General features: G+C 46.5%; 3 protein-coding genes across 10 annotated transcripts; 1 reads left to right on the forward strand and 2 right to left on the reverse strand.

Annotated features, from left to right (window-relative positions):
* Window positions 1–1,494: 1,494 nt before the first annotated feature.
* TTC4 (tetratricopeptide repeat domain 4) lies at window positions 1,495–28,332 on the reverse strand. Of its 2 annotated transcripts, none has more exons than XM_019957397.2 (10): window positions 28,143–28,331; window positions 27,172–27,289; window positions 26,274–26,435; window positions 22,571–22,648; window positions 20,515–20,639; window positions 14,943–15,029; window positions 13,046–13,263; window positions 12,370–12,451; window positions 6,387–6,469; window positions 1,495–4,302 (listed from the first exon to the last, which is right to left on the reverse strand). In XM_019957397.2, exons 1-10 carry the CDS (start codon window positions 28,275–28,277, stop codon window positions 4,200–4,202), a joined length of 1,191 nt encoding a protein of 396 aa, XP_019812956.2. In that variant the 5' UTR covers window positions 28,278–28,331; the 3' UTR covers window positions 1,495–4,199. The 2 variants fall into 2 exon arrangements, with proteins under 2 accessions (XP_019812956.2, XP_019812957.2); XM_019957398.2 differs by lacking the exon at window positions 1,495–4,302 and adding an exon at window positions 4,407–5,190 and having other exon boundaries at window positions 28,143–28,332.
* A 3,059-nt stretch (window positions 28,333–31,391) lies between these two features.
* Window positions 31,392–86,492, reverse strand: MROH7 (maestro heat like repeat family member 7). 7 transcript variants are annotated; one of them, XM_070786478.1, is made up of 24 exons: window positions 86,301–86,492; window positions 77,896–77,930; window positions 75,584–76,889; window positions 63,694–63,785; window positions 62,445–62,547; window positions 61,492–61,571; window positions 61,061–61,162; window positions 58,918–59,013; window positions 58,169–58,273; window positions 57,821–57,956; window positions 54,753–54,865; window positions 54,172–54,348; window positions 53,672–53,826; window positions 51,137–51,329; window positions 48,727–48,917; window positions 47,401–47,538; window positions 45,256–45,370; window positions 41,747–41,887; window positions 40,886–41,065; window positions 39,855–40,010; window positions 39,426–39,548; window positions 35,702–35,804; window positions 33,724–33,786; window positions 31,392–33,184 (listed from the first exon to the last, which is right to left on the reverse strand). In XM_070786478.1, the coding sequence occupies exons 3-24, from the start codon at window positions 76,812–76,814 to the stop codon at window positions 32,940–32,942; spliced, it is 4,038 nt and encodes a 1,345-aa protein (XP_070642579.1). In that variant the 5' UTR covers window positions 76,815–76,889; window positions 77,896–77,930; window positions 86,301–86,492; the 3' UTR covers window positions 31,392–32,939. The 7 variants fall into 7 exon arrangements, with proteins under 7 accessions (XP_070642579.1, XP_070642582.1, XP_070642578.1 ...); XM_070786477.1 differs by having other exon boundaries at window positions 31,394–33,184; window positions 39,864–40,010; window positions 61,061–61,190; window positions 62,464–62,547; XM_070786474.1 differs by having other exon boundaries at window positions 31,395–33,184; window positions 61,061–61,190; window positions 62,464–62,547.
* Window positions 86,493–100,758: 14,266 nt separating this feature from the next.
* LOC109556258 (protein FAM151A) lies at window positions 100,759–128,714 on the forward strand. Its single transcript, XM_019957399.2, has 8 exons — window positions 100,759–100,876; window positions 103,042–103,335; window positions 122,064–122,216; window positions 123,184–123,343; window positions 125,362–125,586; window positions 126,466–126,605; window positions 127,477–127,620; window positions 128,012–128,714. The coding sequence occupies exons 1-8, from the start codon at window positions 100,759–100,761 to the stop codon at window positions 128,683–128,685; spliced, it is 1,908 nt and encodes a 635-aa protein (XP_019812958.2). The 3' UTR covers window positions 128,686–128,714.
* Window positions 128,715–130,483: the final 1,769 nt, after the last annotated feature.

Genomic DNA, 130,483 nt, shown 5'->3' on the forward strand with positions numbered 1-130,483 from the left:
GAGCAGGCAGTGCATTATGGCCAGCACAATGGGGTGGGCACTTCCAGGCTCCCACATTCAGGCACCAGCTCCACACAGGGGTGGTATCCATTCATATTAAGCCAGCAGCTCTCAAGGTGCTAATGAGCTTGTGATTAAAACCTTGTAGGGCTGGGAGAGTGGGCTTACTGGTTAATGGTTAAGCCCGTGGGCTGACCGGAGTGCCACGGGCAGGACGTTGATGCTGGTAAGGGTTTCAGCAGACAATTCTACCCAGGCAGACATGTCCTGGGTAGGTCATGTAGTAGTACATTGCAGGTCAAACTGCCAAACTTTTACCATAACCCTGGAGTGAGCAGGCAAGGGCCTCTGGTTTGTTGCCAACTCCTGGAAGCAGGGGCCCAGTCTTGCTACTGTTAGTATCTCCTGAGGCACTGAGGGGAGTCCTGAATTCAAGTTGTGGCTCACTCTTCACTAGCTAGCTGGCTCTGTAAGCTACTTATCATCTCTATGCCACTTTTCTTAGTAAAATGGTGCCTTGCCTCCCAGAGACTGGCAAGATTGAGCCCATCCACATGAAGCACCTAGAATGCTCTCTGGCACACCTAGGTGCCCAGTACATGGCAGTCATTACTGCTGAGCCTAGTAGCATGTGTGCTGCCCCTGGAATATGCCCTTTCAAGGCTCCTGCCTTAGCTTGAAGTCCCTCCCACCTCACCAATCCCTTCAACTGAACGGCCCACATCCCCTGTGTGTGGTGGCCTCCCTCCACCTCCCACCCCCAGTCTGTTCAGAATTCATCACTCCTTCCTGTGTCATCAGTCAGTAATTATTTGTTATACACCTGCTGTGTGCTGAGGAGGTGCTGTGCTAGGTCCTGGCAGGGCACAATGCACAGTTCCACGTACTTGACTCAAGTTTCCAGAGAAGTGGGAGCAACCATTCAGTAATCAAGTACAGTGCAGTAAGCATAGAGAAGGTAGAAGACTCATGGGATGTGTGCTAAGAGGCCAGCCAGTAGGGCTTCCTGGAGGAGGCAGCTGGACTTGACGGAAGGTCCTGATCGGTATTAAATAAAGGGAGGAACAGTGGGAATGGAGGGAGGGGAAGTGAGAGTCTTCCAGAGGGAACGTAAAAAAGCCGTAAGCTAAAACCATAAGATTGCAGAATATAAGTGTCATAAACTCTTGGTATGAGGCAGGCTGTGTTCCATGTGCTACACACAGATTAACTCATTGAATTCTCACAGCACCTGCATGAGGAAGGTGCTGTTATCCTCAAGTTGCAGATAGGACTGGTGCCTGAGGCTACTCAGCTAGTGGGTCATGGGGCTGGAAGTAGAAAGCAGACAGCCAGGCTCCAGAGCTGATCCTCTCACTTCTGCACCATCCTACCACAGCTGAACTGAGGCCAGGATGGCTAGGCTGAGGCTGGAGATGGAGGGAGCCACAGAAGTGGTAGAGGGCCAGACACTGAAGGGCCTTCACCAGGAGTGCAGCAGGGGCATAGACAGACTGTGGCTCCATTTCCCTTTATTGGAGAGTTCTCAACCCAGGGTTAGGTTTATGACACCCACTCAACAGCATGACCGTGAAGGCAGAAGCTACCTGATGCCCTGCCCTTGGTTCAGTTCAGTTCAGTCGCTCAGTTGTGTCCAACTCTTTGTGACCCCATGGACTGCAGCACCCCAGGCCTCCGTCTATCACCAACTCCAGGAGTTTACTCAAAACTCATGTCCATTGAGTCGGTGATGCCATCCAACCATCTCATCCTGTCACCTTTTTCTCCCGCCTTCAGTCTTTGCCAGCATCAGGGTCTGTCAGTTCTTCACATCAGGTGGCCGAAGTATTGGAGTTTCAGCATCAGTCCTTCCAGTGAATATTCAGGACTGATTTCCTTTAGGATGGACTGGTTGGATCTCCTTGCAGTCCAAGGGACTCTCAGAAGTCTTCTCCAGCACCCCAGTTCAAAAGCATCAATTCTTCAGCACTTAGCTTTCTTTATAGTCCAACTCTCACATTCATACCTGACCACTGGAAAAACACAAGCCTTGACTAGATGGACCTTTGTTGGCAAAGTAATGTCTCTGCTTTTTAATATGCTGTCTAGGTTGGTTGCCCTTGGTTGGTGCCCGTTAAATGTTGCTAAAGCCAACAGAAGGAAAGGAACCTGAGAGAGGAGGCAGGTGGGCTCTGGAATGAGATGCTTGGGTTCAGATCCCGGGTCTGATACTCACTGGTGAGACTGTGTGCCTCCATCTTATTTATAAAATTGGGATCCTAGAACTGAGAATGTGGCTTAGGATGAGGGTTTGCATACTGCTTGCTGTCCATGTTGACAGCCACTTATCTCTCTGCCTGTCCTTGTGCACCTCCAGAAGTGTTTCATCAGGTGTGGCTTAAGGGGTTTTTTTTGTCCCCCACCAAGTTCTCCACCCTAAATTCACAGAGGTAACCAGACCAGTTGGGGAGGTCCACCACCATCCCTGACCCTTTGCCCTGAGAAGGGCTGCACTCCAGTCTTGTGGGAAGAAGGGTCCCTGGGATGGTGGGAAAGGCTCTGCCTCAAGTTGGGGATGCTGAAGATGCTGGCTTCTCAGCCTTGCCCTTGTCCTTCCTCTGAGCCTAAGTTTCCTCATCTATAAGATGAGGTAGAGAAGGGTTAAGTCCTTGTGGGGAGCTCTGATTTGGCTCTGCTGGAATCCCAGGCATGGGCAAGTGGCCATGGAGGCACCAGGTGAGGGCAAGGCCCACAGGCCCCGCTACACCCATCCACTTCACAAGAGGGCCACCTGTCCCGAACCCCACAGGTCCCGCCCCTATGGAAGGGGAATGCTCAGGGCCCTTGCCCCACACTCCTGTGCTCACCCTGGCTGCCCATCACCATAGCCACTGCAGTGCAGCAAGGCTGGGACAGGGCTTGTTGTCTGGAAGGGCACAGAATCTAGCTGGGAAATAAGAGAGGATGGCCTGTGTGGCCTGAGCCAGGCTCATGATGGACACTGGACTTTGGCTCTATAGCCACAAGCAGGGACCTGCACCTGGAAGGAAGGCTGCCTGGTTCTTTGTAAACATTCCACAGCAAATTGCCCTTCATGGATGACAGCACGCACAGCAGAAAACCCTAAGTTAGTCTATCTTAAGTAGAGCAGCTGGTTTCAGTTTAATGATGTATTAGGTAGCTTTGCTATAGTAACAAACAACTCCCAAATCTCAGTGCTTATTATTAATACTACAACAAATATTTCTCATTCATGTCACAGTCAATGGCTGCAGGCCAGCTGCTTCAGCTCTGCTCCACGTGCTTTAGCATCCAGCTGAAGGAACAGCCCCACCCTGGGAAACACACTCCCAGGCAGAGGGAAGAGCATGAGCCCACCACGCCATGCTCTACAAGCTCTGCCCGGACATGTCCACTCACATCCCTCTGCATCAGGAGAAGGGACGCACCCTCCTCACTGGGCCACAGGGTGGGCAATGCAAGGTAAGGACATATAAAATCCTCTAGGAAGGAGGAAGCAAATAGCTGTAGACAAAAATACAACAGGTGACAGTAACTCAACGTGCAAAAAGATTTTCCCGCTTAAAAGGCATAAAATTCTAAATATGAAAACTGATATACTAAGTATGTCACAGGTCTCCATACTGCAAACATCAGGAAACATGGCAAACTTTTTAGGGGTTCTAGAGGACCCTTAATTTGTAGGTCTTCATAAAAGATGGAGAAATAGGACCTGGCTTCCCTGGCCCCATCTCATCCCAAGGCATCTACAGGATCCCAACAGAGCGGGCCTCTGTTCATGAAGGCCCTCTCAGCATTCACACCTTACAATCACACGTGCAGCTGTGTATGTGTGCAGTGTGAGGCACACAGCTGCAGAACCATGTCACTGGATCGTTAGTCTTCAGGTCAGAGCTGGAGGCTGGTGGTTAACACAACTCGCAGTGAGTCCAAGGATGTCACAAGCAAGGCACAGGGTTCAGCAGCAAGAGAGCACAGTGAAGGCCTGCCAGGGCTCAGCGGTCTGACCCGAGAGGCTGAAGTTCAAGAAGGCAGCAGGTCCTCCCCAACCATGATGCAGGGAAGGCCTGTCCCTGGGGTGACAGGAATAAAGTGCTGGGTTCGAGGAGCAGACCTTGCTGATTCTAGTGTGCTGAACTCCAGGCTGAGGTGGGGGAGGGAGGAGGTCCAGGGAGCCTGGCGCCCACAGCATGGCCCAGTCACTTTACCTGGTGCACCTTCTTCCCCCGGAGATAATTCCTACAAAAACCAGAGGATCCTACACAGACCAAAAATGTTGGTGTCAGGGCTTTTACAAAGTACCTGCAGTGAACACAACAAACGAGAGGGATAATTGAATTGCAATCTTAATCATCCATGGACTTTCCCAACAACAGTCAAGGTGAACCTTTAGATATGAGTCAACATTAAAACGCAAGTTTAGCACATTTATTTGCTTGGTTGTTTATAAGTCTGCAAATTAGCCTGACCCCCTCCCCCTTAGAACCTAGCCAGAACCTCTGGGCCAGTCCTCTGGGTGCTCTAGCATCATGTATGTTTATGGCTAAACATGAAATAAAATAAGAACATGCTTTCATTCCTTCATTCAACAGTACGTGCCCAGGTAAGCCAGGCCTTGTGCTGAAAAAAACAGATTAAACAACAAACAAAAGCCACTATCACTGTCTGGAGGAAGGGAGATAAATAATGACAGCGAGGTACAACTGTAGAAGCATTTCTGAGGTACAGTATTAGCCCAAAGAGACATAATTCCTCTACGGGAAAGGGAAATCAGGAAAGGTTTCTGGGAGCTGTCATGTCTCAGCTTGCGTTAATTGGGAAAGGGGTCCTGATGGGCATGGGGGAGAAAAAGCCGGGAGGTGCGGGTCACTAGAGCTTTTGCTATTGCTGGGCGTAAAGCTAATGGAGCAGGCATGCTGGACAGCAGGCAAGGCCTTGGACTCGGGTCCAGGAGTTTCTGCACCGTCCTGTGGGCCTGGATCTGGGCCAGAGGAGCCTGTGTTGTGGCCCAGCACCCAGTCCAGAGTTTGATGTCGCTGGTCTGAAGTTACTCTGTGCTGGGTGGTCTCTTGCCTACGCTAATCATTTAAAAAATAATGACTTCCAATGTATTTATACTTTCTCAGAAGCATGAAACTGGTTTTCCTCCATCAATCAGTCCGCTTTATATTTAAGATTTCTCTGCATTTTCTGGAAGATAAGGTAGAGTAGACCTCAGACCTTTAAAGAATTCTGGATAATTTGCTAACAATTGAGAAAATGAAGAGCTAAAAATCTGTCTATAAACTAGAAGGGTAATTTAGGGCTAGGAAAAAAAAAATGCTGCCAAGAGAAGTCATCAATCATATCTGAAGAAATCCTCACCTCCTCCCTGCCAGGCCAAAGCAGGAGCATCAAGACCAGCTAGACACTCACTGAGTCAGTCATCAATCACCAACTCCCATCCCAATCTACCTCCTAAACTTCAATCCACCCCTACTTCACATCTCACCACTGAACAGTACACTTAAGATCTGTACACTACTTGGTAGATTTTACCTAAATGCCCTCTAGGGCTCCACACACCATCGTCAGGATTCATGCTCCCTAGAGCATTCGAGGCTGCCACACACGGTCCTAACATGGTCCTCCAGCCTCATTTCCAACCCAACCACCATTTTCAAACCCAACCACCCTTAGCACACTGGACTCTACCTAAATCCAAGACATTTGCTTTGCTCAAAGCTCAGGGAAAAGTGGCCCAAGGGTCAACTATAAAGCTATTGAGGGCATAACCTTATAGTCCAGGAACCCCCAAAGCTAAGAGACAACTGCCAAATCCAACTGGCTCCCACCGCAACTGACCAAGGTGCCCTCTCACAGTAGACCGCCCCTTTCAGTGCATCAGAGCACGGACTCCTACTCTCTCCTACCTGAGGAATACGTAGTTAAGAGTTATTATCTTCATTTTAGAGATGAGCCAACAGACCCAGGGAGGCAGTATGGGCTTAGAGGCACACAGCCACTAAATGATGGTGTCTGACTTCAAGAGCCAATGCTCTTTCCATACGACAACATCAAGGGACACAGGCACAATTAACAGGAGGGCCATCCCAGCTGTTTTTGATACAAAAACCAGGCAGCAGTTTCTTTTTCAACCAGCCCCATTCACTTCCCCCTGAGGATGTCACGGCTGTGGTGCAATGGGCTGAGTCAGCACACTGCAACCTGTTTGGCCAAAAGCCTGGGCCAGTCTCCGTGGGCTGCTGTCTCACAATTTTGCATCCAGGGCAGAAGGGAGGGGAGTACAAGGCCAGTGCTCAGCAGTGAAACGAGAACCTGGCTGTGTCCCTGGGATGGTGCCTGAGCATCCTTCTGGTCTACTCAGCCCCATGAAGGTGACTCACCTGGGGTGCTGCAGCACCTGCAGCAGGGTGCTACTGGGAGGCACGCAGTATAGTTCTGCCCTGTCCTCATCCTCAAAGTAGACCTGTAGGATGAACAGAGGAGCAGAAGTCAGACACCAGTAAAGGGCTTCAGTGACACTAGGCATGCTGAGGCCAAATCTGGGGAAATGTGTAAGAGATGGCAACTGTTGAGACTCAAATCCAGGCCTATGAGCCTTCCTTCCCTAACAATTCAGTCGTAGAGCCATTAGGTATGGCGAAAGGAAGCAGCAGTGGCCCAGAGCAGAGGAAGAGAGATGTCCACACAGGAGGCAGCCCTGGGCAGGTGTCAAAGCCCGGCCAGTGGAGATGTGCATTCTCACTGGGGACTGGCCAGCCAAGCAGGGTGAGAAGAGCAGCCACTCATGGCAGGGGGAGGCCTGCTGAGGGGAGTGAGGACCCATGCTGGATAAGACAGACAGTGCTGCAGGATGGTTGAGCCATGCAGGGCGATAGTGTATAAAGGATGAGGAGGGCACCATGCTGGGGCAGCAGGCCGATGCGGGAGTCAGTCCACATGAGCGGGGGAGGCTCCCCATGAGAGGGGATGCTGGTGGTGAGGGGAGGGGAATTAAATGCAGGGCAACCGATCCAACAAATATATTAATAATAGTAGAAGCCACTGCAAAAATAGAGACAGAGTTGGTATAGGATTAGAATTGGAGATACCAGTGACAGATCATGTTTTTATACACACACACACATACACACATGCACACCAATGGAGCAGTGAGCATTCGCCTTCCCTCACCCCTGTACTTATGAGTATAGCTACTACACAGATCTTGACTTCTAAATACTATTTTATGCTAAAAAGAACCAAAGCTCCTTGGGAAAAATGGCTGACTCTAGAGCTAAGGCAAAAAAAAGCACAATTTGAGCCTCAAACACCTTGTAACACAAAGCAAGGAAGTGCTTTAAAAATGGAGACAAGTCCGAAGGACACAGAAGCAAATTTGAAGGAATTCCCACTGACCAAATCCAAAACACCTTGAGCATAATATAACCATAGTAATAGATTATAGCTCAATTAAAAAAATAAGAAACCATAAATCCACTGACATAAACGATGGTTTGATGAACAAGAAAATATGTGTATCATTTCTAAGTACCTCCCTATAAAATACTAACTACAAGGGGGAAAAGAGTAACTTCATGCAGAATAGAAGCTTGTATACCCCTACCTCAATCAAGTGATGAAAGTGAACATCATCAGTAATGGGACACTTGAAATTATGACGTCTGACAGGATGCACCAAGAATATAGCACTGCTTCTGTGATATTCCGGTCAGATACACATCATCTAGGTCACAAAGACACACAAGACAAACCCACACTTTCCACAAAATAACTGGTCTATAACCTGCAAAAGTAGTAAGATCAAGAAAGTTGACTAAAGACTGTGAAAATCTTCTGTAGCTCAAAGGAGACTAAAGAGACATAAGCACTAGATACAATACTACGTGGGATTCCTTCTGCTATAAAGAACATTACTGGTGATTGGCGGAGGGGATCAAGATGGCGGGAACAGGAAGATATGGAGCTCACTCCTACACACACAAACATCAAAAATACATCTACATGTACAATAATTTCCACAGAAAACTAACTAGAAACTGGCAGAAGATCTCCTATACAACCAAACCTGCAAGAAAGATCTCCACATAATCAGGTAGGACAGGGGAAAAAATAAAAGCATCAGGCTGGGACTGGCACCACTGGAAGGGATCTGTAGTGAAGAGAAGTCCACATGGATGGACCCTCACCCTGAGGAGCCTGTGTGCCAGCTGGGAAATCCACTGACACAAAGAGAAGCCCAGACTGTACAAGTAAGCACATGTGCCGGCCTGCTGACAATCAGGACCGAGACAGACCTGCACTGGAGGCTGCCACCTCGATAGGCACTTCCCAATCCAAAGGACCAATACCCAGCCCCACTCACCCCACACCACAGCCTGGTGTGAGACTAGGGCACAGGTTCAGTCTAGCTGTGCAGACAGACTAGGGTGATGTGGTCTGAGTAGAACCACAGAGACTACTGTCAGTGTACACACCAGGGTGGTGGGTCAAACTGGGCAGACATGTCAGCATACGCACCAGGCATCACAAAGGCATACAGCGGCTAAGCACCGGTCTCAGGCAGACAGGCCCTGAGAGAGGACTTGACATAGCTACAGAGAGAGAGGCTGGAGGGCCTGGGATGTGACTTGGGGGAGATGCAGAATCCACTGTCAGTACCCACACAGCAGACGCTGTCCGCACACGCACTGGGCCGTGCTGCAAGAACACACAGTGGCTAGGCGGTCAGAGCCTGCACGGTATCTGCAGGGATGGTTTCCCAACGGAAGCAGCCTAGTTCTGCCCACTCCACACGGCAACTGACTGTCAGATCTAGAGTGGACAGGTCCTGGGAGGGGTCTGCCACAGAGGCAGCCCAGGTCCCAGGTGGCACCACAGCCTCCTCAATTCCTGCAGCCACAACACCCTGACCCCCAACTCCAGCCTACTCCACACCACAGCCTTGCACTAGATCTGGGACAATCACAACAGAGAAAAGGAGGCGACCCTGGGCTGCTTCTGAGGGGAACGATGGTGGCGCTCAAGTTCACCGAGACTGCGTGGACTTTACTTGCTTCAGCAACCACCTTCTTTGGGGCAGGGCACACACTCAAGGGCAATGAAGCCTGATCCATCCTGACCCTCGTGGCTTCTACCCCAACAACGGGGGAGCAGACCCTGCCCGGTAAGCCACGGAGCAGAGAAGAGGCCCCACCTCACATCCAAGGCAGCCTCTAAACACACCACACCACCAGCCACACCACCATCAAGGGGATGACAGCACACTCAAGAAGACGTGGCTGGCATCCATGCCCAAACAGCCCTCACACCAAAAATACTGGACACACTCTGAGCAGGAATGCTTTTTTAAGACCACAATAGGTAACTGTTTTCATAAATTCACAGAGATAGTGAAAGTGAAGTAAAATGAAAAAGCAGAGGGACTTCTCCCAGTTAGAATAGAATTCCCCTGAAAGAACAAATAATGAAACTGACCTCTCCAGTCTATTAGTCCTCAAGTTCAAAAAGGAGGTAATAAAAATGCTAAAGGAATTAAGAAAGATTATCAGTAAAAATGCTGATCACTGTAAAAAGGACTAGAAACTATAAACATGAATCAATCGAAATTAGAGAACTCAATTGCTGAGACAAAAACCAACTCTATAAGTAATGAACAGCAGACTAAATATCACAGAAGAACAAATAAGTGATCTGGAAAACAGAATACTGAAAACCACCTGATCAGAACAGCAGACAGAAAGACAAATTTTAAAAAAAGAAGAAGAAAACAAAATGAGATCTACGGATTAATATAAAGCATGCCAACCTACACATAATAGGAGCTCCAGAAAGCAAAGAGAGAGAAAAGGAGACCAAAAATGTATTTGTAGAAATTATGGCAGAAGACTTCCCAAACCTAACAAAAAAAATAGATATCCAGGTACAGGAAACACAGATGGTTCCAAACAAGATGAACCCAAATAGATCCAGAACAAGACACAGCATAATTAAAACAGCAAAAGTTAAAGAGAAGATTCCAAAGTCAGCAAGAGAAAGACAAAGAGTCAGTTAAACAGGAATTTGTTTGCAGAAACACTGCAGTCCAGAGAGAGTGGCATGATATAGTCAAAGTCCTGAAGAGGAAACATCCACAACCCTATCCGACAAAACTATCATTTACAATAGAAAGAAGGATAAATAATTTCTCAGACAGGCAAAACTAAAAGAATTCAGCGATACTGAGGGTCTTTAGTACTGAAAGGTCTTCTCTAAGTAAAAAAGCAGCAGAATCTATTGGAAAAGAAGATCACAATGCGAAAGGCAAATATTTAAAAGGATAGAAGATCATTTAAATAAGCCAGTACACAGATTATAAAACCAAAAAATTCTGTAAAAGCAATTAAAACTATAATAGCAAAAGGATAAACATGAAGATATAAAATAAATAGGACATAAAAATCACAAAATGTGGGGGAAGGGAGTATAAAGAAGAAAAGATCAAGTTGTATTCACTCCAGTCACAAGGACAGTTCAATGTACACCAATCAATCACTGTGATATATCACATTAACGAAAGGAAAGACAAAAGCTATGTGATAATCTCAACAGATACCAAAAAAGCATTTGACAAAATTCAACATCCACTCATGATAAAAACTCTCAAAAATGGGCTGAAGACCCAAACTGACATTTCTCCAAAGAAAACATACAGGTAGCCAACAGTGACATGAAACGATGCTCAACATTGCTAATTATTGTAGAAATGCAAATCAAAAACCACAGTGAGGTAAGACCACACACCAGTCAGAATGGCCATCATTAAAAAGTCTACAAATAGATGCTGGAGAGGATGTAGAGAAAAGGGAACCCTCCTACACTGTTGGTGGGAATGTAAATTGGTGCACCCACTATGGAAAGCAGTATGGAGGTTCCTTAAAAAGCTAATAGTTACAATATGATCCAGCAACCCCACTCCTGGGTATATATTCAGAGAAAACTCTAACTTGAAAAGACACATGTATCCCAATGTTCAAGGCAGCACAATTTATAATAGCCAAGAATGGAAACAACCCAAGTGCCCACCAAGAAATGACTGGCTTAAGAGGATGTTATATATATACACAATGGAATGTTACTCAGCCATAAAAAAAAATTGCCTTTTGCAGCAACATGGATGGACCCAGAAAATATTATACTTAGTGAAGTAAGTCAGACAAAGGAAAATATTATATGGTATCATTACGTGTGGAATCTAAAAAATAATACAGGGACTTCCCCAGCGGTATAATGGAAGACTCTGTGCTTCCACTGCAGGGGGTACAGGTTCAATCCCTGGTCAGGGACCTGAGATACCACATACCATGTGGTGTGGCCAAAAAAATTAAAACAAAAAAATAAAAATGAATCTACATGTAAAATAGAAAGAGACTCACAGACACAGAAAACAAACATTACCACCAAAGGGGAAAGAGGTGGAGGATAAATTAGGAGTATGGGATTAACAGATACAAACTTCTATACATAAAATACATAAGTAACAAAGATTTACTGTATAGTACAGAGAACTATTTTCAATAGCTCATAGTAACATATAATGGAAAATAATCTGGAAAAAATATAACTGAATCACTTTACTGTATACTTGAGAAACTAACACAATACTGTAAATCAACTATACTTCAACTAAAAGAAAATTTTTTAATTAGTAGTACATGCAAAAAAAAAAAAAAGTGTTTCTGGGGGCTGGGGGGGCGGAAATCTGTGAAAACTAATGGAGTCTGAGGATTAGCTGGTACTAGTGTATCGAAGTTAATTTTCTGATTCTGATGATTTATTGGGATCATGAAAGAAAACATCCTTGTGTGTAGGAAACACACTTGAGTCTTCAGAGGTGATGGGGCATCAGTTGACATCTTACCCTCAAACAGAAGACAAATTTCTTTGTTCTGTAAGTTGTGATTTTTTTTTCAAAGTTGCAACAGTGGAATGTTAGCCTTAAAAACAGTAAGATTCTGACCCATGCTACATCATGATAAATCTTAAAGACATTACACCAAGTAAATTAAGCCAGATAAAAAAGGACAAATACTCTATGACTCCACTTATATGAGGCACCTAGAGTAGATCCATTCAGGGACAGCGAGGAGGAACAGAGTTCCTGTACGTCAGTTCAGGATGATGAAAACAGAGACAGATGGTGGTAACAGTTGTACAATGTGGATGCACTTAATGCTACTGAACCGTACACTTTGAAATGTTTAAAAAGGTAAATTTTATGTGTTTTATATTTTCCCACAATTTTTTTTTTAAAGGCAGTGAAACCTTGCTCCACCCCAATTCCCCCAACCCCAATTCTCATAGAGCGACAAAAGAAAACTTCCTTACCTCTAAATTATCAGGGCAGTATTTCTGCTCTAAATCCCAAGAGGGTGTTTCACCAAACATCACCATTAGATGATCAATAAACCTAAGGAGATATAACATGTACTTTCTGGTATCAGTAACTCATAATCTTGTTTTCCCACATCCCATCCCCTGGACACCAATTCACGGACATATCAAGAATGTATAAATCATGAAATGCAGGCCTAATCCATTTTGACAACAGTGCCCAAAATACGTGAATCATTTGTCCCATTATGACATATAGTTCTCTTTAACTGACAGGATTAACAACATTCTGAGCCACAGTCTAACCATTAACTATGAAACCACATGTTAAAATCACTAGTTACGTGTTTTCTAATAAACATACCCTTCAGTTTTATCCATGTACTACCTCCAATACTTCCATCTCTCACAAGAGACAACCCCCAGTGCTTGACAAACACTGTACTGTGGTGTTAGTATGAGAGTGAGACCATGTCTCTCACTGCAAAGCTTCTTAGTGAAAGGAGAAATCAGCTATGGGTTAGAGAGATTACGCTAAACCAGACTGTGTAATAAAACTCTCTAGAACGATTCTCTTCCCTCCTCACCCAAAATTCTACCTGTCCATCCTGCCGAAAGAACAGGGAAGAGCATGCAAGCACCACAGAAGGCTCTCGGGGACGGAAGTTACCTGGAATCCTCGTGAAAAGCAGAGACCAAGTCTGACTGGGCATACTCGGGGTACAGAAAAAGCACAGGCCAGCTCAGTCTTCCCTGGTCATCCACACTCAGCCTGGCTCCACAGGGGTTCTCAGAGCCGAGCCCATGCAGGACAAGCTCACTGAGACCTTCTGACGCTGAGTCTTCATCCTCTCCAGCAGCTTCAGCGACTAGCCTAATGTTCCTAGCCTGGATTAAAGCAAAAACATACATGTTACGTGAGAAGGATGCAAACTCACTTCACTAAAACAGGGAAAACTGTAACACTACAAGCTCTGAGAAGGCCAGCTCTACACATGATTCGTCTTTATTATCCCTGACACCTGCTGAACTCACCTTTACCAGCCGTCTACCACAAGCGAGACTCTTGTCACAGACATGAACTAGACATGGTAATAAGTCCAACATAAGGGAAGAAGTAAAGCTGTGGAACTGCAGACCGTGAATAATTAATTCAGCCTGGAGGCTGGAGGTGACTGGGCAATGCTAGGTCTTGAACAATGACTCTGAAAGGGAGAAGAATTGAGGCGCATGGGGAGTGGAAGGGCACTCTACCTCAGGCAAGGAACAGCATGTGCAAAGGTATTAAAAAACACAGAGTGGCATGTACAAAAATGGCAAATGTTTCAGCTTGGCTGGGACGCGGGATACCAAAAACCATACATACACTGACTTAATCTTGGGTCTGTCATAGAAAGAAGGATCAATCAAAGGTCTGAATGGTAGAGTCACCTCTTACGTATGCTGCGGGAGTTTCCTAAGGCTAGCCCACAAGGGAAAAATGACATGCAATCAAAACTACCTTGATGGTATCTCCTATACCAGGGATTTGCAAACTTCCCCTGAAAGGGTCAGATTAAGAAAAATTTTAGGTTTTGTGGGCCAGATGGTCTCTGTGGATATTACTCAACTCTGCCACTGTAGTGTGAAAAGTCATCGTAAGACACAAATAGGCAGGGCCATGAGCCACTGGCTGCAGCTTGCTGACCCAGCTTTAAACCACTAAAATACAATATAGATAGCTTTGGGTATATTACTCTTTAGAGAAGTTCTCAAGTACAATGAAGTTTCAGATGCAGAGTTAAAGGAGAGTACCAAAATAATGTCTGTATGCCAATGTCTAGGCATTCTACTACTCTACATTTGAGAAAATGACCAAATCTCTCTGGAGTTATTCCCTTCTGTTTAATCTATTAAAATGTTAACAGATTTTCTGTTGTAGGGCAGGACTAGTGGAGTGCATCTTAGTACTGTGAAGTTCTCAAAGCCAACAAATAATTTTAAGGAGGTACATAATTTAACTCAACAAAGAATGAAATCAAGAACCAAACTCATAGCCAGTATCACCTCCCCTGTGAAGCCAAGGCCCAATAAGTGACTTGTGAAAGCAAGATTTGGATCAGACTTTTCCTACATTTATTTAAAATGTAGGAAAGAGAGGGAAGGCGAGGTGGAATTTTGTGTTATTGTGACAGTTAGTAGAGCTACATGCTAAAATCACTTTCTCAGGACGCAGTATAGCACGGGACTAACACAAGGACCTGGCTCTGACGTGCACTAGCGGGTAAGGCTTCTCTGAGACTACGTGCAATAAGAAGGAACACAACGACCCACCTCAGAAGGCTACTGTGAAGATTAGATAATGATTAACCCATAGCAACTATTCAGTACATGTTACCTGAAACCAACACATGCATACAATTGAGACAGCTGACTGAACTCAGGGGGTCTGACTTGTCACACTGCTTCACCAAAAGCAGAAAGAAAATGAACAACTCATTCAGGTAAAGCATCCCCAGAAAGGTTCCCGATCAACTTCATGATGAGTGAATTCTGCAAGACCATAGGGCGAAAGTTTGAGAACTCACCTTGATGGCCTGGAGTAAAGCCTCATTCTGATCCTGCTGCTTCTTTTCTTTGAGCTTTGCTTTCCTTACATCCCTCTGTTCAGTTCGCTGAAAATGAAAAATTCAGATGCATCAGCTCTAGGGAACTTGCCTCCTCTCCTCTTCTGTTACTCTAGCCTGACCCTAAATAGCTATCTCTTGTCTCTATTCAACTCTGGCTCCTATATATCAAGGAACACCACTGGCTGGATTCAGTTCAATAAACATTTAAGAAGCACATGTCTGGGTGCTAGGCCCAGTGGCAGCAGTAATGTCAAAAACCTACCCAGGAACTCACAGTCCACTGAAGGGACAGACACATGACAAGTTCTAGTGTTAGCCTGCAGTACAGCTGAGTGCTATGAAACACAGAGGAGGGCGTGATGACTGATTCTGCCCCACGGAGGTGGGTTTAGACAGAAACCAGACGAAAGAGAAAGGGCATTCTGGAAAGAGGAGCTGACATAAGGGCCAATGGGGCGTTAAAACTTCTCTGTTATAGATGGAGTACAGGAAAACACACCGGGAAAAACCCAGGCCAAGAACATATCAGAGACCCTGCCAAAAACTTATCACAGACTCTGCCTTTTGCACAATTACAGCTCAGGAGAGAAAAATACCACCATCTACTTCATCTGCCAGAACTATAACTCAGATTTCCTTTTCCTACTAGTCTGCCCAAAACCAGCTGATCCTACTCCAACCCTCAGGACTGTGATTAATAGGGGCCAACTTTTTCTCTAAAGGGCCAGACAGTAAGTACTTTAGGCTTTACAAACCATGCACATGTTCAAGCTAAAAGGTCTCCAGTCTCATCTGTTTGTACGTCTATGTGTACATTATGCATATAAGATGTCTCTATGGAAAATATTATCAAAATTAAATGTATAAGAAAGCTCTACTTAACAGACTTAAAAGTAAACACAAATTAACTTTTTCTAAATATAATGGAAACTGGCCAGAATGAATTTCAGATTCACATGATCTTGGAAATATTCAATATTAAATTATATGTGATAATAAAGCTAGCTTAAGCTTGTTGGTTTAACCAATGTAAACATGTCTCACTTATTGTACTTTAGGTTAACCAAGTTCATGTTACTTCTGTTGCAGAGTCTGTTAGCAATTGTTCACTGAAAAAAAAAAAAAAGCATAACCTAAAAAGGTGAGATTTGTTTTATTTGCAAGACTTGCCGAGGACTTAAACCTGGGAGACAGCCTCTCACATAGGTCTAGGAACTGCTCTGAAAAGTTAAGGGAAGACTTCCCTGGTGGTACAGTGGCTGGGAACCCACCTGGCAAATCAGGGGACAAGGGTTTGATCCCTGGTCCCACACGCCACAACTACTGGAGCCCCCGCAACCAGAGCATGTGGTTTTGTCCTAGAGCTGACTGTTTCTAGATGAAAAATAAGGAACTAATATGGATACAGAAGTTGTGAGATTTGAAAAAGGGAACCTTGAAAAAGAAGTTTTGTACACAGTCAGGCTGGAATTAAATTAGGTAAATTTAATTTACCAAATTAAAATTACTAATAGTAATATGGGACAGGACTTAGTTCCTCTATTGAGAGAACAAAGTTTTCTTGGAATACTGCTTTTGCTAATAGACTGTATGAGTTATGAGTTTCTTTGCTTTGCATGCTAAGTCGCTTCAGTTGTGTCCAACTCTTTGCAACCTCATGGACTGGAGCCCACGAGGCTCCTCTGTCCGTGGGATTCTCCAGGCAAGAATACTAGAGTGGGTTGCCATTTCCTCCTCTAGGGGATCTTCCTGACACAGGGATCAAACCCAGGTCCCCTGCATCTCCTGCGTTGGCAGGTGGATGCTTTACCACTGAACCTCTTGGGAAGCAGAGGCAATAGCTCAGAACATTCATACAGGACCTTCTAGATTCCCAGGAATACACTGGAGCTTTTCAAAGACCCTACAGAATCTCATTCCCCAGCTTGTCCTTTTAAGTTTTCTGGTAAGCCTATTACTTGCCTCAACTGTTTAACACTGCCTCAGGCAGATGAAATCTTACATAATTGCCTCAAATCATATTTAACAAATGGCTCCAATCCCAACCCTCTGTGAAAAAGCTTTTCATACTGGGATAGTTTCAAGATGCCTCAAATAAAAACAACTTGTGAGTAGGGTCCTCTAGAAGGTCAAATAATGACAATCTTCTGGCAATGGGGCTTAATACTGTTCTGCCTCCTCTGGTGGCTACCAGGATGCTCATTTTCACCATAATTGTGGGCTGTTGGCTTTCAAGGCTACTATGGACCTTGGGAGAGACGCAATGGGATAGGGCAAGGTAAAATGCCACAAAGCTTGCTGTTCTTAAGAAGGTTCAGCCATTATTTTTGAATAACCACTACCCATATTGCTGCAAGGCTTTGGTTCATTTCAGAGTTATGCTTTTGGGCCCTAAATCTCCCTTTAATTACACTTGTGCTGCAGGACAGAACGCTTCCATTTAGGTCCATAGAGGAAAACAATAGAATGGGAAAGACTAGAGATCTCTTCAAGAAAATGAGAGATACCAAGGGAATATTTAATGTAAAGATAGGCTCAATAAAGGACAGAAATGGTATGGACCTAACAGAAGCAGAAGATATTAAGAAGAGGTGGCAAGAATACACAGAAGAACTGTACAAAAAAGATCTTCACGACCCAGATAATCACGAAGGTGTGATCACTCACACTCACCTAGAGCCAGACATCCTGGAATGTGAAGTCAGGTGGGCCTTAGGAAGCATCACTACAAACAAAGCTAGTGGAAGTGATGAAATTCCAGTTGAGCTATTTCAAATTCTAAAAGATGATGCTGTGAAAGTGCTGCACTCAATATGTCAGCAAATTTGGAAAACTCAGCAATGGCCACAGGACTGGAAAAGGTCAGTTTTCATTCCAATCCCAAAGAAAGGTAATGCCAAAGAATGCTCAAACTACTGCACAATTGCACTCATCTCACATGCTAGTAAAGTAATGCTCAAAATTCTCCAAGCCAGGCTTCAGCAATATGTGAACCGTGAACTTCCAGATGTTCAAGCTGGTTTTAGAAAAGGCAGAGGAAAAAAGAGATCAAATTGCCAACATCTGCTGGATCATCGTAAAAGCAAGAGAGTTCCAGAAAAACATCTATTTCTGCTTTCTTGACTATGCCAAAGCCTTTGACTGTGTGGATCACAATAAACTGGAAAATTCTGAAAGAGATGGGAATACCAGACCACCTGACCTGCCTCCTGAGAAATCTATATACAGGTCAGGAAGCAACAGTTAGAACTGGACATGGAATAACAGACTGGTTCCAAATAGGAAAAGGAGTACGTCAAGACTGTATATTGTCACCCTGCTTATTTAACTTATATGCAGAGTACATCATGAGAAACACTGGGCTGGAGGAAACACTAGCTGGAATCAAGATTGCTAGGAGAAATATCAATAACCTCAGATATGCAGATGACACCACCCTTGTGGCAGAAAGTGAAGAAGAACTAAAGACCCTCTTGATGAAAGTGAAAGAGGAGAGTGAAAGGTTGGCTTAAAGCTCAACATTCAGAAAACTAAGATCATGGCATGTGGTCCCATCACTTCGAAATAGATGGGGCAACAGTGGAAACAGTGGCTGACTTTATTTTTCTGGGCTCCAAAATCACTGCAGATGGTGACTGCAGCCATAAAATTAAAAGATGCTTGCTCCCTGGAAGGAAAGTTATGACCAACCTAGACAGCATATTCAAAAGCAGAGACATTACTTTGCCAACAAAGGTCCGTCTAGTCAAGGCTATGGTTTTTTCCAGTGGTCATGTATGGATGTGAGAGTTGGACTATAAAGAAAGCTGAGTGCCGAAGAATTGATGCTTTTGAACTGTGGTGTTGGAGAAAACTCTTGAGAGTCCCTTGGACTGCAAGGAGATCCAACCGGTCCATCCTAAAGGAGAACAGTCCTGGGTGTTCATTGGAGGGACTGATGTTGAAGCTGAAACTCCAATACTTTGGCCACCTGATGCACAGAGCTGACTCATTGGAAAAGACCCTGATGTTGGGAAAGGTTGGGGGCAGGAGAAGAAAGGGACGACAGAGGATGAGATGGTTGGATGGCATCACCGACACAATGGACATGGGTTTGGGTGGACTCCGGAGTTGGTGATAGACAGGGAGGCCAGGCGTGCTGTGGTTCATGGGGTCGCAAACAGTCGGACACGACTGAGCAACTGAACTGAAGGGCTCGTCTGCAGATAGGCTTGGCAATGGCCTTCCACAGTAGCCTTCTAGATACTCTCTCCTGTATAAGCCACTTTTAGAAATTCTGGCCATACTTAGTTGCCCAGGCTCAAAATTCTGTTCCTGAACCATGTGGGTCCATACCTCTACTTTTGTAGACATGACCAGAATGATCTGACTAAAACTTATCCCTGTTCAGGGCCAGCTCTAGGCTCCCATGGTACTGAAAATTCCCATTTCATAGTGTAAGCAGTGAAGAGAGACCCAGACCAAGAATCAAGAGAACTGAAGTCTAGTTATGGAACAAACATGTGAGACAGTATTGCAGAGGACTAAGACTGTAGACTCTGGAGCCAGACTGCCTGACTGAAGCCCAGCTTCACCAGCTATGTGACTTTCTGATCTCTCTGCTTTAGCTTCCTTACTAGTGCAAAGTGAATCAGAATCGTGCCTACCTTATAGGACTATGTGTGATTTAGACAGATTCATATCAGTAAAATTTTTAACTAGAACTTGGAACATACATACAGTAAGTGCTAATGTTGAGTTTTTTTTGGTAGTGATGGTCTGTTATTACTATTGTTTCTAATCATCACTTTTGCTGTTATGTATCAGAAATGTCACATTTCATCAGCAAATTAAAGATGTCTTAATGTTGGAAGTTACACAGCATTATAGAAGCCTAGGGCTTCCATGATGCCTCCGTGGTAAAGAACTCGCCTGCCAATGCAGGAGACACCGGTTTGATCCCTTGGTTGGGAAGATCCCCTGGAAAAGAAATGGTGAGCCAGTCCAGTATTTTTGCCTGGGAAAGCCCATGGACAGAGGAGCCTGGCAGGCTACAGTCCATGAGGTCACAAAAGAACTGGACAGGACTCAGCAACTAAACAACAACGAACAAACAGAAGCCTAACATCCCAGCTGTTTAACTGTCTTTCCCTCCTCTTTCAATAGTTACACTCAGTGTGCAGACTAGACTATGCCACTGGTCTATTTATTCAAATCATAATAGTCACAAATTTATCAAGTACTATATATTCCTCCTTACCTCTATCGTGTTATAATTACTTATTTACTTCTCTGTATCCTCTAGAGCCTCATGGGTAGGGACTGATTCGGGGTTGTGTCTGTTGTTGTATTCTTCTTTTTTTAGCCATACCGCATGACTTGTGGGATCTTAGTTCCCCCACCAGGGATTGAATCCGGGCCCTCAGCAGTGAAACCACAAAGTCCTAACCACTGGATGACCAGGGAATTCCCTGGGTTTTGTTTTAAAGAAAAATTATACAATTGGACCCAAGATCCACTCTGGGAGATGCTAATTAATTTTGCCACCAACCTTCAACTTGTCTGCTTTAGCCCTCAGGTCCAGAAGCTTCTTCTCTGTGGCATCTATCTGCAGCCCCTCATCGCACCAGTTCACAGCCTCGACATAGTTTTTCAGTTCCAAATGGCAAGAGGCACCTGTAGAACCCAGCACCCTTAGTATCCGGGGACAAGATGCATGGAAAGAGCCATCCTTGCACATGACCCCCAACTTCAACCAGCTACCAGCCAGTAGCCTGAAGTTCTGGGAAATGGATGATAAAGTCCCTTTTAGTGCATTCCCCAGACAAGGAACACTGTTTCTTGTATTTTAGATCAGAAAGGTTTCTAGGTCCCATTCAGCTCAAAACTCTCTTTCTGGTATTAAGGACTCTTAAAGTAGGGAAGGCTACAGCTTAGTGGCAAAGAACATGGTCTTTGGAATCAGAGAGATCTGGGCTGGAAATCTAGCTGTCATTAACCAACTAAACTGGAGAAGGCAATGGCACCCCACTCCAATACTCTTGCCTGGAAAATCTCATGGACAGAGGAGCCTGGTAGGCTGCAGTCTATGGGGTCGCTAAGAGTCAGACATGACTGAGCGACTTCACTTTCACGCATTGGAGAAGGAAATGGCAACCCACTCCAGTGCTCTTGCCTGGAGACTCCCAGGGACGGTGGAGCCTGGTGGGCTGCCGTCTATGGGGTCGCACAGAGTCGGACACAACTGAATGGACTCAGCAGCAGCAGCAGCAACCAACTAAACATTAGACAGTGGACTGAGTATCCCTGAGCTTTAGGCTGCTCATCTATAAATGAGAAGAATAAAGTCCATCTCAGATGACTTTAAATGGAGAGAGAAAGCAGAATTTGCCTCAGTCACTCACAAAAGCAATGGCAAAACCAAATATGTTAGGTATCTCCTAAAGCTGTTCTTGATGGCTACCAGTTTAAGCTGCTACTGCTGCTAAGTCACTTCAGTCATGTCCGACTGCGTGACCCCATAGACGGCAGCCCACCAGGCTCCCCCATCCCTGGGATTCTCCAGGCAAGAACACTGGAGTGGGTTGCTATTTCCTTCTCCAATGCATGAAAGTGAAAAGTGAAAGTGAAGTCGCTCAGTCGTGTCTGACTCTTAGCGACCCCATGGACTGCAGCCTCCATCCGTGGGATTTTCCAGGCAAAGTACTGGAGTGGGGTGCCATTGCCTTCTCCAACCAATTTAAGCTACCTCTCCTTTAATCAATCGTGTTTTTCCTCCAGTTAGCCTCTGGGCTTTCTACAGAATTTAAAAACATCTGAACTAAAAAAATTTAAATGTCAACAGAATTCAACCTCGGCTTTCAGAGACAGAATGGGTTTCTTGCCAATGCCACACAGTAAGGTAAAAACGACAATTCAAGCAAGCTACAGACTTCCAGCCTGTAGCCAATTCCACATGACTATACACAATGTATTTGCCCATCTTCTTTCCCTATAGCTGAAGGGCCTAGATCTACATAAACTCCCTAACCATGATTACATAAGCATAATTTTAATAAAGCATTTTAAGTTGGTCCATCGGGATATAGAGATTAATATGTAATGAAAATTAAAGTTTACAAAGCACCACTGAGCTTCCCAAAGAAAAGGTGAAGTATGCAAGTAATAAAAGCAAATGATTACATACAAAGGTCAGACCAGGACAGAAGAAATAATCTGGGAACATCTGAACATTAGAGTTATCAGCAAAAGTCCTATAACTTATCTTTTAATTAACAATAACATGGCATTTGAAGATCTTGTCTTTCAATCAGCTAATTTGGAAAAAAAATTAGAATGCGGCTTTTAGAACTGCTTTAATTAATTTTATTCTTTATTAATTTAAAATGTGGAGTTTCAATTTCTCTACCAATTCTTAAAACACAGAGGGTTGAATTAATATCCAGAGAATTCTTTTAAAAATGGCATGTTGCTGCTGATAACGACTTAATACTAAGACTGCAAAAATAAGGTAACTTCATTAGTATCTTAGCACTTTAAAATACTTCTGGTGTTGCGCGTGCCCACTTTCCATGGTGACAGTCACACTGTAGCTCTACAGGACTTACCTCTTATTATGGCTTTGAGGTGGCAGGGTTTTAGCTTTCTGGCAGCCGTCACATCATTGAGAGAAGAACGAAAATTGCCTGACAAAACACCATTCAGTAAACGAGAAAACAAGTTTTGAGATCAGATTATTTCCAAAATTTTGCATGTAGAAACAAAAACACTCTTGGACAATCTTAGAGAAATATAAATCAGAGCAATTGTTTATAGAAAAAAAATTGTTATGCTCATCAAGCACCTCAGAAATGTTTAGAATAGCAGGCAACCCACCAACCAACTATAAATAGCTAGTAAGCACATGGAAAAATGCTCAAAATCACTACTAATTAGAGAAATTAAGATTAACATGAAACTGAAAATTAAAAACAGGTAATACCCAATATTGGTGAAGATATGGTGAAAGGGCATTCTGAGAGTAAACCAAGAGAGCAAACTGGCGCGCGTATTGTATATTCACTTTGACCCAACAATACTCTTCAAAGAACTGATCCTTAAAAAGGCTTGCAAAAAAATGAAAAAATGCTTGCAAAAAATGTCCAAGGACAAATGTAAAAGCATGTGAGCTGCTGCATTATTTTTAATTGTGAAAAGATAAAGATAACCTAAATACCCTCAATTTAGTAATGATGAAATAAATTATAGTAAATCCATACTACCGAATACAGCTATTAAAGGAGTAAGATACATCTGTATGTAAAAGGCATGACAGGATGTCTTTCCTACATTGTTTTAAGTGGTGGGTCAACGTGTACAGAAGCCGATCTTTATAAAACAAAAAACCAATCTAAATATACAGGCACATGTACACACATACATGTGTAATTGCATTAAAAAGGAAAAAAAAAAGTGTGCAATCATGAACACTGGTTATCCAACCTAGGAGGCAAGAGGTGACTTTCACTCTCTAGTTTATACTGTGAGTATTACTAACAGTTTGGTATATATTTATTAATTTCACTTCTAAAGCTCTAGCCCAGGAGTCAGCAAAATTTTTCTCTAAAGGGACATATAGTAAATATTTCAGACTTTACAGGCTACATATGGTCTGTTACACATTCTTTGTTTCATAATCCTTTAAAAAAACACTTTTAGCTCACAGGAGATCAGGGACCCAGATGTGGCCTGAGTCACAGTCTGCCAAATCCTGCTTTAGCCTAAATAATCAGAATTATCAGAAAATTTTTATCACTAACTTTGTTCATTTTTGCATTACTTAAAAAAGCCTAAAAGCAGCTATATACTCAACAACAGCAGTATAGTAAAACAAATAGTTTAAACACTGGTATGTCCATATGACAGAGAAGGCAATGGCACCCCACTCCAATACTCTTGCCTGGAAAATCCCATGGACGGAGGAGCCCAGTGGGCTGCAGTCCATGGGGTCCAGAAGAGTCAGACACGACTGAATGACTTCACTTTCACTTTTCACTTTCATGCACTGGAAAAGGAAATGGCAACCCACTCCAGTGTTCTTGCATGGAGAATCCCAGGGACGGTGGAGCCTGGTGGGCTGCCGTCTATGGGGTCTCGCAGAGTCGGACACGACTGAATCGACTTAGCAGCAGCAGCACCATGTCCATATGATGCAACTTCAGTATTCACAAATAATTTAATGACAGGTGAAATTGTTTACATTATAAAATTAAGTGAAAACTGAACACAGAATTGGAACAACAGCATGATCTTATTTGTGGAAAAAATACATAAAGAGAAATCCAAAAACTTCTGCTTAAAGGTAGTAGACTGAACATATGCATTTCAACCCCTATCACTTGACAAAAAAAAAAAAAAAGCCATTAATACAGAGACAAGAATGAGAAAATGGAACACATTTTAAAGCTGGAGAACAAAGAGACACAGGCTAAATGACTAATTAGGCTTGAGACAACTGAAGTCTAAGCCAGTAGAGGGAAAATTCAAAGCTACCAAGTATATTGAAAAGCCTACAAAGTACCCAGTACTAAAGAATCAACAGCAGCAGGTACCTCTGTAAGAGTGGACAAAGGCGTCTTTGTTTAGTGTTTTCTAAGGCAAACTTGACTTTGAATCCTAATTCTGGCACTGCATACTCTTAGGGCATTTTACACATTTATTACATTTTACTACAGTTTCTTACTCTGTTAACTAGGGATAAACCTGTTAACCTTATTTACCATACATAGTTGCTATGAACTCAAGAGGGATAAAAAATGTGAAAGTGGTTTGTAAGCCATACCAGTGACATCATTTAAGAAATCTCTTGATTATTATGCATTTGCTCCTCTGGTATCGCAAATACCTGTTTTGTTTTGTTTTTCTTGCAAGGTGCTTTTGGTCTTACTAGGCCCATATGTCAGAGAAAGCAATGGCACCCCACTCCAGTACTCTTGCGTGGAGAATCCCAGGGACGGGGGAGCCTGATGGGCTGCCATCTACAGGGTTGCACAGAGTCGGACACGACTGAAGCGACTTAGCAGCAACAGCAGCAGTAGCAGCAGGCCTATCTGTAACATTCTTTAGTTCCCCAAAGAAAGGAACTATGTAGCTCTTACTCACAGTGCAGTGCCTAGCACATAGTAAATGCTTTGTATTTACTGTTTGAATAGGTAAATGAATGAAACTCCTTTAAGGAAAAGTCAGGTCTTACTCATTTCTATGATGCCAGTGCCTAGCACAGAACAAGAACTCAGTGTGCTGAATGAAGACAATGTATTCCTCTAGAAGTAAGAAGACTGGGTTTCTAGTCCAGAGTCTGGCACTAACCAAAGGGGTTCTTCTCTACGCCTATGTAAAATGAGGGGGCTGGTTGGCTCAAATAATCTCCAAAATTCTATACCACTTTTACTTTTTAAAATTTTATAATCAAACAGGTTAAAGAAGAAAAAAAATTGGAGCAGATTATGACTGGAAAGAAACTCTGCTCCAAAGGTGATGAGTCCCAGTAGACCTATCCCAGCTAGACTTTAAGGCTTATTGTCTACCAGTCCCTCAGAAAAGGCTGAAGTCATTCCCAGGTCCTCTCTAAAACTGTGTGATAAGAAACAAGGGTTTAATATGCCTAAGATTAGATACCAACAATGATGTCACCCAAATAATCAGTTGTTTCCCAAAGTCATGTCTGCAGAACAGTCCTGCATATTCCTAAGTGTTACTTGAAAAAGAGGCTCACAAAACCTGAGAATCACAGGATAAGGTTCTCTGCTGTAGGTTTTCTCAGTGTTAACATACTAACGTGCACTGCAAATCACCAAAGCAGCAGCAGCACTGTCCAATTTTACTTGTCCAAGGAACGTTTTACTTCAAAGGGCCCACACACTACTGAGAAATTCTCCCTTGGATTAATACAGTTTCTCTCACACAAAGAACTTTATCACCTTAATCCTTCTAGCATCCTTGAGAGGAGGCCAGGGGAAAAAAAAAGAAAAAACTTACTTTCGAGAGAGAAGAGGCATCTGGGCTCAAAAATTCCAAATCATACCAACTCATGTATTAAGGTATTTGATGTTACTCATTTGGCTCAAACAGAAAGAATTATACAATCTATCTGACATCCCTTTTGACCAATCTACCTGGAAGATCAAAGTTCAGTTAAAGTAAGCTATCTTAGGTTTCTAGGATAAACAGCTCCTTTTCCTCTGACACTCTCAAACCCTCCCCACTAGCCATCATGTAATAGTTTGTTATAAGTTAATCTTTTAGAAAGTACTAAATAATAGAATAAATTACCTAGATAGTATTGTGCTGCTGCCCGATTGGTATAAAGAACAGCATTCAAATCAGGGTCTGCACATTTCTTCTTTAATCCTTCAGTGTATGAAATAACAGCTTTCTTGTAGTCTTTTTCTTTAAAGTAATCATTGCCTTCGTCTTTGTAAGTCCTGGCCTGATCTGCAAAAAAGAGAAGAAAAAAATCACTATTCCCTATTTTTTAAAGGGCTCATTAAAAATCTAAATCACACAATAATGTAATGACAAACCAAAAAGAACCAATAGGGAAAGAAAACTCAAAAATGAATGCTATAAAACTGGGTATCAATATGGAGAAATAAAGTCACATGTACTTAACTACAATCAATTCTAAATATCTTAGAAAGTAGATTATTAAGTGCTCACACACACCAAAAAAAGCATAAAGGAAAAAAGTACACTTATCTCTTGAAGAAAGGGCTTTAATTACAGAAGAAATGGGGGGAAATCACACTACTGTTTTTTAATATGTTGTTTGAGTCCCTTGAATGCAAATTCCCCTCCTCACTTTAGCAAAAGCCTAGAAAATTGTTACAATTCAGTTCAAATTTCCCACTCATTGAAAGCCCACTTCTACACCACCCCCTCCCCCTGCCCCCCACCTTTGGTGTTCCAACAGCACCCACAACACCTTGGCACTTATCACACAGGTTTGTCTTTAGCAGAGTTGAGCTATCCACTGGAGTGTGACCTTTGAGGGCAGTCTCATTCCTTCCTGTATCCTGGTGCCTAGTATTTAGTAGGTATACAAAGAAGTATATGTGGAATAAACGTGACAAGTTAGCTCCGGCTAACTACTGCTGTAATCTATCAAAACCTTTCTGACTCACACTTTATCTCAATTTAATGGAGGAGCTTAGAGAGTCACTGAAGATACCTTCTGGAGATCGCTCTTCATCAAAAATAATTGACTGCAGGCAGGCCAAGTCAGGATTCTCCAGGGGATCAATTTCTGATGGCGAGTTCTTCATAAACAGAGGAATCTTTTCAAATTCCTGGAGGTTGTTAAGAGAAGAATGAACTATACGAATAAAATTTCCACTGAGTAGACCCAATTCCAGGTCTCCACATCAAAGTTTTTTCTCACTCATCATAATTTGCAAATCCTCATGACATCTCTTCCTCCCCGGCCTCAGTGTCCCACCTGTAAAATAAAGAGTGCTGCTGCTAAGTCGCTTCAGTCGTGTCCGACTCTGTGCGACCCCAGAGACGGCAGCCCACCAGGCTTCCCTGTCCCTGGGATTCTCCAGGCAAGAACACTGGAGTGGGTTGCCATTTCCTGCTCCAATGCATGAAAGTGAAAAGTGAAAGTGAAGTAGCTCAGTCGTGTCCGACTCCTAGCGACCCCGTGGACTGCAGCCCACCAGGCCCCTCCGTCCATGGGATTTTCCAGGCAAGAGTACTGGAGTAGGGTGCCACTGCCTTCTCCAAATAAGAGTGCAGAATACCTAAAGACCCTTCAGTTCTCACATTCTTACAAGAGCGGCAGTAACTACCAAGCGAGTTGAGCACTCGTTTGTTCCTGGCACTTCACCCACCCTCTCACTTTAGCTTCGCCAACCATCCTAAGAGATTAGTGCTCCAGTCGGAGGAATTATACACATAAGAGGACGGTCTCAGGTAAGCTCTGCACTCACAAGTTTCTGACTCCAAAACCTGAACACCTAAACATACTGCCAGCTTAAGAAGACCCTTAAAGCTTCGGGGCCGATTTTTTACACGCAAGTAGAAACCACCTATCCACTGGCAGCGCCAAACCTTGGCGGTAGAGCGCCTCAGCGCCCGGGAGGCCCCAGGAGCTGGGACGACGCCCACGCACGCACGTGCTGAGACCCCGGGCCCGCCCACCTCTTCCCACTGGCTCTCGTGGAAGCCGCCACGATAAGGCTGACTCTGGAACTTTTCCAAGAATGAGTCCATGCCGTCGTCCAAAGTGGCGCCCGGCTCCTGCTGCTCCATGTGTGTCCCCGGTGATCCAGCCATCGCCCTGGATCACCGAGATCCGTACGGCAGCTTCCGGCGGCGCGGGTGGCCCCCTCTCAATCTTCCGGGCGGCGCCGGCGTGCTGCTTCCGGCTTGCTGGAGGCGTGGCCGACCCGACTCCACCCCTCCCCCGGGAAACGCCTACCCTGCCGCGCACTTTCGAATACTTTCGGGACGGTGGATGAGCCCTGCACCCCACAATAGCGCATTATCACTTAATTCACTGGTTTATTTAACCAGTCAGCACGTTTTCTAAGCTCCTTTCTTGTGCCAGTCCTGTTGTAGTCGCTGGGTATACAGTGCTGGGCAAAGCAAGTAAAATCCCTGCCCTCTAGGAGTTGATAAGGTAGAGGAGAGAAAGTGAAAGTGTTAGTCCCGCAGTGGTGGTCCGACGCTTTGTGGACCCCATGGACTAGGCCTGCCAAGCTCCTCTATCCATGGAATTCTCCGGGCAGTAATACTGGAGTGGGTAGCCATTTCCTCCCCCAGGGGATCTTCCCGACCCAGGGATTGAACCTGGGTCTACTGCATTGCAGACAGATTCTGTACTATCTGAGCCACCAGGGAAGCAGTAAGCAGAGGGGAGAGCCAGACAACAAGTAAGATACGGGAGTTCGTCATGTGGTAGCAAGGACTGTGAGAGAAAAGTTTTAAACAGGTTGGGCAGGCATTCAAGCAAAGGAAGAAGCTTGGAAGTGGCCCGGGGGGTGTCTGGGGAAGAGCCTTCTCCAAGAAGGGAACAGAGAGGGCTAAAGGTGCAAGGTGCAGAAAAGACAGTGAGTAGCAGGTAGGTGGGAAAGATAATGAGCTGTGATTCTGAGGGTTTGGGTTTTCCTCACAGTGCAATGGGACCCTTTGGAGAGCTTTGAGGAAAAGAATGATGTGATCAGACTATTTCTGATTGGGATTCAGAAATAGTCTGAATTGTGGTGGGCTAGTAGTAAAGAACCCGCCTGCCAAAAGATGCAGGTTTGATCCCTGGGTCAGGATGATCCCCTGGAGGAGGAAAGGGCAACCCACTCCAGTATCTTTGCCTGGAGAATCCCATGGACAGAGGAGCCTAGCAGGCTACAGTCCATGGGCTCAGAAAGAGTCGGACACGATGACTGAAGTGACTTAGGACACATGCACAAACCCCTACCCCCCACAGCTGAGATGGCAACAAGGCCTCTGGGCTAGGTGTGCCTTCCTGCAACCACTGGGTTCCCAGCAAATGGCTGCTGGGCCCTGCATTGGATGCCACAGACTCAGGAGCTCACAGCCTGGTCTAGAAGGAAAGATAGGCACACAGCAGACCAGTCTAAACCCAGTCTAGTCACAAGCCGGCTCAGTGGAGGAACAGAGGAATGGCTGTTCCTTGGGGGGTTCGAGGAGGGTTCATTGAGGAAGTGATGCAGATCTCAGAGCAGAGATGGGGAAGGTCTCTGCAGATGGATAGGGGCTGGAGGGAAGTTGGGCATTTTAGGCAATGGAAGTCCACGTGCAGAGACATGGGGGTGGGTAACAGCCTGCATGCTGAGTTAAAAGGAAGGTCGGTAAAGTAGGTGGGGGTCATAGATCAAAGGGTGAAAGGTTGCTGCAGAGGACGGTGAGATACTGACAGACATAAGGGAAAATTTGTCCTAGGAAGGCCTGGGTTGCCAGGTGAAGGATTGATAGGAGATGCTGGGTTAAGAAATTGACGAGGAGGATGCTGGTGAGAAGCCAGGGGAGAAGAGAGATCTGAAGCCCAGAAGCAGAGCTAGCAGGCTTGCTCGTTATTTGACGAATGAGACAGACAGCAGGGCTCAGGATGACACTTGGAGGGGCCATGAGCCCTTCAGGGCCAGGACTGTGTCATTTACCTTCTGTGTCACCTGTGCCCAGGGGAACACCTGATCCGTATGCTCTCTTCTTCCAAATCTAAATCTCCTTTTCCACACTTCCTCCTCCAGCCTAGTCCCTAATGATTCCTGTATTATTCTCCTCTTCATTTCTTCTCTTCTTGAATACAGAGCCTGCAAAGTCATTTTGCTTCCATTTTAAAAGTGTGATTCCTATGAAATCCCATAAGAACTAGTTTTGCAGGTGATGATAGGGAAGGTTCAGAGAAGGGAAGTGCTCTTTGACCCTTCCAACTCGAGGCTGTTTGGGGGCCGTTGCCAATAACTGAGCCTGCCAGGCATCTCTGTGTTTCGAAACCACCCAGACCTAAAACATGGCAGCTCTTCTTTGTCAAGGCCACCCAGACCTGGGCTGTGTCTAGTGAAAGTAGCAGTGTCTCTGGGTGGAAAGGGCTCAGGCATGGGAGTTGGGAGGCCTTTGGGATCCACACTTCTAATTGCTTCCTGGCGTGACATTAGACAAGAACCACCCATCTTTGAGCCCTGTCCTCATCTGTAGCACATGGATAATAAAGCCAGCCTGTCTTTCCCATGACTCCGTATGGCTACCATGAGATTCAAACGGGGCAATGCTCATGAACATTCTTGGCAATGGACAAGGTTACGCAAAAGGACCACACACATTTCTTATTCTATCTCAGGCCCAGGATCCTGATGGCCTTGGCCTACATTTGTTGGAAGATGATTGTGTGGTCATCTTACAGACTTATGTCTCTTCCTGCTCTGCACACGCACCCAGGGAATCTTAGCTCACACCTGTGCACAGATGAATATCCCAAATCTGTTTACATCTTGGATCCCTCTGCTGAGCTCCATGGTGTGCAGCCAGTACCTAGGAGATATCTCCACTATCATGGCAGACAAGCGCCTCAAGTTCACCATGTCCAGAATGAGCTCATCCCTCCCCAAACCTGCTCCTGGTCCTGAGGACCACTCAGTGGGGGACATCATTGGCCTGGTCATCTGCCCTGAAATCTGGGCACCATCCTGAGGTCTCTCTGTCCTTGCTGTCAACCACCAGATTCTGAAAATTCTTCCCCAATCTCCCACAGGTCCAGTCATACTGTCCATCCTGCATTGTAGCCCAGGCCCCTGCCAGACCTCGAAGCCCCCGGCCAGACGTCCTTGTCCGTGTTCTTTTCCATCCCCCACCCAGCACCTCCCCTCCACTCCTGCATGAGCTTTCTTCCTCTCCTTTTTTTCATTTATTCCTCTGAGCCTTCCTCCTTTCCTCCTCCTATCACTCTAATGTGTTTTAATGTGCATTTTTCAGTTTGTAAGTGTCCTTTGCAAATGTAACTTCTTTTGTACATGCATTTTATATGTTGTTTTTTTTTCCCCCTTAGCACTAGGTTTTAGGTCCTATCCATGGTGCTACATGTACCCTTACTGCTTCGAACTGCTGCATGGGACTCCACAGTGCCCATCCATCCCCTCAGGGTGGAACCCCAGGCTGCCTCCTGTCCCAGGCATCACAAATAACACTAAGAGAGACTTCCCCATACATCTCGCCTTATGGACCTGTGGGAAGATTCCCTGAGATGTGTGCCCACGGTGGAAGTGCTGAGTCATGGGCATGCATAAACTTAATGTGACTGTGGAGTGATAGGTTCCTGTCCAGAACGGCTACTGCCATCCCCACAGCAGCGCCTGTGTGTGCAAAGGAGGAAGCTCTCTAAAGCAGACATCCTCCTGCATCTCCCCCTTTGCCTCGCCCCTTCCCACCACACCTTCCCAGGCTCTCTGAAGTCGTCTCCTTAACACAGGTTCCAAGGCCATACTAACCCAGCCCTTGTCCTCCTCTCCCCTCCCACTCTGAGCTCCAGAGCACCTTCAGATCTGCCATTGATTCTTGGTCTCATGTGCCCTGCTCTTCTCCATACATGCCTGATGTGTAGGCATCTTTCCAAACCCACTGGAGGGGGTGTCTCTTTTCTGGGAATCCTTCCCTGATCTCCCACCTGCAGTTAGCCTCTGGACTTCACAGTCCCCACACCACTGTTCAGCACAGCATTGACCTGCTGGGCTGTTGGTGTTTTACATCTCTAATACTTCCATGAGGCCAAAGTTTATCAGCCTCAGCACTTTTGACAATTTAGGATGAGTGTGTCTTTGCTGTGGGACTGTCGTGTGCACTGTGGAATGTTTAGCAGCATCCTTGGCCTCTACCCACTGATGATAACAGCCCCCTCCCCAAGTGGAAACAACCAAGAATATCTTCAGACCTGTCCAAATCACCGCCAGTTGAGAACCACTGCATCAGACTATCAAATGCCCGGGGCCTGGGGCTGGGTCTCATTCATGTCTGTATCTCTGGCACTCAGAGCAGGCCTGGTCCAGGTTAGGTGTTCAGTAAATGTTGCCCGAATGAGTGGTGGCCAATCTCTGGGCAAAGACTCGAGGGTGGGGCTCAGAGATCAGGATTCTGGGATATGCATATCATGGGGTGGGGATGGGGGGTCTCTTCTTTTCCTTCTCCAAAGCCTAACCAAATCATCATCTCCTTTTGTTCTTATTCTCTCCCTGTAAGGGAGGGGAAGCTGAGACATCTGGCAAACTTACTGTGTGACCTTAAACAAGCCATTCCACCTCTCTGGGCCTCAGCTTCCCCATTTATAAGACAGCCTACGGGCATCTATGAATGTTGACTGAATCAATAATAAAGAACTTGCTCATCTCACAGGAAAAACTCCATGGGGAGAGGCAAGCTATGTGGCATTTATAGTGAGTGTGGCTGGGGCCATGGCCACCTCCAAGGAGGGCTGGGGGCTCAGGAACATCACTGCTTCAAAGATATCTTCCAGGAGCCCAGCACCTGCATGATCCAGGAGCGCCGCTGGTGGGAAGTGGGCAAGTTCTCACAGCTAGGGCTCCAGCGGTGCGTGGTGGCCGGGTCACACACCCATGAGTCCCCGTGCGGCAGTGGCCAGGAGTTTCGCCAGCAGCTGGCCAGGATGTTGTCCTGGGCCTGGGCAGCACAGATGCACACCGATGCTTCTGGGTCGTGTCTCAAGTTTTCCAGAGCTGAGTTATGGGGAGGAGAGAGGTCACTTGTTAAGTCTAGGTCCCCACCTGAGTCTCACACCTCATCCTTCTCACTTCATATCTTAGCTTGGGTAATCTGCTCAGCATCCCCTCATCTCCCAGCTCTTCAAATTGTGCGTGTCTTTCAAAGCTTGGATCAAAACCTGCCTTCTCCAGAAAGTCTTCTTGGACTGCCCAAGCCTTCCTTCATGCTCCCATCAGCTTTCCCAGTTATGAAATTAACATGCCCCCTTAAGAGTGTGAACTACTTGCTCTGCACTAAATGGTTTTTGATCTTGTTTTCTGAGTCTGGTTTCCTGGATTATAAGCTCCCCTAGCAGGTGGACTGTGTGTTCTATGTCTTAGCGACTCCACAGTAGCTAATATGTACTCACCTGGGTCAGTGCTAGCACAGCTGGACTGAGCTGAAGCCCCTGGCATTGGGTCATGTGTAACCCTCCCCTCTCCCATTCCCTGCTTCGAGCCTACTCATTCCCACACTGGCTCTGCAAATCTCGCCAGTGCAGGACAGGACTCACCAGCTTTAACTTCATTCATACGATCTTCTGTCATGCTGCTCTCCATACAGGGGACCAGGGACCCTTGAGCATAATCCAAGATGTGAGTGGGTCCATCTCCTGATTCTGACCGCCCCCCTCAGACCAGACCTCCTCGGAAAAGCTCTCCTGGTCCCACAAACGAGGACACAGAGAACTTCGTCTTGACCCTGGGTCAGATTTCTTGAGAGGGGTCCTGGGATGGGTGGAAGATCCAGTGGGCAGAGAGGGCAACAGGACAGAGACAGGAGCAGGGCCGAAGCTGACTCTGAGAGGTGGTCCTAGGAGATCCCTTCCCCAGGCTGGTCTGTAGTGTTCTCATCCAAGACTCAGGGAGGTGCTGCCTCGGTGCCCCCTCTCCAAGGAGCAGTAACAGGAGGGTACCAAGTGCCTTGCATACCTTCCTCTCAGGTGGTTGGTGGGGTCCCTGGAGAGGCTGAAACTCAGTTCCTCGGCAACATAGCTCAGCCCTCCCCTGCTGCAGTGGCTCCTGAAGTACCTGCAGATCCTTGAATGTGCCCTACCTCTCAGAAGGCCCCTCCCATACTTTGTACCTTACTAATTCCTATTTGTCCTTGAATATTCAATTTAACGTGGCTGCTCCTCTAGGAAATTTTTCCCTACCTTGCCCCAAGCTAGTTATAAATGCCTCTTTAGGCTCCCAGAGTCTCTGTCTCCACCTGTGTACACACTGTGATGTGTTTTACTTGTGATTCATGAACATCTCCTGCCAGACGTGGGGTTTCTTCAGCTTAGATCTGCTAGGGATGGGAGAGCGGGAAAGATAGTCTGAGGGCCTTTGAGACACTTGCTCAAGGGCATGTATATGTGCATATTTCTAGGGCAAGTGTTCCTAAATTTCTATAGGGTCTCACAAAAGATCTGTAACCCGCAAGAGGTTAGGAATCAAAACACCAACATTCTTGGAAGTGAGTAGTTTGGAACAAGATTTAGAGAAGCCAGAATTTAGGAAATACATTACTCTGTTTGAGGAGCTCCCCCTGAGCATGTCCCCACAGCCCAAAGGATGCCCCCTCCAGCCTGGGCATTGCTTATCTGTCCCAGAACTGACCATGTTAACAGCTGCCCCCACATATCCCCAGTCCTGACCATCGGCATCACCTCCTGAAAATTTCTTTGTTTCTCTAGACTAAGTGCAGTGCCTGACACAGAGCAGAGGCTCAATCAGTGTGTGAGGCAGAAGCCAATGGATACAGGCATGGATGACAGGACGAATGAAAAATTGCACATGAATTGGGCAAAGGAACAAGGTGGGGGCCTCTCCAAGCCTCTCTGCAGTAGAGTCTCCTGCAGACCCTTGAAGGATATGTGGCTGTTTGGGGGAGGGAAGGGGAGTGGCTGAGAGGAGACAGCATACTAACAGAAGTGTCCTGTGGAGGATTCTGAGTGAAGGGAACCTACTTGGTTTTTTCCCCAGAAAGACAGAGGTTGGGGTTGTGGGAAGAAGGAGGAAGGTGACTGTCACTGGGGGAGAACCTTTATCTGCCAGTCTTCACATTTTAAAAAATTCTCATCCAGGCCACAAAGCAGGAGTTGATCCCTATCTCGCCAATCGCCTTATAGATCTTACAGAGGAGGCTCAGTTGGCATCACACAGAAAGGGGATTATGAAGCTGAGATCCTAGTTCGCTTCCCCCTGTGCAGACTGGTGCTTCCTGCTGCAGGGCAGGCTCCTGCTGTGCCTGGACCTTGCTGTATTGGGGGCGGGAGGTGGGGTAGGTGAAGCAGCGATTCTACTGCCTACAGATGCCAAGGTTATGACCTTGGTCCACTTCCCAAGCAGTGATCTCAGAAGAAGGGAGACCTTGCTAATTTATATCAAAGCTGTGTGCTGGCCAAGCCTTGCATACAAAGGGAGGCATCCACCCTGGGCCAGAAGGGCCACTGTTTCCTTCCAAGGGGAGGAAGCAGCAGAACTAGGTCTGCCAGGGCAGGTTACCTATGAACATGACTGATGACTTCCGGAGGGAGGCCCGAGGACTCTTGGCATACTCCAAGCCCTGACTGAGGAACGTGAAGGCGCTGTCTCGATGGGTGTCCACCTGGGACAAAGAGAAACCAGAGAATGCTGGGCCCTCAGAGGGAATAACCTCCCATCTACCCCTCCCAAAGCCAGGAACCAGGACCCAGTCAGGCAGCTGAGCCCTGGCCCTTTGCCTCCTACATAACTCTGCTACCCATTCTGGACTCTTCCAGAAGCCAGACTTCATGTTCTCTTAGCTGACTGCAACAATCATGTTAATGATCTTCCTGCCTTGGGTGTCTCCTTTTCTAATCCACCCACCTGCTCCAGGCCAGAAGGCAAGTTCTAAAATGCAAGTCCAGCCAGAGCTGAGAATGGATATGGCATGTGAGGGACATGACTAAGGAGACGGGTCTAACTAGGGTGAAGGATTCAAGTTACAAAGCAGTGGGAATAAACTACAGACTTAGGAGGGTCTTAAAAGTCCTTCAAATACAGACAGAAATAGGGCTTCCTTATGCATTAAAAAATAAGAAGCCAGCATCCATTCTTAATAGGGCAATGACAAAGTAATGTTTTAGGCAAAATAGTCTGACGGCGGTGTTCAGTTGGGTTTGATCAAGTAGAAACCAGGGGGCAGGCAATCTGCTAAGAGACTGTTGAGGGAGATAAAGGGAGGTCTGGTCTGATCACTCTCCTATTGACAATCTGCATGTCAGGGAGTAACTGTGGTGCTGGAGAAGACCCTTGAGAGTCCCTTGGACAGCAAGGAAATCCAACCAGTCAGCCCTAAAGGAAATCAACCCTGAACATTAATTTGAAGGACTGATGCTGAAGCTGAAGCTCCAATACTTTGGCCACCTGATGCAAAGAGCCAGCTCATTGAAAAAGACCCCGATATTGGGAAAGATTGAGGGCAGGAGGAGAAACGGATGACAGAAGAAGAGATGGTTGGATGGCATCATCGACTATATGGACATGAGTTTGAGCAGACTCCAGGAGATAGTGAAGGACAGGGAAGCCTGGCATGCTGCAGTCCATGGGGTCGCAAAGAGTCAGGCACAACTGAGCGACTGAACAACAAGCAATAACAATGTCAGGGAGTAAACTCCTGGGCTTAATGTGCAAAGTGTTCATGATCATGTTCTTTCTCAGCCTTAGGTCTTTCTCTACCACTGCCTCCATGCACACTATGCATGCTCCAATCCCAGGTCGAGGCACAACTCTGCCCAAGTCCGTGCTGGACACAAGCCATTGCTCCTTATTGGAGTCCCTTTCCTTCTTTCCTTCCTGATGAGTCCCCTCTCATTCTTTGAGGCTCAGCTCAGAAACCGTCTCCTCCCTGAAGACATCCCTGCAGCATGTTGCACAGCCTTTGTCATGGCACCTATGACACTGGACTTATAATGACTTATACCTGTCTCCCCCACTGGATCTCTAGTTCCCCCAAAAGAAGGGACCTTCTCACTCAGCTCAGAGTCCTCAGCACCCTGGATGGAGCTTTGCATGGTATAGGTGCCCAGAAAGTATTGGATGGATAAATGTATAAATGACTAGGTTACTGACCCCTCCCTAAAGCTAAGGCTAGAGGTTGACCTTCATATGAGCAGAACTGTTGATGCTTGGAGAGCAAAGAAGAGACTGAGAATCTAGAGGGTCTAATACAGAGGTCACAAGCTGGCAGCCCACAGGCCACAAATGGCTGGCAGGGTAGAGGCCTGTGTTTTAACTAAATTGATTGTTAATTAAAGTCTTATAAAAATCTAGCTTTTCTTGTGAAACTGAAGGCCCTGGTGAGAGTTGGCTGCATGGTGGCTGGAGCTCTCCATTCGTGCTTTCAAAGAGCCTGGCCCCTCCAGGTTGCCATGGCCCTACCACCCCTACATCACTTATCTTCCCAGTCACTGGTCATGGTTAGTATTTGAATTAGCAGCACTGGCCAAACACTTCCTCCAGGCCTCTTTTTCCCTCTGTAAAAGGAGGTAACAATATTAAGCACTGGACTGCAGAGGCTTTGAGCACTATTGATAATGATTATTACTGCAAAATAACAATGTGTTATTTTGTTTATTTGTTAGGTTGGTGGGGGAATGAGGATGCTGCATGCCCCACCCAGACCTCCCTTAGGGTGTGAAGGATTTATTCCCCCAAGTACAGATTGCCTTGGTGGAAGAGAACTGCTGGCCCGGTCACGTCCCTTCCCAGGCCAGCTGGCAACTGATGACAAGGCAAACCACAGCCTCAAGACCTTCTTCAAGGGGCAGAACCAGAAACTGACAGACCACTCAGTCGGTGTGGAGACCTGACCGCCAGCCCCCGTGTGAAGAATCTCCGCATCATGCTGGCTGAGACCTTCCCTGAAACCACACTGCAGCTTGACCCCTCTGCCACTTCCACTCCCTGCCCTCCCTTCCACAGCAGCTGGCCCCAGGGTGCTCCCTAATAAACCTCCTGCATGCTAACCTCAGAGCCTGCATCCCGGGGAACACAGCCGGTGACTACAGGAAAGGTAGATGGGCCTAGATGGCAAAGCGTCCGAAAAGGTACGTGAAGGAACCCGGCTGCATCATGCAGTGTAGCGTGTCACTGTGTGTAGGGCTCTCTCCTACCGCAGAATGTTCTCAGGTGTTACCTGGACAGGGGGTTCTGTGGCTTAATAATTTGGGGAAACCATGAATCAACCAGGAAATTTCCTCAGCACAGAGCATTTCAGAGTTGTAAGGTGCTGGTGACACTGCAAATCTCCGAGAGGAAGATAATGATACAGTTTTTCCCAAACTTACTTGTCTTGGATCTTTTCTCTCCTGTGGGGCATTTCTTGTAGGACTGCCATCACAGCGAATACATGCTGGAAATTACTGTTGTAGAAGAGGGAGCCGGTAGAGTCCCTCAGGCAGGGATATGATATAGACAGACTCGGGTTTTAACCAGATCATTCTGGTAGCCTGAGTGGGGAATGGATTGGAGGGGCTGAGATTCAAGACTGGGGGACTCACTGGATGGCTGGACCCATCTGAGAAACATTTATGACCTGAACTAAGGGAATAATAATGGGAAGGGGAGGAAAAAACAGATTCAGAGGTATTTAGGATATTTAAGATTGATCAAAGTGAAGGTGAGGGGGATCAAGAAGCCTTGGATGGTTTTAGGTTTCAGCTTCGGAGATTTAGAAGGAGAGAGAACTGACGTTGGGAAGGCCTTAATTCAGAAGAGATATGCTGAGTTTAGTTGTGTGTAGTCATTGTGGGCAGGGGAGGGCTTCCCAGGTGGCCCTAGTGGTAAGGAACCTGCATTGCAAAGCAGGAGACATAAGAGACATGAGTTTGATCCCTGGGGTTGGGAAGATGCCCTGGAGAAGGGAATAGCAACCCACTCCAATATTCGTGCCTGGAGAATTCCATGGACAGAGGAGCCAGGTGGGCTACCATCCATGGGGTTGCAAAGAGTAGGACAGGACTGAAGCGACTTAGCATAGCACACACACAGTCATTGGGAGAGATGTCCAGTAAGCCTTGGAGAAGGAACACCAGAAGTGGGGAGAGAAGTCAAGGCAAAGATGAACTTCCAGGAGCCAACAGCTTGTAGATGGTAATGGAATTGTCAGTAAGGATGCTCGTGTAAAAAGGAGGAAGAGACAAGGAAAGAACTGGCCACCTCCAACACGCTCATAAGAACCCACTGTAGTCTTAGAAGCACTCACGAGGTACTTGCAAATTTTGGCCACCGTCTGCTGCTGGTTGTCCCAGGGCTTCCGGCTGTAAGCTTTTTTTGGCAATTCCCAAGCCATGAAGCAAGAACAGCGGAACAGGGTCTTCACACATTTCTGGGGGCCAATAGGAAGAGAATACCAGAGCTATGCAATTCCAGAAGAGTTGAACTATGCTCCGGAAAAAAAAAAAAAGTATGAAACTGGATTTTGGGAAAACAATTCCTATCAATATTTGAAACATACAAGGAAAGTTGGGTGTTTTGAAAAGAAATACTGGCATGAGTACCTTTTGAAAACAGGCTTGGCCAGACTTGGTTGCCTGTGATTGTCTGTGTGTGTGTGCCTAGGATTGTCTGTGATTCCAGGCTGGGTTCTGTAAAGCGGGCTGCACCCTCAGGACTCAGGGCTATGCACACTCACCTGGCTCACCTTGGCATTGCCCTCTTGCATGGTCAGCAGCAGGGGCACCAAGGTGCTGATCAGCTGCTCCTCCACAGCCGGGGTGCGGGGCGACCGCAGCTTCTGAACTACCTTGCCGTACAGGTTGATGCAGGAGGTGCGCACGTCCTCTCGTGACTGGGGCAGATCCAGAGGCTCAGGCGAGCTCCATCCTCCGGGAGTCTGCCTGCACCTCTGTGCCCCACGTAGAGGCTCATGGCCTTCTTCCCACTCATTCTGAGGGCCCCTCCGAGCACAAGACCCACAGAGACGAAGAACACTGAAGGCCACCTGATGGGGGTGATCTGGGGCTGGCTTCCCCCTCAACAGAGCCTGGGTCAGGAGCTCTGCCCACTCTTCCCAGCAGGGACCCCACTGTCCTAAAAGGTGCCTTTGTGCCAAGTAGAAAAATGCTCCCCTTTGCGGAGACCAATCAAAGAATTGTGACCCCCCACTTAGGGGAAGAATGGGGGAAGGGAGAGTTAGGGAGTTTGGGATTGGCAGGTACATACTGCTGTATTTAAAAGGGATAACCAACAAGGACCTACTGTATAGCTAAGAGAACTCTGCTCAATGTTATGCGGCAGCCTGGATGGGAGGGGAGTTTGAAGGAGAACAGATACATGTGTGTGTATGACTGAGTCCCTTTGTGGTCCACCTGAAGCTATCACAACATTGTTAATTGGCTATACTCCTATTACAAAAAAAAAAAAAGTTAAAAGGAAAAAAATTGTGACTCCTCTAGATGGACCAATCACAGACAGGCAAGTCTCTGGGGTAAGGAGCACACAAAAAGACCTCCCTCTATGAGAACCAATTAGAGAAGGAACTTTCTCTGTGCAAACCAATTACAAAGAATTTGGACCAGTTGGGACGAGCGCCCCTTCCCCTGGGCTGACTCAGCCCTGCTCAGGTCCCAACGGGCCGTGGGAGCTATTACGACCCCCAGAGTAGTAAAGAACTGCCCTCCAGGTGTTACACCCCCATCCTTCCACCCTCACGGAATTCCTTACATCACTGAAGTGTGGCAGCAGAATCTGCAGTATCTCCACATAGACTGAGTTGTCCATCAGCTTCCGATCCTGCCCCTTGAAAATGGTCTTGAGGTTGTGGACTGCCTCCACCACCAGCAGCCCATCCACACTCTTCAGACCCTTCACCATGGAGGGCAGGAGGGCCTGCACCTTGGCAGCCTGCAGAGAAGGAGTATTTGGGATGGGGGCTCCTATCTGATCTAACAGGTGAGGGGCCCAGCCTCTGAGTCACAGAGATGAACTTGGTCAAGCAAGTCCTACCTCCAGGCTTTTGCTTATGTTATCCCGCCTGCCTGGTACGCCCTCACTCAAACTTCTTTGTCTCCAAAGCCCTCTCTGGCCTCACTGACTCCTTCCTAGCCTGCAACCCTGAGGGCTTTTGCTGTCTCCCCACTTCTTGGCACTATCTATAGATGATACCCTGTGTTGTTAGTTTTCGGAGTCTATGTCCTGTCCCTTTGTCCCTCTAAATCATAAGCTGTAACGACAGTGCTTAGTAGAGAAAAACACAGCTCTTTTTAAAAGGCTAATGAAACAACAACCTGTGACTCAGCTTCCTAATCTCTAAATTAGGAATAATTACTGCTATCCCCAGCCCCTCCTAAACATACTGCTCTTAGGGTCATTGAGAAAAATCTGAATTCGGGAAGTACTTTTCAAAAAATAAAGCATATAGGGAATTATTAAGGGATATCCATTTTACAGATGGGATAATTAAGACAGAGAAAGAAATGAGCTCTGATTCCAGTCACCAGCATTGGAGAGTTGCGAATGGCCAAGCTCCATCCTTCCTCTTGTCGGGGCCTTGGCTGCGTGGGCTCTCCCCTGCCTTCCACTCACCTTTTCAGTCCTTTGAGCCAGGATGACCAGGCCTCGGATGGACAGCACCTTCATGATGGGGTCCCGGTGGCTCAGGCCTTCTGCCATCCGCCCCAGAGAGTACTCCTCAGGGATCCGCCGTACCTGCTCCATCTGGAGGAGCTGAGGGAATAAAGAGAATTACTCCTCGGCGCAAGGAGTACCCTCAGGGCCCATTTGCCTCTGGGGCCTCATTCACACCTATCCACCCTCTAGTCTGTATTCTTACCACCAACAAGCTTCTAACCAAGCTTCCCATCATTCATGGAATGACCCAGGCTGTTTTGTCCCTTCTGTGTGGGCAGGGATGCTCTTCTGCCAGGCCTCTCACCTCCACTCTAGCCCCATCTCACCACGCACAGCTCCAGCCAAAAGTCAGCCCCCTGAGCCATGTTTGAGAGTCCCCAGGCCTCACCTAGGCTGACTGCCCCCTTCTCTGCACCCCTGGGGACCCTGAACACAGAAACCTTATTGCCCCGACGTGCTTATGCACTGCCTCCTGTATCCTATCCCCCTGGAGCTTCTGTGAAGACACAAACTGAGCCTTTCTCCTTGGGCACCAGTTACTGACACAAGCTCTGGGATAGAGTGTGTGCTCAGGGAACCCTGGTTGCATGAGTTTACAACCAAGAAATGGTTCCTTTCCTTCTTGGAATTGTCCTCCTCTAGTACCCACTATTGCAAGGTTAGTACCATCAGCCCCACTTTGTCCCAGCCCCAAACCAGGCATCATCCCCATCTCCTTCCTCTCCCTCTCCCCTGCCACCTCCAGCACCCAATCAGTCTTCAACTCCTGCCTAGTCATCTTCATAAGCACTTCTCCCATCTGTTCCCTGGCCCTGCATCTACTGTGACTATTGAGACCACGTGTCTATGATGAAGAGAAAGCTGGAGAGAGCAGACAGGACAGCTGATGGGGTGGGGGTGGGGAAGGCCGGAAAGGTGGGGCTCCACCTACCACCCGCCCTCCACCCGTCCATAGAACTACACTCAGCTGCTCTGCACCAGGTTCTGGGCTGTGACTAGAGACACAAAAATGTGACAATCGTAACAGCAACAGAGCTGACTTGGGGAGTGCTTCCTGCGCTGGCACTTTTCATGAACTCACTTACTCCTCATCAAAACCCTATGAGGTGGGCAATTCATTATCCTTGTATTGTAAATGAAGAAAGAAAGGCACAGACAGTTTCAGCAACTTGCCGAAGGTCACACAGCTCCCTTGAGGACTCCACCCACCACTGGGAGAAGCAAGTACCCCCTCAGGCACAGCATGGGGGTCTAGAGGATCCAGGAAAGGACATCTGAGCAGCATCAAAGCACCACTGTGAACATGTTGGGCCACCACTTCTGAGGAGAGAGAGAAGGACTTGAAGCTGGGTGAGGACCCCTGTCCCAGGGAGGGAGGGCCACTGCTCAGGGCTCCAGGGGAGTGCTGGAAAAGATTAAGCCTACAGTCCCTGACCTTATGGTAACGCCTCTCCCACAAGGCTAACCAGGGAAGAGGAGCCAGGTGGGCAGAGCTGGTCTGAATCTCTCTGGACAGCTTGAGCTGTGTGACCTCGAAAACTGCCCCTTATCTCACCAACACATGAGTATCACGATTCCTGCTTTGTAGGGCTGCTGTGCAGATGAGTGGGGTCATATACGTAAGAGGTCAGCATGGTGTTCAGCACATGGCACACCCTCAAGAAATAATACTTTCCCAGCTCCTCACCAGGGTCACGGGGATCCCGGCAGAGCTGAGACTGTAACCTGGACTCCCAACCCCAAGACACATGCATGTCCTCCTGAGGTGACACATTCTGCTGGTACCTGCAGAGCCAGGCAAAGTGCTTACCTGGGTACCCACTCACCCATCTGATCGCCTCTTCTTAGAGGCCTTCTTGGGGCTGGGTCTAGGGATGCCAGGCAAACATGATGTGGCTCCTGTTCCCCAGGCTCACAGTCCACTGGGGAGGCAGTGCTGGAATTGCCACGCTGCCCCTGTCCACCTGGCTGCCTTTACTCAAGGCCCAGTTCAAATGGCACCTCATCCAGGAAGCCGTCCTTAACCTTCCACTGTCTGAGCAGACAGTGAGCCTCTGAGCCCCACTGCACAGACCCTGGTGATAGCCCAGACCCACTGTGTGCCAGCTAGAACATCACAGGAGGAGGACAGGGTGGTGGTTAAGCAAGTGGGTTTTCCAAGTGTCATCGACTAGTGACTGGAGAACCAAAATGTGGTATGTACATACAATGGAATATTATTCAGACTTAAAAAATAATGAAATTCTGACCTGTGTTACAACATGGATGAGCCTTGAAAACATTATATGAAGTGAAATAAGCAGGACACCAAAGGACAAATATTGGTGGTTCCGTTCGTATAAAACCTAGAACAGGAAAATTCATAGAAACAAAGTAGAACGGTGGGCTCAGGGTCTGAGAGGACTAGGGAAGGAGAGTTGGTGTTTAATAGGTAGAGAATTTCAGGTTGGGAAGGAAGATGAAAACTTCTGAAGATGGATGGTGGTGACAGTTGCACAAAAGTGTGAATGCACATCACACTGAATGTACAGCCAGTGAGCTGTACACTTAAAAATGGTCAACATGATAACTTTTATGATATATATATATATTTATTACATCCATAAACACAAGCACACACACACAGCTAAAGAGTGAGTGTGTATTTTAGAGCCCAGATGTCTGGCTTTGAATCCTGGATCTGCCACTTACCAAGGTGTGTGGCCTTGGGAAAGTTGCTTAAATCTGTGCCTTGGTTTCCTTCTCTACAGTAGGGGTTGGAATAATATGTGCATCATAGGATTATTGTGAGAATTAGATGAATCAGTATGTGTAAAGCTCTAAGAATACACCTGAAAGGTAGTCAGCGCTCAATAAAATTGTTGGCCATTATTATTGGCAAGTCTTCCCTTCTGGGCTGATACTACCAACCTTGTCCTGACTCAACTCTCTCCAGTACCTGCTCTATACACTACCACCATACACTCACTCAGCTTAGATGTCACTTCCTCCAGGAAGCCTCCCTGATGTTTCCCCACCCAATACACCCAAGACTTTTGCTCACCCACCACAGCCTGAATTGCCCCCATTAGCACAAGTCACTCTCTGGTACCCTGTGATATAACTAGGATGTCCTCTGTCTCCCCTCCCACACCAAGAACTCCTGAGAGCAGGGCAGAACCAAGTTTATATTTGTGTCTCCAATCTGGTATCTGGTACATGGCAAAGGATGGTGGTTGCCCGGGGTACTAGGGGAGTCTGGGAAAACTGACACGGGGTGGAGGGATGGAAAGAAGAGGAGAGATAGGAAGGAAGAGGGAGAAGACCCACGAGATCTTTTTACTCAAGAAAAATCATGTTCAGGAAAGACTCTAAAGTATTAAGTACTTATCACACAAGAGAAATGACCAGCAATGGGAATTGAGGCCTATGCTCCTGGGAAGGCCCGGGTAGCCCCTGCCCTGCTCTGGGCACCCGCTTGGTACCTCCACGAAGAAGGCAGTGGCGGTGATCTTGTGCTTCTCGTCGCCTCGCTCCAGGAGCGGGATGAGCAGGTAGAGGATGCGGCACAGCTCCTGACAGGAGTAGTGCACCATGGCCCTGGGGGTGAGGGAAGCAGTGCCCTCAGGCGCTCCAGCCCCAAGGGGACCTGCTGCATGGGGGTCTGGCCCCCACACTCAAAACTCTGGGCAAGCCCCAGTCCCTTGTGTTCCCACATCCCCAGGGTTTTCCACCTGAACAGGATCTCAGAGGCCATTTGATCACATTGCTTCATTTTACAGGTGGGAAAACTGACATGCAGAGTGGGAAAGTGACTTGCCCAAGACCACAGAGAAAATCAGTAAGAAAGACAGGCCTACGACCCCTGAATGTGCAGGACCACTCCAGGAGGAAAAGACAGGAAGGAAAGAACGTGAGGACCCACTGGCTGGGCGCCAGGCAGCAAGCCAGACGCTTTCAAGTCCTTACTGCATTTGATCCTCACCATTACCCTTTGAGGCAGGTTACTGTTGTTAATCCATTTCATAGATGAGGAAACAGAGGCTTTAAGTGTGAATTGCCCAAGGTCATAGAGCTGGAAAGTTGTAGAGCTGGCACCCCAACCCCGGGGTCCCTACTCCAGCTGCCTAGTTCATTCTACTAAGCCAGTGATGTTCCAAGTGTGGCCCCTGGATCAGCAGCATCAGCATCATCAGGGAACTTGTTAAAAAAAAAAAATGCACATTCTCAAGCCCCCATCTCAGACTAACTGAATTAGAAACTCTAGAAGCGGGGCCCAGCCATCAGTGTTTTAACAAGCCCTGTGGATGATTCGCCCTCAAGTCTGCACTATGCTGTTAGTCAATGAATCCAGAAAAGTGTATCAGCCATGCATAGAATCTAGAATAAGATAGCCTGGGTTCAAATTCTGTTACCACTAGCTGTGTCACTTTGGGCAAATCACCTAACTTCTCTGGGCCTCAGAGTCCTTTTGGGTAACTCTGAGAAAGTAATAGTGTTAATCCATCAGTCATTGCTGCTGTTGTTGTTCAGTCACTAAGTCATGTCTGACTGTTTGCGACCCTGTGGACTGCCGCACACCAGGCTTCCCTGTCCTTCACCATCTCCAAGAGTTTGCTCGGACTCATGTCTGTTGATTTGATGATGTCATCCAACCATCTTATTCTCTGTCACCCTCTTCTCCTCCTGCACTCAGTCAGTCATGGTGAGCATTAAATGGAATAGTCTGTGAATAGATGGCTCTTTGCAAGGTGCCTGGAGCATGCAAGTGCCCAATAAATACAGTTGTATCTTGAGACCCAAGAGGACAGCACCACCCTTGACACTCAGGGTCTACGGCTAAGAAGCAGGATCTTCCTGCAGGAACCACATTAGTGAAATCAAGGTGCTGCTGCTGCTGCTGCAGCCCCCTATCTCCTTTCCCTAAGGAGGCTGTGTGTGGCTGAGGGGAAGAGCCCTGATCCTGGTCAGAGGGGTATTTCCTGGCCTTGCCACTTCCAGGCTGTGTGTACCTTTAGTGGATAACTATCCCTCTCTGAAACTTGGCACCCTCCCCTGCAAAATGTGCATTAATAATCCTTGCCCCACAAGTCAGCATAATGATAACAGAAGCAAATGCGTTGAACTCTTACTATATGCAGAGGCTGTTCAAAGTATTTTAATCCTCACCCCAAATCTCAGAGGTGAGTCCTGTTATTATACTGCTGGTGGGAAAACTGAGACACAGAGAAGGAAAGGAACTTTGCCCTAGGTCACACAGCTGGGAAATGGTAAGCTGGGATTCAGAAGCAGGCAGACCTGCTCTCAGACTACACTCTAAACTGCTCGGCTAGACCATCATTTCTGTATTAGCATGGGAATTAAATTAATAATGTGGTGAGAAAGGTGCTTTATAAATAACCCAAGTAGCTCCACAATGCCAGGTACTGTTACAACCACAGTTTGTAGAGCATATGTCACCTTTCACATTTGTATTGTCGTCCTGCTGATGGAGACAATACTCTGCCGATCTTAGAGAATAGGTGAGAGAGCAAGGGAAGGGTCTTGCCCAGAAAGAGATGCAAACCCAAGTCCATCTGAAGACACTGAGGTCTCTTCCCTCCCTCTGACCCCTGCCCCGGGGTCCTCACCTGGCCAGCAGGGACACTCCACGGTGGTGGTTCTCTGCCTGCCCCATAAGCTCCCAGCCACCTTGCTCCTCCAGAAAGTTAGCCTCATATGAGCAGCCCATCTTCAGCAGCAGGGTTTTCACCACTTTGACCACCCAGCTGCCAAGACAAGGGGGGCTGAGATCTCATGTCACCCTACTCCCAGCAAGCCAGACCTTAATATATAAAGAGCTCTTACAAATAAATAAGAAAAATTCCCAAAAGTCCTGTATACAATTAGGCAAAGAACAAGAACAGTTGCTCACAGAAAAGGAAATAGAAATGGCATTTAAACTCAACCACATTCATAGTAAGATAAATGCAATCTAAAATTACAGCAAAAAAACATTTTTTTTTTCAACTTTCAGATTGGCAAAGATGAGACTGTGATGGCAAAGTTGTGGGGAAATGAAGTGTCATATACTACTGGCAAGCTGGGTGCTTTAGGAGGTACTTCATCTCCTTTCACTCACTGATCAAGAACTTTTCCCACCATATCTTCCTGTTCCATCATAATGGTTAAACACAGAAACCTTTTAATGCACCCATTCTACTTTCCGGAATTCATCCTATGTGTACAGTCACACGTAAATATCAAGACATATAAACAGCCTCACTCATGGCAGCGTTGCTTGTAAAAGACTGTGAAGCACCTAAATCGAGAGGATCCTGGTTAAGTGAATGGTGGTAGATTATAACCTACACAGAGGGATATTATGCGGCTGTTAAAAATAATGAGGCAGCTCTGTGTGTGATGATCTCAAAGACACAGTATATAATAAAAGCAGAAATATGTAACTGTGTAAGGTTCACTACCACGGGTGTGAAAGCAGAGAATGAAAACACATTGGCTTAGCTCTGCATCAACCCCGACCGAAGGGCAGGAAAGAACCCAGTTCTTATGAAAGAAAACTGGGGTAGAGAGAGGAACAGAGACTGTTTTACCGTCTTTGAAGATTTTTACTCATGCGCCTATATTAACTGTTCCAATTAACAAATGAAAATCAAATAGTTCAGCCTTGGTTATAAATCTAATACAAATTATATCTCTAGGGAGGGAAGAGAAAAAATGAAATGGTGATCTCCTTGGAGAAGGCTGATTCCTTCTTGCCATCCAGCCCTAAGCAGAGAACATGTACAGCAGATGTTCACAAATAGCTCTTGAACACGACTGGCTCTGTCTCATAAAAGTGCACTTCTGTTTTCTTTTGTAGCTGCGGAGCTAATTTCTACCAATCAATTGCCCTAAAGACTTTCATAACAGCCTTGCTGGTGGCTGTCCCTCTGCCGGGGACAGCAGGAACATACCGTACAGGGATGAAGCCAGGGGTCTGGGCATCTTTCTTGGCATCCTTGCGGGAAGCCACGCGGCCGGGCAGGCTGAGGCCAATGTGGTAATGGACCTGAATGAGCAGGGCCAGGAGCAGCTGTGGATAGATGCGCCTCACACGGCCCATGCAGCTGTTGACGGACAGGAGCTCACACAGGCCGCTGGCTGCCTGGAGGTGGAGGGGAAGCTGGTGAGACGTCGCCACCCACCATCCCAGCACTCCTGACTGGGCCTGGGCTGATTCTCTAGGAGGCTGGTCCTCGATCTTTGCTCTTCTCTGGCCCTACATGGGCAAGACCAGATCCCCCACCACTGCATCCAGGGCCTCTGGGTGAGCCCTGCCCCAGAACAATCACAGTGACCCTTTGCTGTTGACACAGCCCTGAAAGAATCATGGTGGAAGGATTTCTTCCCACATTTATGAGGTAGAGTCTTGACCCCACTGTGCAGGGCAGGAGACAAGATCAGAGGTGTGAAGGGACTTGCAAGGATACCCAGCCCCTCGGGGCAGAGCTGAGGCTTGAACCCAGGTTTTCAGATTACAGGAGCCCTGCCTCTTACTGGTTCATAACATCAGTGCCTGGTCGGTGAGGTGGGGTATCAGTTGCCTCTTTGTTGGCGACTGTTAAAACTAGACTTCCCTCACTGTCTCCTCTGAGTGACTTGAGAATATGCCAACATAGTAATCAGAGGAGTGTGTGATGCCCAAACCAAGGATGGAATGGGCACTGGTGTCCTAGTCATAGAACTCAGTGCTGGGGGAGAGAGGCAGAGAGATCCAGAGGTAAAGTATGGGATTCAGGGGCAGGAGATCTGAGTTTTAGTCCTGGCACCACCACTCAGTAGCTGTGTGACCTTAGATGAGACATGGAATGTCTCTGAGCATCAGTATCTTCCTGTGTTAAGGGATAATACCACCCGCTCCTCTATCCACCATGTCTCTGTTCATTGGCTTTCCTCTACCAGATTGTCTTGCTCTCTGCTGAATCCCCAGAAACTGCTGAGTATGCCTGGTACATAGTAGGTGCTTAATGTTTGTTGAATAAATAAATCAACCCAACAAAAAAAATTTTTGAGGGTCTACTGTATGCGCTGAATTCAGGCATCTCATAGATTAATCAAATGACCCACTCTATACACACACACTATTGTTAGATCACAACTGGGGTGAACTCTTCCAAGATAAAGTATGTGATGTGTATGTGCTTAGTCACTCAGTCATGTCCAGCTCTTTGTGACCCAGTGGACTATAGCCCACCAGGCTCTTCTGTCCATGGGATTTCCCAGGCAAGAATACTGGAATAGGTTGCCATTTCCTTCTCCAGGGGATCTTCCTGACCCAGGGATTGAACCCACATCTCCTGCATTGGTAGGCAGATTCTTTACCACTGAACCACCTGGGAAAGAAAATATAGTATGCACAGATTTGATCTGGTCAGAGAGGGCTTCCCTGAGGAGGTGGATAGCTTAAGAAATAAGGGATGAGAAGAAGCTAACTTGGCGGACAGAAATCTAGGTAGATAAAACAGCGTGTGCAAAGGCCCTGTGACAGAAGATAGCACAGTGATTAAGACCTGACAAAGAATAACGAGGTTGGAGCCATGCAAGCAAGAGGAGCACACAGTATAGTGAGGCCAGCGAGGGTTGCGGGGCCTAGCAGCACCAGCAGGAGCTCTGTGTTATCCTCAAGGGCAATGGGAAGCCATAGAGAGAGTTGAGAAGAGCAGATGTGCACTTCTCAAAGATTTTCTTAGCTGTGATACAGATTGGAAGGGCTGGAGTGGAAGCAGGGAGGTGAATGGGGTATTATCCAGCTGGCTAGGACCAGGGTGGTGGTGACAGAGCCAGAGAGAAATCTGTCTGTCCACTCAGCGCCCTTCCCACATCAGAGCCCGTTGCCTCCGTGTTCCCAGGGCCAACCTCTGAGAGTGGCAGCAGATGCGCTTAGACATTTTATGTCTCTAAAAAGAATAAATGAGTTACCTCGTTTAATTTTCATAACTGCCATACAAGGTAGATATTATTTCTATTTACAGATGCAGAGACTGAGCCTCAGAGAGGTGAAGTAACTTGCTCAGGTTACAAAATAGTAACAGAGCAAGGCCAGTTCTCAGCCTAAGGTGTGTGAGTCCCAGGTCATTCAGTGCCCACTATTCCAGGCTGCCATGGTCACTGTAAGTAGCAGCAGGATGGTGCTGCTGGTGGTCTGGTGGATCACAAACAAGAGCCCGGGGACAGACTTGCTCAAGGCCACCCACTTAGCTCCGGGCAGAGCCAGGCAGTAGAAGATGGGTGTGCAGAGCTCAGCGAGAGCAGGAGGAGGACGTGTTGGGGCAGTGATGGGGCTGCTGGGCAGGGGAGGAAGTGGGCAGGAGGAGAGCTCCTCACCGCCAGGGGCACGATGGAGGCCCGGCCCTTCTTGGTCACGGGCTTCTCCTTCAGGCTGGTCAGGAGCAGGTCCAGGAGGTCTCGGACGTCACAGCTGGGCTTGCGCAGTATTAGCTGTCTCCACATCTCTGCTCCATTGCTGACAGGCCAAGAGTAGGGACGGTTAGTGGGGACAAGGGCAGTGGGGCCAACCCTGCCGCCGAATTATTTTGGGAGGGAGAAGGGAAGATGCCTTTGAAATCGCATCCATGAGTGTGCCGAAAAATTTCTTGAATAATCTAAGAAGCCTGGGGCTAACAATGATCAAAAGCCCTACTCAGGTACTTTGCCAGGTGTTTTGCATACAAGTTATGACTTCAGCAAATATCGAGCATCTGCTATCTGCCAGCAGACATGAGCAAGATATTCAAGAAACTCAGGGTCACTGAGTTCTTACAGGGCCCCTCACAGTGGATTGTCAGTCTCATTTTACAGATGCAGAGTGAAGGCTCAGAGAGGTAAAATCACCGATCCAAGACTACACAGCTAATGAGCTACAGAGTCCAGAAGTGACCAGGTCTGATGACTCCAATGCCTGTTCCTGTTCCTCTATGCCTAGGGGCCCTTTGGGGCCTGGGTCTTGCATTTGTCACATAACATCAAGGAGCTCCCACTCCTGACCCTTAGAAAGCTATACACCAGGGACTTCCCTGATGGTCCAGTGGTTAAGAATCCGCCTGCCAATGCAGGGGACATGGGTTTGATCCTTGCGTTTTGGGAAGATGCTGCATGCCGCAAGGCAACTAAGTCCGTGTGCCAGAACTAGAGAGTAGCCCCGCTCACCACAACTAGAGAAAGCCTGGGAGCAGCAACGAAGACCCAGTGCAGCCAAAAATAAAAAAAAAAAATAACAAAAAAATTAAAACAAAAAAGAAGGTGGTATACCAGTCAGGGAAAAGCATCTGGATTAACCCGCACCAGGCTATAGGTTCTATCCTGGGGAGGTGAAAAGTGCTGACAGCCCAGGGCACTAAAGGGTTAACAAACACCTTCCACCACCACCCCCACCCCGCAATCTGGTTAAGAGTTGAACCTTCCATTAACTTTCCAGCTCTGTTCCCCTGGAAACTTGATAAAGATAGTATGTCAACTATGTTGCTAGGCAACATTGCTTATGGTAAAAATGACCCAATTGGTAAATTGTGTCTGGGTGAAAAAGAACTGCAAATGAACTCTAAGGACCACTGGGGACGCTGCGGCACTGAGCTTCTCAGGGTGCAGCGACTCTTGTGACTGGGCTTGTCCCTGTGAGAATCTGGGAGGCAAAGTCCACAGAGTCATTATAAGAGACTCGAGTTCCTTTAAAGCCCAAGCCACTTAAGCCAGGGTAGCACCTACATCTTTCAACTGGGAGGCCCAGGGCCAATACTAGGATGAGGAAAGTGAGGCATCCAGGGCACTACATTTAAGGAGGTCCTCACTCTCAGGCATGCACAGGAGTGGCATTTGCGAGCGAGGCCTCCTTAAATCTCATCCCAGCTCTGTCTAATCCTCCTGCACAGGCTGCTGTAAGGATACCGCCCTGTCCTACATCCTCCTGAAGTAACTGAAGTCAGATGTGGTCCTGGCAGTCTTGAGTCTGAATGTTTAGTGGCTCTAAGAAGAAAATTCCCTGGCTTGCAGTGAAGCCAGAAAGGGTTAAATTCTTCCGGGTGGGAGATGGGAGTGTGTCCCTCCTGCACTGCTCTCCCTGGTTTCTGTGAATGACACCAGGTCTCCTGGTTAGAAGTGCACCCCACTTGCACAGTTCTGCATAATTCTTTTCCATTCACTCTCAACCAACTGCCTTAAGACGTGGATCACACACTTCTGCCTTGTTTTCATTCAGAGGTGTGGGAGCATTTCCTGGGCCAGGAGCCTGGAGCAGCCAGATTTGTCTCTCTTGCCCACAAGCTGATCACCATCTGGCCACAGTCCCCTCTGCCATCAGACCAGAGCTCCCTGAAGGCTGACAACATGGAGCACAGGGCATGCACTCAGCATGACCGGCTGCTTTACTGATCATGCCCACCCATTCGGGGTGAGAATGTGGGTGTTATTTTCTCCTTTTACATATGGGGAAAAACTGAAGCCCAGAGAGAGCAACAAAGCTACCCAAGACCACACAGCATCTGGAGGCAGAGTTAGGAACAACATTCAGTTCTTTTTCCCATGGCATCATTGAAGAGCTCTGGGCTTGGGGTTGGTCAGATCTGAGTTTAGGTCCTCATTCTGCTGCTTATTCAGTAGGTTCCTAAGGCTAGAAACTTTCCATAAGCCTCAGTTTCCTTATCTGTAGAATGGGGTTATTATACTTGTGAGAGAACAAATAAATGTGCAGCACAGACACCTGGCAGGAAGGGCTTAGGGTTGTCATAAGCAACATAGATCATGGAAGAGGGACCACTGGGAGGGCGAGGGACTCCCCTGGGTAGAAGGAGGGATTCCCAGTCCCGGAATAGGGGGCTGTATCAACTCTCTGAGAGGCAGTGGCTGGAAGCACCCATCACTTGGTACCTGTCCAGTGGGAGGGGACACATGAGCAGGGCGACGACGACCTCGGTCATGAAGGAGCTGGCCAGGAGAGAGACGGGCAGCAGAGCCACCTCGCGGGCCCGCGGCTCCTGGATGTGGCTCAGGTGCGCATAGATGCCATGCATGATTTCTGGGATCTGGGGCACAGCCAGACCACCAGGGAGCAGGCAGAGGGCCAAGCGGAGAAGCCAAGGCGGGATACGGGAGCAGGGAGATGGGAGGAGGGAGAAGAGGGCGATGAGGAAGAGGAGGGCACAGAGGGGAGAAGTGGGGAGACAGGCAGGCAGAGCGCCTGCCCCTTCCCTGGAGACAGCTTGTCTTCACTGCCCTCCCGCACCCCTCACCAGACAGTTGAGCTCTTGGGGGCTGATAAGCAAGTTGAGAGCATCTAGAATTCATTCACCACCCACCCAGCCATACCTGCAGGATTAGCGAGCCCTGTGGGGTCTCCCAGCCCAGCCCCTGCCCCCAGGGGGCCTTACCACCTCCAGCGCCCTGTGTCGGTACCACTCCAGCACCGAGCTGAGCGTGACCTCTGAGGCTAGCTGCATCATCTCCCCCAAGTCCTTCTCCCGAGCCTCAGAGCCACCTTTCAGCCCTTCCAAGGCTGCTAGCAGCAGGTCCTTTACCTGCTGGGGCCCCAGGAAATCTCCGAATTCCTGAAACAAAGGCAGAGAGATCCTGACACACGTGGGCAGACCCGGGGTGAGACCTGCATCAATGCACAAATGCCGCCAGACATGGGCAGAGGTCAGCAAAGGGACCACATACTTGGTTAATCATTGAGTGTCAAACCCTTTGATGAACTGTGACAAAAAGAGGGGGTAACATGACCCCTGCCCCCTCAGAACTGGGTGCCACATACTATGGCACAGACCAGAGGGGTGGGGAGCCCACAGGATGGACCTATGTGGTTGAGGAAGGCATGTAAAGGAATATAAAAGCGATTGAGCCTGGAGGGCTGGAAGGAGAGGAGGCGGCACTGGAGAAGGCTGGTGCTGCCCTTCCTCCCTCGTCCCCATCCCCCAGGAAGGCCCAGGGCTAGTGGGTAGCAGGTGGTCACCGCAATCACACGAAGAATATTCTGGCATGGGCTGACAGGGTTGTAGGGCCCCAGGAAACGCTTGTTGCTCTCATACAGCTCCTTCTTATTGGTCTCTTCCTTATCTCTGGCTCCTGCAAAACAAGAACATTTTCAGTGAGACCTAACTACCTATTTTGTTTCTTAACTTTTTGCTAAACATGGATGTCAAATGTGCATAAATCATAGGTAACCAGCATGATAAATCTTCTTGATGAGCACATCCAGGTAGCTCTCACTCAAGTCAAGAAACAGAACACAGTCAACAACCCCAGATGGCCCTCCCATGCCCCTGTTTCAGGCCGTAATCCCCCTCCCCCACTCCTATTCTGACTTCTAAATCCACAGATTAGAGCTCCTTGCTGTTGGACATCATATAAATGGACTCCTTCTCTATGTTATCCTTTATGTCTTGCTTTCACTCAACATTTATGTGGGTGAGATTCACCCACATTGTTGCAAGCCGCGTGGGTTCATTCATTCCCAGGGCTGTACAACTTTACACAGTATGAATATACTACCATTTACTGGTCTACTGTTCTACTTCAGATAGATATTTGGGTTGTTTCCAGCTATCATACATAGTATTGATATGAATGTTCTATTATATCTAGTCCATGCCTTTTGTAGGCATGTAGCTAGAAGCAGAGGCTTCCCAGGTGGCTCAGTAGTAAAGATTCCACCTGCCAATACAGAAGACATGGGTTCAATCCCTGGGTCGGGAAGATCCCCTGGAGAAGGAAAGGGCAATACACCCCAGCATTCTTGCCTGGGAAATCCCACGGACAGAGGAGCCTGGCGGGCTACAGTCCACCGGGTCTCAAAAGGGTCAGACACGACCTAGCAACTAAACAACAACAGCAGCAACAAGCTAAAAGTGAAATCGTGTCCCAAGGTGGGTAGAAGTTCTGCCTTAGAGGATATCGCCAAGAGTTCTCCACGGTGGGGCCCAGTTATGCTCCCACCAGCAGTGTGTGAGAGTTCAGTGGCTTCACATCTCGCCAGTGAATTTTCTCTACCACTTTTGCTGGGTGTGTCGCCACACCTCTTTTTAAACTGCAATTGCCTTACCGCTGGTATTCCCAACCTCCCTTTTCTATTTTTTTCTGCTTTCTTCGATACTCATCATCATCTGACTTACTATATATATTACTTGTTTATTTTGTTCATTGTGTTCTGACAACAAGAAGATAAGCTCAACAGGAGGACTACTGAATTAACATTTTTTTTCCCTTCTGTGTCCCCAGTGCCTAGAATAGTACCTGCAAATGGGAGATCCTTATTTTCTGCTGAAGGAAACACATTTTAGGCACATTTCCCGAGTCTTATGGTGGTCCTACCTGGATTCCTCAGCATGTACAAGATACAAGACATGGGCATGAGGAAGGGTCATTGAGGCAGAATAGCATACAGACCAAGCAAGCAGGTTGTCTGCAAAAGGAAGGAGCTTGAGGCCTGATATCAGAGCTTGGTATCAGGCTAAATCGCTTCAGTCACGTCCAATTCTTTGTGATCTCATGGACGTAGCCCATCAGGCTCTTCTGTCCATAGGATTCTCCAGGCAGGAATATTGGAGTGGATTGTCATGCCCTCCCTCCAGGAGTTCTTCCAGACCTAGAGACTGAACCCATATCTCCTGTATCTCCTGCGTTGGCAGGTGGGTTCTTTATCACTAGCACTAACTGTGGGGCCTAGCATCAAGCAGACCAAGGTTCAGATCCTAGCTTTGCTGCTTCCTACAGTCCAGAGACCTGGATAAATCACTCCTTGAGACTCTAACAGTGGGAATTTGTCCTTAGAGTCACCACATAAAATACAAAATACCCAGTTAAATCTGAATTTCCGATAAACCAGTAATTTTAGCAAAAGTATGTCTTAAATATACCAAAAGGTATTTACTGTTTTTCTGAAATTTGTATTTAACTGAGTGTCCTATATTTTTATTTGCTAAATCTGGCAATACCAATTGAGTGTATACTATTCCTGTCCCCAAGACTGAACATTAACATGACTTATATCACCTTTATCCGTCACTCAGAAGATATACGTGGCTCTTGGGCAGAAGGGGAAGTCTCCTAGGGACTAAATCTTTGCCCCAGATGCTAGAGAACAAGAAGAGAAGGGATACCATATAGATCCCAAAAGACTGAAACTAATAAGATGGGGAGGGATGGCCCATAATGTGTGGAATGAGCTGGTCATTTTACACATATGATCTCATTTAATCTTCCAAAAAGCCTGTGGTTTGCATCCTACTGTGTCCTTTTTACAAATGAGGAAACCCAGGCCTCAACAAGAAAAGTACTTGCCTGAATTTGTACAGCCAGGAAGGGCCAGAGCTAGGTCTGGTACCCACCAGGTCACTCTGCTTCCAGAGCCAGAGGACTTTAAACAATGGGCCAAGGTCCCTTGGTTTGGAGCAGAGCTGGGACTCTGGGGAAAGGGGGAGGCAAGTAACAGTCAATAGTGCACGCCTCTAGGGGCAGTGAGTGCCAGCTGGGTTTCTGTGTCAGCCCTTACCATATCACTCTCTTCCCACAGCTGTTTCAGAGATGTTCTCCCACCTACAGGTTTTAGCCACTCCAGATTCCAAGACAGGACCTGTTCTTTGTTTACTCATCTGATACATGTTCACTGAGCACCCACCGTGTGCCAGGCCCAGGGCGAGATCTTGGGCACACCATGGTGAAGGAGACACAGACTCAAATGAACTATAGACTAACAGGGGAGACAGACCGAAACCCAGGACACTGGGGCTATCATTCCTGGCTGCACGTGGTGGCATGGGAGTGTGAAGATGAGAATCACAAACTAAACCAGGAAGGAAAAGAAGAGGCTTGTATAGAAGCATTGCTTAAATCAAAATGTGTTTGTCACCTCTGTCTCCTAGTTCTGTGGGGACTAAACTTCACGCTAATTTCCAGACCCCTTTGAACTTTGCGTTGGTCTTGTCCATCTCCCACCAGTGCCTTGTTGCCAAGGGTCCACTCAATTCCTAGGCTGAGTACCTGCTCAAAAGCCTTGTGTTAGACGCACTCCAAAGGGCTTACGTTTTTGAAGCTCCAAGATGGTGTAGAGGATGGTAATGCCGTCCAGAGCCTCATGGCCAATCTCCTCATCAGGATCCCCGATGCGAATGATGAGCCTCCCCAGAAGAAGCCCCAGTGCCGGGAATCCCGAGGACATCTGTTTGTGTCATAATCTTAGGGATTGAGACTTATAGGTTCAATAATGCTATACAGTAAATGGTGAACAGAGCTAGATGGCCTGGCCTGGAGAGCTGAATCCTCTGAGGAGTGAGGACCACCTAGGAATGTCTGGGCAGATGCATGGGCTCCCTCAGAGCCGAGAACATTCTCCCTAGCAGTCCTCCCCTCCCCACTCCCAGAGCCACTCACAAGGAAAGGCGGGGTCAGAAGTGCGTGGTTCAACACAGAGACATTGCTTTTCACAGCCCTTGCTCTCTCGTGGGCCTTCCCAGAGTTCATCCAGGGCCCCAGAGGCTGTGGGGAGAAGGGTAAGACTCAGAGCTATGAGCCGGATGCTAGCCTCTGCCCCACTGGATGGGCAGGCCAGCCTTCACCAATTATCAGGAAGCTTCTGAGGAAGAGCATCAAGGCAACCCACCACAGCCCTCCTCCTCTTCTTAGAGCATAGGGACACATGGGGTCCAGAAGCTGAGGACAGAACTGGAAGACCAGAGGGAGGACAGAGGTCAATGGGAGAGAGAAGAAAGGTGGAGAGTCTTGAAGATAGGAGAGAGACATAAGGACAAGAATTTAGAAAGCAAGGATATGGGGGCAGCTATCGCAGGAGTTGCAGGAGTATGGGGGAGAGGGAGAGGGTGAAGAAGGAGTTTGGGACACGACCTGTGAGAGGGGCTGCTGCTGCTGCTGCTAAGTCTCTTCAGTCGTGTCCAACTATGTGAGACCCCACCAGGCTCCCCCATCCCTGGGATTCTCCAGGCAATAACACTGGAGTGGGTTGCCATTTCCTTCTCTAGTGAGAGGGGCAGGGAAGCAGAAATCTGGCACAAGATTACATCCTGAAGTCAAATCACTCTTTCTGGGTCCAGACCCCCAGCCCCAGTTCTCCTGAGTCGATTCCCCATCCTCCTCCACCCTTCTTCTCCTCCCTGCCCCCACACCTCCAAGATGCTCTTCAGCCCTGCAGGAGTGGGGTCCTCAACAAAGAGGGCATTGAGAAGTGTCTGCAGGGCATCCAAGGTCTGACAGTAAAGTATCTGTGAACAGGAAGAGGACCAAGTCACTAGGGAGCCTCTGGGGCAGACCCCAACCCTGGGCAATTCCTGATGTGGGTCAGGGGAGGGCTTGTACTCAAGCCCAAGAATGCTGCTTTCTGGTCCCACCATGTGAGACTAAACTTGACGTGTGATATTGGGCAACTGGCTTCCCCTCCATGGGTTACAGGTTCTTTATGGAGAAACTGGTAATTATTATCCGTGAACTTCTTAGCTTACAAGGGCAAGAAGCAGAGGCCCAGGAAGAATCTACTGAGAATTACAGAGAATCTACCACAGGCCAGGTGATTGCCTCATGACTGGCACAACCCTATCACTTTGTCCTCAAAGTGTTTTTCTCATTGTGCAAATGAGGAGATGTTCTTTAAAAATTATTTATTTATTTGGCCGTGCCTGGTCTTAGCTGTGGCATGCGGGATCTTTATTTCTTTAGTTGCAGCATGTGGGATCTAGTTCCCCAAGCAGGGATTGAACCCCAGCCCTCTGCATTGGGAACTCACTGGGAAGAGACACTTGTCCAAGGTCATAAAACCAAAGTTTCAATTCATGAGGAACATGAGAAGATGGGTGGGAAAATGCTCAAGAACCATGAGGGCTAGATCAATGGACAACCAGCCCTACTTGTGTTATTGTCTCCAAGGAAGTGTTCTGATTCTTTTTAAAATTACCACTCCTAGATCCAAATAGATTTTCTAAGTTGCCCCTTCCAGGAGTCAGCTCTCTCCTCCCCAGTTGTTTGTTCCTTCCCCAGTCACACCACAGTCCTGAAATTGTCTTAGGAGGGTGCAGGCATGACACCTACACAAGGCTAAGGGGTGTCTTTGAGGCCCTCTCTCCCTGCCTCTCTTCTTCCCATCATCTCCACATCTTCCTTCCAGGTCATCTCTTTCCAGGCTTCCTGAGTCTGAGCACACCAGGCTTACACCACAACCACCACGGAAGCCTTGTTCACCAACTCCCTCCTCCTACCTGCCCATCTGCAGTCCATCACCGTGCAGCACTGACCTCTGCTGGCCTGGCCTGGTACTACAAGAAGGCTGCAGGCTCTGTTCCTACCCATCCCTGCCTCCCCTTTGGGTCTCCTCTCAAGTGCACCACCTCCAAGACTCAGAGCCATCACGCTGTGGCTAGTCTGGCTCCAACTGCTCTCTCACCTCACCCTCTGGACTCCAGCCACTCTGCCTCCTTATCATCCTTGCAGTCATCATGTTCTTTCCATCCTCAGGCTGCTGCACAGGCCGTTCCCTCGGCCTCTCACGCTCTTCCTTCTGCCACTCCCTTCAGCTAGTTAACTCTTCTAAACCTCTCGCCTCTAGCATTACGACCTCTGAACCCCAACACGGTCAGGTTCCCTCCATTTCAGGCTCAAAATAGTACCATGTACTTCTTGCTTGCACCAAGTACTGTTGTAATTCTGCATTTATTTGCATGATACTTTGAGAATCTGCCCCTCAGCCCTACAGTATCTCAGCCCTGTACTTCTGGATTAGGTATTAGTTAAAATTTGCTGGGTAAAAGGATGTATGCATGTGCCTCACCCAGAGCTGAAATCTCTCTCCCTAACCTCCCCCACTGACCCCATTCCACATGAAGGGTCTCCTCTGATCACTCTTCCAGGGACCATCCTGCAGGGGGTTGAAGGTTCTCATGAGAGCCCCTTAAGGTTCCACTTCCAGGCCTCAACCCAAACTTGCCCAATCCTCAGGCCTTTTCTTCCTAATCCTGGCCACCTCTTAAGCCACGCCAACATCTGCCAACATCCTTCTCATGGGGCAGAGCCCAAAGTAGACAATGCTTCAGATGAGGGATCCTTTATTCCACAGACTCACTCATTCACCAAATATTTATTAAGTGCCTGCTCGGGCCAGGAGAAGGGAGGTGAATTGCCCAAGCTCCTCAAGTAGGAGGTCAAAGATTCCAATCTACCTCTCATAATGCCCTTCCTCTCCCTGCTGGGAGTCCAGGGACGTGCCTCCCTCTGAGGACACCAGTCAGCCCCAAGGCCCTGCTTGGGAGGGCCCTGCCTCACCTGTAAGGCATCTGCCTTGGCCTGGTCTTTCTCCTGCATGGCCTGAATGGTAGGCAGGGAGAACACACTCTTCACACACGTGTTCACCAGCTCCGACCGTTCCTGCAAACCCAGGACAGGCTGGGAATGACTGGGGAAGAGACAGAAAGTGAGGGCATGGAGTGAGGGGGCACCTGAGGCTGGAGGCTGGAAGTGAAGGGTGCAGGGCTGGGACAAGGGCTGAGATTCAGATCCACAGAAGGGCAAAATGAGGTAGGGAGGAGGATGGTGGTGGCGTACAAGTCAGATAGCCCCAGCAGGGCCTGGGCAAGGGGAAGGGAAAAGGCCTGGGACTAGGAAAGGGCCACGCACAGCAGAGAGGCCTCTGAAGATATAGGCAGAGGCTGAGGGTTGGGAAAGGGGCTGAGGGCTGGGAAAGGGGCCGAGGTCACCTCAGCTGGGTCAGGGTCTCCATGGCCTGCTGACGGACGGAACTCGTGAGAGAATCCAGCGGCTCCTCCTGGATCTGCTTCTGGATGGGGGACATGGAGGTATCAGTGAGGGGGGCAGGCCACCACAGACCACCAGCACTGCAGCCACTCAGGGAATGGGGCCACTCTTCAGCCTGGGCCGGCTCCACTCCCTGCCTGGGCTCCAGTGAAGGGAGCCAGCTGACTGCTCTAACCCGGTCCAGAGCCCCCAGTTCAAGGCCTTCAGAACGGGCCTGACCTGCTACACACATGCAGGGCTCAGCAAGAACTGTTTCAGCAGCCCTGTAGTAGGGAAGTCTAAACCATGGACTGGCCCCCAAACACCGTGCATGACCCTTGAAAGTGGTCCAGTTTAATTCCGGTTACTTCTTACTTTTGATCTAACACCAACGCCCAGTAGGTGCTCAATTAATGTTAATTAAATGAAAGTATCAGAGGCACGGATTTTTTTTCTCTCTTTATAGCTAACTATTGATATAATTCTGGAAACTTCAGTGACTATCCCAGCCCAGACACTCTGGTGGATAACTGAGAAGTGACTGCATTTAGCTGAGAAAAAGAAAGTTCCTTCAGAAGTTCCCCCATCAGAAGAACTATGGGGGGAAATAACACATAAAATAATAATGACTGCTCCCGGGGGCCTAAGATTTTACAGGGAACTAACCTTTGGGTTGTGTCCTCCATTGACACAGGTTTTTTATCACAGTCACTTGTGAGATATTAAGAGTGAGTCTTAGAGAAAGGAAGTGACTTGGCCAAGCTCCCTCAAGGTAGGCGGGGGGCAGTTCAGGGTGGAGCTGAGACCCAGGCCCAAGTATCTGTGCCTTGATGTCCTCTGCCCACCCCACCCCAACCCCGCCTCATCAGTGGGTAGACTTGGGTCTTCTGCCCCCCACCACCCTGATGCCACAGACCCGCAAGCTGCATACGCACCATCATCTTCTTCATCAGGGTCTTCTTCTCTTCTTCCTTGTCCAGCACACTCTGGCTCTTCTGGAGGCTGAGGGCACTCCCGACCTCAGGGGCAGTAGAGGGCGAAACCACAGGGTGAGAGCCACGCGGAGCCCAGCCCCGGGACTGCCCTTACACCCCGTCTTTGCACCTGCCACCTGCGGTCAAGCTGCCTGTTCCTCCCCAGCTGCCAGCCCCCAGCATCAGCTCAAGAGACGTGAGAAACCGCAAGGGAACTCGGGGTGGGGAGGGTGGTAAAGATTTGAGAAGATGGTGGTGGCAGCAGGTTGAGGATAATCCCTGGAGGTCAGGTTTGGGGGAAGACCAGATATCAGGTTCAGATTGTAAAGCACCTGTCCACTAAGGAAGAAGAGGCAGGAGCTGGTGGGACAGAAAGGGTTCCAACACCTCAAGTTGAAATGCCATCGTTAGTGATACCTCGTGAGGGCCTTCTAGCATCTACCCTTTGTAAGGACACCCAGTAGTCGGATTACGGCATTCTGCTACCGGAGAGGGAATACATTAACCAATGTCCCATTAATCTATTAGTTCTCTTTATCTTAAGGTAGAAGAAGAAAAAAAACATGAAAGAGACAAAATATATAGTAAAGAAAGCAAAACAAGTGTATCTGATGGGCAGTGTGGTGGTTTAAAGATGCTACAAGTTCTTTCCCATTCCACCTGGCCAGAAGACAGGTTGTATGGCCTGGCCTGGGCAGGGGCCCTGCTCCAGACGCTGTCTGCCAACTAGGCTCACTCACATTCCATGTGTTACACTCACTACCAGCCTGTCCAGTCTTCTTCCACTGGCCCTCACCAAATCATGAAGATGCTGGCTTTCTCTGGCCTCCCAAGGCCTGCTACATGGCCAAGACCCAGGCTGGGTCCTGAAAAGGGTCATTCCCCTTTTAGAGACCTTCACAATTCATTCAGTTGTTTAAAAAAAAAAAAAAAAAACTGTTATCAAGCACTTAGGACGTGCCAGGCACTGCTCTAGATTCTAGGAATACTGCTGAGAATAAGACAGACAAAACTCCCTGATTTATGGAGAATGAATCCCAGTGTGAGAGACTGACAAGAAATAAGATAAACTAATAAAGCCATAGAGCAGAGAAGAGTCTGGCAGAGAAATGCTGAGGGTGGAGTGTGAGGTGGAGGGAGAGGGCATCCCAGGAAATAGGTGGCAGGGAGGTGGTTTGGCAGGAAGCATACCAGAGCCATTTTGCCGCGATCATTTCTCTGCCCTGGCACCTCCACCAGGCATGACGCTGCTTCATCGAAGGCTCCTGCATGTCGCAGTTCCACTGAGGAAAGAAGAGGGAGGGTAAAGATACAGTGCAGCAGAATCCCATCTCCCCTTCCCCATGGGGCTCCTCCAAGCCTTACTTTCCCAGCAGCCAGACTGGGCCCCTATCACTAAAACCTTTCAGGGGCACCCCGTGTCCCAGAGCATAAGGCTCGCATCCTTATTAGCGCCTTCAAGGCCCTGCCGGGTCAGTCTCCCCTGCCCACCTCCGCAGCTCACTTTCCCCTACTCTCCCCTCACTCACCATGCTTCCACCACGCTGGCCTCCTTCCAGGCCCAGCAGGCTTTGCTCTCAGGCCTTTGCACAAGCTCTTTTCCTCTACCTGGGCCTCTGCTTTCACACCCCCTTGCCCAGGTAGAGGACAAGGTCTGCTTGCCCGCCACTCCTCAGAGCGGCCTCCCCTGACCTTCAGAGTAACGGAGGGCCCACTGTGATCCTGTCGTGCATCATCCGGTTCTCTTCTCTTGGTTGTTATCACATTTTATAATTAAACTCTTACTTGTTATAGTATTGGTTGGCCAAAAGTTCATTCAGCTTTTCCCATAACATCTTACGAAAAAACCTGAATGAATCTTTCAGCCAACCTAATAGATAATTGCTATTTTGTTAGCCCCACAATTCCTCATCTTTCTTTTGGTGGCAAAGCCTCTGTGTTCCCTGCGGGCTATTCATTTCATATAGGTAGGTGAAGCTACAAGGCCCACCCATCACCCCTCTTCAAATAAGGATGGGCTTTATTCTTAAAATCAGTATAATATTATAAATCAACTAGACTTCAATAAACACAAAAATGAATAAAGGTGGATCTGGAAACCATGCTTGCTCAGTAAGAGATTCCCATGCCCCCAGCCACAGTGATTGGTCCAGGTGTGGGCACTTGGCTGAGCAGGGCCCATAGAGTCCTTGACTTAAGGCAGTGAGGGGAAGCCCAAGGAGAGAGACCCTGGAGCTTCAGGGACATCTTGGTCACCAACCTCCGGGGGCTACTGGAGGATGGAGTCAACAGTGGGAAGCAGAGACATCTCAGTGGTAGTGAATACAGCTAGCACTAAAACCTTGGCTTCTTCTAAGCACCTTTGTCCACTAAAGGGAACAAAGAGGAGAATGAGGTGATTCTAGGACTCGGGCAGAGAAAGTGCAGGTGAATCTGAGACATCTTGTACCAGAAAACAAGGAAATAAGCCCAAAAACTGTGAGGATATGTCAAAAAGACGTAAAAGCTTGCTCAAAGAGTATTCCTTGGTCAAACAGGGGAAAGCTTCAGTATCACAATAAATGATGGTAACGACAGATTATATAGTCTATCAAGTAAACTAAGAAATGATAAGTCCATGCTAATATAAAAAAAAGAAATAACTAAATTGAAAAGTTTGATGAGAAATGGGATATTTACATAGTTTCAAAAGATCTCTCTAGTATTTTTTGCATATTTATGACAAAGGGGTAAATAATGACTTTATAGTGGAAAACCTTGGCAGCAACCATTGAACTCAAGTGATCAAAGTGAACCAGTAATGGAACAAATCAAAATCATACACCACCAGATAGAATGCAGCGAGAAAAACCCAGCATCATGTCTATGCTATTCCCACCAAAGATGCATGACATGAATCCGATCATGAGAAAACATCAGACAAGCCCCAAATTAGGCAAATCTTATAAAACAGCTGGCCTATGATCTTCCAAAATATCAAGGGCGTGACAGTCAAGGAAGATCTGATGGCTGAGGGAAACGAAACAGATGAGACAGAAAAGTACAATGAATGATTCTGACCTGGATCCTTTTTTAATAAAGGGTATTTCCGGGACAATTGGTTACATTTGAATGGAGCCTAAGGATTGGATGGTAGCAGTGTATCAGTGTTAATTTCCTGATTTTGATGGTTGATTTTTATCCTTTTTTATAAGAAACACATGCAAATTCAAGATTGACAGGGTATCATTTAGCAACTTATCAATTCAGAAAAACATTTTATACTGTACTTTCAACTTTTCTGCAAGTTTTTTATTATTTCAAATTTTTAAAAGAATGATGGATAAATAGAGGCATTTTCAGTAAAAATGGAAAGAGTTTGCATCAGCAGAGCTCACTAAAGCAAAAGGGTATACTTCAGCCAAAAGGAAATTAATCCCAGATGAAGGTCTGAGATGCAATAAGCAAATGAAAAAAAAAAAAAAAAAAAGAGGTTAATATTTGGGTAAATATAAGAACATTAACTGCATAAAATAATAATAATGTTCATAGAGTAAAGAAAAGATAAAATTAACATACATTACCAGGAGAGCATATAAATGGGAAAGCAGGCGTTAAATGAGGTTTACATGTTTAAATCATCTGGGAGGAAGATAAATGCATTGACTAGTTTGGACGTTGTGATTAATTAAATATACACATTGTAGCTTCTAGAGAATCAGTAACAGACTTTAAACAGTATATAAGTTCCACACAAATAAGGAAGAAAAGAGGGAGGAAAAGCAACCCAAAAACCAGAAAAGGAGAAAAAAAGAAATATAGAGCAAGCAGAATAAAGAATACGATTACTAGTCAACTATAGGCCAATTAAAAATTAAAAAATTTTTAACTATGCATAATTATATTAAATATAAATGAACTATGGGTTGGAAACAGTATTATCTAATTCACTTTTTTGATCTAGATGCCATTTCGCTTTTTGTTTATTTATTCATTTTTGGCTGTGCTGGGTCTTTGTGGCTGCACGGGCTTTTCTCTAGTTGTGGCGAGCAGGAGCTCCTCTCTAGGTGCAGTGCACGGGCTTCTTATTGCGACGGCTTCTCTTCTTGCTGAGCACAGGCTCTAGGAGCATGGGCTTCAGTAGCTGTAGCGTCTGAGCTCAGTAGTTGCGGCTCCCCGGCTCTAGAGCACAGGCTCAGTAGTTGTGGTGCACAGGCTTAGTTGCTCTGAAGCATGTGGGATCTTCCCAGATCAGGAATCCAACTCCTTTCTCCTGCATTGGCAAGTGGATTCTATACCACTGAGCCATAGGGAAGCCCCAGAAACATATTATATAGAAGACAATGCTACATAAATTGATTTGTAGATTCAATGAAATTTCAGTGAAAAATCTAACAGATTTATATTAAGTTTTATGGAAATTGACAAGCTGTTTCTAGAATTAAAATGGAAAAGTAAAGCACCTAGAATAGACAATCCTGACAAAGTGGAGGAGTCTCACTACTAAATATAAAGGACTTACTCTAAAACACGGTAATTAAAGGCAATGGTTAAGGATAGGCAAACGAAGGAATAGAAAGAGTCCAAAAATAAACCTACACATACACAGTCAGTTGATTTTCCTCAAGGTAACACTGCAATTCAGAAAGAATGAAGGGATGGAGCCAAAGCAAAAACAATACCCAGCTGTGGATATGACTGGTGACAGAAGCAAGGTCCGATGCTGTAAAGAGCAATATTGCATAGGAACCTGGAATGTCAGGTCCATGAATCAAGGCAAATTGGAAGTGGTCAAACAAGAAGTGGCAAGAGTAAATGTCGACATTCTAGGAATCAGCAAACTGAAATGGACTGGAATGGGTGAATTTAACTCAAATGACCATTATATCTACTACTGCGGGCAGGAATCCCTCAGAAGAAATGGAGTAGCCATCATGGTCACCAAAAGAGTCTGAAATGCAGTACTTGGATGCAATCTCAAAAACAACAGAATGATCTCTGTTCATTTCCAAGGCAAACCATTCAATATCACAGTAATCCAAGTCTATGCCCCAACCAGTAATGCTGAAGAAGCTGAAGTTGAACGGTTCTATAAAGACCTACAAGACCTTTTAGAACTAACACCCCAAAAAGATGTCCTTTTCATTATAGGGGACTGGAATGCAAAAGTAGGAAGTCAAGAAACACCTGGAATAACAGGCAAATTTGGCCTTGGAATACGGAATGAAGCAGGGCAAAGACTAATAGAGTTTTGCTAAGAAAATGCAGTGGTCATAGCAAACACCCTCTTCCAACAACACAACACATGTCTATACATGGACATCACCAGATGGTCAACACCGAAATCAGATTGATTATATTCTTTGCAGCCAAAGATGGAGAAGCTCTACACAGTCAGCAAAAACAAGACCAGGAGCTGACTGTGGCTCAGATCATGTACTCCTTATTGCCAAATTCAGACTTAAATTGAAGAAAGTAGGGAAAACCACTAGACCATTCAGGTATGACCTAAATCAAATCCCTTATGATTATACAGTGGAAGTGAGAAATAGATTTAAGGGCCTAGATCTGATAGATAGAGTGCCTGATGAACTATGGAATGAGGTTCGTGACATTGTACAGGAGACAGGGATTAAGACCATCCCCATAGAAAAGAAATGCAAAAAACCAAAACGGCTGTCTGGGGAGGCCTTACAAATAGCTGTGAAAAGAAGAGAAGTGAAAAGCAAAGGAGAAAAGGAAAGATATAAACATCTGAAGGCAGAGTTCCAAAGAATAGCAAGAAGAGATAAGAAAGCCTTCTTCAGCGATCAATGCAAAGAAATAGAGGAAAACAACAGAATGGGAAAGACTAGAGATTTCTTCAAGAAAATCAGAGATACCAAAGGAACATTTCATGCAAAGATGAGCACGATAAAGGACAGAAATGGTATGGACCTAAGAGAAGCAGAAGATATTAAGAAGAGATGGCAAGAATACACAGAAGAACTGTACAAAAAAGATCTTCACGACCCAAATAATCACGATGGTGTGATCACTGACCTAGAGCCAGACATCCTGGAATGTGAAGTCAAATGGGCCTTAGAAAGCATCACTACGAACAAAGCTAGTGGAGGTGATGGAATTTCAGTTGAGCTATTCCAAATCCTGAAAGACGACGCTGTGAAAGTGCTTCACTCAATATGCCAGCAAATTTGGAAAACTCAGCAATGGCCACAGGACTGGAAAAGGTCAGTTTTCATTCCAATCCCAAAGAAAGGCAATGCCAAAGAATGTTCCAACTACCGCACAATTGCACTCATCTCACACGCTAGTAAAGTAATGCTCAAAATTCTCCAAGCCAGGCTTCAGCAATATGTGAACCGTGAACTTCCAGATGTTCAAGCTGGTTTTAGAAAAGGCAGAGGAACCAGAGACCAAATTGCCAACATCCGCTGGATCATGGAAAAAGCAAGAGAGTTCGAGAAAAACATCTATTTCTGCTTTATTGACTATGCCAAAGCCTTTGACTGTGTGTATCACAATAAACTATGGAAAATTCTGAAAGAGATGGGAATACCAGACCACCTGATCTGCCTCTTGAGAAATCCATATGCAGGTCAGGAAGCAACAGTTAGAACTGGACATGGAACAACAGACTGGTTCCAAATAGGAAAAGGAGTTCGTCAAGGCTGTATATTGTCACCCTGTTTATTTAACTTACATGCAGAGTACATCATGAGAAACGCTGGACTGGAAGAAACACAAGCTGGAATCAAGATTGCCGGGAGAAATATCAAGAACCTCAGATATGCAGATGACACCACCCTTATGGCAGAAAGTGAAGAGGAACTCAAAAGCCTCTTGATGAAAGTGAAAGAGGAGAGTGAAAAAGTTGGCTTAAAGCTCAACATTCAGAAAACGAAGATCATGGCATCCAGTCCCACCACTTCATGGGAAATAGATGGGGAAACAGTGGAAACAGTGTCAGACTTTATTTTTGTGGGCTCCAAAATGACTGCAGATGGTGACTGCAGCCATGAAATTAAAAGACGCTTACTCCTTAGAAGGAAAGTTATGACCAACCTAGATAGCATATTCAAAAGCAGAGACATTACTTTGCCAATAAAGGTCCGTCTAGTCAAGGCTATGGTTTTTCCTGTGGTCATGTATGGATGTGAGAGTTGGACTGTGAAGAAAGTTGAGCTCCAAAGAATTGATGCTTTTGAACTGTGGTGTTGGAGAAGACTCTTGAGAGTCCCTTGGACTGCAAGAAGATCCAACCAGTCCATTCTGAAGGAGATCAGCCCTGGGATTTCTTTGGAAGGAATGATGCTAAAGCTGAAACTCCAGTACTTTGGCCACCTCATGTGAAGAGTTGACTCAATGGAAAAGACTCTGATGCTGGGAGGGATTGGGGGTGGGAGGAGAAGGGGAGGACAGAGGATGAGATGGCTGGATGGCATCACTGACTCGATGGACGTGAGTCTGAGTGAACTCTAGGAGTTGGTGATGGACAGGGAGGCTAGGTGTGCTGCGATTCATGGAGTCACAAAGAGTCGGACACGACTGAGGGACTGATCTGATGTGATCTGAACACTGCAATTCAGTGGGGGAAATTATGGTTTTTTTCAATAAATGGTCCAGAGCAATTAGATACTCACATGGGGGGGAAATGAGCCTTTTAAGTCCCTCTCTCAAATTGTTTCCCAAAATTAATGCATAATGCATTATAAATTTAATGTGAAAGACAAAATGGTAAAACTTATGGAGGAAAATATAACACTATTTTCATAACCTTTGCATACACATATCAGGATTATATAAAGAAGTTCCACAAACCAATAAGAAAAAGACAACACAAATTTTTTAAATGAACAGAAGACTTGAACAGGCACTTCATTATAAAGGATATACAAATTGACAATAACCATATTGAAAGATGCTTAACATCAGTAATCATCAAAAAATGCCATTGTAAATCACATGGAAATGGCATTAGATACCCACCAGAATGGCTAACATTTTAAAAACTGCCTACCAAATGTCTGTGAGGATGTTGAGCAATTGGAAGTCTCACATGTGAGAGGGTAAATTAATTCAACCACTTTGAAAACTTTGCAGTATCTATTAAAGCTGGACATGTGTTTTGCTATGACCCAGAAATTCTTCTTCTAGATGAAAAAGAGTTATCTTTGCACTAACATGTACAAAAGGGTTCAAAGTAACTTTATTCATATTATCCAAAAAGTAGAAAAATTCCAGTGTCCATCAGAATGAATCAACAAATTGTGGTAAGTTCATAAGATAGAATACTCCAGAATAATAAAAAGAATCAGCTGTGACACATGCAACTGTGGATGAATCCGCTAGACATAATGTTGGGCTAAAGAAGCCAGAATCAAAACAGTATAAACAACGGTAGTTATTGATAGAAAGTTAAAAAACAGACAAAACTAGTCTATGGTGATACAAATCTGAAGAATTGTTCCTTCTGTGACTGTTGATAACTGAGGGTAATCTTGACCCCTATTTGCCATTTGGCAATGTCTGAAGACATCTTTTGTTGTCACAACTTGTGTGGGAGGATGTTCCTACTAGTATCTTCTGCAGAGTCTAGGGATGCATCTTACATGTGTAGAACAGCCCCAATACACCCACACCCACACAACAAAGATCTGTCTAACACAAAATATCAGTAGTGCCAAGACTGAGAAACCCTACGCAAAGAGCCAACGCATTGGAAAAGACTTTGATGCTGGGAAAGATTGAAGGCAAAAGGAGAAGGGGATGGCAGAGAATGAGATGGTTAGATAGCATCACTGACTCAATGGACGTGAATCTGAGCAAACTCCAAGAGATAGTGAAGGACAGGGAAGCCTGGCACGTTGCAGCCCATGACTTAGCAACTGAACAATGAACAACCCCAGGAGAAGGGGAATTGGTTGGAAAGGATCACAAGGGAAGGTTCTGGGATGCCGATAAAGATCTGGGTCTTGATCTGGGTGGGATTTACCAGTGTGTTTATGTATGTAAATATTCATCAAGCTGTACACTTAAGATTAGTAGTTCACTTTACATCATGTTATATATCTTGGAAAACTTTTTAAAGGACAAATACAGTTTGAAAATACATTGTTTTTAAAAATACAAACAGATAAAATTATCCTACTGAAACACAAAGATTGATCCTAAATAGCCAAAACAATCTTGAAAAAGAACAAAGTTGGTAGACTCCTATTTCCTCCTTTCAAACTTACTACAAAGCTGTAGAAACCAGAACAGTGTGTTACTGGCATAAAGACAGACATAAAGACCAATGGGATAAACAGAAATAAATCCTTATATATATGGTCAATTGATTTTTGACAAAGATGCCAAGACCTTTCAGTGGAAAAAGAATGCTCTTTTCAATACATAGTGTTAAAAAAACTAGATATCCACATGCAAAAGAATGATGTTGGACCCCTTCCTCACACTGTACACAAAAATTAACTCAAAAATTAAACTTAAAAGCTAAAACTATAAAACTCTTAGAAGAGAACATAGGGAGAAATCTTCATGACATTGGATATGGCAATAATTTCTCTTATTTTTCAGACTACAGAATCATTCCATTTTATTCAGCTCAAAAAATACAATTCTTTTCTTTTTTACATGTTGTTTGTTTTTATTACTTTAGGGAAGAAATCTTTTTTTTAAGAAATTTTTATTTATTTATATTTTATTTAAATATTTATTCAGTTCAGTCGCTCAGTCGTGTCCGATTCCTTGCGACCCCATGAATCTCAGCATGCCAGGCCTCCCTGTCCATCACCAACTCCCAGAGTTCACTCAGACTCATGTCCATCGAGTCAGTGATGCCATCCAGCCATCTCATCCTCTGTTGTCCCCTTCTCCTCCCACCCCCAATCCCTCCCAGCATCAGAGTCTTTTCCAATGAGTCAACTCTTCACATGAGGTGGCCAAAGTACTGGAGTTTCAGCTTTAGCATCATTCCTTCCAAAGAAATCCCAGGGCTGATCTCCTTCAGAATGGACTGGTTGGATCTCCTTGCAGTCCAAGGGACTCTCAAGAGTCTTCTCCAACACCACAGTTCAAAAGCATCAATTCTTTGGAGCTCAACTTTCTTCACAGTCCAACTCTCACATCCATACATGACCACAGGAAAAACCATAGCCTTGACTAGACGAACCTTTTTTGGCAAAATAATGTCTCTGCTTTTGAATATGCTATCTAGGTTGGTCATAACTTTCCTTCCAAGGAGTAAGCGTTTTTTAATTTCATGGCTGCAGTCACCATCTGCAGTCATTTTGGAGCCCACAAAAATAAAGTCTGACACTGTTTCCACTGTTTCCCCATCTATTTCCCATGAAGTGGTGGGACCGGATGCCATGATCTTTGTTTTCTGAATGTTGAGCTTTAAGCCAACTTTTTCACTCTCCTCTTTCACTTTCATCAAGAGGCTTTTTAGTTCCTCTTCACTTTCTGCCATAAGGGTGGTGTCATCTGCATATCTGAGGTTATTGATATTTATCCTGCAATCTTGATTCCAGCTTGTGCTTCTTCCAGCCCAGCGTTTCTCATGATGTACTCTGCATATAAGTTAAATAAACAGGGTGACACTATACAGCCTTGACGAACTCCTTTTCCTATTTGGAACCAGTCTGTTGTTCCATGTCCAGTTCTAACTGTTGCTTCCTGACCTGCATACAGATTTCTTAAGAGGCAAGTCAGGTGGTCTGGTATTCCCATCTCTTGAAGAATTTTCCACAGTTTATTGTGATCCGCACAGTCAAAGGCTTTGGCACAGTCAATAAAGCAGAAATAGATGTTTATCTGGAACTCTCTTGCTTTTTCCATGATCCAGTGGATGTTGGCAATTTGGTCTCTGGTTCCTCTGCCTTTTCTAAAACCAGCTTGAACATCAGGAAGTTCACGGTTCACATATTGCTGAAGCCTGGCTTGGAGAATTTTGAGCATTACTTTACTAGCGTGTGAGATGAGTGCAATTGAGCATTCTTTGGTATTGGAGTATAAACAAAGGCAAAAATTTCTTAAACATAACACCAAGGTAACAGACAATAAAAGAGTAGATGAATTGATTCTCATCAAATTAATCACTTGTGCATCAAAGGACAATGTTAAGAGAATAAAAAGACAACTCACAGAACAGGTGCCAATATTTACCAATTGTGTATCTGATAAGGAATTAATATTCAGAATATATAAAGAACTCCTAAACTCAACAACAAAAAGCAACTAAATTTTGGGACTTCCCTGGTAGTCCAGTATCATGACTCCACACTTCAAATGCAGGGGGCATGAGTTTGATCCCTGGTCACAGAACTAAGATCCCACATGCTGTGTAGCATGGCCACAAAATTAAAAATAAAAAACAAATGTGAAAATAGGCAAAAGACATTGTACAAATGTTCAATAGGCATATTAAAAAAATGTTCAACATCATTTATTAGTCATTAGGGAAATGCAAATCGAAATCACAATTGAAATATTACTTCACACTCTTTAGGATGGCTATTATAAAAATGTTTTCTAAAAAAAAAAAAACAAAAATAAAAAGTGCTGGCAAGGAGAGATTAATAGTGCAGCAATAGAAACCCTTGTACATTAGAACCTCTGTACATTGTTGGAGGGAGTGCAAAATGGTACAGCTGGTATGGGAAATAATTTAGTATTTCCTCAGAAAGCTAAACAAGAATTACCATACGATTCAGCAGTTTCACTCCTAGGTATATATCTAAAGGAATTGAAAGCAAGGATTCAGAGATTTTTGAGCTGACGTGTATAGCAGCATTATCCATCATAGCCAAATAGTCGTCCATGGACAAATAAAATGTGGTACATTTATTGGAATACTATCCAACCACAAAAAGGAATGAAGTACTGATTCATGTTACAACATAGATGAATGTTATGCTAAGTAAACATTATACAAAAGAACAACTGTGTGATTCCATTTCATGAGTTACCTAGAGTAGGCAAATTCATAGAGACAGAAAGCAGGTTAGAGTTCATGTGGGACTGGGGAGAGAGGAATAGGGAGTTACTACTTTATGGTAAGACCTTCTATTTGGGATGACAGACAGTGGTAACACAATATTGTGAGGTGACTAATGCCACTGAATTAAACACTTAAAAATGTTTAAAATGGCAGATTTATGTTATATATATTTTACTACAATTTTTAAAAGATTTATCATATAATATACCAAGAGCCATTGAACTGTGTACTTTAAATGGGTAAATTGTATAGTATGTGAATTAGATCACAATAATAACTGGACTCCACAAGTAAAGGAATGAAGTTGAACCTCAATTTCACTCCATTTCACTTGAACAGATGGATATATTAATAACATTCCAATAAAAATGCCAGAGAGATTGTTTGAGGACCTAGACAAATGTATTTTAAAATGTATACAGAAGAATGAGGGTGTTTGAATAGCCTCCAGGCATGGTGTGGAGGCTGTTGTCCATGGAATAATTTTACGAACTTTAAAGAGGGATTCTTTCAGATATGAATGCATATCTGTAAAGCCATGGTAATTTTTTAAAATTGCAATGTGGTATTGGTAAATGAGCAAATAAAAATATTTGGAGATATAAATAACTGGGAAAAGATCTTTACAACATCAAACACTGATGGATTCATTTACAGAACTCTTGCACATCAAAAGTGAGTCACGGGTTTCAGAGAGGACCCCAAGGCTTCACTTAGGTGGGAACCTCAAAAACTCAAGTCTGCCTGCTCCACTGGTCAAACTCTGACCTGAGAAACCAGGCCTGAAATTCATCAAGAAAGAAAAGAAGGTATAGTTAGATGACTTGTAATTTGTACAGGATAAAGTATCATTATATGGAATATTATATTACAGTTAATAAAACTGAAGCTCAGAGAGATTAAGTAGCTCATCCCAAGTCACACAGCAAGCAGGGGCTGAGCACTAGATCTCCCGTGTATAATTAATGTATTGCATGTTATCCATTACATGCTGTGTCCTTCCTTTCCCCTCTCCTCTTCCCTCCCTGCCCTACAAATCTGAATAGAGTTCTTCCAGGTCGGTGTCCTCTCTGGGGCTGGCACTCTGGCCTTACTCACCCTGAGAGATGCTCTGGAAGGCCGTGGAGTCCTTATTTGTGGTGTTGCCGGTGGGGAGCCCCGGTGGGAACTGGCCCACCTCCACACGAGTCATCTCACTCCAGCTCTCCAGAGTCCCCTCCAGAGGCATGGTGTGGATACTGCTGTCCTCGAAACACTCCTGCTGGCTGCTCAGCGTCAGGGTGGAGGTGTCGCTGAAGATGAGGCTGGAACCCAGGCTCAGAGTCTCCTTGGAGCCCAGGATCAGGGTCATGCACGAGGGTGGCGAAACGGTGGAGGTGGGTCCATTCGTGCTGGAGTGCAGGCTGACAACGTCGCTGGAACCGGGAACCGGGGTCAAGCTTGAAGCCTGAGTGACGGTCATGTTCAAATCAGACTTGGGGTTGCCATTTGAAGCCACGCTGATGGTTCCCTTGGGGCTTGTGTTCCAGACTGCACCAAAGGCTCTTTTTGAAACAGATCCAGAGATGTTATGTGAAACCACAGTGATGGTCTCGTTCGTGTCTTGCATAAGGGACTCAGGAGAACCTGAAGCTGCGTTCAGGTCCAGCTTGGATATGTTCCCTGAGCCCATGCCGAGCAGCTGATTGGAGTCAGGATCCAGAAAAGGGGTTGAGGCTGGAGTAAGGAGAGTTTTTGAGCCTGGCCTGGAAATGCTGTGGCCCAGAACAAGGGAGTCTTTGGAATAAGGCCTTAAAAATGGGTTTGTCTCAGGCCTGGAAGGATTGGAGTTGCTCTGACCCAAATCAAAAAGATTGCTCGAGAGGGACTTGACAGCCTCCTCCGAATGTGGCCCAGCATGGGTCCCCGAGCTCATACCCTGGGCCTCCATAGAGTGGGGGTTCAGAATGAGGTTTGAGGCTGGACTTAGGGTCCCCTGTGAGTTAGGCCTTGAGAGGTGATTGGAATCCAAAGCCAGGGCTTCACCAGAGTGGGCAGCAGTGATCTGGAGGGAACCTGGAGTCGTGGACCTGCTGTCATCAGGTCTGGGGGTGTTATCAGACTCCAGGCCAGGGGCCTCCTCTGAGACCGGAATCAGAGTTGGATTAAGGTCTGGAACAAGAGCCACGCCAGGACTCAGGGATGGATTCAAGAGAGCAACAAGGTCTGTGTTTAGGCTGGGCCCAGAGATGATGCCAGAGCCTAAACCGGGGGCCTCAGTGGAGTTGAGATTGGGTGTCATGTTCGCGTCTTCACAGAGGACCAGACTAGTCCCTGGACCCAAGGCCATGCCCGATCTGAAGGTCTGTCAGTGCCACTGCCCCCTTCTATCCAATAGCTGACTGTCGAGCTCCCTGAAGTGCTCCTGAGAGAGAGAAAAGGCAAGTTCAGCCTCACCTATTGAAATCTTTCCATGGCTCCCCATGGATGACCTCCATGACCACGCCCAGCCCACCTGTCCAGTTCCGTCCTACATGGCTCTCCCCTAGCTCTCTCAGCTCCAGCCTCATCCTCTGTGTTCCTTTCTTTGACCACACCCCGTTCCCTTTCAGCTCACAGTCCTTAAATGTAGTTTCCCTGGCCTGGAACCTCCCCCTACTCTCCTCGCTGATTCTACTCCTCCAAGCAAATGATACACAGCACTTTATTCCAATGATTTGTTTAGTGGTCCAGCCCCTGCTAGAGATGAGTGGGGACATTGGTGAGAACTATGCTGGGAGGGATTGGGGGCAGGAGGAAAAGGGGACAACAGAGGATGAGATGGCTGGATGGAATCACCGATTCGATGGACATAAGTTTGAGTGAACTCCGGGAGTCAGTGATGGACAGACAGGCCTGGCGTGCTGCGATTTATGGGGTCGCAAAGAGTTGGACACGACTGAGTGACTGAACTGAACTGAACTGAACTGATGCACATCTTAGTCCCTGGGGCATCCCCAGCACCTAATGTAATACTAGGTCCACAGTAGGAAGTCCACGAACACTAGACAAATGAGGAAACTCTCCCACCTTAAGGTAGAAAGGGAGAAGGGGACGTCTCCTTATTTACTACTTCCAGCCAACCCCTAAGTTGCAAGAACTACTCTGTGAATGGCTGTGGCACTAGATGCCCAAAGGAGCCTTGGCAGAGATGCCCACTGCCCTTAACAGTTTGTTCTGGGTGAGGCAAACTAAATGGAGGAGAACCTGAGGATATCATCCAAAGCAGAGCCTGTCTCAGCCCAGCAACCTCACTGCTGGGTGAACTCCCCAGTTCCCCGACCCCATCCCACTCCAGAAAGACTAGACAAAGGAGGAAACTCTCCCACCTTACCCTGCCCCACCCCCACACCTGGGCCTCCCTCCCTATGGGAACCGTAGGGACAGCTCACCTGCATGCATGGTGTTCTTAAGCAGGACTGGGCCCCTGTGAGGAGATGCGAAAGGAGATCAAGTCAGGCAAGAGTGGCTTTTTTGGTACTTACTGAGCAAAGTCTAAAGGCCAGGCACACACTTCTGCTCACAAAATCCCCCTGCATGCACACACACACACACATACACACCCGGAAGTTAGATATGCTTACTCCATTGTATGCTTAAGGAAGGGGAGGTCAAGTCACACACCCAAGTCTGGCCCTCCACAGGCTAAACATCCTTCTTCAGTCATTTTCCCTAGCTAACACCTACAGCTTCACCCCTTCAGATTTCAGCTTATATGCTACAAGCCTTCCAGGTCCCCCAGACAGGTGAGGTCCACCTGTAAGTTCCCAGGGCATTTTGTCCACTTCCCCTTTCTTGGCACACAATATCTGGTTTCCTCGCTAAACCACAAGATCCACAAGAGTCTAGCACCCCCACCTACCCTAGAGCCCGCGTGCCGCAGCAAGAGAAGCCACCACAATGAGGACCTCGCACTCTGCAGTTAGAACACAGTGCCTGTTGGCCACAACTCGAGAAAGCCCTCGCGCAGCCACAAAGACCCAGCGCGGCCAAACGTTACAATAAATACATAAAATAGAAAGGAGTCTAGCACAGCACCCGGCACACAGTAAACGTTCAATAAATGAGCTTGTTATTTCATCCTTTTATCTCTTCTTCATTCATTCATCCATTCCGTCGCTAGCTCATTTCATCACATATCATTTCTTATTCATTCATGCACTAACTCATTCACTAAATCATTTACTCATACCATACATTTTGCTGTGCACCTTATGGCTTGGCTTTGAAAAAAATACAGATTCACAGTCATGTTGTCCTGGGTTCAATTCCCAGCTCATCCTCCTACTAGTGTCAGCAAACTTGGGCAAGAGACACTCCCCACTCCCATCCTCCTCGTCTCTAATATGGGGAACATAAAGCCTGCCACCCAGGGTGGTTAAAGTCTCAGCATCTGGCATGGAGCCCACTTGGCCCACTGAAGGTCTTCTCTAAATTAGTTACTCATTCTGTTACTCTCTGTGAGGCATTATGAGCAGAGTAAGGTACTTAGAGCCCAGTGGGACCTTCCTTCACCCCCAAGCCAGCAGTTCATGCAGAGCTTTGCAACTTGCCTCAGAGGAAGGAAGTTTCACTTACCATCAACACCAGAGGTGATTTTACCCCGAAGCTAATGAAATTTAAAATTTCAAGGCTCCTTGCTCATACTGTTCTTTTCCAAAGGGCCTGTACATAATTTTGTATTCATAATTTTGTCTTCTACTTAAACAGGAGCCTCAAAATTATAAAAAGCCTCAGGGCTCCAAAATACCCTGGATCATCCCTCGCGTATTCTCCTCTCTGTACACACACACACACACACAAACACATGTCATATTTATCAAAAGGAGGCATTTTCAACCTGGAAAAAATTTGAGTCAGGTACAGCCTATGATGCGGTCAGTAGGATTTTGGAAGGCCTACCTGGTTTAACCTGTGAAAGAACATAAGCTCTACTCCTCTGACACAATAAATGCATAATACTGGTCACTGGGCAAAAAGCCATAGGTCTCAAGCCAGGCTGACCCTCCTTCATCCAGAAGAAAAGAGCAGATCTCCCTCACTTTCTTCTATTTCCTCAATCCTCCTCCTCCACCCTGCAACACACAGGTGAGTCTTCAGAGCTTAGGTAGACAGCCCACATCTTATCCTCCACCAAGGGGATATTGTGCATCAGGAAGATGGTGGTTGTTGAGGTGGGACCCAGGGGAACTAAAGGAAGTTGCTATACAGCTGCTTATTGGCTTTTGCCCCCAGGTCCTGGAGCCCCCGTTGGGGAGAACAGAGGGTGGCCATAAACCACCTAGCCCCATCAGAGACTGAAATCATTGACTGGTTCCCATCCTTTCTCCTCTACCTTTATGAAACCTTCCAGGCCCTTGGTAAGGGTTTCTGGGGCTCTCAGAAAGAGGAACTATCAGTGGATCTTCCAGTTCCTTGTTGAGAACACGTTTATCAGATGTATGGGCCTGGAATGTGTCAGGCACTTGTATGAGTATGTATACACGCATGCACGCACACACGTCTGACATTGTTGCACCTCGGTTCTAGAAAATCCAAACAGACTTTGCCATCATTCCTCCAAATCAGATCCTCTTATTCTCTTACATTGCAAGGCACTGGAACCATAATCCAAGCCAGACACAATATCATCCTTGACTATACTCTTCTTGACTTGCTGAATCCAAATTTTGCCAAGTTCTGCTAATTCTGGCTCCAGAAAAATTCCCAAGTATCTCCTCATATCTCCATCACCACTGCTAAACCCTAGTACGGCTCCCACTGCTTTGGGACTCTGTCTTGGAATTGCCCTCTCAACAAGGATCCCTGTGCATAAGGGTTGCTCCCAACAAACCATTTTCCAAATTGAGCACAAAGTTCTTCCTTTAAAATTGCATTCAACAGTATGGTACTGGCAAAAAGATAGAAATATAGGCTAATGGAATAGAACTGAGAGTCAGGAAATAAATCCATGCATCTATGGTCAACTGATCTTTGACGAGGATGCCAAACCTGTTCAACGGGGAAAAAATATTCTCTTCAACAAATGGTGGTGGGATTACTGGAAATCAACACCTGAAATAATAGATTTGGCCTCTTTCACACTAAATATAAAACTTTAATCACAATGGACAAAAGACCTAAATATAAGAGCTAAAATTGTAAAACTCTTGGAAGAAAATATATGGATAAATCCTCATGACCTTGGATTTGGCGATGGTTTCTTAGATATGACACCAAGATCACAAGAAACAAGAAAAAAAAAAGATAAATTGAACATTACCAAAATTAAAAACTTGTGTATCAAAAGGCACTATTAGAAAGTGAAAAGACAACTTACAGAAGGGGACGAAATATTTATAAGTCATATACCTGATTAGATCTAGTATCTAGAATAACAACTAACAATATCTTACAACATACAACAAAAAGATAAACAACCCAATTTAAAAATGGGCAAACAACTTGAGTAGAACACTTTAGTCATTCAGTTCAGTTCAGTCGCTCAGTCGTGTCCGACTCTTTGAGACCCCATGAATTGCAGCATGCCAGGCCTCCCTGTCCATCACCAACTCCTGGAGTTCGCTCAGACTCACCTGCATCGAGTTGGTGATGCCATCCAGCCATCTCATCCTCTGTCATCCCCTTCTCCTCCTGCCCCCAATCGCTCCCAGCATCAGAGTCTTTTCCAATGAATCAACTCTTCTCATGAGGTGGCCAAAGTACTGGAGTTTCAGCTTTAGCATCATTCCTTCCAAAGAAATCCGAGGACTGACCTCCTTTATAATGGACTGGTTGGATCTCCTTGCAGTCCCAGGGACTCTCAAGAGTCTTCTCCAACACCACAGTTCAAAAACATCAATTCTTCAGCACTCAGCTTTATTCACAGTTCAACTCTCACATCCATACATGACCACAGGAAAAACCATAGCCTTGACTAGACGGACCTTTATTGGCAAAGTAATGTCTCTGCTTTTGAATATGCTATCTAGGTTGGTCATAACTTTCCTTCCAAGGAGTAAGCATTTTTTAATTTCATGGCTGCAATCACCATCCGCAGTGATTTTAGAGAAATGTAAATCAAAACAACACTAAGATAACACTTAGCACCCACTGTGGTGGTTATAATTTTAAGAAATAGAAAATAGCAAGTGTTGGCAATGATATAGAAAAATTGGAACCATCAAACATTGCTGGTGGGAATGAAAATTATGTGGCCTCTATAAAAACCAACCTGGCTGTTCCTCAGGAAGTTAAACTAGAATGGCCATATAATGCAGCAATTTCACTCCTATGTATATACCACAAACAACTGAAAATTGATGTTCCAACCAAAACTTGGACACAAAAGTTCACAGCTGCAGTATTCACTAGAGCTAAATGTGGAAACAACCAACATGTCCATTGACTGGTAAACAGATAAAAAAAAAAACATGGTATATCCACACAATGAAATATTATCTACCCATAAAAAGAACTGAGTACTGATACATGCTAAATATGGTAAACTTTGAAAATATTATGTTATGTGAAAGAAGCTAGATGCAAAAAATCACATATGGTATGATTCCATTTATATGGTCTATCTAGATAATCAAATCTAGAGAGATTAATAGCAGATTAAAGCAGACAGACTGTCATGAGCAGGAGAAATGGGAGAATGGGAAGTGACTTCTTAATGAGTATGGGGTTTCCTTTTGGAGTGACAAAAATATTCTGAAGCTAGATAATGGTGATAATTGTGCAACATTATAAAGGTACCAATTGTCACTGATGGTAAATCCTATGCTATGTGTTTTGTACAACAGCTTTTTTTTTTTTTTTTTTTAATGCATGTAACAGATAAGAGAGAGTCCCTTGGACTTCAAGGAGATCAAACCAGTCAATCCTAAAGGAAATCGGTCCTGAATATTCATTGGAAGGACTGATGCTGAAGCTGAAGCTCCAATACTTTGGCCACCTGATGCAAAGAATAGACTCACTGGAAAGGACCCTGATGCTGGAAAAGATTGAAGGCAGGAGGAGAAGGGGACGACAGAGGATGAGATGGTTGGATGGCATCACTGACTCAACGGACTTGAGTTTGAGCAAGCTGAGGGATTTGGTGATGAACAGGGAGGCCTGGTGTGCTGCAGGCCGTGGGGTTGCAAAGAGTCATACACGACTGAGCCAATGAACTGAAGTGAACTGAACAGACAAGAGGGCATAGACTCACTTTTCCATGCTCTTCCTTTGTAAATACAACTAAATATCCTGGAAATAGTTCAACAGACAACCAAAAACAAACCAAAAAAAGGACTCAAATCTAGAAAGAAGGCAGTGGACTAGTTAGAAACCCCAGGGCTGGAGGGATGACAAGGTGGTGAGTTCTCTAGGGTTTTCTTCTTATCTCCCATATATTCCAGACTGGGTACCAGAGAGGCCTGTAACACAGATCTGCCAAGAGCATAAACACACTTGCAAGAAAAGAAAACCCTGTTTTCTCTGACCAAAGGACCAGAAAGAGAAGCCCAACAAAGAGCGAGCCCCGGGGGGAGCCCCACTCCCTACTCCATGCCCAGGGCAGCAGCAGTTTAATCCATCTGCAGTGGCAGTGAGAGTAGAGCCTTGTATCATGGGCCTGCCACTGAAAGGCAGAAAAGTGACTAGGGCCCACAGCTCCTGAACCCCACAGGGACACAGTTGGCCCAGAGAAGTGCCTCATTCCCCTGCAGATAACAGCAGTACAAATAAACAGGAGCTCCAATAGCTGAAGAACAAAGCAGGCTAGTGCTCTAGCAAAGTAGCCCAGAACCTACACCCTAAACCTTAACCTGCCAAAATAAAAGTGTTAAATAGGCTCAAGAATCTCTTAACATAATACCCAAAATGTCAAGGACACAATAAAAAATTGCTTGTCATACCAAAGACTAGGAAAAGAGCATCCTGATGAAACAGATGTCAGAATTTGTGAAAATGACTTTAAAGCAGCCATAAAAATACTTCAACAAGCAAGTACAAATCCTCTTGAAACTAATGATAAAATAGAAAATCCCAACAAAGAAATCAAAGTTATTTTAAAAATACAGTAACCAAAATTAAGATAGAAATTATTTTTTAAATTCAATAACTGAAAAAAATTTTAGCTTGCTGCTGGATGAGCTCAATAGTAAAGTGAAGATAACAAGATAGAATCAATGAACTTGAAGGCAGACTAATAAAATTTACTTAACCTGAACAGCAGAGACAAAATAGACTGAAAAAAACCTGGACAGATTCTCAGGTATCTGTGGAACAAAACAAAATATCTAATATTCGTATCATCAGAGTTCTGAAAAGAGAAGAGAAAAAGTGTTGAAAATTTCCAAAGTAGAAATGGCTGAAAACTTCCCAACTTAAGGAAAGATACAAACATACAGATTCAGGAAGATAAGAAAATCCAAAATGGGACAAACCCAAAGAAACCCATGCCAAAATACATCATGATTAAACTTCTGAAAACTAAAAGCATTGAAAAAATTATCTTAAAAGCAATCAGAGAGAATTACCTATAGAAGAACACTAATCTGAATGAGAGTAATTTCTCATCTGAAGCCATGAAGGCCAGAAAGAAGTGGTACCCATTTTTTAAGTGCTGAAAGAAAAGAAGTCAACCACAACTTTTGTAACTGGCAAAGTCATTCTTCAAGGATGAGGGGAAATAAAGATACTCTTAGACAGTACTTTCCTGTTCAATGGTTAAGACTCCCTGCTTCCACTGCAGGCAGCATGGGTTTGATCCCTGGTAGGGGAACTAAGATCCCACATATGCTACACAGTGTGGCCAAAAATAACAGATAAAGGAAAAATATGTGTGAATTCAACCATGCCATCCCCCTCTTAGAACCCCTCTGTGACTTTTCATGGCTTTTTAGACTGTGGGGGTGTGGGTTATATTTTCTAAAAGACAGATTCCCAGGGCTTCCCTGGTGATCCAGTAGCTAAGAATCCATCTTGCAATGCAGGGGACACTGGTTTGATTCCTGGTCTGGGAAGATCCCACATGCCTCAAGGCAACTAAGCCTTCAAGCCACAACGAGGGAGCCCACAGAGCCCTACAGGCCGTGCTCTGCAACAAGAGAAGCCACTGCAATGAGAAGCTCAAGCACTGCAGCTAGAGAGCAGCCCCGGCTCGCCACAACTAAAGAAAGCCCACTCAGAGCAAAGAAGACCCAGCACAGACAAAAATAACAGCTAATTGATTAAAAAAAAAAAAAGATTCTCAGGCTTCATCCTTAGAAATTCCACTTTGTAGCTCTGAGGGGACCCAGGAATAAGCATTTATCAAGCCCCTCCACTCCTCCCCAAAGTGATAATCATAAAGCTGATGGAAAGGCCACAAGTGGAGACACTCAGACCTTCAATCTGACATCTGTGTTTCATTTGCCAAGAGCCTCAGCCCACAGGCCTTACCCTCCATCTCTTCAGCTACATCCATCCCTTTCCAAGCCACATGCTTGAGCCCCTTTCAAACTTCTTCTGGTGCTTCCAATGGGGCCTTTGCAAATACCCTTTCCTCTTCCTGAAGACTTCCCCCAGACTGCCCACCACTTCATCATTCCCCTGGCTAACATCTAGTCACATTCCAGATGCCAGTTTAGGTTTCCGTTCCTCTAGGAACGTTCCTAGGACCCTCAAATGTGGCTGAGGTGCCCTCCTCATGTGATCACCTGTGTCAGAGAATTGCTCTGTTTACCTGTGTGTCTCCAGTTTAGAAAATGAGCTTCGTGGATATCTATTACCCCTGTTTTCCCAAGACAATGCCTAGTACCCAGAGAAGATTCAGAAAACATTAACAGAATAAGGAAATGAATGAATGACAACTCTTCAAGACAGGTACCATCATCCTCATTTACTGGCACATCAATTCAGACTGCTCAGGGGACATAAGTAGATTTTTACAAAGCCTCCCGCAAGTGGCAGAGGAAGGATTCAAACCCAGGTATACTTAGCTCACAAGTTTCCCTACAGGATCCCAGAGATTTCCGAGGTATGAGTCACTCAGTGAGACCACATCTTCCCACTTCTCATTCCTTATTCCCTCTGCCGCTCTTAGGCTCTGTGATGTGTTAAGTCACTTCAATTGTGTCTGACTCTTTGCGAACCCACTGATTATAACCCATCAGGCTCCTCTGTCCATGGGACTCTCTAGACAAGAATACTGGGGTGGGTTGCCATACCCCACCCGCTTCAGGGGATCTTCCTGACCCAGGGATTGAACCTGTATCTCATGTCTCCTACGTTGGCAAGCAGGTTCTTTATCACTAGCACCACCTGGGAAACCCTCTTAGGTCTCTATCCTACAGGAAAAATCCAGTGAAAACAACACATCTCTCCTAATGCCCAGCTATAATGCACAAATCCAGGGCTTTGGAGTCAGCTGAACTTGAATTCAAAACCTGCCCTCTCTCTCACCAGAGGTGTGAGTCAGGGAAGGAAGCTTCCCCACACTGCATGACTATCTTAATGCTCAATTCATGAGATAAGTATAGAGAATAAAATGTGATAACGCACATAGGAATTTTCATAGCATCTGGCCCCCAGCAATTCCCCCAGTAAATGTCCATCCTCACTGTCCCTTCCTCCCTATGGGTGACGGTTGGGTGGTGGCCTTGAGAAAAAGACCAAGTCTGGCTTTCAGTTCTCTGCACCCTCTCCCCCTAGTCCATGGTATTCCCTCCCTGGATCTCACTCTCCCTCTCCTCCCCCAGACTCCCACCCACCGTATTCTCAGAACTTGTTAGCCTAAATGCTTTGTCCATGAGCTTTAAGCAACTGTTGTAAAAGTTCAATGCATTACCTCCACCTGGGGCATCCACATGGTAACAGAAAATTCAGCCTTAAGTCAAAGGTACGAAGTTCTAAGAGTGGAATTACAGCCAGAGGGAGACTTTTACCCAGTGGGGTGGGGTCAAGGTGGTAACTGCCTTGTGGAGGCTGTGGCGGCTGCCCCCACCCCTGGGACTTTCCCAGAGCCACCCCTCTGCTTACCTAGGCTCCCCCCCACCCCCAGCTCTGGTGTTGCAGTCTTTGTGAGGTCACCATGACTCAGAGTTCCCAGCCAATGAGGCCCCTTCTATGTCTACACAGTCAGAAGAAGCAGGGAGATGTCCTTTCTAAGAAGGAGGCATCTTCAGCCCCTCCACCACGGCCTGGAAATGACCTAGCTCAGACTAGCTCAGACAAAGTCTGACTTCCTCACCTGGCATTCAAGTCTTCTCATAAAATCCCCTCACCCTGCAACTCAATTGTTGTTGTTCTGTCACTAAGTCAGGTCCAACTCTTTGCGACACCATGGACTGAAGTACACCAGGCTTCCCTGTCCTTCAGCATCTCCCAGAGTTTGCTCAAACTCATGTCCATTGAGTTGATGAAGCCATCCAACCATCTCATCCTCTGTCATCCCCTTCTCCTGCCTTCAGTCTTTCCCAGTATCAGGGTCTTTTCCCTGATGAGTTGGCTCTTCACATCAGGTGGCCCAAGTATTGGAGCTTCAGCTTCAGCATCACTCCTTCCAATGAATATTCAAGGTTGATTTCCTTTAGGGCTTACTGGTTTGATCTCCTTGCTGTCCAAGAGACTCTCAAGAGTCTTCTCCAGCACCACAATTCAAAAGCATCCATTCTTCAATGCTCAACCTTCTTTATGGTCCAACTCTCACCTCCGTACATGACTACTGGAAAAACCATAGCTTTGACTATACAGATCTTTGTCTGCAAGTTGATGTCTCTGCTTTTTAATATGCTGTCTAGGTTTGTCATAGCTTTTCTTCCAAAGAGCAAACGTCTTTTAATTGCAAGGCTGCAGTCACCGTCCGCAGTGACTTTGGAGCCCAAGAAAACAAAGTTTGTCACCCAACTCCACCCCATTCATCCTGGCTGAGGGCCTTAATGTCAGACGCCCAGACTCTGGCCCGTCTTCTCAGTAGTGTCCTGCAGGACAGGCTCTCCCCTCTGCCAGCCACCTGCATTCTGCAGCCAGGTCATGTCCATGCTCCTGGTCTGGTCTCTTCACAGTCTGCTTTTGCTTGCCTATCCACCCTGTTTCTGCTTCCTTTTCAACTTTTAAAGTATGCACTAAAGCATCATATATATGTCACATTCCCTGGTAGTTCAAACGGTAAAGAATCTTCCTGCAATGCGGGAGACCCTGGTTCAATCCCTGGGTCAGGAAGATCCCCTGGAAAAAGAAATAGCTACCCACTCCAGTATTCTTGCCTGGAGAATTCCACAGACAGAGCCTAGCGGGCCCTAGTCCATGGGGTCGCAAAGAGTAGGACACAACTGAATGGCTAACACAAAGCATGATATACAGGCAGAAAACTGCACAAACCAAGTCAATTTTGGATGACTTCACCAAGAGAGCACACCCGTGTAGCGGGCACCCAGATCTACAAACAGGAACTACCAGGATCCCAGAAACCCTCCAGTCAGGATCTCCTGCACTAAGGGTAATTGCTAGCCTGATTTCTTACAGGTCTTTTAGACTGGCCTGCTTCTACACTTTATACAAATGGGATTATACAGTACAAACCCTTTTGCTTCTGGCTTCTTTGATTCAATATTAAGTTTGTGAGCTTTTATATGTTTTTGCATGTGGTGGCTGTCCCTTCTTCTAAATGTTGGCTCTCTTCCAGTCTCTTCCTCCTTTTAATCTCTTTCCAGAGCCTCCAGGTAGTTAGTTGTTCTTCATATTTTGTCCAAAGTTCATAATTGTTATCTCTAGGGGGTTGGTCTGATAGGAGCTACCTTGACATTACTGGAAATACAATAGAATCTCTCCTCTTTAATATTTTTTCTTTTTTCCTTTCTTTAGGATTACTGATTTTGCCTTTCTTCTCTCACTCCTTCCCCCCACCTTTTCTATTTGTATGAAATTTACATATTCTATGTCTATTCCTTACAATTACTCTAGCCATTTTAATGTGCATACTTTAAATAGAAAAATCCAAAATTATACTCCAAAATATCCAAAATATAACAGATAATACTGTTATCTGCAATCCTCTTTCAGAAAAATCAAGAAACAAGAGACAGCAGAAGAGTTTAACACTAATCAGCCAACTTACATACCATTGTTATCTTTTATTTTAGTCCTATTCTGATGTTTAAATCCTACCAATTAGAAGTATTGGTAGCTGAAGCTGAAGCTGAAGCTACAGCTTCAGCTTGTATTGTATTGTAGCTGAAGTTCCAATACTTTGGCCACCTGATACAAAGAGTCAACTCATTGGAAAAGATCCTGATACTGGGAAAGATCGAGAGCAAAAGAAGAAGGGGATGGTAGAGGATGAGATGGTGAGACAGCATCACCGACTTAATGGACATGAATTTGAGCAAACTCCAGGAGATAGTGAAGGACAAAGGAGCCTGGCATGCTGCAGTCCATGGGGTCACAAAGAGTCGGACATGACTTAGCAATTGAAAAACAGCAGCAATTAGATATCATGGTTTTATGCAATCGATGTTTAGATTTAACCACTGTGTGTGCATGTGTGCTAAGTTACTTCAGTCAAGTCTGACTCTTCTCAACCCTATAGACTATAGCCCTCCAGGCTCCTCTGTCCATGGATTCTCCAGGCAAGAAGACTGGAGTGGGTTACTGTGCCCTCCTCCAGGGGATCTTCCCGACACAGGGATCGAAAGGAGGTCTCTCACATCTCCTGCCTTGGCAGGTGTTCTTTACCACTAATGCCACCTGGGAATCTTCAGATTTAACCACTACTCCACAAATATTTTGTCTGATCATGTAAGCAGCAGGACTCTATCGGGCCTTCCTGGGACAGAACCATCCCCTCCTTTTCCTTCACCTGTCTCTTGTTTTTTTCCTTCACCTGTCTCTTTAGCCTCCTAGGCCTACACAAGTTCCAAATAATAAATTTAATTATAGAAATGAGAAAGTGCAGAAGAAAAGGAAAAGTCAAGCAAGACAAAATAATAAGTTTAGCCATTAAACAAAGGGCTTCCAAAGTGGCACAGTGGTAAAGAATCTGCCTGCCAATGCAAGAGACACAGAGACTAGGGTTCAATCCCTGGGTCAGGAAGATCTCCTGGAAGAGGAAATGGCAACCTACTAAAGTATTCTTGCCTGGAAAAATCCCATGGACAGAGGAACCTGGTGGGCTACAATCCAAGGAGTCGCAAAGAGTCAGACATGACTGAATGACTGAGCACATTAAACAAAGTCAAGGACCTTTCATTCTTCCTCAAGGGCTATAGATAATATCCTGTCCCATGTCCTTGGAGCTGTTTTGCAGAGAATGAAACCTCCACCAGGTGGAAGAAGTTAACTGTGTGCTGTCCACAAGCATGTAGACCCCAGACTGCTTGGAACCAGAAGGTTGATGATGTTGACCCCCAACTACCTCACCATCAACCAATCGGAAGAATGTCTACCAACTGATCACACACCCCACCATCTGCCTCCCTCACCCTGTCTTTAAAATCCTTTCCCTAAAGCCATTGGGGAGTTTGGGTCTTTTAAGCACTAACTGCCTAAAGTCCTTGCTCGGTGCCAGGTAACAGACACTGCACTTTCCTTCACCGCAACCCAGTGTCAGGAGATTGGCTTTACTGCACACAAGGGGGCGAGCGGACCCAAGTTTGATTCAATAGTGATCATTTTTTAAAATTTAATCTCAGATATTCCATCTGGGATCAATTTCCTTCTGCCTGAAGAATGAAAAGTGAAAGTTTTAGTCACTCAGTCGTGTCCAAGTCTTTGTGAGACTGCCAGGCTCCTCTGCCCATGGAATTCTCCAGGCAAGAATATAGGAATACTAGAGCCATTCCCGAAAGACCTGAAGAATAGCCCTAATAAATTCAATAAGAATTTATTAGTGATGGGACTTCCCTGGTGGTCCTGGGGTTGAGAGTCAGCCTGCCATGCAGGGGACTCAGGTTTGATCTCTGGTCCAGGAGTATGAGCCCCTGCACACCAACTACTGAGCCTGCGCTCTAGAGCCCAGGAAGTGCAACTGCTGAGCCCAGGAGCTGCAGCTACTGAAACCCGTGTGCCCTAGAGCCCCTGCTCAGCTACAAGAGAATAGAAGAGAAGCCCGTGCACCCCGACGAAGAGTAGCCCTCACTTACTGTAATTAGAGAAAGCCCACATGCAGCAATGAAGACCCAGCAGAACCAAAAATAAAATAAACAAGTAAAAATTTTAGAAAACAGTTTATTAGTGATAAACTCTGCTAGTTTTTGTTTACAAAAAATATTTCATCCTCATTCTTGAAAATATTGTCACTGCATGCAGGATTCCAGGGTGTCTGTTATTCTGTTTTAGCACATCGAAGTGAATCTCCCACTGCCTCTGGCTCCCACTGGAAATTATTCCACTGGAATCATTTCCCAGTCTCATCTCCTACCATTTCCTCCTACAGTTTCTGCATTAGCAACACAGCGGTTCCCCCAAACTCACAGTAACGTTTCTTACCTTTTTGCCTTTTCTCAGGCTGTTGCTTCCATCCAGAGTGCTTTCTTCCTCCCTTTCATCCCCATTCCATCTGCATGACTCCTACTTATCTGTCAAAAGCCAGTGGTACCTTCTCTAGGAAGTCCTCCTTGGGCCCCTCCCCACAGCTCAGGACTTTCTCTCTGCTCTTGCAGCATAGATCAGAACTGTATTATAGTGTGCTATAAATCTCTGGAAACTTGCTTCCCTCTCTGCACTGAGAATGCTTTAAGAACAGAGACCACATCTTATGTATCTTTGCACACCAGGTACCTGAGGCCTGGCCCATACGTGGTACCAAATATACTTGGCAAGTATTTCAATACTTCAGTAAGTATTTCCTGAAGAAATGTTTTACTCTCACTTTGTCCTCCCAAACCTCACTCTTGCCCTGTTCTTTAACACTTAATCTGTTCTCTGCCACCTCCTCTCCACTGGGGTTCTGCCTCTGATAATATGGCTGAGTTGAAAGTCTTGTCCTCGATCTTCATTCTCTGCCTTCCCTAGAGCATCTGCTTTATGATGCTCAAACTTAGGAATCCTCCTTCCTTGATCTCTGGAGCACTTCACTCTGCTGGTTCTCTCCCTGCCCCAGATTTCTTTTTCTCTCGTGTCCCTTTCAGTGTCCCCATCCTCCCCGCCCCCCGACCCAGCACCTTTCTTTTGTGTCCCTTGGGATTCTAGGCTTGGGTCTCCCCTCTCTCACTTGGGACCTTATCCATACTCCTTCCTTTAATTATGGTATCCATGTTTGTGACTCCTGGCTCAGTCAGGGTCCATCCTGGAAAACAAGAAACCACACTATGTATTTAAAACAGAGGTAATGTTTAAAACAGAAGAAGCAGGGTCTTCCCTGGTGGTCCAGTGGTTAAGACTCCTGCTTCCTCTCCAGGGGGACATAGGTTCGATCCCTGGGTGGAGAACTAATTTTGCATGCCTCTTGGCCAAAAAATAATTTTAAAAAGAAAACAGTTTCATGGTGATAGCTGAGGAGCCAAATGAGCAGGAGGCAGGGATGCCAGAGTGGGCGTAGGAGCCATTCATTGCTAGACATGTTCCCTTAAGCAGAGGGAAAGGGATGACAAGACAGACTGTCTCTCCCTTCTCCCACCCCGCCTACTGAAACGGAGCAGGACCTTATGGCTCCTGCCCCCAACCCCCACCATGTTCTCTGTCTGCCCTTTGTCTGTGCAAAACTTTAGTCAGAGAATACGTTTAATCAGAGAAGTGAGAAATGCTGAAACAAAGGAAAACAGTCAAAGGAGACCAAATAACAATAATGTAGTCATTAAGCATATGACTTATGAGCCCAAGAATCTTCAGTTCTTTCTCAAAGGCTATAGATAATATTCTGAGCCATATCCTGTGAGCTGTCTTATAGATACCAGAACACCAGGCAGAGAAGTTAACTATATGATGACCAGACTGTCCCCAGGCCTGGCGCTGCCACAATTCTGAGAACTGATGCAAAGAAATGGGAACAAGTGCACCCCTGAACCGAAGAAAAACTGTACCTAAGACAACCAAGATGATGCGATGATGGTAGTCAGATGACCAATCTGAAGATGAGTGTTAGAGATGACTGTACTGTTTCTGCATGTAACCCCCTGCCCCCACTCTGTCTATAAAAGCTCCCCCCACCTTGCTTGTCAGGGGGTGAGTTGGCCTTTGGATAGTTGTCTGCCACCTTCCCCACCCCCAGTTGCTGGCATCTGAAATAAACAAACTTTCCTTTCCACCAACCTGGCCTGTTTACTGTCTTTTGAGTGGTGAGCAGCCGGACCCCTCAGTGCACACCTTTGGTAACACTACTCCTGCCAGTACCACCCCTTGGCTGACGCAGCTGGAAGGCAGACAAGGGGGCAGGGTTGAACTCAGTGCAGGGCCAGGGAAGAGCCAGGAGTGGATCTGCGGACACCCTGGGCTGAGACTAACATAGCCCCATCCCTGGGCTTCCCGCCCCAGCTTGTTCACCATCTACATACCGGATGTGACTCAGCACGTCTTACTTGAATCTTCTTCCCACAAAACCCGTTCCTCCTCCCAGCTTTCTTATTTCTATCAGTGGTCCCTGATTCTCCAAGAGACAGGCTGAAACCTTCCAGCAAAGCCTCTGACTCCTCCCTCCCTCTCCTCCTTCCTCCACGTGGTGTCAGTTTTCAGGTCCAAAAGATTCTTTGATGAAAATATGCACAGATCCTCCCCTTTCCTCACACCTAATTCAGATCTCCTCTTTTGCTTGTTTTTTGTATGTGTGTGTGGCATGTGGGCTTTCTCTAGTTGTGGCACACAAGCGTACTTGCCCCACGGCATGTGGGAGTTTAGTACCCATACCAGGGATCAAACCTCTGTCCCCTGCACTGGGAGGTGGATTCGCAACCACTGGACCACCAGGGAAGTCCCTTGTCTGGCTTCTAACAAGAGCTTCTTCGCTGGGTTCCCTATTTCCGTTAACCTTTTCCTGATTCATGCTACACCACAGCCTGCCCATCACCAGTGAATCAAAGATGACTTTTTCCACCCTGCAGCCTTATTGCCCCACCACAGGCTCACTCAAACCTCATGACTTAACAGCCTACCCCCAGTTCCCCTAGGATGTCCTGTGCTCCCTCCTTCTGAGCCTTGGGTCATCCTGCCGGTTATCTGGAATGCCACTTGCTCTTTGCCTCTCCCCCAGTGGAAACCCCACCCAACCATGCAGCTCCACACTGATGTAAATCTTCGGGAATGAAATCTTAACAGCAGATTCCAAAAGCCTTAAAAATGTGCAATTCTACTTCTGAGAATCAGGCCTAGAACACCATCAGGAATATGGCCAGAGAGGCTCATTGGAGCATTTGCTTATTAACAAAAGACTGTAAACAATCCAGGTATCCAACATGGAAGGTAATGGTTCCATAAACTAAGGAAACAGCCATTGAATGAGATTTTATGCATCTATTAAAAGGGAAAATTGGGGGACTTCCCTGATAGTCCGGTGGCCAAGACTCTGAACTCCCAATCTTGGCAGCCCAGCTTTGATCCCTAGTCAAGGATCTAGATCCCACATGCCTAAAAGAAGAGAGGAATCCTGCAGGCCACCAGTAAGACCCAGTGCAACCAAATAAATAAATAGTTTTTTTTTTTTAATGATAAATGTAATCATATAGGGAAATGCTCATATTATATATGTGGGGAAAAATCAGATTACAAACTCATATTTTATAAACTATGTACACACATGTACAACAACACATCATCTTTATCAAGCACTTGGTTGGTACCAGGTACTGTCCCGAGTGATTTACATGTGTTTATTCATTTAACCCATACAACAACCCTACAAGGTAATAAATGAGGAAACTGAGATACAGAAAGGTGAAGTGACTGCCCCAGGTCACACAGCTAGTGGGTGTCAGAAGGAAGTACAGGCAGCCCAGAGCCTGTGCACTGAGCTGCGCCGTCTCCCACGAGCCGTGGAACTCCAGCCTTCTTTAAACAGGCAAATTTAAATATTCTGCGGCAGATGATACTACCTTAAAACGGAACAAGTACGATAAATGTTGGGATGTGATACAGAACAGTATCACAAGACAATTCCTTTTTTTTGTTCCCTTGTTTTTTTCTTTTGTTTTACAAGAGAATTCTTTTTGAAGGTTGTTTTTTGGTTTTAAAGCTTATATACTACATATGCCTGGAAAAAATCTAGAACAATATCCATCACAACTTTAACAATAACTTTCCCAGGATGGCAGTATTATTGTTGTTTCTTTCTTTTTTTTACTACCTTTGGTTTTTCTTCAAAATCTACAATATGTATATATTATTAGTTTACTAGTGTTTGGTTTTAAAAACAATATATGATCCAATTAGGGCAGCAGCTGTGCCATACTGGTGTCTCTATCCCCAATATCTAACACAGTAAGTGGCACAGAGTAGGTGCTCAGTAAAAGTGAACTGAATGTCCTTTAAAGTTATAGATCCTGCCTCCTGGACAGTCACCCTCTAAAGGGATTTCAGGACAATGTGAGTCCACAGAGTCCAAGGATATGAAATGACAGCGGGCAATTTTCACAGGAAAGAGGCCTCTAAGTACAGGAAATCATTTCAACGCTGCATTCTTAGGAATCGGTAACCACTTTTCTCTTGGAAACTAAGCATTTTGAGTGATTTATTACAAATTTACAATGACAGTTGTGAACACCAGTTGGCTTTTCTTTTCTTTTCTTTTTTGGTGTGAGGAAAGAGTCTGTTGATTGCCTTGCTGCTCAAAATAAAATAAAAGGGGGAAATAAAAGCTAACCCTTGCCATGGCAGGTAGAATAATGGCCCCCCAAAGACAGCCACATCTTAATCCCTGGAACCCGTGACCTTACTTTATATGCAAAAGGAATTAAGATTACAGATGGAATTAAGATTTTAACTAGCCAACCTTAAAGTGGAGAGATGATCCTGGATTATCCGGGTGGGCCTAATTTAACCATAAAGGTCCTAAGTGGAAGAGGGAGGCAGAAGAAAGTAAGACTGAGAGATGCTAATATGCCCAACCTTGCTGGCTGTGGAAATACAGGAATAAGGCTAAGAACCAAGGATGCAGGCCAGCTCTAGAAACTGGAAAAGACCAGGGAACAGATTCTCCCCTAGGGCCTCAGAAAGAAACTCAGCCACACCTTATGTTGATTTTGGCCTAGAGGGACTGGAAGATTAAAAATGTGCTCTTTAAGCCACTAAATTAACACATCCACCAAAAAAAGCCAAAATTCTGGTAATAAATGTGCACTAAAAAAGTCTTGAATTGAATGAAAGCAACCAGTTGCTGAAACGATTTTTAAAGAAAGAATGATCACTTCTTTTAGGGGAAATTTCTCCCTAAGAAATCCTATCCAACCTTCAGTCAGTAAATTCAGTCACTCAGTCATGTCTGACTCTTTGCAACCCCAAGGACTGCAGCACACCGGGCCTCCCTGTCCATCACCAACACTCAGAGTTTACTCAAACTCATGTTCATTGAGTCGGTGATGCCATCTAACCATCTCATCCTCTGTTGTCCCCTTCTCCTCCTGCCTTCAATCTTTCCCAGCATCAGGGTCTTTTGAAATGAGTCAGTTCTCATCAAAGAACTGGCCAAAATATTGAAGTTTCAGCTTCAGCATCAGTCCTTCCAATGAATATTCAGGACTGATTTCCTTTAGGATGGACTGGTTGGATCTCCTTGCAGTCCAAGGGACTCTCAAGAGTCTTCTCCAACACCACAGTTCAAAAGCATCAATTCTTCAGCACTCAGCTTTCTCTATAGTCCAACTCTCACATCTCACTTAAAGGATGCTTACTTCTTGGAAGAAAAGTTATGACTGACCTAGATAGCCTATTAAAAAGCAGAGACATTACTTGGCCAACAAAGGTCTGTCTAGTCAAGGCTGTGGTTTTTCCAGTAGTCAAGTATGGATATAAGAGTTGGACCCAAACTTCAAGGTCCAGGTCAAATTCCACCTCCCCCAGGAAGCCTCCCAGATGCCTTAGCCTTGGTCAGTTTCTTCTCCCACGGCCTTAACACTGCACCCAGATTCTATGCCTCAGAGGAATCCATGTCATATTCTCCCTGTGGTTCAGGGGCCCCAACTGGTGAGTGTTGATTGTTTAGGAACACTCAGATATCTTTCCTCACCGAGGTACCTCTAGGCTGTATATCCCCACTCCCTCTCTCAGGGCACAGTGGGAAGAACTCCCTGCAGCACCAGCTCTAAAGATCACTGTTCCATATCTGAAACGTGGGTGCTTCCTCATGACCTCCATTTCTATCCTTACCATATAGGAGGAAGGTATAAGCAGATATAATAGGGAAGACATGCCCCGAGAAAGAGAACTGGGCATGACTGTCTTGACATAAGAGAAGCCATTTTGTGACCTAAGCCTGGCCACAATGCTTGTCCTTGAACAGGTCTCAGTAATCAACGATCTTACGGGAAGTAAGGGAGTGTAGGAACAAAGGAAAAGCCCTTAAGAAACAATAGTTCAGATAAAACAGAGTCCTAGTTCTTCCTCAAGGGGTATGTGTAAACAATCTGACAGGGAGTTCTGCCAGAACTAAGGCTTCCACCCAGGTGGAGGATGGGATGATGTTGACCTTCCCTTATCTTCAAGGTTTCAATCGACTAAAACTTAGATTCTGTCATCATTAGCCCCAATTCTATGCAGAATTTTCCTCTGTGCAAGCCCCCTTCATGAACATACCTGTATCCTTTCTTACATGCTACCAATAATAAATCCTTCCTTCTCTGAATTTTTGGCTTGGTTGTGTCTTTTGACTTGGCACTGATGAGAGGTGAACCCAGTTTTCCTGTAAGGGGCCAGGTAAATGAAGTAACCCAGGAAAGAGAGGCTGGGCCTGGGTGGACCTGTGTGGTTCTGAGTGGAATGGACTGGGAGGTCATGTGGCTCTGTGGTAGGGAATGGGAGGATGGGAGGTGTGGAGGGTTGCTGAATCTGGATGGCCCCAGGGCTAGGGACAGGAGGGGACCCCTCCAGCCACTCCTCAATAGCAGCTTCCAGAATTATTCTCCAAAATGTGAAGCTGAGCCTGTCTCTCTCCTGCTTATCCCACAGACAAACCCTCCTGGTTGGAGTCAAGCTCTTTATCAGGGTGACCCAGCCCTGCTAGCCTCTCCAGCCTTCTCTCCCGAGCATCCCTGTCTCCCACCCGGCGGGGTCCAGTCCCACTGCACAGCTGCCTTCCCAAGCAAGTCCTTCTCCCACATGTTCTGCTCCCTCCACACACACTGCCCCCTCATCTAGAACATTCTTCCCTAGCCCTGGTCCCCTATGGCTCTCCAAGTCTTCCACGGCTCCCCTGAAAGCCACGTGGTCCACCCAGGAGGCTGGGACTCCTCCCCTGTGCTCCCAGTTCCCTTGTGCCTCTTGATCCATCAGGCTCCACTCGCAGGCCCTGCTATTGCCCATCTTTTACTTTACAGGCTGTAAGCTCACTCCTGCAGCATCAGCTCTAGAACGGTGGCTCCACCTAAGAGATGCTGGAGCCCCTGACAACCCCCATGTTCTCCTCTCCTACCATATGTCACGGGGGGCTGATGGGTCCCCAGAGCTAGCATGGTACCAGGCACAGAGTGGGGCTCAGTACCATCATCAATTATCTGTCTCATGAGGAGTGTCATAGGCAAAGGGGTTCTTTGTGGCCTAGAGACCAACCCAGAGCTCTTCCTCCTGCCAAAAGCCAGAGGGGAATAAAGTCCCTCTTCCTCAAAGACAGCCTGCAGAGGCCACAGAGTCAAGAGAGGCAGCTAAGCTAAGTGCCTCAGAATCCACCAGCATCCTTCCCAGGGGTGGACAACACACAATCTGCTGGGCAGAAAGACCCAGGCTCATAACCCAGCTCTGCTGCTAACAGACTCCCACTCCCTTATCTGAAATGCGGAAGTGATGCTTCCTTCAGAAGAGTATCCCAAAGACTAAATCAGCATACAACTCTAAAGCTGATGGCAAGCAGCACCCTGTGGGACTTCTGGGAACGGAGGCCTTTATGTCCATCATTTCTTATAGGCCAGACCCAGGCTCCATGACCTTCTCTTGGTTCCAACTGTCAGAACAGTTACTAATGAAGGAAGGAACAGCAACAAAACCACCTAAGGCAAGATTAAAGGGACCATAGAAGCTTATCAAGATAGGAGACTGGATCACCTAAGACCTTTTCTCAGTAGTATCCGACTCCTTGTGACCCCATGAACTGCAAAACGCCAGGCTTCCTTGTCCTTCACCATCACCGTGTCCACTGAGTCGGTGATGCCATCCAACCATCTCATCCTCTGTCGTCCCCGTCTCCTCCTGCCCTCAATCTTTCTCAACATTAGGGTCTTTTCCAATGAGTCAGCTCTTCTCATCAGGTGACCAAAGTACTGGGGCTTCAGCTTCAGCATCAGTCCTTCCAATGAATATTCAGGGTTGATTTCCTTTAGGATTGACTGGTTTGATCTCCTTGCTGTCTAAGAGACTCTCAGGAGTCTTCTCCAGCACCACAGTTTGAAAGCATCGATTCTTCCGTGCTCACCTTTCTTTATGGTCCTGCTCTCACATCCATACGTGACTACTAGAAGTACTATAGCTTTGACTATATGGACCTTTGTCCTGCACACACCCTAATCTTGCCAGCAACCTCACCCTTTTGAAACTTTGCAGAAGAAGAGATGAAGACTGTTACTGCGTTGATCCTTATCACATACCCCTGCCTATGTAACCTCTCTTGACTCATCAGGGAGGGGGACACAGTTCTTGAGGCCCTAGCCTCAAGATCCCCTTTTGCCAGGCAAAGTAGTAAAGCCACTCTTTCCTTCTCCTCAGTAATTCTGTCTCTATATTTTTGTTTGGCGTGGTGCACAGAGAGCCAAGATTTTGGCAACAAAGTGAGGGCTGTTCATACATGGAGAGCCTAGTCAATTGTAAGAGCTGATTTCTAGATTTTTCTTTCAAAAAAGAGATTTGTCTAGTGTTAGATATTGTAACCAAAAAAAAAGTGACCATCTCACTGTAAATGGAGTGTGGACACTGCCCTCTCCAACATCACCCTTACTCTTACTGTCAAGTCAGGCAGTGCCTTGCTGTCTTTATGGGCCTCCATCTCCAGGCACAGATGACCACCCCTTTCTCCTCTAAGTGACCCTTCTATTGGCTTCCTGGGTCCTCCCCACCTCTTGTCGTTCTATCCCACAGCACTTACCTGATTTCTCTTCCCCCACCATCCCTGAAGTCTGTAGTCCCCAAAGTCTGCCTCCACCCTCTTCTCTCTTTGCCTTGAGCAGGAAATGATGCTCACAGCTTTGTGTTTTTTCCGAGAGTCCTAGACCTCTACATCCGATTCCTTCCTGAGCAGCTCTTAAGAGATGATCCAGAGGAGGCCTGAATGAAATTCCCCCCTGAGCTTCTCCTTACTTCCCAGATTCCCTGAATCTGCCTACCTGGGCATCCTTCTAGTCACTCCTACACACACACACACACACACACACACACACACACACACACACACGAGTAAGGGGCTCTACTGGATTTCTCTGTGCACCTCTGTAAGTCCCAAACCCCATGCACATGACAGGTGATTCTTGGACAGATTTAAATTCCAGGGTCCCTGAAATAGGGACAGTCTCTAACTGCCTTCCTATACCAGGGACCGTAGGACACCCTCTGTGCCAGGCAGTGACTCAGTCCCTCCCCTATGGACTCAGGAGTGGCCAGCAGCCACCCAGGCCAGCATGCCAGTCCTATCAATTTCAATCCCAGGTAGATAATCTATCTGGGATGGAAGGAAAATTCATGTTCCTTGGGCACATCTAATCTGTTCCTGTCACTCACCCTTGCCTGAACTTCGTGACTCTCTGGAATAGGGCAGAAAGAAGGAAGGACCAACTAGGTGCCTCCTTGTATGCAGGGGAAGAAAACCTCCAGGTCTTCAGGAAAGCAAGGTCAAGCTCGGTCCAGATCCCTAGTCCCCCAGCTCTCAGGTTGGAGCAGACAGGCAGCAGGCGAGAGCAGTGGTGGGCTCCATCTAACATCTGCTGCTGTCTGTTACTGTGCTCAAAGTTCATTTTGGAGGTGGCAGGATTTTCTGCTTGACCTGTTAAGATCCTGGGAGAGAGAGAGGAGGAGCACAGGAAGGTAGGCAGGGCCTCCAAAGCTGTCTTTGGGACATTCCAGGCCTGCAGGAGCTGTCCTGCCAGGGAAAGAATTAGGTGCTGCTAAGCCTCCTACCTCCCACCCGATCCCAGCTCTCAGAGCCTCAGGAGACACTACCCTTCAAGGGGTATTCTCCCCAGAGGGTCATCATGGCCAACAAGAAGGGGTGCTGGAAGTGGGCTATTGTCGGCGGTGTCAGTGCGGCTGTGGTATTCGCCTTCGCGATGGTCCTGGGCTTCTCGCTGCAGAAGAACACCACCTTGCCAGGTAGGAGCACCCAGTCATGCCATCTGCTTGGCTTCCTCCATCCCTCACTCTTTGCCCCCATAAGGTTCTGTTCCCATCGACAGACCTGATGGCCTCCGCTCTCCTCCCTGTTGTTGTTCAGTTGCTAAGTCGTGTCCAGCTCTTTGTGACCCCATGGACTGTAGCACGCCAGGCTTTCCTGTCCTTCACCACCACCATGTCCATTGAGTCGGTAATGCCATCCAACCGTCTCATCCTCTGTTGCCCCCTTCTCTTCCTGCCCTCAACCTTTCCCAGCATCAGAGTCTTTTCTAGTGAGTCGGCTCTTCTCATCAGGTGGCCAAAATATTGGCGTTTCAGCTTCAGCATCAGTCCTTCCAATGAGTATTCAAGGTTGGTTTCCTTCAGGATTGACTTATCCTCCATCCACAGCTCTACTTGCCCCACCAAGATTTGATCTCCAATAAACAGTCTCGTTAGCTTTGTTTCCCTTCCTCTTTACCAGGCTTCAGCTATCCTTCCATGCTCCTGGATGAACACTTATTATTGGAGGGCCATGCAGGCATCACACTCAGTGGACTGAGCTGAACTTACCCTCACACCCCTGCACCCTCTCCTGCTGAAGGGCCTTCCATCCACATGGGGACCTCCTTCTGTCTCATGCCTGTATCTTCAGTCCTGTGCCTCGAGGCTTCTTCCTTCCCATCCTCTATCTCCATTCCCTGCTCACCCTAACCTCTCAGCTCCCCCTCTCCTGCTGCACCCCTGCCTCAGCCCACCCCTTCCCACACAATCTCAGCCACCAGCCTGCTCTCGCCAATCCATGCTCGCCCTGCCACTAAGGAGCACTTTCTAAACACAAACTTGTTTGCTATCTCCAGCACATACCCCATTTTTTTTTTTTTTTTGCCGGCGCCCAGGGAATACCAGACCACCTTACCTGCCTCCTGAGAAATCTGTATGCAGGTCAAGTAGCAACAGTTAGAACTGGACATGGAAAAACAAATAGACTGGTTCCAAATTGGAAAAAGATTACATCAAGGCTGTATGTTGTCACTGTGCTTATTTAACTTATATGCAGAGTACATCTTGTGAAATGCCAGGCTGGATGAAGCACAAGCTGGAATCAAGATTGCTGGGAGAAATATCAATAACCTCAGACACACAGATGACACCATCCTTATAGCAGAAAGCAAAGAACTAAGGAGCCTCTTGGTGAAAGTGAAAGAGGAGAGTGAAAAAGTTGGCTTAAAACTCAACATTCAGAAAACTAAGATCATGGCATCTGGTCCCATCACTTCATGGCAAATAGATGGGGAAACAGTGGAAACAGTGGCTGACTTTATTTTTGGTGGCTCCAAAATCACTGCAGATGGTGACTGCAGTCATAAAACTAAAAAATGCTTGCTCCTTGGATGAAAAGCTATGACCAACCTAGACAGCATATTAAAAAGCAGAGACATTACTTTGCCAACAAAGGTCCACCTAGTCAATGCTATGGTTTTTCCAGTAGTCATGTATGGATGTGAGAGTTAGACCATAAAGAAAGCTGAGTGCAGAAGAATTGATGCTTTTGAACTGTGGTGTTGGAGAAGATTCTTGAGAGTCCCTTGGACTGCAAGGAGATCAAACCAATCAATCCTAAAACTCCAATACTTTGGCCACCTGATGTGAAGAACTGACTCATTTGAAAAGACCCTGATGCTGGGAAAGATTGAAGGCAGGAGGAGAAGGGGACGACAGAGGATGAGATGGTTGGATGGCATCACCGACTCAATGGACATGAGTTTGAGCAAGTTCCAGGAGTTGGTGATGGACAAGGAAGCCTAGCATGCTGCAGTCCATGGGGTCTCAAAGAGTCAGACACGTCTGAGTGACTGACTGAACTGAGGGTCATTTACAGCTGGATCACAGGCCTCTTTTCCAATCTTGTCCTATCTCATTTCTCTGTATCTGTACCAGAGCAATGGCCATTCTTTTATGCAACCACACATTTCCTATGACCATACCTTTGCTTATACTTTTCCTCTCTGTCTGGAATAACCTAGTCCCCTCTTTTGGTTAAATTTACACACCCATCCTTCTAGGTCTCCCTCAAATATTCCCTTATCAGTGAACTTTCCAATGTCCCCAGGCTGGCCCAGAGCATCCTTGTGCTCAGGACCCCACATGTTTCTCTCTCACAGCACTGACGACTCTGGGGTCCACTGTCTATGCTAGACGGCAGGCTGGACATGGCCCCAGGGCCCAGAGAGGGTTAGTAGGATGTACAGACAAGAGCCTTGGGCTTGGGCAAGAACTGATGCTAACGGCCTCCTTGGCCTTGATTCCAGGCTGTGAACAGGATGGGACCTGCCGCTCTGACGCAGACATGCTGGACTACCTGCTAAGCTTGGGTCAGATCAGCCAAAGGGATGGCCTGCTGGTCACCTGGTACCACCGTGCCAACAGTAAGGAGCAGATGAAGGCTGCCCTCAGCAGTAAGTCCAGTTGCCAGGATGGGGCAGGCTGGGGCAGAGGCGGAGAAGATGGAGGGAGGGTGGAGGCGAGGCTCACAGCATTACCTGTGAGGTAGCATTAGGATGGGTATGGCCGCGTTCTTGCCATCATCCACTTGAGAAAGTGAGGCCTCACTGGTTATGTGACTGGCTCAGGTTGTAGGGCGATGTCTGGGTCCAAGGTCACATCCTGCTCTCCCTCCCAGGCCTTGCCAGGAGACAACTTGCCTGCTAAGGAGGCCTTTGCTCTCAAATCTGAGGAACCAGAAGATGTGTTTGAATTCTAGCCCTACCAAAACGAGTGTAAAAGTCTGAGCGAATTATCTTAATATAACTCCTGAGCCTCCGATCCACAATGATGATGGCAACCAGTCAGCCACACCCCCTGTGGGGACACACACACTCAGTTACACTGGGGCTCCTGGTACCAAAAGCTGCCTGTTTTGTGGGTGCCATCCCTCAGAAGAAAAATGGGGGCTCAGAAAAGTTAAGTGACTTAACCGAAATTCACAGTAAGGTCACAATGTTTGAAAGTGGCTAAGCCAACATTGTGGGTTTCCATAGTGGTTTGGTGGTAAAGAATCCACCTGCCAATGCAAGAGATGCAGGTTTGATCCCTTGGTTGGGAAGATCCCCTGGACAAGGAAATGGCAAGCTACTCCAGTATTTTTGCCTGGGAAATCCCATAGACAGAAGAGCCTGGTGGGCTACAGCCCATGGAGTATCAAGAGTCAGATACGACTTAGTGACTAAACAATGACAACAAGCCAGCATCAGAAACCCCATACTCTGAATCACTGCATCATGCCTGGCCCAGTTCAGCAGGGGAGACCAGTTTTTCAGCACTGTGGGAAAGCTCGTTAAATCATGTTCACGAACGTGCTTGTTAATTCTAAAGCAGTGACTATTTGAGATGGAAAGAAGGGTCCCCAGTTTGAGCATGCTTCAGAAGAGAGTTTCAGATTCAGTGGCTCTGGGGTGGGGCCTGAGAATTTGCATGGCGCAGATGTTGCTGACCCCAAGATCACACCTTGAGAACCACTGCTCTACTTTTAGAAAAGTGAGATCCTGAATGGGAGAGGGTCTTGTCCATGGTCACACAGTAGGTCTGAAGCAGAATAAGACCCAGGCTCAAGGCCTCTGACTCTTACCTCCTTCAGAGTCACCAAGGCCTGGGAGTAAGTGACTGGGGAAGGATTGCTGAATGAATGAATGAGTCCTTAGAAAGACCTCCTGGAGGAGGCAGGCTTGGTGATCAGCAAAGGGGAGGGCATCGCAGGCTGGGTGGAGCCAGTTTGCTGCTGCTTCAGGATTGGGAGGCCAATGGTCAGATTTCAGTGATAAGGCGGAGAGAGAATTCCCTGGCAAGAGGGAGAACTCTTATCTGGGAGATAAGGCCTGAGGGAAGGCAAAGAGGCTCTGCCAGCCTCAGGCTCATCTCAGGTAAGTCCTGGCGCAGCAGATAGGATCAGGCCCCACCAAGTTGTGACCTTGGCCAAGAAGAAAGCTAAGGGCCCCAACCAAGCAGTGCCCAACAGCATGGAGCATGCTGAGGCACCTGTCAGTATAGCCACAGGGGTGGGAAGGACCCAAGGCCCAGTTTCCCCGCTGCAGGTCCTGCTAGGTCCCCAGGGTAGGTCTATGGGAGGAGGGTGGCTCCACAGCTGGGGTAGGGATCCTGAGGGGAAGCAATGGTAGGCCAGAGTTAGACTGGTGAAGTCACACCGGACATCTACGTGGATGGGAGGGGCCAGAGCAAAGGCTTGGGAGGCAGACAGAAGTGGGCTCAAATTCTACATTTCACCATTTACCAAAGGAGTGGTTTGGGACAAGTGACTTCACCCATCTGCAGCTCAGTTTTTCCTCTGCCAAATGTGGACTGGTAGGATGAAAGCAGGGCACTTTTGGTCATGAAAGAGGTCATTATTAGTAATTATGCTGAAGCAAATGGGGACATGTGATCACCCTAGCTGAGTGAGTTAATTGTCAAGTAAAAAAGATGCACAACTTGACAGCTGCAAGTGTTCGAGTCCTATTTTGGTCACCACAACTGTTAACTAAAAAGATGCACAATTTAAGAGTTATGAGTTACGTTTTATCTGGAGCAAAATCAGGACTGCAGCCTGGGAGGCATCACCTCATATAGCTCTGAGAGACTGCTCCAAAGAAGTAGTGGGGGAAGGTCAACATAAAAGATTTTGGTGAAGGGGAAGTTGAATGCAACCAAATGCTTACTTTACAAGAGGTTTTCTCCTAGTCATGAGGATCTGATGTCATCATGAAGGGATTTAGTGCTTTTGTAGATATGAGGAGATGAAAGGAAAAATACCCACCTACCTAAAGACCTGTCAAACCAGGCTCCCGGAGCACAGAGTAGCTCACTCCACCCTGAACTCCCTCAGCGGGTGTTGAAGGGTCAACCAGCTGCAGCAGCACCGGATTCAATCTCCACAGAAGCAGAGGGCAAGTGCCCTTGCTGTTCAGTCAGCGTCAAAGCTCTTGGCAAGTGCCGATTTAGAGTTGACAGTGCCCCCTTGTGGTCATAAACCAACCATACTTGGTGGTGGTTTCCTCTCCAAGCCTTGAGACCCCACGGACTGTAGCCTGCTAGGCTCCTCTCCTCTGTCCATGGGATTCTCTAGGCAAGAATACTGGAGCGGGTTGCCATTTCCTTCTCCAGGTGATCTTCCCGACCCAGGGATTGAACCCAGATCTCCTGCATTGCAGGCAGATTCTTTACTGACTGAGGAAACTTGGGAAGGCATTTCATGACCATTTTGGCCTGTACTGCTGCTGCTGCTACTGCTGCTAAGTCGCTTCAGTCGTGTCCGACTCTGTGTGACCCCAGAGATGGCAGCCCACCAGGCTCCCCCATCCCTGGGATTCTCCAGGCAAGAACACTGGAGTGTGTTGCTAGGAAGGCCCATTCCCGATTCTGAAGGTTTTTGTTGATAGGCCACTCAATGAGCTATTATTGGACTAGGTCCTAATAGTCAAAGATCTCTGGACATCTATCTTCTAGTTTTGGTACAAAAAAGTAAGATTCCCTCTCGTTGCATCTTCCTATATCTAGAGTTACACTATTATAATCATTGATCACATATCAAGCTACACATTTGATCAACTGTTTCAAGTTTAGTCAACATTACTTTCGTTGGAGGCTCAGTCATACACTTGGTAATACAAGAAACAATAATCTTGTAAAACAGGCAAAATGCAAATAATACAACTAACAACATTAGCAGAATTATAATTAAATATTTCAGCCATGAGCCTCTTGCACCAAACCAGTTTTTTTTTTCCAAACCAGTTTTTTAAAAGATTATCAAGAATAGGGAATGAATCACTTAAGGCAGAAATCTGATTCTTCTTGTGGTTCATCAAAGGTGTGACATTAAAGGATTCATCAGGTATGAAAACACAGCATTCAGTTTGAATTATGGCACAGGTACCTCCCTGAAATGCTGCAACGATGTCAACAGCCGAGGGTTTTGTAGTACCACCTTTCTCATCATTGAGACCTCAGAGTTCAATAGGCTAATAATCTGGTTACTATCATTTGAAGTTTGTTGAGTGAAAGTTGTTAAGGCTTCAATATGGTCAATTACACCCTCCAATCCCATTGAAGTCATGAAAAATAGCTGCTAAATGATCATACCAGTAGAATACAGATGTCTTGACTTATTGAGCTTGCATCAATGTTAGATTGGCTTGAGCTACCTCTAATTTGTTATGTATATATCCTTGAGTTCATGGTAATCCCAGGCTACACCTTCCTATCCATTCCAGATGCCAAAGCCATTAATTAAAACCCCAAATCCACCAAGTCCCATATCAGTCACTCTCTCTAAGGGTAATAGTAGGCATAATTCATAAAGCACCCAGCCTAGTTTCATAATATTACTAGGTTGATTATCCTTAGAGGAGCTTTTAAACTTAAGTGACCATAGCTTGGTGTTAACCATATAGATCCATCCCATAATTGTGCAAGTTTTCCTTTTAGTAGACAAGAGGTTACAATTTTTGATTGAGACTTAGCTTGCCATTCTAATTGGAGTTTGAGTGACCCTAAGAGAAAACTTAAATCTATGGCCAGGGTCAGAGCAAGTATTATTAACTGGCCAGGTGAGAGGATCCCATACAGTAATATCATGAATAGATAGAACAGGACTAAATTATTTTCTAAAATAAATTTGCTAGGGGGTATCCAGTCAGAGCCCTGAAGGGGAAAAATCCACCAAGGTAATCCAGAAGTATTAGACACAGGTAACTGGCCACAAACCCAACAGTTGGATTGAGTTTTAAACTAGCATAGAATCATGTCCATGATAGAAAACATTTGATTTATAGGCAAAGGTCCAAGAAGTCAAGAAAACATTATAACTGATCATATGAATCAGGTCCAGCATCTTGAGCAAGCTGTCTGCTTCTAGTGTCATTTTCTTTTCATCCTAGGGTACTGCAGCTTCCTCTGATAAAAAACGTCCTTCCATCCACGCAGGAGACAGTTCCTTAAACTATGTCTTTTTCTGGTCTTGGTCACAGTCATGAGGTATCTGATCTTCATTCAAAGATAGATTACTGAGATAAGCTTCAGAAACTAATTTAGAGTGTCCTTTAAAAATTCAGTTAAATTTTACATTAATACAGCATAATAGCAAAGAACTACCAGGAAATAAGTCTTAGTAGATACAGACCTCCATTAACAAACTGGAATCTAACAATCATTGAAACATCTTTTTCTCCCTAAATTTACCCTTGTTTTTACCAAATATAACCGAATTAAGACTAGTTTGTTTGTGAAATAGGTGTTCAGTTCAGTTCAATTCAGTTGCTGAGTCGTGTCCGACTCTTCGCAACCCCATCAACTGCAGCACGCCAGGCCTCCCTGTCCATCACCAACTCCTGGAGGCCACCCAAACCCATGTCCATTGAGTCGATGATGCCATCCAATCATCTCATCCTCTGTCGTCCCCTTCTCCTCCTGCCCTCAATCTTTCCCAGCATCCGGGTCTTTTCCAATGAGTCAGTTCTTCACATCAGGTGGCCAAAGTACTGGAGTTTCAGCTTCAACATCAGTCCCTCCGATGAACACCCAGGACTGATCTCCTTTAGGATGGACTGGTTGGATCTCCTTGCAGTCCAAGGGACTTTCAAGAGTCTTCTCCAACACCACAGTTCAAAAGCATCAATTCTTTGGTGCTCAACTTTCTTTATAGTCCAACTCTCACACCCATACATGACCACTGGAAAAACCATAGCCTTGACTAGATGGACCTTTGTTGGCAAAGTAATGTCTCTGCTTTTCCATATGCTATCTAGGTCGGTCATAACTTTCCTTCCAAGGAGCAAGCGTCTTTTAATTGCATTGCTGCAATCACTATCTGCAGTGATTTTGGAATCCAGAGAAATAATGTCAGCCACTGTTTCCACTGTTTACCCATCTATCTGCCATGAAGTGATGGGACTGGATGCCATGATCTTAGTTTTCTGAATGTTGAGCTTTAAGCCAACTTTTTCACTCTCCTCTTTTACTTTCATCAAGAGGCTCTTGAGTTCCTCTTCACTTTCTGCCATAAGGGTGGTGTCATCTGCATATCTGAGGTTATTGATATTTCTCCTGGCAATCTTGATTCCAGCTTGTGCTTGTTCCAGCCCAGTGTTTCTCATGATGTACTCTGCATAGAAGTTAAATAAGCAGGGTAACAATATACAGCCTTGACGAACTCCTTTTCCTATTTGGAACCAGTCTGTTGTTCCATGTCCAGTTCTGTTGTTTCCTGACCTGGCATATAGGTTTCTTAAAAGGCAGGTCAGGTGGTCTGGCATGCCCATCTCTTTCAGAAGTATCCACAGTTTATTGTGATCTACATAGTCAAAGGCTTTGGCATAGTCAATAAAGCAGAAATAGATGTTTTTCTGGAACTCTCTTGCTTTTTTGATGATCCAGCGGATGTTGGCAATTTGATCTCTGGTTCCTCTGCCTTTTCTAAAACCATCTTGAACATCTGGAAGTTCACAGTTCACGTGTTGCTGAAGCCTGGAGTGGTGTCAATAAATTTGGCCTGATGATTTATGTAAGCATAGTTGATCATAGGCTTTTTTTTTCTTTGCCAAAGCTTTTATAGCATCTCAGACTGAACTTTTAAAATAAAACCTTTCAGAGCTAAGAAAGTCACACCAAAGGCTGATCACAGATTTCACCTTTCACCTAACAGGTCTAGGTGGATTCCGCCCTTCTCAAGGTCTCCAAAATTCCTTGAGATTTCTGTAGCTGTTATCGATATAACTTTCCTAGCTTATCTGATAAAGTTACTAGAAGCAGAGTTTCCAGTTTCTGGAGGGGTCAGATAGAGAGAAAAGATAAATGTTTCAATTTGTTTCTAAAGTATAATTTTAGCAAATTATTGTCATAATTAATTTGAGGGGAAGGTTTTTCTTGCACCTGGAAAACACAGATTCAAACCAGTAATTTTTCATACAGAAGCCACAAAAGTTATTAGCATGTTCGCCAGTTCATTCAGTCCTTTCGTTAACCTTTGTGAAGTCACCAGGTTTTCCATTAGAATCCTTTCATTATTTACCCAGTTCAGAAACTTATATTTATCCAAAAGTCCTTTTTATAAATCTTCTTGAGGAGGAAGCATTTTTGCGAAACTTGGTTAAGTGCTGTGACAACACTTTAAGATAGTAGCTAGAATTATGACTGATAGCATTTACCAAGATATATCAGAACTTTAGGAACTCCATATAGTTTCTAATATATCTAAATTAGTAACATTTACCATACAATATAACCCGAGATTTATTACTCACTTAGCAATACTTCCCATGTGATTCTGTATTCAATATGAATCTAGGATAACATTTGGGATGTTTCAGGGGCCCTCTTAGCTAGAAGCCGAAAGTGCTTCATTTGAATTATTTAGGAAGTTTTGTCGGAGAAGGCAATGGCACCCCACTCCAGTACTCTTGCCTGGAAAATCCCATGGATGGAAGAGCCTGGTGGGCTACACAGTCCATGGGGTCTCTAAGAGTCGGACACGACTGAGCGACTTCACTTTCATTTTTCACTCTCATGCATTGGAGAAGGAAATGGCAACCCACTCCAGTGTTCTTGCCTGGAGAATCCCAGGGATGGGGGAGCCTGGTGGGCTGCCGTCTATGGGGTTGCGCAGAGTCGGACACGACTGAATAGACTTAGCAGCAGGAAGTTTTGTCAACAAATATCAAAAAGGCTTAGAACATTCAGTCAGGTAGGATTATAGGTCACTGTGAAACAGTAATTATTCTACAATGAAGGATTTCAGAACAGACCATTTAAGAGATAAAGAAACTTAAATCTATTACCAAGGCAGTTCAACATCTGAAGATAGAGAAAAGCCAAATTTAAGCTTTTGTACCAGCTTACTTTTAACTTCATTTAAACATAAACTTAATTAAATTTATTTTAAACTTAGTCCTAACCACCCACAAAATTCTTTTCTCGGGGTCTGCTTTCCACAAATCTTCTTATCACTTTCTGTACCCAATACTTTGTTCTCCCATCCTGAAACAGCCACCTGTGAGTCAGACCTACTTGCTTTTCCCTTCATAAAATGCAATTCCATTCCTCGCATCTTCTTTGCTGAAAACACACATCCTACTTTCCTTAAGCAACCAAAAACTGACCTTTATATTAGCATTCTGTAGATTGGTGAGCATAAATACCAGTGATTATTTCCAAAAACCTTTTCTTTCTTAGAGAGAACATTTTAGGAAGGTACCAAACATTATTCATTAATAGTCCCAAATCTCTTTAGTTTTTCTGTAGGGGAAAATTAGTGTTCAGTGATAAATGCTTCAAAATCTTATTTTATTTGGAAATGACCTAGCTACTCAATAGACTCCCATTACTTAGTTTAGTATAGCCCTTAGAATTTCTTTTTTTTTCCCCCTGAAAAGTGCTTGCTTTTTATTTATTTTTTATATGATATTATACATGTTTTAATGCCATTCTCCCAAATCATCCCACCCTCTCCCTCTCCCACAGAGTCCAAAAGACTGTTCTATACATCAGTGTCTCTTTTGCTGTCTCACATACAGGGTTATCGTTACCATCTTTCTAAATGCCATATATATGCATTAGTATACTGTATTGGTGTTTTTCTTTCTGGCTTACTTCACTCTGTATAATAGGCTCCAGTTTCATCCACCTCATTAGAACTGATTCAAATGTATTCTTTTTAATGGCTGAGTAACACCCCATTGTGTATATGTACCACAGCTTTCTTATCCATTCATCTGCTGATGGACATCTAGGTTGCTTCCATGTCCTGGCTATTATAAACAGTGCTGTGATGAACATTGGGGTACATGTGTCTCTTTCAATTCTGGTTTCCTTGGTGTGTATGCCCAGCAGTGGGATTGCTGGGTCATATAGCAGTTCTATTTCCAGTTTTTTAAGGAATCTCCACACTGTTCTCCATAGTTAGCCCTTAGAATTTCAAGTTACCCCAATCTACAGAGTATTTTAGACAGACATTCCTAAAGCATAATTATTCTTAATAGAGTTTATCTAAAAGTTCACCTGATTTATATTTTTTAGAAGTTTTTTTACTTGAGGAATTTCCTTGCTGACAAAATTGTAACAGATATACTATTTAACTTACATTAAACCTAGACACAATGAAAATACTCTGCTTAATGTTACTGTTAGTGACTCTTAGACATGTATATATTAGTTAGATTAATAAACAAACATTAATGCCAGGTATTTAATACTCGATATGCCAGCAAATTTGGAAAACTCAGCAGTGGCCACAGGACTGGAAAAGGTCAGTTTTCATTCCAATCCCAAAGAAAGACAATGTCAAACAATGTTCAAACTACCGCACAATTGCACTCATCTCACATGCTAGCAAAATAATGCTCAAAAGACTCCAAGCCAGGCTTCAATAATATGTGAACCATGAACTTCCAGATGTTCAAGTTGGATTTAGAAAAGGCAGAGGAACCAGAGATCAAATTGCCAACATCCATTGGATCATTGAAAAAAGCAAGAGACTTCCAGAAAAATATTTACTTCTGCTTTATTGACTACACCAAAGCCTTTGACTGTGTGAATCACAATAAACTGGAAAATTCTTAAAGAGATGAGAATACCAGACCACCTGACCTGCCTCCTGAGAAATCTGTATGCAAGTCAAGAAGCAACAGTTAGAACTGTACATGGAACAACAGACTGGTTCCAAATTGGAAAAGGAGTACGTCAAGGCTGTATGTTGTTACCCTGCTTATTCAACTTATTTGCAGAGTACATCTTGTGAAATGCCAGGCTGGATGAAGCGCAGGCTGGAATCAAGATTTCTGGGAGGAATATCAATAACCTCAGATATGCAGATAACATCACCCTTATGGAAGAAAGTAAAGAACTAAAGAGCCTCTTGATGAAAGTAAAAGAGGAGAGTGAAAAAGTTGGCTTAAAGTTCAACATTCAGAAAACTAAGATCATGGCATCTGGTCCCATCACTTCATGGAAAATAGATGGCAAAACAATGGAAACAGTGGCCGACTTTATTTTTGGGCTCCAAAATCACTGCAGACAGTGACTGCAGCCATGAAATTAAAAGACGCTTGCTCCTTGGAAGAAAAGCTATGACTAACCTAGACAGCATATTAAAAAGCAGAGACATTACTTTGTCAGCAAAGGTCCATCTAGTCAAAACTATGTTTTTTCCAATAGTCATGTATAGATACGACAGTTAGACTATAAAGAAAGCTGAGTGCCAAAGAATTGATGCTTTTGAACTGTGGTGTTGGAGAAGACTCTTGAGAGTCCCTTGGACTACAAGGAGATCCAACTAGTCAATCCTAAAGGAAATCAGTCCTGAATATTCACTGGAAGGACTGATGCTGAAGCTGAAACTCCAGTACTTTGGCCACCTGATGTGAAGAACTGATTCATTGAAAAAGACCCTGATGCTGGGAAAGATTGAAGGCGAGAGGAGAAGGGGATGACAGAGGATGAGATGGTTGGATAGCATCACCAACTCAATGGACATGAGTTTGAGTAAGTTCCAGGAGTTAGTGATGGACAGGGAAGCCTGGCGTGCTGCAGTCCCTGGGGTCAAAAAGACTGAGCGACTGAACTGAACTGTACTGATTTAATACTGAATATTTCCCAGTTCATGTGAACTTGAAATTCTTTTAGGTTGATTTATCTCTTATTTAGAATTGCTTGATTTGTAAGCGCTTACTTTTTTTTAAGTTATGACAAAGCTAGACAGTGTATTGAAAAGCAGAGACACTACTCTGCTCTTAAAGGTTCTTACAGTCAAGGCTGTGGTCTTCCAGTGATCACATACACTTGTGAGAGCTGGACCATGAAGAAGGCAGAGTGACAAAGAATTGATGCCTTCAGACTGTGGTGCTGGAAAAGACTCCTGAGAGTCCCTTGGAGAGTCTCCTTGGACAGCAAGGAGATCAAACCAGTCAATCTTAAGGGAAATCAACCCTGAATACTCATTGGACCATGGGGTCACAAAGACTCGGACATGACTGAGGGGCTGAACAACAAAAATGGTTTTTCCAGTAGTCATGTATGGATGTGAGAGTGGGATCATAAAGAAGGTCGAGCGCCAAAGAATTGATGCTTTTGAACTGTGGTGTTGGAGAAGACTCTTGAGAGTCCCTTGGACTGCAAGGAGATCAAGCCAGTCAATCCTAAAGGAAATCAATCCTGAATATTCATTGGAAGGACTGATGCTGAAGCTCCAAAACTTTGGCTACCTGATGTGAAGAGCCAATTCATTAGAAAAGACCCTGATGCTAGGAAAGATTGGAGGCAGGAAGAGAAGGGGACGACAGAGGACAAGATGGTTGGATGGCATCACTGACTCAATGGACATGTTTGAGCAAGCTTCGGGAGATGAAGGACAGGGAAGCCTGGCATGCTGCAGTCCATGGGATTGCAAAGAGTCAGACACCAATGAACAACTGAACAATAACGGGTAAGTTATCTAGAAAACTCTGGTCTCAAGGCATAGGAGGAGTTATTTCTCAGGGCAAGAATTCTTAAAGAGATTTTTTTTTTAAGCTTTCTCTGGAGTCTAAAGAATTGTGACCACACTGTCAAAAATCGTCTTTATTTTTCTGTGATCATAGTTTTATAGCCAGAATTTAGACCTGATAGTGCTCAAATTATATGCAGAGTACATCATGAGAAACGCTGGGCTGGAACAAGCACAAGCTGGAATCAAGATTGCTGGGAGAAATAGCAATAACCTCACATATGCAGATGATACCACCCTTATGGCAGAAGTGAAGAGGAACTCAAAAGCCTCTTGATGAAAGTGAAAGAGGAGAGTGAAAAAGTTGGCTTAAAGCTCAACATTCAGAAAACGAAGATCATGGCATCCAGTCCCACCACTTCATGGGAAATAGATGGGGAAACAGTGGAAACAGTGTCAGACTTTATTTTTCTGGGCTCCAAAATCACTGCAGATGGTGATTGCAGGCATGAAATTAAAAGACGCTTACTCCTTGGAAGGAAAGTTATGACCAACCTAGATAGCATATTGAAAAGCAGAGACATTACTTTGATAACAAAGGTCCATCTAATCAAGGCTATGGTTTTTCCAGTGGTCATGTATGGATGTGAGAGTTGGATTGTGAAGAAAGCTGAGCACCGAAGAATTGATGCTTTTGAACTGTGGTGTTGGAGAAGACTCTTGAGAGTCCCTTGGACTGCAAGGAGATCCAACCAGTCCATTCTGAAGGAGATCAGTCCTGGGTGTTCATTGGAAGGACTGATGTTGAAGCTGAAACTCCAGTACTTTGGCCACCTCATGCAAAGAGTTGACTCATTGGAAAAGGCCCTGATGCTGGGAGGGACTGGGGGCAGGAGGAGAAGGGGAGGACAGAGGATGAGATGGCTGGATGGCATCACTGACTCGATGGACATGAGTTTGGGTAAACTCTGGGAGTTGGTGATGGACAGGGAGGCCTGGCGTGCTGTGATTCATGGGGTCGCAAAGAGTCGGATACGACTGAGCGACTGGACTGAACTGAGTGCTCAAATTGGCCCTGATAACAAGGGCAGATTGGTCCCAACAAGGTTTGTTCTTCTGGGGAAGTGGGGGTCTTAGTTTGCTTAGCCCCAGGCTGTTGATTATAGGAGAAAAGTCCTGGACATAAGGGAACTTCAGTCCATTTCCCTATCCTGTGTCAATAAAGATCTGATATTTTTAGGTCACTTTTCTTGTCATTGGATCATAGCTATAGGTTGACCAGTCATTTGAAACTTTTTTCCAAGGGGTTCCCAGGTGGAGTGTAGAACCTTAGAGGAAGCACTTCCCATACAAGCTCAAGCAGTTGGTACCAGATGCCTGCATGCTCAAACCAAACCAGAACCTCACCAGCCAGGAGTCACACTCCAAATAAAATAACAAGGCAAAAGGATGCCCAGAAATCAAAAGCCAAGTGGTAAGAGTGCTCCCAAAAGATGGCAAAGTGGTTGCCCAAAAATCAAAAGTCAAATGGCATAAATGCCAAATGTGACTTCCCAGTCCCACTAGACCTGTGACCTGGCAGAGTCAGTGCTAGCAGCCTTTTTTGGTTCTGATATAGTTTCAAGCAATTTCTTCTTGGTTTCCTGCAAAGAAGTTACTCTATAGTTTCCTTTCTTATACACTTCTAGATACCAAGCAAAGTAGTATGGCCGGCCTTTTCTAATCATGGGCACAAAAATGCCAATTTCGGAATATCAAAAGAGCCCCAGTTTGGCCATTTTAGGTTGAGAACTCTTTTAGTATAATTTCCCCAATTAACGAGGTCCTTGCAAATACCAGCTCCATACGCATTGGACATGAATCTGGCTGGAATGTTAGTCAGAGGTTGGCCTTCTGACACCCCTCTGTTTCTGCGTTTGAGATTCTGTTTTCCACTTTAAGCTGAATTTTTCAGGGATAAAAATCACTGGTGAAATTGTGTGGCAGGCCTATGAGCTGAACTCCTCCAGGAGTCACCTCAGACTCGTTTTAGCTCCTCTCATGTGCCTTAGATTCTGCCTCCAGCACTCTAAGATGGCTGCTCAGGTCACTGAATGGCCAGTTCTTAGGTGCGACCCCCAGACGAGCAAGTATTTTAATTAATAGGTGAGTTTCCCTATGGGACCACTGTACTTTTCGAAGACTAGACCTTCACCACTCCCATAAATCTCTCAGTTACCTGAGAAAACCATAGCTGGCCAGTAGAAGCCTTGTCCCTTTTCTTCAGAGCAAAGCTCTCATACATTCTCACTTTTACCCGTACAAAGCCTATAAAGGCAGTCTAACTGAGGGAAAGTGTCAGATCAGCCTCTTACCTAACCACTCAACCAAGACTGCTCAGTTCCCTACAACAGAACAACCTCGGCATCTTTCAGCTGAGCCCTGCGTATTCCTCAAGTTTTTTTCAATCCATGCCCTCTGCCCAGGGCCTTTTCACTGGATGGGTATTCTCTGGCATCTTTCAGCAAGTCTCCCACCCAGTATCTTTCTACTGCATGGAAATTTCTTAGTATTTTTCAACAGAGCCCAAGTCAGTGTCTAGATCATGAGTGGGTATACCCTGGATATTTCACCCGGGCCCTCTCCAGTATCTTTCCAGCTGGAAGTGGGCAGGTAACCTGCTCCACAACCAAATAAAACTCAGAATCTCAACCAATAGGGAGATTCGAAAACCAGGAGAGGCTTACCCAAATTCATCTGCACTCCCCGAGGAAGCAGATGGGCTCAAAGGGCCACTCCTGGTACCAAGGCTCCGGTTTCTCGTGGAGTTCAAGCGAGGAGGAACATCCACTCTGGGTCCTTAGTTGGTGGTCATCAGATCAGATCAGATCAGATCAGTCGCTCAGTCGTGTCCGACTCTTTGCAACCCCATGAATCGCAGCATGCCAGGCCTCCTTGTCCATCACCAACTCCCAGAGTTCACTCAGACTCACGTCCATCGAGTCAGTGATGCCATCCAGCCAGCTCATCCTCTGTCGTCCCCTTCTCCTCCTGCCCCCAATCCCTCCCAGCATCAGAGCCTTTTCCAATGAGTCAGCTCTTCGCATGAGGTGGCCAAAGTACTGGAGTTTCAGCTTTAGCATCATTCCTTCCAAAGAAATCCCAGGGCTGATCTCCTTCAGAATGGACTGGTTGGATCTCCTTGTAGTCCAAGGGACTCTCAAGAGTCTTCTCCAACACCACAGTTCAAAAGCATCAATTCTTCAGCACTCAGCCTTCTTCACAGTCCAACTCTCACATCCATACATGACCACTGGAAAAACCATAGCCTTGACTAGACGAACCTTTATTGGCAAAGTAATATCTCTGCTTTTGAATATGCTATCTAGGTTGGTCATAACTTTCCTCCCAAGGAGTAAGCGTCTTTTAATTTCATGGCTGCAGTCACCATCTGTAGTGATTTTGGAGCCCAAAAAAATAAAGTCTGACACTGTTTCCACTGTTTCCCCAACTATTTCCCATGAAGTGATGGGACCAGGTGCCATGATCTTCGTTTTCTGAATGTTGAGCTTTAAGCCAACTTTTCACTCTCCACTTTCACTTTCATCAAGAGGCTTTTTAGTTCCTCTTCACTTTCTGCCATAAGGGTGGTGTCATCTGCATATCTGAGGTTATTGATATTTCTCCCAGCAATCTTGATTCCAGCTTGTGTTTCTTCCAGTCCAGCATTTCTCATGATGTACTCTGCATATAAGTTAAATAAACAGGGTGACAACATACAGCCTTGACGAACTCCTTTTCCTATTTGGAACCAGTCTGTTGTTCCATGTCCAGTTCTAACTGTCTACTAAAAAAGATGCACTACTTGAGAGTTGCGAGTTGTTTTATTTGGGGCAAAATGACGACCCCACCCCAGAAAGCAGCACCTCAGATAGCTCTGAGAGACTGCTCCAAAGAGGTAGTGGGGGAAGGTCAATATATAAGATTTTGTTGAAGGCGGAGTTCAATGCTATCAAGTGCTTACTTTACAAGAGGTTTTCTCCTAGTCACAAGGATCTGATGTCATCGTGAAGGGATTTAGTGCTTTTCTAGATATGTGAAAGTGTTAGTCACTCAGTCGTGTCTGACTCTTTGCAGCCCCACGGACTGTAGCCCACCAGGCTCCTCTGTCCACGGGATTCTCCAGGCAAGAATACTGGAGTGGGTGGCCATTCCCTTCTCTAGGGGATTTACCCAACCCAGGGATCAAACCCTGGTCTCCTGCATTGCAGGCAGATGCTTTACGATCTGAGCCACCAGGGAAGCATGTCAAATTCCCCTATATGTAAGGATTGGGAACATAAAACCTGTTCCTAAAAATATTTCCCTGATAGCTCAGTTGGTAAAGAATCGCCTGCAATGCGGGAGACCTGGGTTCAATCCCTGGGTTGGGAAGATCCCCTGGAGAAGGGAAAGACTACCCTCTCCAGTATTCTGGCCTGGAGAATTCCATGGACTGTTTAGTCCATGGGGTCGCAAAGAGTCGGACATGACTGGGCGACTTTCACTTCAAAGACTTGTCCCACCAGGTTCCCTGCAGCACAGAGTGCCTCACTCCACGTGAACTCCTTCAGGGGGTGTTGAAGGTCAACAGCGGAGCCGCACACTAGCAGTCTTGGGCTCAGGGTCTGCACGCTCCTCCATGGCACCCCTCTGCCGGATGTGATGTGTAGAGCGCCTGGTGTGGGGGGGAGGGGAGGGAGGGCCTCGGAGCTTCCTGTGGGCTCCCTGTGGAGAGCAGCATTCTTCACCTGACTGTACCTCTGAGGACCAAGGCTCCTACTGTGGAAGCAGGCACCTGCTCCTGTCCTCATCTCCTCTTCCCTCATACCCCACCCCCCGACCCCGCAAACAAGTTGGCTCCCAGATTCAGGATCTGGAAGGCCCCGAACAGGTGTGAATGGCCGTGCAGGAGGAAGCTGGGTCCAGGTGCTGATCACAAGGATGCAGGTTAGGTCCATCCGTCTTTAGTCCCCCTCACTGAGCATTTGCTGGGCCCCTGCTCTGCACCCAGCTTGAGAGGAGGTGTAGAAACGAGTGAGACGCGGTCCTGAGTTCAGGGGCTACCAGCATCTCAAGGGAGGCAGCTGGTGCAGGTCAAGCAAGGCAGCAGCTTCAGAGACTCACCAGGACTGAGACCTGGGTTCCAGCCCTGGGTCCCTCCCAGTGTACCGCCACCTTCCCCAGACCGGACCTGGCCCATTTTAGATGGGGAAGGAGACCTCTCAGCATCCATTCTCTTTAGCTACCCTCTTAGCTGCCCAGCTACCCACCTGGGGCCTGACTTCTCTGGGCCTTGCTGGGCCCCAAACCCCTCTGGATCCCTCTTTCAGCATTCCTCAGTAACCAAGTTAAGACAAGAAAACCATAGAAATAAAAGTTACCTTCATATAGCCCTTCACAGTTTACAACCTGTTTTTGTTTTTAATTTTTATTTTTTAATACAACATAATTTATGTCCACGTGCTGTAGTTAAAGCCCAGAGAGATTCATCCCCATCTTGTCAGTGAGGACACCAAAGATTCCGGAGCACTGGGCCAGAGATATAATATGAGGATGAAATGGGACAGTGCAAAGTGCCTGAAACAGTGCTGGGGACAGCCTGGCACTGAGCTTCCTCTCCCTTCTGGAAATCCAGACACCTAGGCTTAGAGAAATTTGCAAAAATTCTCTGCAACTTTGTGCAAGCTCTTTTACTTTTCTGGACCTGGGATGGTTGAACTTAACTTTTTTCTCTTTTGGCTGCACTGTGAGGCCTGTGGGATCCTAGTTCCTCAACCAGGAACCAAACCTATGCCATCTGCACTGGGAAGACAGAGTCTTAGCCACTGGACCACCAGGGAAGTCCCTGATCTCAGCTTTCTCTATCATTCATTTAGCCAGTCTTGTACCATCCAACAAACACTTCTGAAGCTCCTTTTTTAGGCCTGGTACCATCTTGGCACTGGAAATCCAAGTGATGGGCACCACAGACCTGGAGCCTGCTCCTAGCCCTCAGGCTCAGGAAGGATGGTGCTATATGAGTAGTTACATGGGGGCTGAGCGCTCAAAGGATCAGCTGTCAGCCTGACTTTGACTGTGTGGTTTAGGGATGGCCTCCTTGATATTTTAAGCCAACACCCACAAACGAGCTGGAGGGGGCCTAGTAAAACTGTGGAGGGAAGAGTGTTGCCATGGCAACAGCCAGGTGTAGGAGCCCAGAGATGGGAGACAAGATATCTGAGCTTCGAGGCTCCAAGTGTGGTCTGTGGATCAGCAGTCTGGGCATCACTGGGGAGCTTGGTAGGTGTCTCGGGCCCCACCCCAGATCTACTGAGCAAAACTTGCATTTGAACAGTTCCTGGGTGGTCTGTGTGCACACTGATGTTGGAGAAACAGGAGTGGATGGAAGCTAGATATTGAGGGAGAGAGGGACTCGAGGTGAGATGGCAAAGTTTGCCAGCCCTGGTCCTACAGGACCTCACAGACTCTGCAAGCATTTGGATTGGATTCTCAGGGCTAAGGGAATTTTGATTTTTTAACAGAAGTGACAGGATCAGGTATATGGAACCGTCACTCTAGCAGCTATATGCTAAATGGACTTGGAGGGGAGCAGGGCTGCAAGTATAAAACAGAAGAGACCCCTCTGATGCCAACTGTCTTCGATGGAGCAGGAGCTCATAGCGACCCCACCCACCCTCTACACCACTCATTGATCAGAGAGCCTGGCCTGCTCTTCCCAGTCTGCTTCTCATTCAAAGTCCTTGACTCCCTTCTGGCCTGAACGCTCCCAGCAGGCATCACACAGCCACTGGAGGCGTTAACTGCGTACATTTAAAAGACAAAAATAACAATTCTCAGCACTATATGGGTGCCTGGAGATGGACCAACTTATGTACTTCTGGCAGGAATATGAGTTAGATGAATTTTTCTAACAGTACTTTGATAATGTGGGCTCTAAAAATGACCCCGCAGACTTCCCTGGTGATACAGTGATTAAGAATCTACCTGCCAATGCAGGGGGCATGGGTTCCATCCCCGGTTAGGGACTAAGCTGATGCACCACACCGAGCCTGCGTGCTGGAACAACTGAAGCCCATGCATCTGGAGCCCGTGCTCCACAAGAGAGGCACTGCAGGGTGACGCCCGTGCACAGCAGTGAAGAGTAGCCCCTGCTTTCCACAACTAGAGAAAGCCCGCGCCCAGCAATGAAGATCCAGCGCAACCAAAAATAATTCATTAATTTTTTTAAAAAAGACCCAGCATGGCCCTGACTCAGATTCCTCAAGTCATGGTAAAAAATAACCAGAAAGTCAGAATAAAATATACATCATTATCTGTTAGTAACAAAAATTCAGAGACTGCTGAGTCTTCCTAAAAATTTAGAGTCTCAGGAAAGACAGAGGAGTGGCTGACTGAGACAGGGTGACTGCTCTCAATCAGGGCTTTTGCAGGTTTTTTTCTTTTTTCATGAAAAGATTGTGAAAATGTGTCAAAATTGAAAGAAAAAGATTAAAATTATAAATGCTGAGTGGTCTCAACTGTGGAAAAACTATACATAGATAAAAATGGAAGAAAATACATCAAAAAGTGAACTATGATGGAAATGTGGGTGAATATTTCTCTTTCTGCTTTTCTGTATTTTTCAAATATTCTATAAGTGTGTAATACTTTGATGATGAGAAAAATTGCTTTAAAAAGTTTCTCTGTCCAATGCAACAGGTAATGTCATGGCCCTGGAGGCAGACATCACAATAGAAGGGCTTGGCACAGTCAACGAGACAGGAGTCCCCATCATGGCGCACCCCCCAGCCATCTACAGCGACAACACCCTAGAGCAGTGGCTGGAGGCTGTGCTGGCCTCTTCCCAGAAGGGTAAGGACTTCTCTCAGCCCCTCCCCAGCTGCCCACCCCTCTGGTCCTCAGGCCACATGTGCAGGGGTCCCTCTGCTAGGAGACTAGTCCAATGACTGTCAGGAGTTGCTCTTGCTTTAGCTTTCCAGACCACTCTAGAGGCCTGGGCTCAGGGAAGATGGGTGAAATGAGGGATGAAAAAGTGTAGGATAAGCTGCAAAGGGCCAAACATGAGCATTCAGGCTCTGAATCCATGGAACTGGATACAACATGCTCAAAGCCAATTCCACCTTCCCCTCTCCTGTCTCTTTGCCAGTTACTGTCAGAATCCAGGCATCACCCTAATGCCTCTCCCTCATTCCCTGCATCTACTCAGCTGCTGCATCTGCCAATTCTAACCCTGAAGGCTTCCCCCGACCCAGTCCCACTCACATCATCTTTCTCTTGGACCTCCTTCCTCACTGGCTTCCTGCCTCCAAACTCTATGAAGCCCCTACCTGGGTGAGCTTTCCAAAATGCTAACTGTCATGTCACTCCCTGCTTTAATCCTCCATGGCTCCCTATGTTGTCAACATATTATGATCCCCTTGGCCTGGCTTTCTAAATTCTTCTCTAATTCTTCAGCCTGACTTTGTGCTATTCAGGCTTGGGTGGCTTGGGATCCTCTGAGCCTGCCTGTCCAAGAGTCACAGTCCCTTTTCATCAGATTCTTGACAATACCTACACCTGCCCCAAATCCCAAGCCCTTAGCCATCATCTGCTTCCTCCCCTTGGGGATGAGGGATGGAAGATCACTCCTACATGGGCAAGTCCTTTCTCTCGTTGAAGCCTTCTTCACACCCACCCAGAATTCCGGCCCTGTCTTCCCTCCCACCCCTGACACACACACCACACCTCCTCTCTCTGTCCCAGGAAGTCATATCTTCTGTTTCCTTCTTCCTTGAGCACAAGGGACCAGTTTCCCAAGCCCTTGGCCCTCTCCCCACAGGCATCAAACTAGACTTCAAGAGCATCAAGGCTGTGGGCCCCTCCCTGGACCTCCTTCGGCGGCTGACAGAGGAGGGGAAAGTTCGAAGGCCTGTGTGGATCAATGCTGACATCCAGAGGGGTCCCAATGTGGGCCTCTCAATAGAGGTCAATGCCACACAGTGAGTGTTTGCCTCTCTGCTCCAGCTGTGTCCAGTCTGTTTCCTTCAACATTGGGTACAGCAGGTGCTCAGGGGACCTTTGCTGAGTTTGCCTCCAGCCACACCATGTCGTCTGACCTCTGAGCCTTCACACATGCTGTTCCCTCTGCCTTGAATGCCTTTCCACCATTTCCTGCTAAACCAGCCATTACCTGCCCCAGAAACTTCCCTGACGTCCCAGGCTGCTGAGGACCCTCCCTCACATTTTCTCCCAACAGTCCTGATTTCACTGGGCTCTCACTGGCAGATTATGGATTTGTGCCCTACTGGCACCCCACTCCAGTACTCTTGCCTGGAAAATCCCATGGATGGAGGAGCCTGGTAGGCTGCAGTCCATGGGGTTGCTACGAGTCGGACACGACTGAGCAACTTCACTTTCACTTTGCACTTTCATGCATTGGAGAAGGAAATGGCAATCCACTCCAGTGTTCTTGCCTGGAGAATCCCAGGGATGGGGTAGCCTGGTGGGCTGCCATCTATGGGGTCACACAGAGTCGGACACAACTGAACTGACTTAGCAGCAGCTTAGCAGAGTTTATTCAGAGAAGGCAATGGCACCCCACTCCAGTACTCTTGCCTGGAAAATCCCATGGATGGAGGAGCCTGATGGGCTGCAGTCCATGGGGTCGCTAAGAGTTAGACACGACTGAGCGACTTCACTTTCACTTTCCACTTTCATGCATTGGAGAAGGAAATGGCAACCCACTCCAGTGTTCTTGCCTGGAGAATCCCAGGGATGGGGGAGCCAGCTGGGCTGCCGTCTATGGGGTCGCACAGAGTCGGACACCACTGAAGCGACTTAGCAGCAGTAGCAGCAGAGTGTTTATTCCTGGACAGCAAACAGTGCCAGGGCAACCCTTGACCTCCTAGAAAGCACTAACTAAAGTCTATAAAGCACTAACTCCTTCCCCAGCCTCCCCTCCCACCCCACAAACAACCCCCAGGTCCCAGCACTGCCAACAACAGTAGCACTAGCAGCATGGTGCGCTCAAGTTTACAGAGGGCCGCATAAAAGGAGAGAATATATCTGAGTTCATCTTCCCATAGAAATGCCAGGTTGGGAGCATTTTTTCTTACCATTTTGCAGATAAGAAAGCTGACAATAATTGAGGCTCAGTCTGTTGAATGTTTATTATCTGTCACACACACTGTTTTAAGTAGTTTAGTTGTAGAGTACCATTTAACTCTTAGAATGAGAATGACGTAGGTACTATTATTTTCATTTTAGTAATACAACATATCCTACTGAGGTTAAATTATCTGCCTAAGTCTAATAATTGGCAGAGCAAACATACAAAGCCAGGTCTTTCTGACTCTAACCTCCAGATCTTTACTGTCCATCTCCATTCATCCATCCACCCATCCATCCATCAAACCACCTTTCCAACCAGTCAGCTAACAATCCTTCTACCCAATATTTATCAAGTCTCAAACTGAGGAGCATTTAGTAAGCAGCAGTTTGAAACTGTAGTCAGTGGCCCAAGATAAAAAAAATGATTGATCTTCTTGTAGTGAGGTTACTCAATAATCTGGGGAACGGGAGAGAGTAACATTATTTGCCTATTAACATTTATAAGAGTTCAAAATCTGAATGAAATTTTTGAATAATATCTGAAAGTTCAGAGACTCTCACAGCTGATAGAGCCCAGATCCCACACCTAGGGCTTTGAATTGCATCTCCACATGCACATGAGGATGTTTGAGAAGCCCTGTCCTGCCTGAACGGATGCCATTTTTAAGAATCAAAGAGGTTGGGTGAACTTACCAAGGTCATAAGGTCAGAACTCAAATCCAGGCCTCCCCAGCTCCAAAGTCCATGCTCTACCATGGGACTTTGAGCAACTCGTAAGCCACCCTGTTCTTCAGGACTGTGCTCTAATATCTAGATGCAATAAACCCTGCCTCTTCCTAGCACTCTGATGAGAACCCAGGAGATGAGGAAAGGGCTCTAAAAGACCAGCATCTCTGATTCTCTGCAGGTTCCTGGCCTTGGTCCAGGAGAAGTATCCTGAGGCAACCCTGTCTCCAGGCTGGACCACCTTCTACCTGCCCCTTTTCCCAAATGTGACGTATACACGGGCCATGGTGGAGCAGATGCAGGAGCTGGTGGGAGCAGTGCCCCAGAGGGTGACCTTCCCCGTGCTGGCTGTCATGGCGAGGGCCGCCTGGCCCCACTTCAGCTGGCTGCTGGCCCAGTCTGACAGGTGAGAATGCCCAGGCCCCTGCCACGGCCCCCACTCCCTCCAAACCCACTCCCAGTCCTGATGCCCCAGCAAGATCCCAGATACTGATGGTTAGAAGGGTCTTCATGACCATCTGGCCCAACCTCTGCTGGTGCTCACATCCTCCACAACATCTCTGCTTTCTGCTTGTGCACCTCTGGGACAGGCAGGTCACTATACCTGAAGCAGCCTGTCCATTGGAAAGTGTTGCTTTTTTATTGTTATGATTATTATCTGTTTATTTATTTTGGACCACACTGCACAGCATGCGCGATCTTAGTTCCCCAACCAGGGATAAACAGGCATCCCCTGCAATGGAAGCAGTTTTACCCACTGGACCACCAGGGAAGTTCCAATAAGAGTTTATATTGAGACTCACTTTGCCTCCCACAGCCTCCTCCCCTGGGAACCACCTGTTCCCCGAGGGTGCACAAACTTCACCTAGAGACTCTGCCCCTAACAGCTCTGTGGGGTTGAGGAAGCCCAGCCTCCCCCCGGCTCTGTACTGCCCCCAGCCGCCAAGCACCTTCCTCAGACTTTCCCCACTGGAGGCCACTGCCTTTCCTCTTCATACCTGACCTCTGATCCACCCCCACCACTCCCAGCTCCATGCCCACCTCTTCTGTCTTTCCTTCCTAAGAGAGGACCCACAAATAGACACTCCAAGTGAAGAGGCAACCCAGTCCATCTCTCCTCCTTCTCAGCCTCTGCTCTCAGTTACCCAAGGCCTCTGTGGCTTCTTCTGCCCCCAGGAAGCGGGTAGTGCCCAACACCCCCAGCTCAAGTTAACTTCTGAGCATGGGAGAGGGGCTGAGGGCTGCTGGGCGCAGACAGGCCCTAAGCTGACTCTCTGGACCCCAGGTACACCCTCACGATGTGGCAGTCGGCCTCGGACCCCGTGTCAGTGGATGACCTCCTCTACATCCGGGACAACACCGCCACCCACCAAGTCTACTATGACATCTTTGAGCCTTTCCTGTCACAGTTCAAGCAGCTCGCCAGTAGGGAGGGGTCTGCGGAGGGTGGGAAAAAGTGTATATGTATGCATGCTCAGTTGTGTCTGACTCTTTGTGATCCCATGGACTGTAGGCTCCTCTGGCCATGGGATTTTCCAGGCAAGAATACTGGAGTGGGTTGCCATTTTCTCCTCCAGGGGAAAGAAAAGGTGGTGGAGTGGAGTCTGCTGACAAAAGCACTGAGCTAGGTGGGGCAGAGCATTGGAAAGGGACAATGCTACATGAGATAAGAGGAAGGAATCATTTGAAGCATCCATTATATGCCAGACTCTGGGATGGAACACTAAGCTCCATAGATCCCTAAAGCAGGGATTCCATTTTACAGATAGAGAAACTGAGGTTCAGAGCAGTTATATAATTTATACAAAGTTGTTCAGCTTAAACGTGGCACAGCTCCTACTGGAAACAGCAAATTCCAAACCCCAGATGCTTCTGCTTGCAGTACAGTTCCTCTGAGGGTTGCTCTAGCATTTCAGAGAACGGCTCCTCCACTGTACCTGCTAATCAATGATGCTTGTCCCTTTGTCCAAAGCCCCTGTTCCCTTGACTCCAAACCAAGGAGAGCCTGCAATCAGGCCATCTCAAGGGGACCCATCAGACCCAACATTCCTGCTCTGGGAGCCATCTAGGTGAGGGGGAGGAATACCAGCTTTGGGGCCTGACTGACCTGGCTCCATCAGGCTCCAACCCAGCAACCCTGCCCACTGGCTGTAGGACCTTGGGCAAGTCACCCGTCATCTACACAACAGGGAACTCCAGCTCCCTGGAACTTTGCTGTGAGGCTTAGAGAGGACTCAGGGTGTACAGAAGGCCTCCGTGACTGGTGGCCTCTCCACCTTGGCAATCTGACCCACAGTGAATACCTCACGGAAGCCAAGCTACTACACCGGGGGTAGCCTGATCCCTGCTCTCCAGCACCCTGGGGACGAGGGTCTGAGCGTGGAGTGGCTGGTTCCTGACATCCAGGGCAGTGGAAGCGCAGCAACAGTGCAGCTCCCAGGTAAGGTCTGCCTGCAGCCCCTGTGCTCCTAACTCAACTGCAAGGGTTACCTCGGGGAAGCTACCTCAGGTCTCTGTTACCATAGCAACGCAGCTGCAAGGTGGGGGAGCAGCGTTGTCAAAAGTATGAGGCTCCTGGTATTTGAACTTGTGAGGCTTCAGTCACATGGTGCTGCAAGAGAGGCGGGCACAGGCCTCAGAGCTGAGCTAGCGGCTCATTGGGCCATTCTGATGAGCCCCAGGCACATTCACAAAGCAGCCCTTCCACCTGGAGCCCAGATCCAATCAACAGACCCCATTACCTCCTGCTGTCCCTTTAACTTCAGCAAGGGCCTCTGACACCCCATGATAACCCTAACCCCAGACACTGTTGCCTCCACTACCTCTTCCAGACCGAGAAGGCATGATCCTGCTGGACGTGGGCCTCCAGAAGCCTGCAGCTGGGGACCCCGTGCCCATCGTCCGCACCCCAGATGGCCGTGCCCTGACTCTGGAGTCCTGCCTGCAGCAGCTGGCCATGCACCCCGGACGCTGGGGGATCCACGTGCACATAGCAGAGCCCACCGCCCTGCGGCCATCCCTGGCCACGCTGGCCACCCTCTCTGCCCTTGGCCACCTGTCTAGGCCTGTGTGGGTCGGGGCCACCGTCTCCCACGGGAGTTTCATGGTCCCCGGCTACGTGACTGGCAGGGAGTTGCTTACAGCTGTGGCCGAGGTGTTCCCCCATGTGACAGTGGCACCAGGCTGGCCCGAGGAAGTGCTGGGCAGTGGCTACAGGGAACAGCTGCTCACAGACATGCTGGAGCTCTGCCAGGGCCTCTGGCAACCCGTGTCCTTCCAGCTGCAGGCTGGGCCTCTGGGCCAGAGCCCCGCTGGAGTCGTGGCCTGGCTGCTGAAAGCTTCTCCCCGGGCCACGGTCACGGTGGAACACAGCCCTGGCCGGGGCCTCTATGCGTCTGTGCGGGCAGCGCTGCTGGCAGCCAGGGCCGTGAAGAAGACCCGAGTTTACTACAGGCTACCCCAGAGCTACCGCCAAGACTTGCTGGCGGATGTTGGCACACACTGAGCACCCAGGTGGCCTGGTGGACCCCAGCTTCCCACAGGGAGGCAGGAAGGAATAAATGCCTCTGCTTCCTCAGTGCACTGCACGCATGTCCTTGGGGCAGGATGGAGTGGGAGTGGACGTGAGGTGGCCAGGGAGGATGCTTAGAGGGTCTGGAGGCTGGGGGCCAGGTCGTTCCGGTTGTCCAAGAGAAAGTGTTCACAAGCCTTGAAGGTGGTGTAGAACTCAGAGGAGAGGCCGGTGACATTGGTGGTCACGTACTTGAGAACGCCCGGGGTGGGCCTGGTTGTAGTAGGACACCTGCAGGACCGGGAGCCACACCCAGGGAGGATGGGGCGGCCTGGTGAGGTGCACTGAGTGGACGTGAGGCCAGGGGGGCAGCAGCCTTGTTGCCTGCCAGGGAGGCAGCAAATGCCAGTCAGCACCTGGGCCATACAGGACTGCGTTACTGGCAGGCGTGACCAGCTGGACTCCCCTGACTCCTCTCTGGGTGCTGACAACCCTGGCTTCCCTCTGTCACCACACACTATACTCTCATCACGTGTCTCCCTTCTCAGCTGGGAGGCTGTCCCCAGACTGAGGCACAGAGTGGAGGTGGCTTACCCATCATCACATAGTTAGGTGGGCCAGGCCCCCACCTCCAATTCTAGGCTCAGTCCCTTCCCTGAGGGCTCAGAATATCCTTGACTCAGATACTCACCTAACACACAACCACAGTGCCTCCCTTCCCATCTCCCACTCCTAGCTAAAAGCAGGGGCCCAGAGCAGTGGGGGATGGCTCAGCGGGGGGAGACCCCTCGGGGCCCCCTCCCCGACCCCCACTCCCCTATACCCCCGCCCTCCGGCACCCACCGGCAGTGCTTGTCCCACTCGGGCCTCCGGCGGAGGTCAGAGAGCAGCAGGAAGGCCTGGGCTGTGTCCACGTGCACCAGCATCTCATGTGGAAGGAGAGGAACTTGTCCTCCTCTAGAGTGTACAGGCGGACCTGTACGGGACAGAGGGCAGCCTTGTTCCCTCGTCTCCTCCTCAGACTATGCTGGGGACCCGGGCTGGAAGTCAGGGCCGCACTGATTGCTGTGTGTTTGTGAACAAGTGACTCAACCTCTCTGAGCCTCGGTGGCAGCCCCGTGAAAAATGGGAGATCCAGCACAAGTGGATAGGAAGGTGTCTGAAGAAGCAGGGACTTCATGGATAAGCCCACTATTCAGATGGAATGGTACTTGACGTGAAACGGAACACACTCATCCCTTCACACAAGTGAATGCACTGTGCCTAAGGAAATACGTCAAAGGTTACATGCTGCACGACTCCCTTTACTGGACATTCTCAAACAGACCGAACGAAGGGCACGGAAAACTGGTCTGTGGTTTCCAGGGATTGGGAGAGAAGAGGCTTGATCACAGAGGAGACAGAAAAATCGGAGGTGTTATGGAAATGCTCCGTATCTTGATTACTGTCGCGATGATGTAACTTCATGTGTTTTCCACACTAGCAGGATTACACACTAAAAAGGGGAAGTTTTACTGTATGTAAATTATGCCTCAATTTTTTAAAATATCGAACATTTTCTTTTTAAAAATAAAAAGATAAAGAAGCAGTAACTAATGCGAAACCAGAATGGATCCTCAGAGCCAGGCGTCCATCCAGCCACTGATGTCACTGTGGGGAGGTGACCCAGCCCAGGACACAGGCAGAAGTGGCAGAGCTCAAGCCCCTCCTCAGCCACCCTCACCCCCAGCCCCCAGCCGAGCCGCACCAGGCCTAGAGGGGGCGGGCATGCTGCTATAACTGGGGTGGTTTC

This window comes from Bos indicus, chromosome 3, assembly GCF_029378745.1.
Source record: "Bos indicus isolate NIAB-ARS_2022 breed Sahiwal x Tharparkar chromosome 3, NIAB-ARS_B.indTharparkar_mat_pri_1.0, whole genome shotgun sequence".
NCBI lineage: Eukaryota > Metazoa > Chordata > Mammalia > Artiodactyla > Bovidae > Bos > Bos indicus.

What these genes read in the sequence shown, in the direction of transcription:
- MROH7 (XM_070786474.1), bottom strand. Translation starts at nt 76,814, where the DNA reads ATGGCCTTGGGTCCAGGGACTAGTCTGGTCCTCTGTGAAGACGCGAAC. An exon ending in CTTCCAGAGCATCTCTCAGG is followed by an intron (nt 63,786 to 75,583) that starts GTGAGTAAGGCC and finishes TTCTTTCCTCAG; the next exon opens with TGGAACTGCGACATGCAGGA. An exon ending in CATCTTGGAGCTTCAAAAAC is followed by an intron (nt 54,866 to 57,820) that starts GTAAGCCCTTTG and finishes CTTGTTTTGCAG; the next exon opens with GAGCCAGAGATAAGGAAGAG.
- TTC4 (XM_019957397.2), bottom strand. Translation starts at nt 28,277, where the DNA reads ATGGCTGGATCACCGGGGACACACATGGAGCAGCAGGAGCCGGGCGCC. An exon ending in CCTCAAAGCCATAATAAGAG is followed by an intron (nt 20,640 to 22,570) that starts GTAAGTCCTGTA and finishes TGGGTTCTACAG; the next exon opens with GTGCCTCTTGCCATTTGGAA. An exon ending in ACTGCCCTGATAATTTAGAG is followed by an intron (nt 6,470 to 12,369) that starts GTAAGGAAGTTT and finishes TTCATCCTACAG; the next exon opens with GTCTACTTTGAGGATGAGGA.
- LOC109556258 (XM_019957399.2), top strand. Translation starts at nt 100,759, where the DNA reads ATGGCCAACAAGAAGGGGTGCTGGAAGTGGGCTATTGTCGGCGGTGTC. An exon ending in CTGCTGGCCCAGTCTGACAG is followed by an intron (nt 125,587 to 126,465) that starts GTGAGAATGCCC and finishes TCTGGACCCCAG; the next exon opens with GTACACCCTCACGATGTGGC. An exon ending in ACAGTTCAAGCAGCTCGCCA is followed by an intron (nt 126,606 to 127,476) that starts GTAGGGAGGGGT and finishes TCTGACCCACAG; the next exon opens with TGAATACCTCACGGAAGCCA.